The sequence below is a fragment of the Lissotriton vulgaris genome, chromosome 7 (genome assembly GCF_964263255.1).
Source record: "Lissotriton vulgaris chromosome 7, aLisVul1.2, whole genome shotgun sequence".
Classification (NCBI taxonomy): Eukaryota; Metazoa; Chordata; class Amphibia; order Caudata; family Salamandridae; genus Lissotriton; species Lissotriton vulgaris.
The window spans coordinates 47340988-47485166 of record NC_141695.1 but is presented as its reverse complement, the minus strand read 5'-3'; the positions used below and the strand labels follow the sequence as shown (position 1 = coordinate 47485166).

Sequence of the window (144179 nt, the reverse complement as noted above, 5' to 3'; positions counted from 1 at the left end):
TGTGGACCCCATCCCCCAGTGTCTTTATTTTGAAGGGGAAGGGGGTCTGTTGCCTCCCTCACCAAGCCTCTTGAGGCCCTGAGGACCCCATCCTTCAGGACCCTTTTTTTTTAAGGGGGAGCAAGCGTGCATGAAAAGATTTGGATATATTTCCCTCCATGCTTCGGTGCGAGCAGGGACACATCTCAGAAGTCCGCTCCCAGTGGGCGGGAGCATTTTTTGGCCTCTGCACACTGGGAACAGACTAGGTGTTTTCTCCCGCATGGCAAGACTTTTAAAAAATGATCCCTCCAAGCGAGAGCAAACACAGGTTTGCTACTGTGGGCACGTGAACTGTTATGTCTTGGGGGTGGGTTCCATGGGACATCATTTGTGAGCCGATCATGGGGTCCCCAGGCCATTATTGGCTCAGGAGGGGAGCCGCATAGCTCCCCTACCCATTTTACAAAATTTCAGCCCAGGGGCTGGGCTACACCGAGCATCTTGAAGCTCAAGGAGTGGAGATTCATGGATCCCCCTTGTTTAATAATTTCAGCCCTGTGGTGTGGCTCATGGAGGAGGCCATGCATGCCTCCTCCCGAAAGGCTTAGATAGCTCAGAGAGGGGGTCTGAATGTCCCCCCTCCCTCATACATAACAATTTCAGGCCCCAGGGCTGCACTCTCTGGACTTAATGTGAAAAAATGTAGTCCTGCCACCATTTTGTTTATCGATCCCGCAAGATCATCATGGGATTTCATTATTTCTTGCCTTTCTTTTCTTTTTTGGCCTCAGGGGGTTGCTCTGGGTCCCCCATGGAGCCTTGAGGGTCAGGCTTTGACCTACCGGCCACCATATATTATTATTTTTTTTTTACTTCAGGACCCAAGTCCTGTAATGTCTGCAAGCAACATTTTTCTTATAGCGCTCACTGTCGCAGGAGTATGACTTCCGCGGGATCGAGAAGGCACAAGGGAAATAAAGCTCAATGGGCATATCAGAATGCTCAATTTTTAAACTAATGCTCCCCCAACCCAACTGCCTAAATATACAATTATTTTTTTACTTTTAAGTTCTCATAGAATGAGCAGATTTACCCCATCATAAAACGCACAATCCGCTGATCGATATCTGTCTCTCTGCCAAAGTTGGTGTCATTCCATTCAGCAGTTTTGGCTGTAGCCTTGTCTGAAGAAGTCTATGTAAAATGCATGAGAATTTTGTATTTTGGGACAACCCTGTCTTTTCAGCAACTGCTTGATGAATCACCCCAAACTGTTCAAGAAGGCACTGAGGTGGATGAATCATATTTTTGGGGGAAATGTTTTGATGATTCACCAAACAGGGCCACAATTATTAGCAAACCAAAAAGCGCTATTGCAATGAAAAAGCAGATCTAAGTATAACTTCCTAGTGGTGATGCTACTAGGTAAAAAAAGACAAAAACAGAGAAATTCAGCAGTTATAGTTGAGCTGAGCTAACTATAACTCGGGCCCATGCAATGCACTACTTATGAACTAACAAATTACATCACTCGTCGACATGGTCAGTGACATCTTTCATCCAAAGGTAGAAACGAATGTGTTATCCTGTAGATATCTTTCTCCATTAAAGAAATGCTCTATAGTAGAAGTATGTAAGGCTCTATAGTAGAAATATGTATCCATTCTCCAATAAAACCTGTACAAAAGTTACTTCCATTGACTAGACTAATCGTTTATGGTTTTGTCTCCTTATGTACAACACCATTTTGTCAATAGTCTTCATTCTATTTATAATCAAAATGAAAAGCTACTTCTTCAAAGCAACGGCCTTATCAACTACTCCCTCAACGTGTTATTTCTGTTTCAGTACCTCTCGCCTTCTTCCATATTTTTTTATATTTCTCAGTAGTTTTACAACCACTGTATTCCGAAACATCCTGTGTGCCTGTCTACCACCATGCCACTGGTGTATTTAGTATCTCAGTACTTTTCTTCTTAAATGTATCATATTAAAATTTTGGGAAACAGTGCACATAAAAAGTGGCACATTAATCTCCATCAGAGCATATAGCTCACTAATAAAATACTAGCAAATAGTGTGTCACAGTTTGCATATATTATTCACCAGAGGGTTCTAAAAGATAAAATATTCCTCTCTAAAACTTGTTAATACATGTGTTTGTGGTTGAATACATGAATACTCCCTGGATGATTGAATGAGTACAAAGGTAGAGCCTAGGTGATGCTTCCCTGAGTATGTGAGAACTCCATGGGTTGTTCCATATCTGCATAGTTACTGCCTGTGTGTTTGCATGAGTAAATCACTACTATATGGTTGTTTGGATGAGTGCATGAGTAGTGCCTTAATGATTAGATAAGTGCATGACTAACGTCTCAATAATTCAATACATCCATAGATAGTGGTTGGATGATTGCAGAAGTGCATGCATATTTATTTTTTTTAGAGCGCATGGTTAGTGCATACAAGATTGTTTAAGTGCATACATAGCATCTGGCAGATTGGATGAGTGCCAAAGTAGTGCTTCAGTGATTGGATGAGTACGGATCTATGACAAAATATTAATTTAAAAAATATCTACCAAAAAAATATTGCAAAAAAATAAAGATTACAAAAATATCGACATCCTATCTATAACAAGGTAAGTACAAAAATATCGAACAAAAAATATAGATGACCAAAATATTGTTATTAAAAAATATCGCTTTTTTTAAATTAAAAAAAAATGTAATGTAAACAAAATAATACTTATACATGTAATAAACAGTTAAACATATATACCAATATTTCAAATTAATAAATATTACATAATTTAATAAAAAACAAATAATAATACAGATATAATACAAATTATTTTAATAACATAAAAAAATAAAAATTTAATAAATGACAAATGTATACACATAAAATAGTAATACATTTTTTTATTAAAAATGTAAATCAAATTAAAAAAGGTAAGTAAATGTTGGATAGCGTAGGGGTAACAATTACTATTCCCACTCCAGAGAGTGCAACTGTAGGGAAAGTGTTGGATAGCGTAGGGGTAAAAATTACTATTCCAACTCCAGAGAGTGCAACAGTAGGGAAAGTGTTGGACAACGTAGGGGTAACAATTACTATTCCCTCTCCAGAGAGTGCAACAGTAGGGAAAGTGTTGGATAGGGTAGGGGTAACAATTACTATTCCCACTCCGGAGAGTGCAGCAGTAGGGAAAGTGTTGGATAGCGTAGGAGTAAAAATTACTATTCCAACTCCAGAGAGTGCAACAGTAGGGAAAGTGTTGGATATCGTATGGGTAAAAATACTATTACAACTCCAGAGAGTGCAACAGTAGGGAAAGTGTTCGATAGGGTAGGGTAACAATTACTATTCCCACTCCGGAGAGTGCAACAGTAGGGAAAGTGTTGGATAGCGTAGGGGTAAAAATTACTATTCCAACTCCAAAGAAGTGCAACAGTAGGGAAAGTGTTGGATAGTGTAAGGGTAAAAATTACTATTCCAACTCCAGAGAGTGCAACAGTAGGGAAATTGTTGGATAGCGTAGGGGTAAAATTACTATTCCAACTCCAGAGAGTGCAAAAGTAGGGAAAGTGTTGGATAGTGTAGGGGTAAAAAAGACTATTCCCACTCTAGAGAGTGCAACAGTAGGGAAAGTGTTGGATAGCGTAGGGGTAAACATTACAATTCCAACTCCATAGAGTGCAACAGTAGGGAAAGTGTTGGATAGCGTATGGTTAAAATTACTATTTCCACTCCAGAGAGTGCAACAGTAGGGAAAGTGTTGGATAGCATACGGGTAAAATTACTATTCTAACTCCAGAGAGTACAACAGTAGGGAAGGTGTTGGATAGCGTAGGGTTAAAATTACTATTCCAACTCCATAGAGTGCAACAGTAGGGAAAGTGTTGGATAGCGTAGGGGTAAAAATAACTTAACCACTTCAGCGCTAATGACAAGGGTAACTCGTCATGGACTTTCCATTGATTTCAATGGAAATTAAATAAGAAACTCAATAAAGCCTTAGCAGCCAAGAGGTTAATACATTAATATTTTAAAATAATAAAACACGTAATTATGAAATAAATATAAAAAATGTACAAATACCAATACATAATTTTTAAAAACATGATTAGCAATAAATATTTAACAACAAAAAATACCAATTAATAATAATTAATTGCCAATTAATAATTAATTAACAGTAATATAATTAAAAAAACAATTAATTAAAATATATTATTACTTAAGTACATTTAAATTACTTCCCACCCTATTGTCCTATAAACCTATAACCCACTACAGAACATAATTATCAATTAATCAATTAATAAAAATAATAACCAATTAATAAAAATTAATTACCAATTAGTAAAATAAATTAATTTTTAATTCCTAAAAAATTAATAATTAATGTAGTATAATTAAATTACTTCCCACCCTATTACCCTATAAATCCATAACCCGCTACAGAACATAATTATCAATTAATTAATTAATAAAATGAATTGGCAATTAATTGAAATGAATTCCGAATTAATTAAAATAAATTTATAATTCCTAATAATTAATAATTAATTTAGTATAATTAAATTACTTCCCACCCTATTCCCCTATAAACCCACAACCCGCTACAGTACTAAAATACAAAATGTACTTAAATTGCATAAATAAAAATTAAAACCATAATAAATAAATAATAATATACATAAAAATAATATAAAAATCGATTTTAGTAACATCGAAATTACTAACATCAATATTAAAAACATCGATATTACTAATATCGATATTAAATCTATCGATATAACTTAACTTCTATATTATGTCCATTCGATATTTAAACAAGGACATTATTGTATGTCGATATTTAAAAATAAGTATTTTGTCTGCATACCGATGAGTACATGGCTGCTGCACATGTGTTTTGGTTGAGTTAGCAGGTAGTGCCTAGTTGTTTAGATAGGTAAATGGGTAGTGCCTGGATAATTGAATGAGTGCATCAGTAGTCTATGGCTGATTAGATGAGTGTATGACTAGTGTCTGAGTGATTGCATGAGTCCATTGATAAAGCTTGAGTGATTAAATGAAAGCAAGTGTACTGCTGGGTGATTGTATTAGTGCAAATGCATTGCCTCAGTAATTGAATGAGTGCTTAGGTACTGGATGGGTAATAGGTTCACTGCAGTGGTACTGCCTTTTTTAATTAGATAAGTGCATGGGTTGTGCCTCAGTATTTCGATGAGTGCATGGTTTGTAAGTGGGAGTTTGGCAGAGTGCATGGGGTGTGCCCTGGTGTTTGAATGACTGCATAGGTACAGCCTTTGTGACTGTATAAGTAAATGGTTAGGGCCTGGTTAATTGGATGAGTGCATGGGTAGTGTCTGCATAGTTCAATGACCACATACTTAGTGCCTGCATGATTGCAAGTGTCCATATGTGGTGCTTGGGTGAGTAAATAAATGTGTGCAAACTGCATGAGTGATTCGATGAATGCTTGAGTACTGGATGTGTGTTTGGATGAGTGCCTGAGTAGTTCCTGGCTTACAGTGAAAGTACCTCTATTGCCGTTAGATACATAGCTGTTGTGACTATTTCTATGACTCATTCTTATGTCCAGTCTGTATGAAACTACAGGGCATATTATCTTGGGCCATATTGCCACGTTTTTGGCTTTAAAAGCCAAAAAAAGCGGCAAGATATTCATTGCACTATTAACAAGCTCACGCTAACCCTTGTTAATGCTTGTTTTTTGCACTATATAGTGGAAGGTGGTCCCAATAATCTAACATCAGAAGGCTGAAGCAAAACATGATTTACATTACTCAAAAATCTAACAGAAAATAAATAATTTAAAGAATTTCTTGCTGTAGCAGTGTTATTTAATCACACTGAACATGTATCTCAGTCACAGAATACATTGGATTAGCATTTTGAGTGCCCGATCGTGGGGTGACGCAAGGGATAAGGAAAAGTGAGTGGTTTGAGTGAAGGTAGTGAAATACGTGGGAATTAAACGACGCGTTACACAATTTTACTATTCATTCGGCATAACATTTCACAGCCAAATAGTACCACAAACGGAACTATTCATGCAGTCCATTACATAGCCATGTAATACAGTAAATCACAGTAGATAAGGTACTGTTGACAGTATTGGCGTCAACCGGCGGACGCGGTGAGTCATGCTCTCCAAATAGAAAGTCGGCTCATTGTTTCCCTATTTTCCTCCCACCCCAGAGGGCAATAATGTCTGTCCGATCTTTTTGGGATAACTTTACGGACTACACCGATCTTTCAGACTACCTCATTAGTTTAAGATAAACTGTGATCCACTTGAGGCTAACTTTCAAAAGTAATGGACAGCGATATATAGATACAAAAGAATTATACTGTTATTGAATTCTGGAACTTTAAGGACCACACTTTTATTCTAAGTAAGAGGACCATGGAATATATTTATATATTCAATGTTTTTAATAATAGAATGCTTTGCTGAGCGACACCTTTATATCGCAGGTGGCTTTCACTCTCTCCCGACCATAAGTTCTTGAAGCCTTGGGTCCACCAATCCTCACTTGAACCCCTTTGGAGGACCTCCTGGTCTTAACCACGGTAAATACTTTTTCATATGTGATTTCTTTTTTATGTTAGCGATAGTTTATATTTCAGGTAATTTTTTTTTTGTCCTCATTCGCCACCTATCTCACTTCAATGTCCACCCTAGGCGTCTGTACTCAATCTCATTTACTGAGGAAGGTAGACTGTTGAAGTGGGGCTCAGCCTCCTGGTACCAGACCTGCCTGGGTATCAAATAAAGGAACCACTGAGATACCTCTTCTGCCGAGCCAGAGGCTGGTTGACTTTTGCCGATAAACCGCCCAAGTACCAGGCAGCACACGGCTTAGGCCGAAGAGTATTCACAGCAACTAATAATCATAGGACTTAAGGGAAAAAAAAGACACTACGATTTCAGCTTGTCATCTGAGCATCTCCTCTAGGTTGCAAAAAATTCAAGAATGCCTTCTTCTTGCTACTTCCCTTTCTAACCAGATCCAGTTTGGAGACAGCTAAAACTGATGCCTGCCAATCCGTGAATATGGGGGGACTAGATCATGTCCATTTTATACAGATTTGCCTCCTAGCTAGCAGGACAGAGTAAAAAAGCAGAGTTCCAGCAAGCCCGGTGATGTTTCCTGCGTGACCAAATATTATTAAAGACAAGTCTACCTTAATAGCACAGCCTAAAACACTTGTCAAAAAATCTCCAACCTCTGAGCGAGAGAAGGGCATTACATGAACATGTGAATGTCTGAGGTGAAAACCAGCCCACATTTTTTACAACTAACTGGTGGCCCATCTGAGATTTTTGTCAATTTATGGGGAGTAAAGTAGGCCCTGTGAATGGTTAACAAGTGATTTCTTTTCGCCAAGCTCGTTTCACGGCTTTGTATAAGATCTTACATGATTTCTGCCATAGTTTAGTACAAGCCTGTGTGGGCAAAGGACTCCCCACAATTCTTCAGCAAGCTTATATTCACCATCTACTTCCTCCAACAGGGTTTGATCCCAAAGAGCGACTACTTCCCTCCCTGGGGGTTTGGTCACGAGCTAATGTTCTAAAATACTACTGCATCCCAAGGCATGCTTCTGCGGGTGAGAATGGACCCAGCTTGCAAGTTAATGCTTAAATCGAGAGAGACCTCCCCCAACCCTATCCTGAGGGGACCTCAACTTCCATCTGGAGAAGAACAACGACCGCAACACCAGCACCCTGCTCGACAACCTCGCCAATCTTGGACTCAAGCAACTGGTGTCCACCCCCACCCACCTCGCCGGACACACACTCGACGCAGTCTTCTCTTCCAGCACAGACATCGACTTCAGCCACGCCACAGAGCTTCAATGGACGGACCACAGCTGCGTCCACTTCACCTTCAAGAGAACGACGACCCACCACCACCAGCAACAGGCCGCCCGCAGAAGCTGGAACAAGATCACAGCAGACCAGCTCGCCACCTCCCTGAGCCAGCACCCTCCTGCCAGCTCAGCGAACCCCAGACAGGCCGCCGACAACCTCACGAAGTGGATCAGCATCTGCGCGGATGAGCTCGCCCCGCTGAGGACCCCGCCCAGCAGTCCCGGCAGCAAGAAAGCCCCGTGGTTCACCGACGAACTCAAGAGCTCCAAGAAGAACTGCCGAGCCCTCGAGAAAGTCTGGAGAAGGGAACCTACACCGGAGAACAGGGCCTCCTTCAAGCTTGCCACCCGGAAGCACCACCAGCTGATCCGCGCCGCCAAGAAAACAGCATTCAAGGACCGGTTGGACAACAACGCACACAACTGCAAGGAACTCTTCAACATCGTGAAAGAGCTTTCCAACCCCAGCGCAGGAAACAACGACATCACCCCATCGCAAGACCTCTGCAACTCCCTCGCTTCATACTTCCACAACAAGATCGCGGACATACACAACAGCTTCAACAACCAACCAACGCACACCATGACCGAACAACCACCCCCCACCACCACCCTCCACGCCTGGACCCCGATCAGCACCGAAGACACCATCCGCACAATGAACTCCATCCACTCCGGATCACCGACCGACCCCTGCCCTCACCACGTCTTCAACAAGGCCGACGCTGTCATCGCACCCCACCTGCGAGACATCATCAACACATCCTTCGACACCGCCACCTTCCCGGAGAGCTGGAAACACGCCGAACTCAGCGCTCTACTCAAGAAACCAACAGCGGACCCCACCGAACTCAAGAACTACCGCCCCATCTCGCTCCTCCCGTTTCCAGCCAAGGTCATCGAGAAGACCGTCAACAAGCAGATGGCCGCCTTCCTCGAGACGAACGGATCCCTCGACCCCTCACAATCCGGCTTCCGAGCCAATCACAGCACCGAGACCGCCCTCATCGCCGCCACCGATGACATTCGAGCCCTGATGGACAATGGAGAAACAGCGGCCCTCATCCTCCTAGACCTCTCCGCGGCATTCGACACGGTCTGCCACCGCACCCTAGTGCAGCGCCTCAGCAACATCGGAATCCAGGACAAGGCGCTGGAATGGATCATCTCCTTCCTCGACGGAAGAACACAGAGAGTCCGCCTACCTCCGAAGTCATCTGCGGCGTCCCTCAAGGATCATCTCTGAGCCCCACCCTCTTCAACGTCTACATGAGCCCCCTCGCGGCCATCGTACGCAAACACAACCTCAGCATAATCTCCTACGCCGACGACATCCAGCTGATCCTCTCCCTGACCAACGACCCCGCCTCCGCCAGAGCCAACCTGCACGAAGGGATGAAAGAGGTAGCCGAGTGGATGACGACCAGCCGCCTGAAACTGAACTCTGACAAGACGGAGGTCCTCATCCTGGGCTCTTCACCCTCCGCCTGGGACGACTCCTGGTGGCCTCCCGCCCTGGGCACCGCACCCAAACCGACAGACCATGCACGCAACCTGGGCTTCATCCTGGACTCCTCCCTCTCCATGACCAGGCAAGTCAACAACGTCTCCTCGGCGTGCTTCAACATCCTACGCATGCTACGGAAGATCTTCTGGTGGATCCCCACCGAGACCAGGAAGACCGTCACCCAGGCCCTCGTCACCAGCCGACTGGACTACGGCAACGCCCTCTACGCCGGTACCACCGCCAAGATCCAGAAGAGACTCCAGCGGATCCAGAACGCCTCAGCCAGACTCATCCTCGACATCCCACGAACCAGCCACATCACCGGACATCTGAGAGACCTTCACTGGCTCCCCGTCAACAAAAGAATCACCTTCCGCCTCCTCACCCACGCACACAAAGCCCTACACGACCAAGGCCCGAGCTACCTCAACAGCCGGATCAACTTCTACGCTCCCAAACGCCACCTCCGATCAGCCAACCACGCCCTCGCCGCCGTCCCCCGCATCCGAAGAGCGACTACAGGAGGAAGGTCCTTCTCCTACCTGGCCGCCAAGACCTGGAACTCCCTCCCTCCCGACCTGCGCCTGACCCAAGACCACCTCTCCTTCAGGAAGAAGCTGAAGACCTGGCTGTTCGAGCAGTAGCGGCACCCCCCCTCCCCCCCCACCCCCCCAGGGCCTTGAGACCCTACGGGTATGTAGCGCGCTCTATAAGTGTCACTGATTGATTGATTGATTGATTGAAGATGTTCCCAAGGGATGAGGGTGACTACAACGAGAAGATCTCTCCAAATCAAAAGCCCTGCATCATACAAGGGTTTTGCCAAACTGTCTCTCAATCATTCTGGGCTTCCAGGAGAATCCCAAAGGGGAGCTAAGCTGGAAAAATAGTCGAGCCCCACTGCCCCAATGACTTGGGCCCAAGTTTTAGCTACCCCCTGAAGAATGTTCATCCTGATTTTTTTTAGTTTCAAAAGTGTTTTTATTGAAATTCTTAACAGGCATATAGCAAGACATCTCTGTGAGAAAAGGAAACTCAGAGCATACAGTGCGGGCGGGACAGACAAGCATGTCTTCCCTTGTGCAGCAGAATAAGCAATGAAGGTATGCCCAATGAGCGATGCGACGTTATGCTTGGAAGGGCAAAAGATTGACATAAGTAGAACAACACGAACCAAAAAACCCCACCCCACCCCCACAAAATCCCCCCTCCCTCCACCCCGACCAGTGTGCCCAGGAAGGTTAGTGACACCTGTATTGTGTCGCGGGAGTGTGACGAGGCCAAGAGTAGTAGAGTCACCGGGAGTCACAGGTGGTGCTAGTGAGACGCAAAACCCTAAGATATTTGGGGCAGGTGACTTCATTGAACTCCTTGGATAAGAGGGTTAGCAAAGGAAGCCATGTCTTGCGAAAGGCGTCTGTGGAGCTGGTGAGAGTGGCATGGATACACTCCATCCCAAGGGTGAACCACAGTTTGTGGAGCCATCCCGTGTGTGTGGGTTTAGTCGTAGTGCCCCATAGTGACAAGATGTGTTGTGTGGCTGCCTGCATAGCTATGCCCATCTGTCGGCCTCGTAGTGATTTGAGGGGAAACATTAAGGCATTGGGCAGCGAATCTCGGGACTTCAGTGTCGAAAGTGGAGTCTATGTCATCCAGGACCTGTTTCCAAAAGTCCCCCAGCTCGGGGCACTCCCAGAGGATGTGAGTCAAAGTACCACGTTCCCCACACCCTCTCCAGCAAAGGTCGCTGCGCTTCGGGTTTCCTTGGTGTAATCGGGTTGGAGTAAGGTGCCAATATATGGCGAGTTTGACTGCAGCTTCTTTCGCTCTGGTGTTTCGTGTAGTGTGTGAGGCTCTATGATAGATGTATCCCCATTCTTTGGATGACAAGGTCCTCCCAAGTTCAGCCTCCCAGCGCCGTTGACCGGGTGATTTAGCCCGGGAGGGTGGAGGGGCAAGCATTTTATAGAGTTCGGAGATGAGGCTCTTGTCTGTGGTCTTAGTAAGCAGCCACTTCTCGAAGTCCGTCATGGGGCAGCCCACTAGGGTAATGACGTTCGGGTCAGTGAGCCAGTGTCGGAGCTGGAGATATTGGAAGAAGTGGGGGTGTTCTATCCCGTACCCTTGTTTAATGTCGTCGAAGGAAAGAAATCCGTTCAGGTCAAAAAGATGACCCGCAGCTCGGCACGCCGAGCCCCGCCATTGAGAAAATGCACCTGGGCCTTCACCTGGGGGGAAGTCAGGGTTGTCCAGAAGGGGAGTGAAGGGGGAAGGGAAAGTAGTCAGTCCGCGTTTAAGCGCCACTCGATTCCACACCTGTAGGGCCGTGCGAGTGATTGGGGACCGTGACATATATTTGGGCCTGTGGTGTTTGGCCAGGAATGGAACCCGCCACAGCGACGTCTGAGCCATAGCTCTATCTTGGAAGAGCCATCTCTTTTCCGATTCGGGTCTGTACCACTCCACCAGGTACCGGAGTTGGGATGCCTGGAAGTACCGCACCAAGTCCGGGATTCCGAGACCGCCCTCGTCCATGCTCCTGTATGCAAGCAGTTTGTGAAGGCGGGCTCTCTTCCCCTTCCAAATAAAGCCAGACAGTAAGTCTTGTAAGGTTTTCAATGTGCCCGCTGGGGGCATAATGGGAATTGTTTGGAACAAATACAGAATCCGCGGCAGGACTGACATTTTTATAGCCGCCACCCTCCCCAACAGAGAAAGAGGTTGTTTGGACCATCTCGCCAGGTCTGAGCGTATCCGGGTGATGAGAGCTGTGTAATTAGTGGAGACCGTGAGGTCGGTTGAGGGACTCAGGGTGATACCTAGGTATGGTATCCGGTCGGCCTCCTGTAGGCCGCTGTGATGACCCATTGCCGGGGCCTGCGGGTGCGCATTTTTGCCTAGGGGTAAGATGAGGGATTTTGCGATATTAATGCGGAAGCCCGAAACGGCCCCAAACGAGTCAAGTTCCTCCATGAAGGCAGGTATAGAAGTATCAGGGCTGTGTAGAGTGGCTATGACATCGTCCGCGTATAAACTGATAGGATGGGGTTCGCGTCCGAAGTCGATGCCCTCTATCCTCGGATTGTCGCGGACTCTCTGTGCTAGCGGCTCGATATACATCGCAAATAGGAGGGGGGAGAGGGGGCACCCCTGCCTGGTACCTCGTTGGATCTCAAACGGGGGCGAGCGCAGGCTCCCCAGGCGAACCGTGGCCTGCGGGTGATGATAGCAGCCCGCTATGCGCGAGCAAAAACGGTCACTGAGACCGAACCGGCGGAGTACGTGTTGTAAATAATCCCAGTTCACGCGATCGAACGCTTTCTCCGCGTCGATGGCAAGAAGCGCAGAGTCCGAAGCACGAGAATGTGTCTTGTCAATAAGGTGGAGCACCCGTTTAGTATTGTCTGCACATTGGCGGCCTGGAACAAAGCCAGATTGGTCTGGTTCCAAAAGACCGGGAAGGCACGGGCCAAGGCGGGCAGCAACGATACCTGTAAAAAGCTTCAGGTCTAGGTTCAGTAACGAGATTGGGCGGAACGCAGAGCAGTGCGTGGGTTTTTTCCCGGGTTTAGGAAGCACCACCACTTCAGCGGCTAGCATGTCCGGAGGTATGGCTGCCGCCCCCTCGAAGGAGTTGAAGAGGCGAGCAAGCACCGGGGCCAAACGCCGATTGAAGAGCTTATAGAAGCCCGCTGAGAAGCCGTCTGGTCCCGGGGATTTGAGTGGGCGCAGTCGAGAGATGGCAGCTAATACTTCTTCCTGGCTTATGGGGGCATCAAGAGCTTCTGCAGTAGATTCAGGGATCGCGGTGATAGCCACAGTGTTGAGGTATGCCTCAATATCCCTAGATGGGACCTCCTCCCCCCCGTATAGGGAAGCGTAGTATGAGCGAAACGCCTCGGCCACTTGTGCATCGTCTGTGAGCACTTCACCGTCGGTGCCAACTAAGGTGGTGATTTGGGCCCGTTGGGTCTTGGCCCTTAGAGCACTGGCCAGTAGACGCCCTGTTTTGTTCCCTCCGACATAGTAGGTATGCCGTAGGCGGAGGGCTGCAAATTCCGCCCTGTCTGTATCCAGACTGGCGAGTTGGGCCCGAGCAGCCTTTAGCTGTTTCCACACTCGGGGGGCACACGTGCGACTGTGCACCCGTTCCAGCTCCGCCACCTGCGCTGTAAGATCCTCTCTCTTGCTTTTGCGGTCTTTAGCTTCCGCAGCCGAAATAGCTATGAGTTCGCCCCGCACGACCGATTTCAGAGCCCCCCAAAGAGCCGTCGCTGAGATGCCCGGTGTATCGTTGGTAGACAGGTAAGTGTCTATGCAGTCCCCAATACGTTTGGTGACATCAGGGCGCTGTAGCAGGGGTTCACGGAGGCGCCACGGGCCTCGGGGACGGCGGGGTGCGCGGAGAGCGAGGGAGAGTTCCACCGCGTCATGGTCGGAGAGGGCTGCGGGTGTGATGGTAATGTCCTCAAGGGTTGTAAGGAGGTCTGAAGAACCCAGGAAGTGGTCAAGCCTGGCGTAGGTGCGGTGCACATGAGAATAGAACGTGTATTGTGAGGCTGTCGGATAACGGGCCCTCCAGAGGTCTACCAAGCCCCTTTCGGATAGCCAATCATGTCCGGCAGATGACAAGGCCCCAGCATCTCCGTAGCGGTGGCCAGACCGATCGGCATGTGTATCCATAACAATGTTAATGTCCCCGCCCAGGAGTAGGGGTGTGTGTGGGGTCTGGAGGGCTTCGGAGATGGCGCCTTTTAAGAAGGCTTCCTGACCCGTGTTTGGAGCGTACAGGGAGCCGATTGTGAGTGTAGTGTCACCCACGGTGAGAGTGTATGCCAGGAGGCGGCCTTTGATTTCCCCCACCTTGCCACCCACCTTCCCCCTAAAGGAGCTAGAGATTAGGATCGCAACCCCGGCATTCTTTGTTGGAAGGGAGGAAAAAAATTGTTGTGGGAAGGCTCGCGAGCGCATTCTGTGCCAGTCCTTCTGGAGGAGATGCGTCTCCTGTAGCAGGCAAATAGCGGCCTCAGAGTTTTCCAGGTAAGAGAGAACAGCTCTCCTCTTGATCGGGTTGTTGAGCCCCTTCACATTAAGTGTTATAATCTTAAGGGCGTCGCCTGTCATCGCGCAAGGGGTGTGTGATGCAGCGCAGATCGGGCCCTAGGCACGCCAAGGGAGCACGCGGCGATGCATGGCGATTAGTGTATGGCATGGTCTCTATTCGTGTCTGGGTATGAGCCATTTGTGTGGGTGAACCCTCCAAGTTGGCACATGCATCTTGGTGAAAGGTCTCTCCGCGCGAGAGCTGAAGTAGCGTGGCACACTGGTCTCCACCCTGGATCCCTCCCTAACCCAACATCCCCCCCGAAAACAGCCCGCAGCCACCAAAGTATGCAACGTAATACATGCAAATAAGGACAGCAGTAGGCCGCAGCGTAACAATAAAACCCCAAACCCAGTTCCCCCCAACCCAAACCCAACAAAACGGAAACCTGTAGTCCCAATCCTGTCAAGGCACACAGGATCGTGGTAAAGAACAGTGAAGGGGTCATTTCTGATGGCGGCTCCTCCGGGCCCCCCGCCCGACCCGCCAGCCATCAGTGCTGAGCAGTTGCGATACACAATCTCCTTAGCAAGAGTTAGTATCACTCTGGGGAAGAGGTCTCCTTGATCACCTCTGCCACTGCAGTCTCACGCTCCCGGGAAATGACAGAGGCATCAGGCTTGAAGCGCTGAGGAGGGGATCGTTTGCATTGTACAGTCTGCCAACCCCCTCTGGAGGAGCCCTGGGAGCTCCTGAAAACCGGTTCAGTATCCACTTGGTCTAGACCCAGGAGTTCACAAGTGTCTTTAAGAGACCGTAGCTGCTGTAGCCATCCGTTCCATTTGAATATGATTCGAAAAGGATGCCCCCAGGAATATGAGATGTCTTTTCCCCGCAGGAAGTCCGTGACTGGCTTGAATTCCTTCCTTTTCTGGAGAGTCGTGGCGGATAGATCTTGGTATAGGGCAATGGGATGGCCTTGAAACTGGATGGGTTGAGCTCTCCGGGCTTCCCGGAGGATCCGTTCTTTGAGCGGGAAGTCCGGAAGGAAGGCTAGTATGTCCGGCGGTGGGGCTGGGGCCCTGCGAGGCAGTCCTACGCGATGTGCCCTGTCAATGCGGATGTGGAAGTCGTCTGCCTCTCCCAGAATGCTCCTGAAGAGGGTCTGCAGGTACGCGGTGACATCAGTCCCCTCGTCTTTCTGGGGGACCCCCCGGACCCGTATGTTGTTCCGTCTGGAACGGTTTTCCAGGTCCTCCGCATGGGCCTGGAGGTCAAGGTGCTGGTCCGTGAGTCGCAGGACTTCCTGCTGGAGCAGTTCGATCTCGGAGCTCCTGGCTTGATCAGCCTCCTCGACTGCGACCACCCGTTCGCCGAGGTCCTCCACATCCCACCGGAGTTCCTTCACTTCCCCCGCCACCTCTTGTTGCAGGGATTTGAAATCTTCCCGTAGTGAGTTGAAGAGCATCTCCAGAAAGGCTTTGGTGATGGGCACTTGGTCATCCGCGGTCGCCGGTGATGCCTTCTCAGTCCCAGGGGACGGCGGTTCTTTGCCAAGCTTGGGCTGCGATTTAGCCAACAGCTCAGGGAGAGTTTGCGATCCCTTCTTGCCTCTTTGTCCCGTCATGGCGTGTGAGGGGATAGGGCCCAGACAGGCAGTAGGATGGCGGAGCGCGTGTCCTAAGAGGGACCAGTGAGGAGGCGGACGGGGAGTGGGGGGTATGGCAGTGTCCAGGCGGCTGTATATGTCTGTGCCCGGGCAGGGACCGATGTCTCCAGACGACCGCAAGCCCCAGGGAGGGGGGGGGGGGCAAGGAGGTGGCCCCGGCCCGACCGGCGAGAGACCGCAATGAGCGGAGTGCGGCTTACCCCCCGGAGAGGTGATCCAAAGGCATCAGTTAGGGTTCTGCGGTGGGGGCCCACAGGGATGTCCGTACGCCGGGGACTCGATTGCGTCCCCCGAGTTCTCCCACTCCCTCCTCCACTCTCCTCACCTGTGGTAGGTCGGTGTGCTCAGGGACTCCGTTCGCCAGGCCAGGTCAGCTGTGTCGCCACGGGTTGCTGGGGGCCAACCGGAGGGCCAGAGGGCAGCGTCCAGGGCCCCTCCGGGTGCAGGGCCTGTCGGGGCTCAGGTCAGCTCTCGGCAGGAGTCCGAGGTGGGTGGGGGAGTGAGCTAGGCCCGAAGCCGGGGCCTCGATTTGCGCAGCCGCCGGGCCGCTCGCCGGGTTGCTTGGGCGGCAGCCTCCGCCTCCGGTGACATGCGTGGTGGCCCGGAATGCAGTCCAGGAGGTCCGCTGCAGAAGGGGCGGGCCGGCGCCCTGCCGGACACGCCGCCGGCCTGATGCACAATGCTCTCGCGGTGCGCGAGTAGGCCAGAAGCCGGGGCCTCGCGTGATTCGCCGCCGGATCAGGGCGGTCCGAGCAGAAGTGCTGGTGCAGCGATAAGCTTCCAGGGCCCGAGCGGGCGGCTGCGGGGCTCGGCGAAGCCTCGCCGGGTGTCCAGGAGTGCCCCCACTACACAGGGGGACAGCGGGCCGCTGGTGGCTGCCAAGGGGACCCCCCCGGTCCGGCGGCGCAGCCGTTGCAAGATGGCGCCAAGTCCGGGACCTCAGCGGCTCCCAGGCGCAATGGGCGTCTGTCTCTCGGTCGGTCCTGCACCGACGGTTGATTCCGCTGACCCCCGGGTGCCGATGAGCGGAGAATTGCAGCTATTTAGGCGGAGTGGCGGGATCGGGCAGGGAGCTCCGGAGACCTGCGTCCGATCACGCCGCCATCTTAGACACGCCCCCATCCTGATTTTTTTTTAAACTTCGGATCCCCATATTTAAACAGAAACCCATTCTCTGGCAGTTTAACACGCCTAAGCATGGCCAGAAACATCCCTCCAGCACTGGTATCCACAAGCATCCTCAGTAACATGCGTGAGTGTTGGAAAGCCCAGGCATATAACTGGAGATCTGGTAAGGCTAAGCCACCCTTTTCTCTTCTCCGCCTAAAAATTTTCCAGGCAATTCTAGATGCCTTAGATGCCCAAATAAAAGAATTGATGTCACTCTGAAGTTTCGCGATCGTGGATTTTTCAAAATAAAGAGGAATACAATTAAAAAGAAAATAGATCTTTGGGAGTATCGTCATCTTAACCAGATTAGTTCTCCTTAGTCTCAGCTGTCTTTGTGATATCCTGAACTACCTGGACTCCCAGATATCTCATTTTGGAACTAGGCTGGTAAGCCTGCTGCAACTTCGACAAATTCCAAGTCATAATTTCAGTTTTTGTGGCATTGATCTCATAACGGGAGACAGCGCCAAACTCCCAGGCCAAGCTAATAACTGCTGGGAAAGCTGATTGCAAATCCATGGAGAAAACCAGGATATCATTGGCATACAGGCCTACCTTCCTCTCCCACTCCTCATACTTAAAAGGCACTATGTTAGGGTCCCCACTGAGCCATTGGGTAAATGGCTCGGTGTAAAGATCAAATAGGAGAGGGGAGAGTGGGCCGCCCTGTCTGGTTCCTCTTGTGATCTTAAAAGAGTCAGTGATATTCCCATTAACCAACAACCTAGCTGTGGGATTCTGGTAGATCACCTGAACCATGTGGCAACATGTTTCCCCTATGTTAAACTTCTTCAAGACCTCCGGCAGGTAGATCCAGTTTACTCTGTCAAAGGCCTTGGTAGCATCCAATGTCATTACAGTCAATGGGAGGGAATACGTAGAGGCAAGATTGATGGCACCAATTAGATTGTACGTGAAATCAGAGAGCTGTTCAATCAATCAATCAAAACATTTATAAAGCGCGCTACTCACCTGGAGGCTCTCAAGGCGCTGGGGAGGGGGGGGTCCGCTACTGCTCGAACAGCCAGGTCTTGAGCTGCTTCCTGAAGGCGAGGTGGTCTTGGGTCAGGCGGAGGTGGATCGGGAGGGAGTTCCAAGTCTTGGCGGCCAGGTAGGAAAAGGACCTTCCTCCTGCTGTTGGTTCCTTACAAAACCTTTCTGATCTAAATGAAGGACATCTCCCACAATAAGACTCAATCTCGCTGCCTGAATAGAAATAAACATTTTATAATCTACATGTAGCAGCAAAATCAGTCGATATGACCAACAACTTGAAGGAGGCTTCCCTGGTTTTAGTATCAAGATTATTAAAGCATTCTTCCAAGAGGCTGGGAGCTCTTGATCAACCTAAAGCACATGAATAAACAACTGCGTTAAGACGGGAATGATCTTTTCTCCCAACATCTTATACATTTTTGCTGGAAGGCCATCAGGGCCCTCAGCTTTCCCGGACTTGGAACGTTGGATGGCTTCTCTAACCTCAGTTTGGGTGAAAGCTTGATCCAAGTATTGCTGCTGGTCCTGTCCTAAAGAGGGAAGGGAGATATCCCTTAACCAGTTTTGAACACTGGCAACATCCAAGTTTTTGTCCTCACAATATATATCTTGAAAATACCTCTGAAAGGCCTGACTGATATCCCGATCTGTGCAGAAGGTCTCATCTCCACTGATGATCTCATTAATCTGATTCCTAGCCCGATCAGACTTAGCCTTCCAGGCAAGGAGTTTGCCCGCGCCTTCTCAATATTCAAAATGGGTGATTTTACTGGCCTCCCATCTACGTATAAGCCTGGACAAAAGTACACTTTCTAGTTGCCCTTTTAAACTATCCCGTTTAACTTTCTATTCTTGCTGAGCTTTGAGCGAGGCTAACAGCGATATATCTGTTTCAAGAACTTTCAACTTCTCCTCGATGGAAGATATCTCTTCTTTATATTTCTTATTTCTAAAGGTTGCCCTGCTAGTAATCTGACCCCGCAAGAATGCCTTAAAAGAGTCCCACACATTTAATATTGACTCCAAGTTTGATAAAAAAAAAACATTCAGTTTTTCCTTCATCTACTCCATCAAAAGTAGAGAGCGATCAAATGACCATGTACGGATAGGCCCTTCAGAAGGATCGTCAAGGTGTTAGAGAACCCCAGAGTGGTCAGAAAGATGATTAGCCAAATAAGTGATATTGGTAACTCTTTACCTGAACAAATTACTTATCAGCATGCAATCAATTCTTGATTGATGCCGATATTTATAATTTCTGAATGATACCCCCTGCTGCAAGCCTGATCTGTCTCTCCAAATGTCTAAAAGAGCAAATTACTGCATTGCCTCTAGGAGGAAAACACAAGATTTTGAAGGGATTACGGCACTACTGTTTGGAGATTTATCCAAGCCAGGATTTGGAACTATATTGAATGAATGAATGAATGAATGAATGATTACGCACTTATATAGCACATGGCTACCCGGAGGCATCCCAGCGCATTAGACAACCTGGTCATTCCTCCATGGTTCAAGGGAAAAGGAAGGTCTTTAAAAGTGTCCTGAACCTCAGATGGTTAGATTCCAATCGGATGGCGTCGGGAAGCTGGTTCCAAAATTTCGCAGCCTGTAGGGAAAAGTGTCTCCCACCCATACGGTCCTTTTAATCCTAGGAACACTCTGGAAGTTCTTATTGCTTGATCTTAGAGTACGCGGAATGTGGTGGAATTGAAACATAGGTTGGATCAAGGCTGGTCACGAGTCTCCCACGGTCTTATGCACAATGGTCATAGCCTTTAACCAGATCCTGTGTTGTACTGGGAGCCAGTGCAGCTGACGTAGCGCTGGCTTAGCCAAGCTCCTCTTAGGGATATCCAACAGCAGTCGTGCCGCACAGTTTTGGACTGTCTGTAGGATTTTGATCGTTCCCTGGGGAGCACCCAGGTAAAGTGCATTTGCGTAGTCCAGCCGCGATAGGATCAGTGCATGTACGAGCAGGCGTCTGGCTTCAAAAGGGGGGAGTTTAAGAATCTTCCTTATTAGTCTTATAAGGGCATAGCAGGTAGCTGCCACCTTGCGAGATTGAACCAAGAAGCTAAGAGTAGGGTCAAGCCAAACACCTAAACTCTTAATTTGTTTCTTGGGGTAAGAGGGCTGGCCAAGATTACTAGGCCACCAGGCATCCACGTTAATGGGTGCATCATGCCCTAACATCATGACTTCAGTTTTTGTACCGTTAAGCTTCAGGAAGGACTCGTCCATCCATTTGAGTACTTCACTTAGGCATTCAGAAAGATTTTTACAAGCAGTGTCCTGTCGAGAGAGTGAAATTAATAACTGGGTGTCATCGGCGTAGGTGACCAATTGCACCCCCCAGGAAAGAACCACCTCAGCCAACGGCCTCATGTAGATGTTAAACATGGTAGGACTAAGGGAGGATCCCTGGGGGACACCACACTGCAGGGGCATCTGAGTTGAAATTGCCTCCTCCTAAAAGACAGCAAAAGTTCTGTCCGTGAGGAAGGATTGAAGCCACTTCAGGGTAACACCTGAGACCCCCACATCACTTAGCCTTTGAATCATGATGGTGTGATTGACAGTGTTGAAGTCTGCGCTTAGGTCTAATAAAATGTTAACTGCGCATATTAAAACCTCCAGCCACAATTATTGGCTCTGGAAAGTCTAGTAAGTGGGAGAAGATGGTCTTAAGGATTGAGGGATCATATTGGTTGGGCCAATAGTAGCCGACCAACGTATACAGGGTCTCCATCATCTTAACTTTAGCGATGACCCATCTGCCACCTGGGACAACCATTTTCTGTAAAACATGAGCTTAAGATGATTTCTTAAATATCATAAGGACTCCTATAACGTTAGCTGTCTGGTTCGCGCATATATATGAATCTACCCATCTCTTATTTTCAAAAAGGGAAGGAGATGTGTTTCCTGAAGGATCAAAACCTGGGCCGATGAGTCCTGGAGATACTGTACTATCCTATCTCTTCTAGGTCTGGTTCAAAGGCCATTACAATTCCAAGACAAAATCTGTGTGGAACTCATATTATATCCATCGAAAAGCCCAGCCTAAAACTGAGGTTTGAATAAAAGATAACCAGTACCAGCGATCATTCCAGCCTAGCTCCAAAACTCTTGACCATACACTACTGAGAGTACATCTTAACCAAAAAAATTAAAAAATGGCGAATGAGAATTTTTTTGTTTTTTTTTCCCTGCTGCACCCAACCCCACCCCTCCTTGGGAACCCATACCCCAATTATCTGGACAGATGGTGTCCAGGCAATTGTGTCCCGGCGGTATCTGCACCGCACCACCTTTATAAATGTATGTCAACCTGAACAAAAACACCTAGAAGGGAGCTAATAAAAGAAAACTTACTGAGGATAGGAGAAAGCAGGAAGGCCTTGACACTATTAAAACAACCAGGGAGGAAGCACTCCCCACTACGCCACCCAGCCTCCCAACTTTGGAAAATTTTCCTTACTGTTAACTTCTCTATGTAGACCAGATATCACCTCTCTGACTACACCATGTTTTGGATCAACTATTGATCTCCTTTACTGAGGCTGTTCAGCAGCTTATCCGCTTCCTGTACCTTATATTGTACATTTTATTGTTGTACATCACCTCTAAAAAGGCAGAGAATCTTAACTGGGCAACCGCCCCTAGCTTTTTAAACCCTTCCAGCCTCTTGCCCACCCCCCATTGCCTCTCCAGAGTACAACTTGAGAGGTCAAACCGAATCTCAAACGAGAATTCCTTTGCCCGCACCGATTTAGATTTCAGTGCTAGATTTAAGATCTTATCTTTCAAGGCAAATGTGAGGAAATTAATGAGGATTTTTCTGGGTTTGGGTCTATTAGGGTTCCTCCGAAAAGGATCCCTGTGTACCCTCTGAATGTCTCGGCTAAGTTCCTCCTCAGAGACTTCGAGCTATAAAGAGGTCTTAAGTAGAGAAACAACGTAGGCCCAAATATCAGATCCTTCACTTCCTTCAGGTACATTCAATAAGCGTAGATTGTTTCTGCGTGCGTTGTTTTCTTATTTTTCCACTCTGTCTCTGAGTTCCCGATGCTTTGATTCCCCCCACTGCATTCTCTAGGGTAACAGTTCTGGAATTTATAAGGTCCACTTTTTTTTCAATGATTCGCAGTAATTCCTAATCTCCCCTTGGTTCGCTGTGGATGCTGCAAATCCTTTCTTTATATCTTCTGTAAGTGCAACAAAAAGACTCTCCAAACCTGCAGGCAGAGGCAATGCTGGTTGTGCTGGGAAGGGACTGCTCTCTAATGTGGAGAAGTGTGGCTCAGGGGTTAGAGGCGGCAGACCCGGAAGCAGAGATCGGCCCTGGACCAGGGTTCAATTCCCCGCCATAGAGGAGGTTCCATGATCTTGGTGCTGTTGGATTTATCCGCTGCCTTCGATACGGTTTCACATGATATTCTTCTCGGTCGTCTGCAGAAGGTGGGAATAGGCGGCTTGGCTCTGGGCTGGCTGAAAAGCTTTCTCTCGGGTCGATCACAAACCGTCAAGTTGGGCTCCCGTTATTCGATCTTTAGGGAGCTCACTAAGGGGGTCCCTCAGGGCTCATGCCTAAGCCCCACACTTTTTAATGTGTATGTGGCCCCCTTGGCGGATATTGTGAGAGAATATGGGTTCACCCCAGTATCGTATGCTGACGATACCCAGCTTCTGTTCCCCTTCCATACCATGACACCTGCAATTAAACATGCATTTTCCACCGGTATGAGAGCAGTATCTGACTGGATGACCTCCAATTGCTTACAATGCAATGTGAGCAAGACGGAGGTCGTGCTTTTTGTAGAAGCCCACCTCCTATGGTCGCCTGAGTGGTGGCCCACGGATCTAGGAGCTGCTCCTTGCCCTAAGCAGATACTGAAAAATCTGGGAGTGCGGCTTGACAAGGCGTTATTACTAAAGGAACATGTGAATCTGGTGGCGGGAACCTGCTTCAGGACCATTGGGCTCCTGAGGCGTGTGTTCCCATTCCTGGATGAATGCTATAGGAAAACACTGGTTCAGACATTGGTCGTCAGTAGATTGGACTACTGCAATGGACTGCTCCTCTCAGCCAGCGAGGAGCAACTGAGCCGTTTGCAGGTGGTCCAGAATACTGCGGCCAGATTAGTCCTTGATGCTCCTTCTAGGTCCCCGTCACGCCCTCTTCTGGATAAGCTCCACTGGCTGCCCATCCTCCAGAGAATTGAGTTTAAAGTCTGTTGTGTAACTCACAGATGCCTTTATGCATCTGGCCCTAAATATCTGGCTGAATTATTTCAGCCTTATATTCCGACCCGCTCTTTGCGATCTAGCAACTTATTATTGCTGCAGATTCTGCGGATTAAGAAGGCAAAACAAGGAGGTCGTGCATTGTCTTATAAGGGCCCCACTCTCTGGAACACTTTGCCCCTAACCTTAAGACAAATTACTAATCTACATGCCTTTAAGAAATCCTTGAAGACTTATCTGTTTCCGGCTGTGTAAGATCTAGGGCTTTTTATGACTAGGGTATGGATCTGGCATCTTGGAAGACCTTAAAAGCGCGGAGATACCTCTTGGGGTCGATTCTGGCGCTATATAAAAAAACAAAATAAATAAATAAATAAAAATAGCCCGGTGCTGGAATCCCTTAAAAGAGCTATAGAACAATTTTTAGGGTGAACACTGAGGATCCAAAAAAAACTTACTGCAAAGTTGATCGTGCTTGGTGTGGCTCGGCAGGGAACAGTCTTAGATCATCATGAAGTTATATTTCTTGCAATGGAGGTGGTCAGAATATGTATTTCTTCTGCTTGGGTGGACCCTAAACCCCCCCTTATTCCAACAATGACATTCAAGACTGCTAGCTATTTACAACTTGGAAAAAGGACTGTATGAGAAGAAAGGGTAGAAGGCTAGAAAACTAGGGAAACTTATTTGGGCCCCTGTTATACATTGGAAAATAGGAGAGGAGCTCACTTCCAGTACAACTCAATGAGCTAAATCTCTTTGAGTGAACTCCTTTTTTGTTTTGTTTTACATGTCCTAATAAAGTGTATATGCCGGTAAACTTTGCTATAATCTTCTTTATAATTCCTTTTTTTCTTTTGTTTAAGATATATCCATTTGGAACTTAATGTATTTTGGTTTGCTTTTGCTTGTTCTCCTCTATGGATACATTTATGTTAATTTTTTTATAACTGTAGGTGTTTAATAAAAAAATAATAATAATTATGTTTAGTAACAGTGTGACTCGATTTGCCAGTGGCTGTTATGCAGATCTGACTGACAGGAACATTCCTCAAATGAGCACCCAAGATAACACACCTCATCTCTATATTTACCCAGCAGCGGTTGCTTAGCTTTCTAAAAAGAAGTCATGTAGGACACTTAATGAGCAATGAATTGTCATGATTAAGCCAAACCGTGTATAAATTGCCCAATAGTGAAACAACACACACAACATTTCCCAGAGCACATAAAGATATTGAGTATCATAATAGAATAGCACAAGCCGTCCTTCCTTGCAACTTTTGCAAAAGCATTAGGGATATCTCCAAGCCATGTTGGCCTTTTCTCTTTAACCCGTTGATGGCGGTGCGAATTCCGCCGTGGTGCGGGTGAATTAATGAGTGGACTTGTTTCAGATGCCCCGCCCATCCTCCGCACACGCCCACTGTGGTGTCGGACGGCACAGTGGGTGTCCGACGGAACCCTAGACCTGCTGAAAAAAGATGTCTGAATATGCATCTTTCAGTACAAAGGCCTTTCACTAAGAAATATAGTTTTCTCTAAAACATAAAGAACCTCATTTATGGGGTATTGGCACCAGGCAGCACAGCAAGTCATCTCAAAGTGCTGTCCTACTTCAAAGTGAAAGGTCAGGAATGCACCGCTTGTATCCAAATTGGTGCATACCTGTCCTTTCCCCCTGTGCTGGTGCCCTTTCAGCAGACTAGTGCCAAATCAGGCACAAAGTGTGCCTGTGTTGTTGGCAGGATTGTTTTTGTGCTGAAATGGGGATCTTCCTCTACTAAAAACAATCCAGGGAAGCGTTATTCTCTTTCTATGTGTGTTGCATGTGCTGCAGAATGCAGCATACATGGAAAGAGGAATAAACTAGGAAAAATAAAGTTATTTCTCCTCGTTATGCCTCACCTCAGGAGGTGTAAGGTTTTGGCACATCTCCAGATTTAAATGGTCTTATAAATCTGGGGAAGCATCAAAATCCATGGGTGTTGTGTGGAAACACCCACCACAACGCCCATGGAAGGCCTCCCAAGAGCAGCAATGCGGCTTTTTGCGCTGCCATGCCTTACTTTATATCTATCAGACCATTGAAAGCCACACAAAGTGATTTTGTCTTGCCTCATAGATATGAATTTATAGTTTTCACTGCCATAGCATCTTAAAAAGTGATGCTCCGGAGGTGCAAGGGGCCTATAAATATTTGATTTGATTTGATTTGATTTGATGTATCCATTTCTAAAGCGCACGAATGCCCGGAGGCGTCTTGGCGCTATGATTTGTCCATTATCCTGAGCAGGTCTGTGGTTAGCGCAATTTATACACCGAATAGCCTTGTTTTAATTTTCTTTCTAAATATTTCCAATGTTGGGCTGTTTTTTATATCCAGTGGTAGAAGATTCCAGGTCCATGCTGCGTTAACTAGGAAACTTCTTCCTCCCCAGTTTGATCGCTTAAACTTGGGTATCGCTATCAGATTTTGTTGTCCAGATCTGAGTAGCCTAGAAGGTTTGTAATGTTTTAGGTGCATTTTCAGGAAGTGTGGTCCTTTACCCTGCAATGCCTTGTATGTCAGGCATAATGACTTAAACTTGACTCTTTTAGCCACTGGAAGCCAATGTAGTGACTCTAGTTTATGGCTAATGGGCTGGAACTTCGGAATTTCCAGTATTAGTCGGGCTGCCGCATTCTGTAGCCGCTGCATTTTTTCCGTGATATTTACTCTGGCTCCCGCATATAGCGCGTTTCCGTAGTCCAGTCGCGACAGTGCAAGAGCAGTCACCACCGTTTTACGAGTGTCTTGGGGCAGATACGGAAGTATCTTTCTTATCATTTTTAAAATCAGCCAGAAAGACGAAGCTAGCTTATTTACTTGTGCTTCGTATGCTAATTTTGTGTCGACCATGAATCCTAAATTTGTAACCCTCTCTGAGGGTTCTGGTCTGATTCCCAGTTCAGGAGACCACCAGTCTGGGGACCAGATGTCTGCATTACCTCCCAGAATCATTACCTCACTCTTCTCTCCGTTGAGTTTGAGGCAATTTTGTTGCATCCTTTGACTAACTTTTAGCATGCATATTTGGAATTTTTTGGCTGTTACCTTATTGTCTTTGCCTATGGAGATGACGATCTGTGTATCGTCTGCGTAGGAAATTGGCGTAAAGCTATTTTCTCGTATTACTTCGGCAAGGGGGTCCACATATAAGTTAAAAAGTGTTGGGCTTAATGAAGAGCCCTGTGGGACACCGCATGGTACCGTGAAGGAGTCTGATTTTGCTTCTCCTAGTTCCACTGAGAATTTTCTGTCCTTTAGGTAAGATACGATGAGATTGCATGCATGATCGCTTGCTCTGGCTTCTTTAATGCGTTTTATTAGTATCTCGTGGCTGACCGTGTCGAAGGCCGCCGAGAGATCTAATAGCACCAAGGCGGCCTTTCCTCCATTATCTAATATTCTTTTAAGTTCTTCAGTTGCCGTAAGAAGGGATGTCTCTGTTCCGTGCCCCTCGCGGAAACCGAATTGGGAATGGTCCAGCCACTTGTTTTTCAGTAGGTACTGTGAGAACTGTTTGTTTAACAGTTTCTCCAGTATTTTCACAGCGAAAGGGATCCTAGCTATAGGTCTGTAATTGCTAGGGACTTCACTGTCCAGATTAAGTTTTTTCAAAAGTGGCCTGATCGATATAATTTTCCAGTCGTTTGGAAATGTGCTGGTGTTCAGGATTACCTCAAACAATTTTTGCAGTGCTGGTCCTATTTGTTCTGAAAATTTTTGCATTACCTTCGGTGGACAAGGGTCTAAGGGACTGCCCGAGTTGGTTGTCATTATTTCTTTACTAATTTGTTCCACTGTAGGTAGAGACCAGTGAAAGGAGGGTGTACCGCTGGATTGGTTATTTAATTTTGTATTATTGGTGAGGCTTTCAGTTATATGGTCTATCTGATTGTTTTTGAATAGTTCATAAACTGAAGACACTTTACTTACGAAGAAATGACCTAGGGTGTTGCAAAAATCGGATGATATGTTTTCGGGATTATTATTTTCGATTTTAGCAAGTTTCTTGACTACTCCAAAAAGCTCTTTACTCGAGTTCTTGGATTCGTTTATTTTATGTACAAAGAATTTACTTTTTTCTGCGATTGTCATATTTTTGTAAGTGGCCAATTCTTTTTTGTAATCTGTCTTTAATTTGGGGTCATATTGTATTCTCCACTTTTTTTCCGCTCTTCTGCATATCTGTTTCTGTGTTTTTAAGGCGTCCGAGTACCAGGGTTGCGAAGGTGACTTCCTTTTGAAGATCTCTCTTTTCTGTGGTACGGAGCTCTGAATTGCTGTTTTTAGCCAGTCATTGAATTGCGTACAGGCTATATTGCTGTCGCTATCTAGAGTTGGATATGAGGAGTTCAATGCCTCTATTAATATTTGGGGATCAACTTTTGACCAATCAGGGTAAGTGACTCTTTTGGGCTTTTCAATAGGTTTTCCTAGGTCCTCTACAATCTCTAGTTGGAAAGATACAAGTTTGTGATCTGTCCACGCCATCGGGTGGACTTCTACTTTTGTTAATTTTTGGCAAGATGTAAAAATACCATCAAGTGTATGTCCTGCTATATGTGTGCCTAGCTGGACTTTTTGTTCTAAGTCGAAATTAGCCATTGCATCTTTAAAGGTGCTAATCTTGGGGTCTGTGGTTTTCTCCAAATGTAGGTTGAAGTCCCCCAGTATTGTGTAGTCTGGGTTCGTTACACAGGATTCTAGGAATGGGCCTAGTGATTCAATGAGCGGTCTTTTTGCATTTGGTGGTCTATAGATTAGTACTCCATTAAAACTGTAATTGATAGTAATCATGATCTGAAATGTCATGATTTCACAGTCAGGATATGCCCCAAAGAGTGAAATACAAAACATTTGCACCTGAATAAGCTGTCAGATCAATTCTGGACTGACCTGGTACCTGCAGCTCGTCCTACTATCCTGGTACCTGTAGCTGGTCCTCCAGTCCTGGTACCTGCAGCTGGTCCTACTATCCTAGTGCCTGCAGCTGGTCTTACTGCCCTGGTAGCTGCGACTGGCCCTACTGCTCTGGTACCTGCAGCTGAACCTACTGTCCTGGTACCTGCAGCAAGTTTTACTGTCCTGGTATCTGTAGCTCGTCCTACTATCCTGGAACCAGCATCTAGTCCTCCTAACCTGGTACCTGCTGCTCATCCAACTAACCTGGTACCTGCAGCTAGTCCTCCTGTCCTGGTGCCTTCGGCTGGACCTCCAGCAGTCCTGGTACCTGCAGCTGGTCCTACTGTTCTGGTACCTATAACTAGTCATTCTGTCCTGGTACCTGCAGATGGTCCTCTTGTCCTCGTACCTGCAGCTTATCCTACTATCCTGCTACCTGCACCTGGTCCAACTGCCCTGTACCTGCGGCTGGTCCTAATATCCTGGTACCTGCAGCTGGTCCTACTATCCTAGTGCCTGCTGCTGGTCTTACTGCCCTGGTAGCTGCGACTGGCCCTACTGCTCTGGTACCTGCAGCTGAACCTACTGTCCTGGTACCTGCAGCAAGTTTTACTGTCCTGGTATCTGTAGCTCGTCCTACTATCCTGGAACCAGCAGCTAGTCCTCCTAGCCTCTTACCAGCAGCTAGTCCTACTGTCCTGGTACCTGCAGCTTGTCCTCCTGTCCTGGTGCCTTCGGCTGGTCCTCCAGTCCTGGTACCTGCAGCTGGTCCTACTATCCTAGTGCCTGCAGCTGGTCTTACTGCCCTGGTAGCTGCGACTGGCCCTACTGCTCTGGTACCTGCAGCTGAACCTACTGTCTTGGTACCTGCAGCAAGTCTTACTGTCCTGGTATCTGTAGCTCGTCCTACTATCCTGGAACCAGCATCTAGTCCTCCTAACCCGGTACCTGCTGCTCATCCAACTAACCTGGTACCTGCAGCTAGTCCTCCTGTCCTGGTGCCTTCGGCTGGACCTCCAGCAGTCCTGGTACCTGCAGCTGGTCCTACTGTTCTGGTACCTATAACTAGTCATTCTGTCCTGGTACCTGCAGATGGTCCTCTTGTCCTCGTACCTTCAGCTTATCCTACTATCCTGCTACCTGCACCTGGTCCAACTGCCCTGTACCTGCGGCTGGTCCTAATATCCTGGTACCTGCAGCTGGTCCTACTATCCTAGTGCCTGCAGCTGGTCTTACTGCCCTGGTAGCTGCGACTGGCGCTACTGCTCTGGTACCTGCAGCTGAACCTACTGTCCTGGTACCTGCAGCAAGTCTTACTGTCCTGGTATCTGTAGCTCGTCCTACCATCCTGGAACCAGCAGCTAGTCCTCCTGTCCTGGTGCCTTCGGCTGGTCCTCCAGTCCTGGTACCTGCAGCTGGTCCTCCTGCCCTGGTATGAGTGGCTCGTCCTCCTGCCCCTGTACCTGCAGCTGGTCCTCCTGCCCTGGTTTTCTCAATACCGAAACCTGTCCTCACTATCATAGGCTCACTTAAAACCATCACCTGTCTCCTAATTAGTGAGGGTATTTCTAGTACGCACCATGTTTACGTTACTTAACAGGGTGTGCCTATCTCATTGTTAAAATAACTTCTTTGTGTCTATGTCTGCACTTACTCCACCCTCTCAATTCTAAGGTGTGTCATAAAAAAGCATAGAGACTTCAGGGGCCCAGCAGCATGGAGATGTGAAGAGGACCAACAGCATAAAGACCTGCAGAGCACCAGCAGCATAGAGACGTGCAGGAGCCCAGCAGCATAAAGACATGCAAGGCCCCATCAGCATAGAGACATGCATAAGCCCAGAAGCATGGAGATGTGCAGGGGCCCAGCAAAATAGAGATGTGCAGGAGCCGTTCAGCATAGAGACATGCACAGGCCCAGAAGCATGGAGATGTGCAGGGGCCCAGCAACATAGAGAGGTGCAGGAACCCAGCAGAGTAGAGATATGCATGGGTCCAGCAGCATAGAGATGTGCAGGGACCCAGCAGCATAGAGAGGTGCAGGGGCCTGGCAGCATATAGATGTGCAGGAGCCCAGCAGCATAGAGATATGCAAGGGTCCAGCAGCATAGAGATGTGCAGGGACCCGGCAGCATAGAGAGGTGCAGGGGCCTAGCAGCATAGATATGTGCAGTGGTCCAGCAGAACGGAGGCATGCAGTGGCCTTAGCAACATAGGGATGTTCAGTGGTTCGGCAGCATAAAGACATGGAGGGGCCCATCAACATAAAGACGAGTAGGGGCCCAGCAGTATAGAGACTTGCAAGGGCCTAGCTGCGTAGAGATGTGCGTAGGCCCAGAAGCATGGATACAGAGAATATGTGCTTGTAGGAGCACATGCCCTCAACCACCCAAAGGTGGCATGCTTCATCTTTGGGCTTGCTTCTCATTGGGCTGGCACTGCAATACCCAAGGAAAATGGCAAGAGGTCACTTTACAGGAGATCTTTTTATAATCACCAATTGAGGACTAGAGAAAGGAGTGTGTTTAATTGGTGAGTGAGAAGATGGGAAAATATGTGAGTTAAAATCAACTATAGAGCTGATAGAACTATCCATTTAATAGGAATTCAGGTATATGATTAAATGAAACCAGTTTGAGAAACCTACTTACCATAATGATCCAAATATCTCAGGTAGAAAGTTATACTAGATGGGGCAAGATTAAGTGGATGCACAGTGATCTTAACTACTGGTCAAGGTGTGTCATGCCTAAATCTGTCATGATGCGATCAAGTGCCTTTTCGTCAGGACCTACGTGGTTGTATACCTGTTCTTCTTAAAAGAGGTGGATCCTAAAATGCCTTAAAGTATTCCCATCACTGTGTATGGTGTGATAATCCAGACAGAACAAAAAGAGAGTAAACTCTCAGGCAATTATATATATGTTCACATAAACAGAGTGACCCTCCAGATAATAGGCAAGGTCCCCTTGGTTAACGAGGATGTAACTCACTCAATACGGGCTTTGTGCTGAGTGCGTCATTAGTACACTGACCTACCCCTGTCCTCGAATCTGAGTTCCCTAATTACTCCTTTAGTTGGGCTGATGACAGCCAGGAGCAGAAGCCTCACACCTCTTTGTGCCTCTGTTTTGGGTTTTCAGGTTGTACACAGTTGCAGCGCCTCAGGAGCTGTCAGGAGGAGACTTTGAATGAGGACCACACAAACCTGTTCTACAGTTTGAGACTGTGAATCCAGATAAGCTGTCTAAAAGTTATGTATAAAGGTGGGACTCAAACTTTGTTCCAGTTCCCAGCCCTCCTTATCCAGGGATGGGAGTGCTCCGCAGCATACACGGCAGGTACTTCTCCAAAAAAGAGAAGACAGAAATCACTAGAACCAGTGGCAAACATGGCCTCAGGGACCTCTTTGCTTTGCCAATGGTTGTAGCCATGCTGTACAGCATTCTAATGCTGTGCAGCATGGCTGTTGAAAACAGTATAACAAATTATACCACCGGTTGGTTGTTTCATTTTGGGCCGTAAGCACCGCACATGCAAAGCAACACAAGCATTATTTTCTTAACTGAGTCTGTTATGTCAATAAAAAAAGGCATGAACATGTTTTTATGTTATTCTGTTTTCTTTTAAGCGTGGGTAGGAGTGGAGCAACACAAAGGGCTGAAAGGAGAAGCAGCCAAACGCTCAGACGGTGCAGATGGGCGGAAGCAACACTGATGCAGGGGTGGGAAGGAGAAGCCATGGGTGAGAGAGAAACATGGAGTAGACAGGCACAAGCAAACAGTTTGGAAAGCAGCAGGATAAACCTGCAAGCACATGGACAGTAGAAGCATAGAACAGTAGAAGCATAGAAGACCGCCAAGAAAAACAGACAGTAAAGAGGCTGTGTTCCATTGAAGAGACAAATACAAGATTGGCAAGATTGCACACGAATAAGAAGAAAGGAAGAGAGAGTGACAGGGAAAGACAACCAATGGTAAGCAGTTGATGGCCTCTAAGTCTATGTATTTGTAAGCCAACAATATGTATTTCACACCCTGACAACTGTACTGTCTGGTAAACTCAACATAAAAAGGAGAATCAACAATATGACATTTAAAGTCAAGTTTTTTAATAGATTCCCTTCCATTGTTCATTTACATTCTCACAGCCTCCTCCACATCTGCCTCCCCTCATAATGATGGTGTATATGGTTGGTATTGCAAAAGGATTCATTGCCCCCCTGCAGTAGACCCTATGGCCTGAATCTATATTGTCAAAAATATGACTCCATTTTGTCTTAGGCCGACTTGGATAATGGTGACCTTTTACTTCCTAGATTCTCGAATATGATGGTATTTTTATTCCTGAGGAAAGTTCATAAGACACATCCTTTTGGCCTGTAAAGATGTCTTATCCCCGGTAGTGGTATATATAATTTGTCATGTCCTCCCAGTAGTAAAATGAATACAAGTTCCTTGTGCAACATAAGTCTGAGAAAAGTGTCTTTTCCCAGAATGAATAACAGTGTTGCCTGTATTGACTTAATTTTACCTTATTAGTACAACTGCCTGATGTATATGACTACAACAGTATATTTCGTAAGAATGATAAGGGGGGTCAATACAAACCTGCTAAATCACCATGAAACTGGAGAGTTCTTTGGCCCAGATTATCGCACCAGATGCTGCCCAAGATGCTCCTGAGAGAACCTGCCAGATCGATATGGTGCCGCAGCCTCCAGCCCCATGATAGTGCTGATAATGTGCCGAGAGGAGCAGAGCTTAGCCCAGCTATTGTGTGTTTTCTTTCAGGAGAACTGTCACTTCCAGCCATCCTGAAAGCCACAGCACTTTACTGTAAACAGATGTGTAGTTTGTCATCCCCAAAGAAACTCTAGATATAAGTTAATTTACCCCATGCTCTTATAATGTAGCACATAGAAGTAGTCTTTAGGGTGTTAGGTTGCTAGGTTGATATATGAATTTCTTGCTGTGTTAGAAATGTTCATATTGTTCTCAGTGCTATATTAATCATATTCTGTGTGATTACTTGCAAATGTAGCCCCTCCAACAAATTCTTACCCAAGATTGTTGGTGGCTCGTTATTAAATTACAGGGAATAAAACCATCTTCTTCAACAACCCACTAAACAGAGACCCTTCTGGGCTTCATGGCAGATGTCCCAAGGCATTTGATTGCTGGCAATAACATGGAGAATCAAAGAAATCACCATGAAATGCATGTTTGTCTTCAATGCCAAACTAAAGATCACCACAGGAGGCAAATCGTACATGTTCTCAATCCCAAAGAGGCTTGGGGAGAGGGTAAGGCAGCCGCTAACAAAATTCATTGTCAGAGTGAATTTTTTTTCAAAGTGTATTAAAAGAGTAGCAAGTAGCTTATGCAAATAGGGTGCTAACATCGAGTTTGTATCTCTGTCCTATGATTTAAAGTGTCCCCGCATCAGGAGAAAGATATTTGAATATCACAAATGATCTGTTTAACATGATTTTCATGACTTATACAGAATATAAGGTGTTGGACTTGGCCCCCTTAGCAGGGCCAACTCCAAACTTTTGGCCTTCCCCCCTCCTTTTAGGACTCTTTACGACTGCTAACCAGTGTGAAAGTGCTCCTGTTTTCTCCATTAAACATGGTATAATTGGCTTACAACCAATGAGCACATTTAATGTACTTATAAGTCCCTGATAAATTGCTACTACATATACATATACTTAGAGGCTGTAAATGAAATGCTACTAGTGGGTCTACCGCACTTACTGTGACTCCCACTTTGAAAATATGTCTAGGGTCTTCCATTTCACCCTGTGTGCAGTCTAAGCTGCAAACTCTTCCTGGCAAAATACACCTTTTGCCAGGCTGAAACCTAACCTCCCTTTCTAATACATAAAAAGCACCATTATGGTAGGGCTGCATTGATGCTTGAAGGAGAGAGGTCTATCTCCTTTAACCCAGGACTACCAGAGTACCTCCAAGAGTCAGTTGGCTCACCCTCTGTTCTAAGTTACAGGGACACAACAATCTTCAGATTCCTCCGTACACCTGCCCAGCTGACATGCTGCAACTGTTCCGGGCTGTACCTGTAACTGGCCATTTCTGTGCCTGAAACTGGACCTGCCCGCACCTGCAATTGGTACTGCCTGAGCGCTTCTGGCCTCTTCTGGAGTGAGTTCCTGAGCCCCAAGTGGTACCTCCCAGGTTCTGAAAACTTTGTTGTTGTAAGTTGAGCTCCTCCTGTGAAATACTGTAGTTTTGTTGGACTTTAAGAAGGTAGATTTTGCAGTGAGACTAACCCTGTCCGACCTGCACTCCATTGTGGTCTGCCTGAACTTTTTATTTTGTCTCCATCTAGCTAGACCAGTTACCCACTGTTAGCGAGTTCTGCTTCTTGGTGCTATTCTTACTTAATCCTTAAAAAATTAAAAATGTCCTGTTCCACTGATTTTTGTCAGTTTGTTCTCATTTTATTTATTAAAGGTTCTTTTATTTTTCTACATTTTTCTTGTGTTGTGTTTTCACCTCATTGCTGTTTGTGTGCTGCATAAATACTTAACACTTTACCTCCAAGTTAAGCATGACTGCTTTTGTGACAGGCTACCAGAGGGCTGAGATCAAGTTAATGTAATGATTTTTGTGATTCACCCTGACAAGGATTGTGGTTCTTGCTTGATGAAAGTTTTCATCTCCCTCAATCAAAAATCCAATTTCCTACATTAGGGGACTGTGCAATATATCTAAATTGTGCAAGGAAGACCATTATTTGTGATAGCACACAATTCAGTTTGATTTCTTACAAGAAAAGCATTTGCCGGGGGTTGAGGGGGGTAAATTCTCGAAGTGTTGGGCTATTTTTTATACTACCTTCATGCTGACTGTGAGGTGGGGAGCATTCATTTTGACTACACCAGAGACATCATGCATGTTGCATTGAGAATGACAAATATGGGTTTGATTTGGGGCTCTAATATATCACAAGATGATTTTTATAAGGGTTTTAATCACCACCTCTCATACCATATACATTTCCCAGTAAGTTCAGAGTAGAATTAAACAACATCCCTAATGTCAACAAAGAACAATTGCATCCAGCATTACCCAACACCAGCAATAGACTGCAGTCATCTAAACTTACATGCATTTACAAAACTGGAATCTGACAGAGAGATGAAGAGCCGCGGACCCTCAGAACAAGGGGTATTCATTGTATTTCCCGGGATACAACCTGCCCTCTTGCTTTGAATTATTCTTACATTTCACCCACACAGGGAGAAAATCCAGAGAGCAGAATATTTAGGCAAGGCATGGTCCAACCATAATCCTCTGATGTTACATATTTCATGGGGAAATGACATCACGTGCACTCCAACCTGTAGGCTGCCGGAAATCTTTATAATGATGGTATATTGAGAATCGACCAGAGCGAAGCCATCATTAATTATTTTATTGACAATGCAGGAATGACTGAATGTGTGAAGCAGCTCAAATAAAGCCTTCTTAATTGCATTTTGAAAAAGTGGATCTCCTACTATTGCTTGACTACAGAGAAACACACAATAGGTTATAGAAAGAAACACCACCCAACCAATAAGGGTGATAAGATATTGGTCCTTTTATTGAATAGACTCTCCTTTCAGAAATGGGGAAATTAGCATTGAAGAAAATAATTGACCTCCAATAAAAATTATATATTTTCAAAAACATCCATATGCAATTACTGATGTAGATATTTAAGACCCTGAATTCCATACTGATCAATCTAATATGAGAAGGAACATGAGGCTAACAAAGCAACAGCTAATAGTCCTAGAGGTGGGATAGCATTTCTCTGGCCATGTGCTATAGCACCTTGAGGCACCATTCCAATAAGTAAAGGTTACCTAGGAAAACATGCTACTGAGAAGACACAATCGGCCTGATTCACAAAGGTAAACTTTCACTTTTGTGTAGGTTTAGTAGTTTTTTTATATTCATGAACAAGTTTATTTTACTAATAGTAAATTTACTACTGCGGAGACGCATGAAATGACAGGTCTACAGTGTAAAAATGCCTGAAAGGGTTGGTTTTGGCTTTATTTTTCAGTTTGTTGCTGATAAATATAATTAACAAATGCCTCACATAACCAACAAATGCAGTGCTATGGTGGTTTTACCGTGCTGAAATCAATCTCACAAAATAAATGAAAATATATTTTAAAGAAACTATACTCATACCACATTATAAGATACTTGGCTTAGTAAAAACTAGAATGTTTACAGAAATCTGAGGCAGAGAAAATTTTTTGGGTCCAAATGTTTTGAATACCTTTATTTGTGAAAACAAATATATCAGTATGTTAAACATGCTTTGAAAAACATTATAAGAAAGCATCTATAGTTTAACTGATAGTTGACAGGAACGTTGCATACCATAACATCTTTTTTGGGTCACCAATGATCCTCAAGTGATTTGATCATTTTCAAAAATAGTGGTCAAAATTTCTTTACAGGATTAATTTGTTTGGCTGTAAAGTTGAACAGTGTTCTCCAAAAAACAGGGAGGGACCCCACAATCCAAAGGGACAGGGTACCACACATAGACTCTCCACTCCAGTCGAATAAAAAAACACCTTTAGGTTTCTCCCACTCAACCTCACAACTAAATCATACTTTGCTTATTACATTCATCAATGCAGTACAACGGCAATGCACAATACCATCTTTGTACTTTTGTGTTGTTGCAGTTCACTATTGTATCTTTGAATTGGCTTTTTGCCGGGATGTTTTAAATTACTGCACCAACCACCATATTTGTTGAGAAGTAAAGAGAAGCCAGCAGGATGGTGATGCTTACTGTGGCACAACTATTCCCTCTTCAAAGTAAGTGGGGAGCCCATCCTCACAGCCAATGGCAATGTATCTGCTGGTGGCGCTTCCCTTGTATTCACAGGGATACACTGATGCATCGCCTTGTTTTTTGCAGGTTGTGACGCTAAAGAGCTGATTGCTTACTCTCAGGTTTGGATTCTTTTTATAACGGCTCCCTGCTTTGTCGCAGATGGCTTGGATTTGGTTCTTGGAGGCATGGATGAAGGAGTTGGTGTCTTTGCATTTCAGCTCTGGAGGATCCTGGTTTGTCATACAGTTTTCGGCCATCTTTGTGTCACAATATTTCTCATCGCCAGTGCTCTCCGATTGGTCAAGATGTTGTCTGAGGAATCGGTCATACCCATTCTCTCCGGCAATTGGTTTGCAGTACTGGTAGGCGCAAGTGACAGAAGCCACCATCAGTAGCAGGACTGGCAAGTGTAGTGGTAGCACAGGCATGTCAATGATTGATTACTTGGATCTAACACTAAAAATAGGGAGAAGCATCATGAGACATGTGATGCACACCACTCAATAAAAGAGGCATTTCATAATTTCAAAACTTTTCAAAAGTACAAACAGTTACTCTGCTAAAATGGTCGAATGACAGGACAAGTGCATCAGTCAGTCTAAAATACTTTTTGCATTTTCATTGACACAAATCGAAACAATTGATCTTTCATAAAAAGAGTGGGCACACTGTAGTCATCTATTGTATTTTTATCATATTGCTTGTCATTGTTTTAGTTATTTTGAAACTTATATAAATGTAGACCTCTGGCTGATGCCCCCATGCTTAACTTGCCAACTATTCCCTTATTCTGAAGGGGTAGGATAAGAAATGATGATCCTTTCGGAATGCAAGTCGATTGTAAAGATCTGGGGTCACTTTAAAGTCTTTATTTACACAAGTTTTTCATCGTGTAGGTGGGTGGATAAGTGGATGATGTTCCATGGTGTAAACATATATATTATCTAATGTTAAGATAAAACATCTCATATTTCAATGTTACCATGCTACAAATGATTCCAGCATCTACCACCAAAGATAGCCTTGATGTGATTTACCAAGAATCACAATGCCACCTTGTGTGGTCCTGCGTGGCTTGTTAAATCTGGAGTAACACACCCAGTTCAGGTTGCTGCCTTGCATTACTATACATGGTGGGGGCATTATATGGGTGAGTGAAAGACCTGACATCATTGGCTTGAGTCTCTCCTCCATTTTTTTCTGTTTGCCTCCACTGTTTACGATGTTTTTGCTGGTATACTGCTTTGTGCACTGTGCCACTGCTGATCAGTGCCACAGTGCAAGTGCTCCCTATGTTAAATTACTGTATTGATTGAATTCCATGTTTGGCTTATTTTGTTTACTGTCAGCCCCTAGTCTAGTGCACCAGGAGTGCCAGGGCTTGTAAATACAAATACTGCTTGTGGGCCTGCAGCACATGTTGTGCCACCCACAAGAGCGGCCTAGTAAAAGTATGTCTGAAGGTCTGCCATTGCTAGACCTACGTGCAGTCTGGTACTGTCACGCTGACTGCGCAAGTACACCTACTTGCCAGTCCCCAAACCTTCCCTTAACTTCATGTTAGTCACCCCTATGGTAGGCCTGAGGGCAGGGTGCATTGTAAGCATAAGGTAGGACAAGCCTGACAAGGTTGGCATGTCCTAATAGTGAATTACAGCCATATTCGTTTTTCACTATTGTAAGGTAACCTGCTCTCCATTAGTTAGAATGGGCTGCCTGGGTTAATAATGCTATAATCCTAGCTGGCTCGGGGAGCATGGTGCAATGTCGAGTTTGGTATCCCTGAACTCGGGGTTTAATCACGCATCCATTTGTGTGGATGGTTTTTGGACTCTGGGTTTGAAAATAGCACTTTTAGAAAGTGACTATTTTCTTGTCTAACTATTTCTGGTTTCTGCTGGTTTGCTGTGTGTGTGACAGGAGCTGGGTGGCTCCAGAGATCTGCTGAGTCAGAGTGGGATGAGTGGGACATTTGCATTGAGAGTAGGGGGAGAGTAGCTTCTGATAGCCTGCCCTGCCTGATACAATGCTGGCTCCACCTCCTGCCAGGCGACTGATGGCTCTGTGCCTGCCAGGGATGATCGTGGCCCCACCTCCTGCCGGGAGGCTGATAGCTCTGCTCCTGCCAGTGACAATACTAGCTCCACCTCCTACTGGGCGGATGAGGACTCTGCCCTGCTCAGTGAATAGGCCAGGTGCCTCTGCCTGGCTACACCCACAACAAACCCAGGATGTTGGGAAATTCCCCTGCATGGACAAAGGGATCAAAGCCAAAAAGGACCCCTGAACCAAGAATTTAGATCACTTCTGACAAGGAACCCTGAAACTAAGGACAAGAAGCCTGCTGATCCAAGGACTTGCCTACCCCTTCTGCCAGTGTGCTGTTTGCTGGGGGAATCCTGCATGTGCTTCTTTATTTTTGCCAAGGAACCAGGAGAGAGGAACTGTGTGTGTACTCTCACACTTGCTAAGAAAATCTCCAAGGACTGGCAGAGTGCCAGTCTCCTGTTGAAGTCACAGGGCTAAAGGACTTCATCATTTGCTAAAAGTGCTTGTTGCTGGAACTTGTGAATCCAGCACCTCTGAAAGAATCCAGCAATCTCGACACCGACGGACGTCGCCGAATCCAGCTCGGCATCGTGAGTAACGGCTCCAGTGTCCCGCTTCCTCGACGCCGGCCGCCGGGCCCCATCGACGCCAGCAGCAACGCCAGTGAGTAGCGAGTTCGGCTCCAGCTCCAAGTGACCCCGTTTCTGCACCGCTGCTGATCGCATCGACTTCGAGCCCTCTCGACGCCGTGAGCGCTGCTCACTCTTGCAACATCATCATCGACGACGACGCCGTATCCTGCTTCGCCTCGTGAGCGCTGCTCCTGCCCGACATCGATCGACGCCGCTGCAGGTCGCCCAGACTCCGAGGCCGGGTCGACGCCGAAGACGCGACGCCGGACATCTCGACGCCGCTGTTCATCGTGTGCTTCGCTTTTCCAAGGAACTGTGTTGTGGGGGTCCGTGTGACTCCGAGCTCGACGTAGCGCTCCTCGCGGTCGACGCCGAACCCTTTGGATTAACTTTGCCTCGACGTCGTGTGACTCCCGTGTGGGTTACATTGTTGCCAAGAACTGTGTTTTAAAGAAGAAGAGTTGCTTTTGATACTAAAGACTTTTTGTGCTAGAAGAAACTACATTTGAACTATTATTTTTCCCTTCCAAGAGTATTTATTAAGACTGTGGTATATTTTGTCGTTATTTGGTCTTGTGCTAAGCCTTATATAAAAATCCTTATTTTTATAATACTACTGTGTCATGTCCATTTGTAGTGTATTCACTTTATTACTGTATGTGGTCATAAATGCTTAACACACAGCCTCTGAGATAAGCCTGTCTGTTTTGCCAAGCTACCAAGGGGATGAGCAGGGGTTATCTAACTGTGTGATCCCCTTGCCCTGACTAGAAAAGGTGTGTCCCTATTTGTCAGAAGTGTATACCACTGCCAACTAGAGACAGCCGGTTCTAACAGTGAGCATGAGTGTTGCCATGCATCCACTCATGTATTCTGAGGCATTTCCAGATTTAGTAACACTGGTAGACCTGAGAATGCATCACCATTGTCTACTATCCCAGAAGAGGCATAACTAGGAGAAATATATATTTTTCTTCTCATTGTTTCCTACGTGTGCTGCTCTGCCTTTAGAAATATGCCTCTAAGGATCCTGTTGTGCAGGAAGGTATAAAACAATCCTACTTGTAACACAGGCACCCTTTCTCAATGCTGTTAGGCTGCTGACTGTGCGCCAGCGCATGAAGAGTACAGGAGGAGTCATATGTTGATAGAAATGGCACATGGCAGCCGTATCATGCAGCATAGTGCAGCAAGTTGTCTTGCTTCATTGAGCTGTGTGAAAGAATGTTACATCTGCCCCTGGTATCTTTAGACAGTTTCAACTGGGAGTGCTAAGGGTAAGTGCCAGGAGAATCTAATGTAGTGTGTCCTTGTACACACCACAATGGTATACACTGACTGTATAAACAATATCACTCTGGGCTGTGAAAAGGAGGCTCACAAGGAAAACTAAATAGGAGACATGCATTTGTGTCATATTTAAACCAAAAATGTCTCATCACCTGAAAAAAAGAAAGGGAAGTGATTGTTACGTGTGTCAATCAAACTACTTCATGAACAATGTGTGGTTCCTCAGTATAAAATGTCAGGTAAATCCGATAACTTGAGTTTATTTAGATAAAATCTTTAGGTATTAAAGCACAGGATTGTAATCCTGTTGTGGTTCCTAAGGTGACGCAGTGTGTACTTGTGAAATAAACATCAAAATGCATGGACAATGGGTTATGTACTAAGGTCTAGTTAAATGGAGGAAGAGGAGTATAGTAACTACTAGTTCGGTCCTCCCCGTAAATTGCTATATTGTAATCAGTAAAAGTAATACATTCCTCAGTAGTAACATTCTCAAATCAACTCTAATGCCTATATTGACCCTCTTAACTACCCACTGCTTAATTTCTAGATTAAACAGTGCTGGTGCCCACAGCTATGCTCAGAAAGCCTCAGCCGGTACTTATAAGAGCTGGTGCATTTAATGCTAAGACTGCATAGCATTGAATTGACCTCCTGGCTCTTCCATCCATTATTTCACTCTTGTCAGTACCTGCTCTCTATCTGTGCAGCAGCTTTTCTGGTTTTCCCTTGCTCCTTCGTTCCTATTTGTCTCTTTTTCCTTCACTTGCTCGCTGTTATTCTCTGATGATGAAACATAAGTGCCTATCCCAAAAATAAGAGCTGGTGGCCCCCACTGCTAACCACCAGCACAAATTAAGCACTGCTTAGATCTTATATTCAAGACCTAAAGATGCCTCTGCTCGTTGTTCATCATAGCCTTGTCTGCCTCTGTCTGAGGGCACAGGTGGAGGTGTCCCCATAATTATGAGAAGCTATGCAGAGAATGAGAGACATGAACAAAGTAAGAAACTCCTTTTCCTTATAGCTCCATGAATGAGCACTTTTTGAAAATAAGAAATATGTAAACACAAATAAAGTAAGCTTTGAACACATACATATGACTACTATTGAAAACCCCTCGCTCATTATTACCAAATCATGAGCACACCATTGTCTTTTTTTTTTAAGTTTGAGGGCATCTGTTTAATGATTTGTTTATACACCTTTGCAAGTCTAATGAAGCCAAAAATGTTTTGAGAGCACTTCTCTTTTTTTTTCTTAATTGAGATGGCAAACAGTACATTTACAGCATATAAAATATATATTTTGGAAGTATAGAAAAATTACATATGGTATTAAAAATTGCATAAGCCCGAAGGACATAAAATCATTATGACCATGAAAAACTAGTAAAAGCATTCAGATTTATCATTAAGCTAATTAATAGTATTTAACCAGCCTCACCTACCCAATGTTCTTATTCACATGCTGTAATAACCTTTTACTACCACTCATCTCATTTTGGCATGAGAGCAGATTTCCAATTTCTCACAATAGTAAGCCGAGCCAGGGAGAGAACACAGAGGACCCAATCGGTACCATCTGTACCCAACAGCATCATCTTCAGAGAGTTTATCACTCAAGAAGTTTGAATCAACAATATTTGCTGCTCTACCGAGGACCAAAATTATGAAAGTTTAGAACAGGTAAGAAACACATGGACATTATCCGCCACTACCGCTGAGCAGTGGGAGAAACCATACAATCTACTACACCATTTACTCAGATTTGTGGGACTGAAATAAAAAAATTGTACACTGTGCGATAAATCTGGCCTCTTAGTCTAGTGGGAGTGATGACTTATAGAAACATCCTGAAATACAGGTAAGCTCTTATTTTTTAACCTCATCTCCAAGATTGTAAGTGTACCTATCGGCCCACGTTCCAAGGTCATTTGAGAAAGACTGAATAAGACAACAATATTTATCAAAAATGCTATATACATGTTTCCCAAACATCATCCTTGCAATATCAAGTTGGGATAGAAGAAATTTGATGACAGTGTCCCTGCTCAATTGAAATTTTTGGATCTGTAAGCATGTGAAAAATTCACCCTGAGTTATAGGAAATTCAGCCTGAAAATCCCAAAAACATTTGACCCCAAACCCATTTGTCAGATCCCCAACCACTTAATACTCAGGTTTCTGTGTACCAAGATAGGCAGAACTTCTAAGAAACACAACCAAATGCTTTCTCAGCATCGAGTAATATAATATTCAAGGGTTCTTGAAGAACTCACCACTTCGAATGGAGATACAATATGCCTAAAGAATTGAGGAGATATCTGAAGGATGAGTGCACACCTTGCCTGTATTTTCCAGAATTTGTTTAATCCCATTTCTAGGTGTGTCAATACAACACATGCAGGCCAACAATATTCTTGAATCTCCCCATTTCACAAATCCTATCTTGAGGTTGAAAATACTTTTTTTTACTTATACAGGCCATAATGAGGGCAGAGGTACATCCTCGCTGGCCCATACATTGCAGGTCTGTCGCTTGGGCAGATGCTGTTCATATGAATATGAATTAGACTATTCAGCTGACCTCTAAGGACTGTCACATCTTCACTATCAGCTTTAGAAATGTGCACAATAAATGATTGAAGGATCCCCCTAATACGGTCCATCAATGTGTCCCTACAAGCAATGTGGGTTGAAATTAGAACTCATGTTGCCTGCCCATTTTAATTCAATTACACAGTGGTCCAAATTAAACAGATATACTAGCTCAGCCTTAAAATTCCGATATATTGAGGGGCTGAAAAAACAAAAATCAATAAATGAGTATTGCCTGTGTGGTCTGGAGAAAAATGTGTAATTATGAATATCAGGATTTTGTTGACTCCATATATCAAACAAGTTGAGACTGGCCATCAGTTCTGATCCTGTCAAGTGCTGGGCTCTGAATACAGTTAAAAACACACAATTATAATGATGGGTAGATGGACATCACTCAGTTCAATCATCATATTAGTAAAAAAGTGGGAATCTTGGTTGTCCGGTGCATGCACGTTTACCAAAACAAAGTCACTTTTGCAGTTTTGCTTAGTTGATCAACTATCTCAACTCTAGCCCCTCTGCCGCCCCCCCTCCCCCCCGGTCATAGGTCCTGAAGGTTCTAATTGAAGATGATAATGTAAACTCCCCATTGACCAGAACAATATGCAACATTTATTAGGTCATATTTCGGCTTTCATCGGGTTCAAAGGTCCAGCTGCAGAGTTGCCATTTAAAGCATTAAAACTCATTATGTTGTACTGCTTAAATGAAAACATCTTTCTATTTGAAAAAGTATTGTATCATCAAAAAACTGGTACAACTATGGGAACCCACTTCACCCCCAGCCTGGCTAATTTATTTCTGGGCTGGTGGGAGGAGCAGGTGGTATGGACAGATAGTACCGAATTTTTCACCAACCGTGTGCCATTATGGCTGCGTTATATAGACAATCTTTTCATCAGCTGGGACGGAAGTAAAGAGAAAGCTTTATACAGAGTTTGTCAAATAACAATGTAAATCTTAGATTCACACATGCCATCAGTGAGGTAGAATGTTTCTTTCTCGATGTACATATAACAATCCAAGAAGGGAAACTGGCCACTAATCTGTTTAGAAAACAAACAGCTGGCAATAGTACAGTCCACGCACGCAGTCATCATCCAAAAACTTTGCTCAATAGCATACCCTATGGGAAGCTATTACAAGCTCGGCGGAACTGTAGCACCAAATCTGCCTTTGACAGAGAATGTGATGTTATGCTGGATAGATTTGAGGCTACGGGCTGTTCAGAAAAAGTGTTTAGTGGAGCAGTGGCCAAATTGAAAGACACAAATCAAAAAGATGTTCTATTCAAGCCAGAAAATGTCGCTATAAGAAACAAGTAATCTTCTACTCCCAGAATGATCACTATGTATAATGCTAGATCGAACAGAATGAGATACATTATGAGAAAGCATTGGGTTCTTATACAATCGGATCCCATAATTGGCAGTGTAGTTGGAAACTCAACCACCGTCACATATAAGAGAGCACCTTCTCTTAGAGACAAATTGGTGAAGAGTTACTATCAAACAGGAGGTTCCGGTAATTGGCTTCATAGTAGTAAAGGTTTTTTCAAATGTAATGGTTGTAAATCGTGTTCCAATAGCCATAATGCTAAATCTTTACTATTTCCAATGGCAAAGGAAGACCAATATCCAACTTCATCACCTGCACAACTGACTTTGTCATTTACTGTTTACAGTGTCCATGTGGCTCTCGCTATATAGGCAGTACGAAACTGCTGGTTAAGAAGCGCATCTTAGAACATCTAAGAGCCATAAAAATCATGTTTTTAACTATCCTGTTGCAAGACATTTTTATAATGTCCACAATAGCAATCACCAGCTCCTGAGCTACATAGGTCTGGATCGTATCATGAAAAACATCAGAGGGGGTGACCGAGAGAAGCAACTACGTATTCTTGAGTCAAGGTACATCATTGACCTGAATACTAGGGCCCGATTTGGAATGAATAATGAAGAGGAATTAGACACACACATAAGGGTGTAGCTTGATATCCCCTTGATCTATCTTGTATATTTTTCTAGCTGTCTTAAGTGTTGCCTATATGTAAAAAATTAGTTATTATTTAATATTTGGGATGAGGTTCATTAGGGGTAAGCATTTTAACTCTTCTAGTTACCCATGGTAACTTTGTGGCACAAGTTGGAGTATTAGCTCCTTTATATTCGAAGGAAGGTTCCATTGGGCGCTAATGGCCAACATATTTTCTTTACGTTGGCTTAGAGTTCCCATTGGGGGCAGAACATAGATTATATATGTGCCCAGAATAGTTCAGGCAGATTGGGACCATCTGGTATTGCATTCATCAGTTATAATTTCACTCACATTACACTATCCTTGTACCTTTGCTCATTCACATACATTACACTTTGCATACCTGGTATATTTGGTCTTTGGGCAGCCGCTTTTATGTGAATCTGAGGCACATGATTTTTTGGGAGTGTAGTCAGAATTGGGTTATACATATTGATGTATCTTGCTGACACAGACGTTGGACACTTGGTCAAGGACATCCATCATATCATTTTGGTTTAGTCAAAATATGCTGTTAGTTCGTCTTTGATTGGGTATTGGTCCCCGTTGTGAAACCTCATACGAACCTATCAGCCGATTTGGCAAAAGGTTATGTTTTGGTTTTTTACTGTTGGTGGCATATTGCCATTTCGATATTGCACACCTTTGTTTGTGTTCCCGATGTGAAACCTCATACGTACCTACTAGGCAACTTGGCAGAAGGTTATGTTTTGGTTTTTTACTGTTGGTTGCACAATGCTATTTTGATATTGCACACCTTTGTTTGTGTTCACAGCACTTTCATAGAGTAATCATCATTACTGTTTCGATTGTGTATCAGCGTAAACAAGAGCACGCATATCCAACAGCGTATTTGGATGTCCTCTATCTGTACATATGTATATAGCTACAAACATGTATATTAATGTATATAGATGCACATAGTGGAGAAACTATGAATTGTATTGCCCGTTCAACATGCATATGCTATGAAATGACTTTACAAAAAACAAAATATATATATATATATATATATATATATATATATATATATATATATATATATATATATATATATATATATATATATATATATATATATATATATATATATGCAAAAAACGTCCCCAAACGAAGAAGCAGGAGCCCAGAGGAGACCGGTTAGAAAGGACTTTATTCACCAATGAACAGCTCAGGCAGCGGCGAATGCATTTCAGATTCATTCCTTCCTCAGCGCCCAATACCTGAAGTAGAAAACAACGTGCAGGACACGATGAGACCGCCCGCTGTCCCCTGTTTCCAAAGCCTCTCCTCGGGTCCCCTCAAACCTGCCACTTCCCCCACAGTCAAAAGTCCAATGTTCCAGTTTTACGGGCTAATCGCGGAATGCAGATTGCCACTGTAGAGGTAAGAAACCTCAACTGATCACGTCCTTCTTGTGTGGGGGCGGGTGCCGGAAAAAATTCCATGAAGAAAAAACAAGATTGCCGTGCGGCATGTCAGCCTTCTCCGGACCCCTGAGCGTGACCGTGGCTTCCTTGATGCGCTACTGGCCAGCGCAGAAATGTGATGCAAAAAACTTCCCCAAACGAAGAAGCAGGAGCCCAGAGGAGACCAGTTAGAAAGGACTTTATTCACCAATGAACAGCTCAGGCAGCGGCGAATGCATTTCGGATTCATTCCTTCCTCAGCGCCCAATACCTGAAGTAGAAAACAACGTGTGCTAATGTCTGCTGCCTTTTAAATAAATAGCTCGAGTCCGCTCCTCCCCTTTCAAAATGACGACCACCTGTTGCAGTTCGTTGTAGTCTTGTCGAACTGCAACTCCCAGAATGCCACAATGTCCAACATCCCAGGTAGGTGAAACTATGGGGAGTGTAGATGTTGACTGCGGAAACCCAGAGTAATGCAGGACACGATGAGACCACCCGCTGTCCCCTGGTTCCAAAGCCTCTCCTCGGGTCCCCTCGAACCTGCCACTTCCCCCACAGTCAAAAGTCCAATGTTCCAGTTTTACGGGCTAATCGCGGAATGCAGATTGCCACTGTAGAGGTAAGAAACCTCAACTGATCACGTCCTTCTTGTATATATATATATATATATATATATATATATATATATTTATATATATATATATATATATATATATATATATATATATATATATATATATATATAGCAGTGATTTCCAACGTTGAAGAAAATACCAAGGGCCTCATTTATGAGGCTGTGTGTCACTTTTATGCCACCGGTGCGTCACTTTTTGTGATGCACCAGTGGCGTAAAAAATTTGCCTTGTTGCGCCATATTTACAAAGTGAGGCATCTAGGTAGATGCATCACTTTGTAAACCCCTGCGCGGGGATGCCTACTGGTAACCAGGCGCTATACAAAACTCGGAATAATAATTATACCTGCGCCAGGTATAATGTATGCAAGAGGGGCGCATTGACGTAAGGAAGGGTCGTAGAAGTGACGCAGTGAAATCTATGAGATTTCACTGCGTCACTTTTAGGACGCCGTTGCATCAAAATCCTGCGCCTGCCTCACAGCAGGTGTAACACTGACGCAGGCCCTTTCACATTTACAGTTTTGCGTAACTTTTGTGACAGACTCCAGCAATGCGTCACTTTTGCGCTTACAGATACGTCAGAAATACTGACGAATCTGTAACTCCTTGTGACATGATGCGTCATACATTAAATATGACGCATCAGGAATGTCACAATAGAGGGGTTGCTGAACTGTTCCTGTAGACAGACTAGGGAGATTTAACTGGCGTGACCAAAGGTGTTTGAGTGACACCCTAGGGCATCCATTGTGTTGGATGTAGTTGCCTCACACACCCAGAAGGGTGTCATGCTTCATCATAGGCGTTTGCTCCTCGTCGGGGAGGCGGTGCTACCCCCGACGGGCTCACCTCAAAGAGGGGCTCTTTGGCGGAGATCTTTTTATCCAACAGCCTTATGGTGAAGTGAGGGTGTGTGGGCAGGATGGTATGTGGTTTGGTGAGGTTATTAAAATGTAGCAAGGGGTACCGGAATTCACTTTATTCTGGGGGTCCCCTGCCTGCAATTAAAACGTGGAACTAGCTCGCTAGGTATCAACAGGTTAGGTCGAGTGACCCTAGAGAAGGCTAGAAGTGAGACTGGTCGACATGTTTCTCGCTCAGGGTAAAATCACCCGCGATTCATCAGGACCTTACAAAAAGTACAAAGAAGAAGAACAACAACATGCTTGTGTCATGTGTGTGGTGTAAGTTACCTCTGTGGAAACTCCTATGCCTAATGGTCAGGGACTACTTGCCACATGAGGGGTCGGCGGGTCAGTACATCGGGGGTGAGTCTAATGGATGTAGCTCAATCTGCCCGTGTCCACGTGGGAAGACCTACCCATCTCCGCCGAGCTCATCAGGAATGTCGAAAGGAGTGCACACTGAGAAGTGACGCATCGCTGCTTTCACGCAGCGATGCGTCATTTCTCATAAGTGAGGCCCCAAGACTCTGTGGGATGCTTCCTTTATTTATTTAACAATGACTCTCACTGACACATTTCGCCTCTCGGCTTGATCACAGTATGACTTGAGGATGGCCTCTTCCCATTTCTTACACGTACAAACCCGAAATAGTGAAAGAGAATTAGCTCAGTACATAGTCCGTAAACATATCACCACTGTTTTCAATATCTTTGAATGTTCAGCAGCAATTTCTAAATATAATTAAAACAATAAAAAGAGCCATTGCATAATTTCATGGTATCCTATTGCACATTTGATTACGTGTGATTTATTTGAATAATACCTAAATACACTTTTTTTTATCAAAATGTATTTTTTAAACAAAGTTTGTATTTTTAACACTACATTCCTGCCAAAGCGGCCATTATAGTGCAAAAAAGCCAGCCCTACTCCATGCTCATTGTGAAACAAAATTTGTCATGCATATATTGGTCTATGTGCATCAAATCATTGAATTATCTATTACCCTGTAAATGATATATTGATAAAAAAACATAATCATGTTTTACTTGTGTTATTCCCCTTCAAGTGTATGCATTATCTCACTCATTAATATCTCTATGACACCTCAAGGGAAGGAATGTAGTGTAAAAAATACAGACATTTGAAAAATATAAATTTTTATAAAAAATGTATTTTGGTGCAGGGCGTCTGTGATTCCAGTGGGAGATTCATTGATGTGCATGCAGTGTTTCCAGGCAGTATTCATGACAGCTTTCTATCCCACATGTCACCTCTTGCCTGGCGGATGACTGTGGGATCATTTGGCAACATGTGGCTACTGAATAAATACCACGCACTAAACATGAGGGATATGTGTAAATGAGATGTATGAATGCTACCTTACATTAACAGCCATTGTACTATAAGAATCATCAAGCCACAACCATAGTTTCAACAGACACTGCATGAACCAACATATAGATCGTGTTATGTTTAAATTTAAGAGAGAAATGTAACCTAGTGCCCTCTCTTCCCTGCGCAGGTGATGCTGTGTATGCACTACTCCCCTCAAACCTCATACCTTACAGACATTCATCTGCTATACCTCAGCGTAGGTACAATAGGGCACACATACAAACTTGAGCCATCATTGAGCGCAATTTTGGTATGTTGAAGTCATTATTCAGATGTCTTGACCGTACAGGGGGTGTGCTGATGTACTCCCATGAAGTCGTGTGCAAGATCATATTATCCAGTTGTGTTTTGCACAACATAGCTTTAAGTCATGGCTTTCACATTCCTCTTGTACCTCGGCTAGCTCTGAATCCGGGCAGCTGGGCCATTGCACATAGCAGAGGTCATTGTATTCAAGTCCAAGATCAGTTAGTTGCCACTTTTTTCACATGAGCAACCTGTTGTGTTATGGACACAATGGGGTTTGCAGTCTGTTGTCAATGATGAAAGCGGGATAATTATGACTTTGTCCAAAAGTTCCATCCTGTAACTATTTTGCAAGCCACACTAACTGTATGTAAACAAAAGCTGTTGACAGGTGTTAAAAGATTGAATGTGCATCAGGTCATGTGCCGTTGTCAGCAATTAATGTAGTGGATGTCATTAACAAATCTATTGACTCAGGGGATAAGATTTATATGTTCTGAGATACCTTCCCAGACCTTTTGAGAATGGGTGCTTGAATCACGAAAGAGCCTAACTATTGCGTTGTTAGAGTTTTTGCCCCCAACAGATTTGACTCCCCCATGATGGGCCTCCAATGTGAGTGCTGAAGTTTTGGTAGAACCTGGCATCATGTGTCTGGGATACACAGTACTGCTTCCACCAAAGTTAATGTAACACAATAGAAAACTCTGGTGTTGGACCCTAAATATGGACTACATGTCCCAGAATGCAAAGGAAGAGAAAACTATCCTGGGGTGTGAAGTCGTGCCAACACCCCCTGACCCTGTTCCAGCCCAAATCTCATAAAACGGTCTTTTCTACCTTTTGTATCATATCTATGATTTCCACTTACACTGTCATTTCAGGTTTCTCCGCAAAAGAACAAAAGGTTGGAAGAGGATTTGATCTGTGATAGTGGATGACTCAGAATTTATTTGTTTATTTATTTATTTATTTATTTATTTATTTATTTATGTGTTTGTTTTGTACAGCGCCTGAATCACCCCATGCGCTGTGGATGTGCAACAGTAGGCCAATAAAGAAACAGGTTAAAATACTACAGTTTTGAGAATGAACACGAAATGGCTGTCAACTACCCCTTATGATGTATTTCTTGTCTACTGCTTCCTGCATTTCATTTCTTGTATGAAAATATGGGTTCCGGTTCATTTTCGCAACTCCCGGCACAAATATGTGCTCTCCATCTGCAGTGCGTACCTCTCGTATGCGAACTCCATGCTACCCAACCGGAGAGTATGTATTTGGGCCGGAAACTCAAAAAACAAACCGGGACCCATTCTTGCATACAGGAAATGACATACAGGAAGTGGTAGACAGTCCTAAGGGAAATGGCTTCTGGGGGACATTCTGAACTTTTACAGCCCTTTCCGGTGCAGTTATCTATTTGTGGATGTCATCCCCAAACTGGTAGGGAGGGACAATCTTGTTTAAATTCCAATGGTCATGAGATCTCTCTATACCACTAGGGAAGCTACCACCATGGGACTCTAGCCCCATCTTTTTATTAGGTCTTTCAAGCTCTAGGTATTCCCTTTCTAAGGCTACCTGTTGTCTTTTAATTCTCAGCTGGGCTTCCTCAAACTTCATTTGACTTTCTGTCTTCTCCTGGGAGGTTTCCCTCCTATGAGAAGGGACAAAGGTCCCTATAGATGTGTCAGAATGGGTAGATTCCTGTGAAGGAGATCTTGGCCTTCTAGGCACACCTCCGACTCTTGCGGGGGGGAGGGGGACAAAGATAGAGACACCTTTGCCCTCCTCCTCATCTCCAGTAGGCGCTGCATTTCCCAGGTCAAGGTCATTGTCACCATCCTGGTCCTCATCAGAGTCCTGGTGGTTTTCACCACTGGGCCCTTCCTCATCTGCTCCTCCACCCCCACTGCCTTCCCCCATCAGGCCCTGAAGCCTTCTTAAGATCATCTAGCAGGAGTACCTCTAGGAGGCATTGGGTGTTGCCACTTTTGCCTGTCTTCAATTTCCTTATAGTACACAATGCCCTCAATTCTAAGAATGGGAATGTGTCATACTTGGATGCCAGTACAGTACTGACACACCAATGTGAAAAGTTGGACTGGCATATGCTGTCCACTATTCTAGTGGGCACCTTGCACCAGTCCAAATGACCCTTATTAATGAGCCACTCCCCTTGCACTCATCCATTCACTCAGGCAGTACCCATGCACTCATCAATTTGTCTAGGCAATATCCATGCTTTCACCCAATCAGCCATGCACTCATCCAATCACCCAGGTGCTACCCTTGACTCATCTAGTCACCCAGGTGCTACCCACACACTCATAGAATCAACTAGAACACTATTCAATTACCCAATCAGTACTAATATACTACCCATGCAGTCACGCAATCAACCAGGCACTACCTACACACTCATCCATTCATTGGGGTGTTATCCATGCTTACATACAATCACCCAGGTGCTACTCTTGCACTCATAATGTCACACAGGTAGTATCCATGCTCTCACCCAATCACCCAGGCACTTTCTATGCACTCAACCATCCACCCAGGCACTACCCATGCACATATCTAATCAAAAAAGCACTACCCAAGCACTAATCCATTCACCCAAGCAGTACCCATACCCTCATACATTCACTCAGACACTACCCATGTAGTCATGTAATCAAACAGGTACTACCCTTGCACTCATCCAATCACTGAGGCACTACCCTTGCACTCCTCCATTCACTAAGGTACTACACATGCAGTAATGCAATCAAGCAGGCACTACCATCACACTCATCCAATCATGCAGGCACTACCCCTGCACTCCTCCATTCAATGAGGAGCTATGTAGGCTCTCATACAATCACCCAGGTGCTACTCTTGCACTCATCCAGTCATTCAGGTGCTGTCCACGCACTCATGCAATCAACCATGCGCTACCCAGGCACTAATCATATTACCTAAGCAATACCCATGCACTCATTCACTCAGGCATTACCCAGGCACTCGTCCAATCATCCAAGTACTACCCTTCCACTAATCTATTTAACCAGGCACTACCCACCATCTCATACAATCAAAACAAGCACTTCCCATGCATTAATCTAATCATCCAAGCGGTACCCCAGCACTCATCCATTCTTTCAGGCACAACACATACAGTCATGCATTCAACCAGGCACTACCCATGTACTCATACAATCTCCCAGGCAGTGCCCATGTACTCATCCAATTACCCAGGCACTTCACTGACACTCATCCATTCACTTTGACACTACTCATGCCCTAATGCAAACACTCAGGCACTACCTATGCACTCCTCTAAACACCAAGGCACTACCAATGCACTCCCCCATTCACTGAGGCACTACCCATGCAGTCATCCACTCACCCAGGCACTACTCTTGTTCCCTTCTATTCAATGAGACAGTACCTATGCATTCCCCCAATCATTCAGGCTCTACTCTTACACAAATCCATTCACCCAGGCAGTAGCCATGTAGTCATCCAATCACTCATGTACTACACATACACTCATCCAATCATTGAGACACTATCCATTCACTCACACAATCACCCAAACACTAACCTTTCATGAATCCATTGACTCAGGCACTACTTATGCACTCATCCTTTCACTCAAACAGTTGCCAAACACTCATCCATTCACTTAGGCATGAATATATCATGTTACAAAGTAGGCTATTACCATGCAATAGGTTACAATGTGGTCGTAACAACAGCCACATTACTACCACGCATGGTTTTACATCGCAATTCATTTCTACGACTTGCGCTAGGTGGTGTCCTGGACTTAGGAATAGTATAAGTTACTCTTCCTACTCCAGTTAGCGCAACAGTAGGGAAGGTGGTTGATTTAAAATCCAACACATTCCTTGGTGTTGCACGCCATCTAGCACAAGTTGTAGAAACAACTTGTGATGTAAAGCCACACATGGTAAAAGCGTGAACATTGTAACGTCCACGTTGTTACCTATCTGCGTGGTAATAGCTGTGTTGTAAACGCTGTTTCCCCTTAGGCACTACCCATGCAGTCATGCAATCAACCAGGCACAAACTGTGCACTTATCCACTCACCAATTCAGTACCTATGCACTCATCTAAACAACTAGGCACAAACCTTGTACTAATGTATCCATTGAGGCACTACCCATGCATTCATGCAATCACCCAGGCAGTATCCATGTAGTCACCCAGTCACTCATACACTACCCATACACTGATCCAATCAAGCAGGTACTTTCCATGCACTCACAAAATCATCCAGACACAACCCCTGTACTCATTCATTCACCCAGGCAGTACCCATTCACTCATCAATTTACCCAGGCAATATCCATGCACTCACCCAATCAGCCATGCACTATCCATGTACTCATCCAATCACCCAGGTGCTACTCTTGACTTATTCAGTCACCCAGGTCTAACCCACGTAGTCCTAGAATCAACTAGACACTACCCATGTACTAATTCAATCACCCAATCAGTACCAGAACCCCCTTCCATTGACTCAGGCACTGCCCATGCAGTCCTGCAATCAACCAGGCACTACCCACACACTAATCCATTCAATGAGGTACTATCCAAGCACTCTTTCAATCACCTAGGTGCTACTCTTGCACTTATTCTGTTACCCAGGCAGTACCCATGCACTCATCAATTTACCAAGGCAATATCCATGTACTCATCCAATCACCCAGGTGCTACTCTTGTCGCACAGGTCTAACCCACGCAGTCATAGAATCAACTAGACACTACCCTTGCACTAATTCAATCACCCAGTCAGTACTGGTATCCTCATGCATTCACTCAGGCACTACCCATGCAGTCCTGCAATCAACCAGGCACTACCCATGCACTCATCAATTCAATAAGGTGCTATCCATGTACTCTTCCAATCACCTAGGTGCTACTCTTGCACACATTTTGTCACACAGTCAAGACCCTTTCACTCATTCAATCACCCAGGCACTGTCCATGCACTCATCCATCTACCCACATACTACACATGCACACATTCAATCAAGCAAGCACCACCCATGCACAGGGGACGTCCATTACCACCCAGGTATTACATCGCTATGCATTTACAATGCATATTTTACAATGCAGGTGACATAACATCGCATGCCATTACAACGCATGTGCCTTTACAACGCATGCCATCACAACGCATACCATGTCAAGGGATCACTGAAATAATATAGACTGCCAAAATATCGACCTGCAAAAATATTGTTGCCAAAATATCGACAGACAAAATATCGACTTTCTATCTACAAACAGGTAAGTACAAAAATATCGAGTACAAAATATTGTTAACAATAATATAGATGTAAAAAATATCGACTTTATTAAAAACAGTGTTAAATTAAATTAATATTAAATTTAAATGACTAAAATATACTTAAAAATACTTACATTAAATTATAATAATAAAATAATAAATGAAAATAATAAAAAAAAAAATTTACAATCTTATTTGTTGACCCTGAACCCTAAAATATACCCCTTTACCCAAAAACCCAAAACTGACCCTGAACCCTAAAAATACCCCTTTACCCAAAAACTAAAAACTGACCCTGAACCCTAAAAATGCCCCTTTACCCAAAAACTGAAAACTGACCCTGAACCCTAAAAATGCCCCTTTACCCAAAAACTGAAAACTGACCCTGAACCCTAAAAATGCCCCTTTACCCAAAAACTGAAAACTGACCCTGAACCCTAAAAATGCCCCTTTACCCAAAAACTGAAAACTGACCCTGAACCCTAAAAATACCCCTTTACCCAAAAACTGAAAACTGACCCTGAACCCTAAAAATGCCCCTTTACCCAAAAACTGAAAACTGACCCTGAACCCTAAAAATGCCCCTTTACCCAAAAACTGAAAACTGACCCTGAACCCTAAAAATACCCCTTTACCCAAAAACTGAAAACTGACCCTGAACCCTAAAAATGCCCCTTTACCCAAAAACTGAAAACTGACCCTGGATCCTAAAAATGCCCCTTTACCCAAAAACTGAAAACTGACCCTGAACCCTAAAAATACCCCTTTACCCAAAAACTAAAAACTGACCCTGAACCCTAAAAATACTCCTTTACCCAAAATCTATCAATATTATTTAATTACCAATTAATTATTAATTAACAATAACAATAAAGTAAATATATTAGCACATTAGCTGTAATTATTTTAATAATTAATATTATTTTGTTCCCAATTAATTACTTAAGAATAACACAAAATTATATATATTAAAATGTACTCTAATTAATGTAATTAACTAATTACAATTAATCAATTACCAATTAATTACTAATTCAAAATATGTACAAAATTATATTAATTAATTAACTAATTATTATTAATTATCAATTAATTATTAATTATAAATATTTACAAACATATATTAATTAATTAATTATTATTAAATTACTTCCCACCCTATTCCCCTATAAACCCACAACCCGCTACAGAATTACATAACGCAATTATTAAAAAAACAAATTCCATTTAATAAAATATTTTATAACATTAATACACACTTTTCACACATATTATTACATAATAATACACTATAAAATATTATATATTATTAAAAATTCGATATTTTTGCTATCTATATTTTAAACAGTCGATATTACTTCACTTACCTGAAAAACGATATTTTTGTAGTCGATATTATGTCCAGTCGATATTTTGTCCAGTCTATATTTAAAACTCGATATTATGTCCAGTCGATATTTTGGAGTCGATATTTTGTCTGTTCACCCATTACAACGCACTGAAAGGTAAGTTGTTAATTTTGATTATTTTTAATAGTAATAGTATTATAGTTTAAAAAATGTTTTTAATTAGTTAAAAAAATATATACATCATATAATATGGATAGGTTTGGGTTGGGTACTGTATTAATACTCTGTTTAAAAAAACCCAATGAGTATTAGATTAGAAAATTGAGTATAAGATTAGGAGTTATTTAAACAAATCTATATTAATATTCAATAAATTAAAATATATTAAATATGATTAGCATTTGTTCCCTGGCACAAGATATATGGGAAATAGGGGTTTGTGTGGGGGAGTCTACTAATATTCGGATATTAATTTTAATGCTTGAGTATTTAATGAACTTTAGTTTTAGTTGTATATTTTTTTTAATAGTTTTGTTAATGATTACAAAATTCTTTGGCACATTTCTTCTTGGATGTGTTGTATGGGAAGTAGGGGTTCTGGTTAGCGGAGTGTATTAATACCCAGGTAATATTTTTTTAATTTGTATAAAAATAATTTAAATTTGTAAGGAAAAAAAATAAAATGTTAAATAATATATATATTTGTAAACTGTTTAGGCTTCTATCATTTGGGGATAGATGTATGTGAACCATGGGTATTTGGTGGGAGAACGTATTAATAACCAGGTATTAATATTAGTACTTGAGAATTACAGAAATGTACGAATCGGTTAACAGAACTAATCTGAGACAAATTCCTAAACTTACTACTTTTGGTATACAGAGAAGGATTTTATGATTTTTGGTATTCACAGAAATCACTTACGACTCCCAACTTTACGTCCACATTCGGTTTAGAATTCCCACGCTCGTGCCGGAATTTCCACACCTGGAGCAGAATTTCCGCACCAGAACCAGAATATCTGCACAATCAGCGAAAATCCTGCACCTGTGCTAGAATTTCGCTCCCTGGCTGGAATCTCTGTATCCGGGCTGGAATATCCGCATTTGGGTCTGATGATCATTTCAAGTGCCCACCATCCCCCATCAAGCTCCAGCTGAAGTCAACTAACACTAACTGCAAGACCAGCACCACAAACCACATGAAAGCAGCACACGTTCAAGGACCAGGTTTGCCACAGAGAGTTCCTGTTTTCATTTGCTGTTCATCGTTACTGGAGAACATCCAAAATGAGGAGGAAGAACTTCACAACTGAGGAGACACTTTTCCAGACGTAGCTGGCTTAGTCAAGAACATAAGGTAGTGGGCGGTGCGGTGCAGAGAAAACCAACAGACAACGGAATAGGGAAAATAAATCCAAATCATCCTAAAAGTAACTCACCTTGTGCCTGCCAAAATCACAAAGCAGAAGGGGAGAGAATCCTTATTTAAAAAAATGCCATCCCCATATTCCATTGTCTATTTCCTACCCTGCCACGCCATTACATCCCCAATATCCCACTGCTCTTACCTTCACCAGCTGTGGTAGTACTTCACAATACTGTTAGCATACAGAAGATATGAGGAAATGTCTGACAAGTTCCACATGTACATTTTCCATTTGGTGACTTTTCTCTCTTCTCACCTATTGACACATTCAGCTACAGAACAGACAACCACAGTAGCAGCATCTTCTGGGAGGAAACAACATCATCCTGAACAATGTATACCACCCTCACTAACTAATAAGTCAAACTGGTCAGGAGGTGGTCACAATGCATACATGAATCTCAAAGGTAACCAGAGAGAAAAAAATAGCATTACAACTATTGTAATTCTCAATGGACATTTACCTTTAGCAAATGGCATTTGTGAATAGCGAAGGACCAAATATAATATAACTTGGCTCATCATAACTTTGTGATTTTTGAACATTACATGTATTCTACCTAAAGTTCTAGGACTGTGAACTCAAGCCTGGAATTGAGTGCCACAACAAGTCAAAAAAGAGCCTCCACTATATTGTAATTTATTTTATAGACTAAATTAAGAAATCCAATGTTTACAAATATAACAATGATGAACAAGAAGGGAGATACAATTGTCAGGAGAATTGAGGATGCTTCTACTGTCCAACTTAACATGCTTGTGCTTATCTTTTGTGCCAGAAATTGAGTGCATAACATGTGGCAGCAGAAATGCAAAGTTGCAAACACACTTATCATTGTAGGTCCAATGATGTCCTTCCAGATTCCAAGACCCACATTGACTTTTGATACAAGGTTGGCTGTGACATCTGGTAAGGTACCGCACACTGGGCAGGTGCGGGGCCATGGTAAGTAAAACCAAGAATAATGTTCCTAAATGCTCAAGAAATGTGCCTTTAATCTCCGCTGTATGTTGCATGTGTTTTACATCATTGTTTTCCTGCAGCAAAATATGCCTACATATGGCATTTAACCACATGCCAGATCACACCCTAGTGGTTAGTGAAAAGATGACACAAAATGTATAACAAGTAAGTGCACAATGAACATAATATAATGTATAGTGTCATATGAGTGTACTAGACACAACTAGATTGTAATGCAATGATATAAAAACTCCCTTGCAAAATTCCAATGAAAAAATCATATTGAAATGGGTGTGGATGAGGCTTGCACTAATGCCAGTTGTGTGCTTTTGTGATGGATGTAGGGGCTGCTAAGGTGAATATTCACGGAGTGACATTTTCAAATCTCTTGGCTTAAAAGCACAACAAAAATCAAGTGTAGGCGACAAACATCAAAGATTCTCAACTTACCCACAATGTGGGATCCTAGTCAAATGATGCATTCTGCTTGCTTCCTCTTCTGTATTCACCTTTATGAGTGAGTGTATACTATATGAGGTTAGGATGTTTGCTGTACAAGACATTATCCGTTGTCAGCTAAGTTCTACCATGATGTTGGAAATAAAGTATGGGAACAGAGGACACTCAAAGGATGGACATAACAAATGTTTGATCTCTCATTCCAAAATTAGCTTTGTGACTTAATGGGTAAGAAAGCACAAATGACACACAAAATGTACCTGACTATTGCACATCTCACATTTGATCTCTGCAATGCAATGTTTAAATTGATGTGCAAATGTGAAACTGGTCAGCCTGTGGATGTACACTCTTTTCAACTCGTCAACAGACAACAATACACTCATGAGACATGTTAGTGTTAACGGTGAAACAGTGAAGGTGTAATCAATGTAAAGGGGTGCCGTCCTGATTATTTCTCCCCTTCTCATACACATTTGTCTGTTGATGTGTCATCTCATTGATGTCAGTGCTGTGTGCATTTAACAGCTGGCAATAGCTCTATGTGAGCAGGGACCCACAAGTAAGGTAAATGAGGGAAACATGCTGCACATTGGCCAGGAATAACCTATCAATGGTCATTGAGACTGACATATACATGTTAGCTAATAAAACCATCTGGTGTATTTTAATATGGACATGTATGTCTCATCACAGCTGCTGACAGGATGACACCAGTGCAGCGTACAACACCATCCCAGGGAATGCAAGACATCCTGGCTGCAGCAGTTAAACCCTCTCGCACCTGTCCATCATGTAATTTTAGCGTGAAGTGTTTCCCTATCATAGATTACAAAACCATGACAAAGATCAAAATCCCCTTCTGCATAGAACCTGCAGTCATTGTTTACAAAGTTACATACATATCATAAGTGTCACTTGTGCCTGTTTGTAAATTAGTAATGCAGATTATTGAGAATGGTGTCACTTCCCTCTACAGCTGCTGGATCGGGACGCTTTGGCAACAAAACCTATGAGGAGCATTTATTTATTTATTTATAAAGTTTTATATAGCGCAAGCTTGATCCCGAAGGATATCAGAGCGCTTCACAAATTGAGGGAATGAAGTAACATCAGTGCGAGAGTCAAATGGGGAAAATACATAGAAAATTCAAAAATTGTGCACAGGAAAGGTTCAGCAGTTAAGATCAGGGGGCATTGCAAAGGGACACAAAGTTTTGGCTGGAACTGGTGGGTTTGCTTGTGCAATGTACATCTCCGTTTAACACCTCATTGCTATGGTTTGAGCTGTCACTTGTAGGGGTACCCAAACCATCAATCATATGTTGATGCAAAGTACAGTAGAACCAACCCTTGTGTTGCACCACATCTTATGGTAGGTCAATTACTTATCCTGTTGCAATCTCTGTGCTCCAGGTGATGATGACGATGAGGAGAATGGACTTTCCACCAGTTATGGCAACGGGGAATCAAAGGGGCAAATCCACTGCTCCTCCAGGCAGTAATGTCAGCTGCAAGTACTGCGCAAGAGGAGGAGGAGGAAGTACCTGAGGCGGGTGAAGGATTGGACCATGATGGTGACTATCTGATCATCCTCTCACAGGAGGAAGATTCTGATGCCATAGACAAAAATGTTCCCACATCGCCCACATTTTGCAGGGCCTCACACCCTCTGCCAAGCAAAGTGTCTCAGCATCCTCCAAAAGAAAAGATTGCCTGTCCCCAGCATAGGGCTAACATACCACAGTTCACAGACACCCCAACACAGACATCACTCCCTCAAAGCCCTCAAATCCAGGAAAGATGTGGCAGTTCCCCTACACACTACTCCCTATACAGTGTATCCCAGGCATCCTCCCTACCATCTGAGGGAAGTGCCAACCCCGTTGTGGTGCAGGTATGCCATGGGCACCATTCTCCTATCCAATGGCTTTAACCTGCCACCTTCACCCCTGCTGTTGGACCTCCCTATCGCATCCATGTCTGACCCCTCCAGAGAGGGCCTTCACCTGGCCATGGTGGCCAGTGGGAGCAGGACTTCTTGAAACATCAGGCAAATGTGAGGCAGGACATTCGTCCCATGGGGGCTACACTGTCATACATGTCTGAGGCCCTGCAGGACATGCACCAAATCCCTCTGGTAGTGGACAGACTGACCCACGTTTTGGATAGGATGGATACATCTTCGCAAAGACATGCCCAAGAATATCAGAGACATAATATCCATTCAAAGGGAAGAGAGTTTAAGACACCATGCCTTGGCCATTAAGATGACGGAGGGCATGAAGAAGTGATTGAATGTCTCCCTGCACGGTCAACACATGGAGGGGAGACATCACGTCGGCCTGCAGCACATCACACCCACACACTTGTACCACAAACTGCACAGGACCACAGCAAGGGTACACACCCGCCACCATGCCCTGAACAGGCACTCACACCACCTGTACATCTACCACCATCCCCTGAACAGGCTCTACCAGCACCTGCAAAACCAGCTGTCCATGCACAAACACCAACTGTACATACACCATCTGCTCCTGCAGATGAACTTCACCCTGTACAAACACATACACAACACCCACCTGCACATAGGCAACAACCGAGGCATGATCCCTCACAGCGATCCTCACCTCCGAAATTGCAATGTCGCAAGCACGATCCCCATTGATCACATCTCAAAAGCATTTCCACCAGTGAGAATATGTGTAAATAAAAAGCAATTCTCTTCACATGTCAAGACCGTTGCGTATCATGTCCTGATAGGCAAATGTATACAAATTTTGGTGGCCTGGAGATGTAAGGACATATGTACAGTGTAACCCTATCATTGAAACAAACCATAATGTGCAGAGCAGATGTCTCCTGAAACTTTGTACAAGACTGTAGTGTAGTTCCTATATTCGCAGTAGGCTCTGCGCATTGGAATAACATAAACAGCAGTGTAGACGTAGGACTGAGGTCGTCTAGTTCTCTACTGACTATGTTAGACTTAATTAGTTTTGCCAGCTAGCTCAGAGGTCACTAGAAACTTTCTCGAATGTTCAGGAAAGGGTTAACCGTCCTGATTTAGACAAGAAGGGATTAGTTTCTGACAACCGCATAAACATGACAACTTTGCTCCCCCAGAATAAAGAGTGTATCTCTAGAGTCGTGTGAAAACAATAGACAGCTATTTTACTCAGTCAATCGTGCATGCTTAGTTCCACCAGAGTGCAGAGAAATAGAGAGACGGGCGTTTTCAATAAAAAGGTGTCATTTTATTGAGCAGTCTTCTTTCTCATGCAAGAGAAATGAATTGTCACAATTGCAATACTTATTATAAAGTAAAGTGCGTACAGTAAAAGTAGTATTATGAAACAATACTGTAAAAGCATTGATATGGTTTCTTAGCCATATGATACTTTAAAATGGATAAAATATATACATACATAAAAACATTAACTAACGCACTCAACTGGTACTTCTAAATATGCCTACCCCTGTGAATCTGACCTAAGCCTAATACGTGGGAAGGAGTAAGTAAGTTGCAGTTTTAAGTTAAGTTAAGTTTTTGCCAAGTATCGGAATCAAGATTTCTCTCTAAGTTTTTAATCAGCTGTGTACCTTGGTTATAGAATGAAGGAGGTCTTGTATCTCGCTTCTCAGGACTCGATCTCCCAGCAACCCACAAGGGTGACTTGGGGACACCGGAGCTGGATTTTCTCGGCAGGAGAAAAAGACAGCGTCTCTCTCAGTGCGTCATGGGGAGGGGCGGTTTCCTTCGGCTCTCATAACAGCTGGGCTCCCGGGCAAGTAGAACGTCGCTCTGCTCCCAACAACCGTGTGTTTGCTTAAGGCAACGTTGGTATATTTATACCTGAAAGGTGCCGGGTTTGACGTAAGGTTGGACATAAGACGTCACTAAGAACTAACAGTTCTTTCTGGACTCCAGGAGTTCTTGTGTAAATCAAAACAAAAGCAGGGGGTTTTCCCGGGCTGCTTGAGCCTTGGTTTGTTTAAAGAACGCGTTGTGCTTTCTAGGAGTCTATGGGAGTAGCCTTGCCGTGTTTTGGACTGCATGGGCTATTACTAAATATGGATATGATTCTTATGCCTTTATAAGGATATTATTTGTTTTCACCACATAAGGGCATGTATCGGGAATATCGAATTAGGGTCCTAGATAGAAATACAACAAGACATTCACAATGAAGTTAAACGTGATAGAGAAACTATGATTCAAAATAAGATTTTATGTAAACAAAAGTGTGGGATGAGACAACAACAGCCCGTTTGGAAGGGATAAAGGAAAACAAATGATGTTCTCACTACAGAAGGAGAAGGGAACGTGGATTTGGGTGGAGCAACATAAATATAACACATCAGGGAGCATCAAGGGAACCAGTCCATTTACAAGGGGAAAAGTACATAATTGTCCACAAAGAAAATTCTATCCAACAGTTTAAGTCTCCTTCTGGTCATCCTCTAGTACCACAATGTCCAGATTCTCTGAGTCCAATGCAGGCTCCTTGCTGGCCGTGCAGGACCAAGCACCATATGGGGTTGAGACACACGTGGAGTACAGGGGAAACAGTGTGGTACAATGGGCAGGGGGAGACATTGACAGTGGTGTGGGAGGGATGTTGTGATATGACAGACAACATGGCTGCAGTCATGGGAATTGAAACTGGACGTGAGGGTGACAGCGCTTGGGCAGTTTCCTCTCACATCATGTGCAGCTCTAGACACATCTGCAGCATGATGCAAGAGGACATGTCTAGCTGACCCTCATATGCCCACATCAAGCCCTCTGGTACAGCAACAGAAAGAAAAACACAGGGAGGGGTTTGGGTTGAACATGAGGGGTGTGGTGCCTCAGGTTTGGAGCCAATGTTGGTATTGACCTGACAGCCATGATGAGGGGGACTGGTTGCAGGGGATGTAGCTGGAGGCCTAGATAGAATGGGGGCCTCTAGAGTTAGGGAAGGGCTGATGGCAGGCCCAGGTTGTGTAGTGGCCTGCCCAAGGGACACTGCACCAAAAGTAACTGGTGAATGATCTGGGGGAGAGTAAATACCCCCGGGCCAGAGGTGTCCAGCTCTTACCCCCTTTCAATGTCCTCAGCCTCCACTCAGTCCGTAGCACCTGAGGTATCTTCCTGCTCAATCTGGGTGGGCGCAATGACCCTGTTTCCTGATATGGAAAGAGTTTGTAGCTGCGATCCTTTTGGCCTGCTGAGCCCACTGAAATGTAAGACAAATCAAGATGTAGTGGTTGAACACATCAGGACAAGACACATACCTAGGTGAACCAAGGTCAGACTTTGTTCTCCTCTGAGCACACTATACAGTGGCCAGTGTTTATTAGCTTGAATAACATGTATGTTCACTGTCATCTCCTGATTTGAGTCTGACATGGACATCTCTCAAGATTTTTGGTGGCTTACACATCTGTACTGGACAACGGTCAACTTTGGAATTCTTGTGATCTGTGTGTCCTGTCACTGCTACATGGGCAGGTTCCAATCCCAATCTACAAAAGGAGATCAGAGGGAGTCCATATGGTATTGAAATGGGCCTGTGATATGGAGACTCTTCACATTTACGTCTGGACAAATGTTATCTGTGCAGTTTTGGATGAGACAACACAAATGCCGATTGCGGGTCACACATCCATGTAGGTACTAGGATATTAGGTTTGCTAAGTTGTGAGTCTAACCTTTTGATATTCCCTCACAAAAGCAGCTGACAATCCAGTGCCACATATTGTCTTCAGAGACGGATCTGGTAGTGCTGTGCACTGATGAACAGTAATGGATTGTTGTTACATCTACCTGTATATGAAACATTGGCACACAAGCCACTGAGGGTAGGACGTGTGTCCACACTTGGTAAAATTAGAAACACATAAGAGTGAGGCAAATAATGTTTTATTTTTCAACATATTAAGTTTTTTTTTTTGAAGCAACAATTAATTGAAATTGGCAGTGTAAAAACTTGAAGAGACTCTCAAAACATGAGAATACTGCAGGGACACAAAGATAAAATCAACATTTGTGAGTCTTGCAACTATTGCTGAAAGTTGTTATGCTCTACTCATCATCACTAACCACAACTCCACAGTCCATACAATAAGCGGCCTTCCAACTGCAATCAGGTGCGATGTCTTGAGACTGTTGTTGAACTTCAGAAGGCACTGTTTGTCCAGTTGTTGATACACTTGCTTAAGATGGAGATGGATGTTCAGCCTCTCATTGTCTCTTCGTAGATTTTAATGGATTGTTTTGGAAAGTTTTCTGATGGTGGAGCATTATTTATTCGTACCTCTTGATAACTTCTTCTCCCAAATTGTGCAGTGCACAATTTCTGCTGCAGTTTTGTATTCTAAAGAAGGAACTGTAAAGAACTAGCATGTGGTGCTACTTTTTTCCTGTGGAAAACCCATATCTTCAAAGTCTTCAGAATGCAGTTTTTTTCATTTATTTTATTTATAAAGTTTTGTATAGCACGAACAAGACCCTAGTGGGTATCAGAGCGCTTGACATGACAAGAAGTAGAGTAACACTTAATAGGATAGCAAGGATTGGTCTTGAAAACGTCAGTAATAGGAAGATCAATCCCCATAAGAGTTTGGTAGCTATACATTTTCAATGTCGCCGATATATTGTCTTAGGGTAAAAAACGTATTCAGTAGACAAGATTTGGCTTCTTTTTCAAAGAAGGAGGTAGAGGAGATTAGGCGCACGTCTCTTGGTAGAGAGTTCCATATCTTGGGTGCAATAACCAAAAATGCTCCAGCGCCAGTTTTCTTTTTGTGGGTTTGTTGGGGTTTCAGAAGCAGGGTGAGCGCACTTCGTGAATATCTGCTGTCCCATGATTTTTCTTGCTTTTGAGCCAGATAACGGGGGGTATTGAAATGTAACACTTTATGCTTCATGCAAGCAATTTTCAGTTGTATTCTTCCTTCGTACAGTAGCCAGTTTAAGGATTTCAGAGCCGGTGAGATGAGTGCATTTCTTTTTGTTCTGAGGACAAGTATAGCTGCTGCGTTGGGGGATGCTCTTAGAGGGGCCAATTTGTATCGGGCTAAGCCACATAGTATGGCACTACCATAATCCAGTCTGGGTAATACTAGAGCTTGGACCAGTTGTTTATCTTTCTGCAGAATGCTCAGTTGGTAGTTTGTTCCTTTGGTGGCTGCACTGTTGTAATCCTGCATATTTAGGTGTTTGTCTAATGTAATACCTAAAGATCTGGCGGAGTCTATGATGTGGGGGGAACATTTAAGGGCTGTAAGATGTTTCAACCATAGATGAATCTTGATACTTTAGTTCGGTGGTGAGATGAGAAGAAATTCGGTTTTGGCAGCATTGACTTTGAGATGGTTAACTGTGACCCTGAGGTGTATATTTTGTAAGATGGAATTGAGGGATATAATGTCCTCTGGGGAGGAGATTTTGAGATACAGCTGAGTGTCACCAGCGTAAATATGGTAGAAGGAAAGACAGTGGTTCCAGGAATAGTTTAAAGAGAATGGGTGAGATAGCTGATCCTTGTGGAACGCCAAGAGTGATCGTGTGGGACTTAGTCAGAGGTTGATTCATTTTGAGTCTTAGGGATCTGTTTTGGAGGAATGAAGAGAACCATTGTAATACAACCCCAGCTAATCCCATCCTTTGTTCCAGTAAATTCAATAGATTATCGTGTTTGATGGTGTCAAAGGCAGCCAATAAATCAAGCAATAGGCATCAGTCATTTTGATCGAGCATTTTTAGAATGTCTTCAACTATATGAGTAAGGGCAGATTCAGGGCTGTGATATTGACGGAAGTCTGATTGGTGTTGATCGAGGAGTTGATATTTGTCTATGTGATTGCAGAGTTGACTCTGGACACATTTTTCTAAGAGCTTTGTCAGAGTAGAGATGTTGGAGGTGGGTTAGAAGATGTTGGGATTAGAGCAGTCTGCCATAGTTTTTTTTAAAATGGGATTTACTTGTCCTACATTTAGGCAGTCAGGGATAGTGCCTTGAGGTGTTTACAATCTTAGTTCATGGGGATGGAACACAGGTTTTGATCTCTTTGAATATGTGAGGCTGTAGAGATTCCATAAAGGGGTTAGATGGGTTTGAGGAAGAAAGAATTTTGTACATGTCATGTTCGGTGATTGGGAAGCCGCATTGTTTTTGGAGGGTGGCAATAATAGTTCATCCCCTTCCATTAATTGGGAGGTGTATGAAAAACCGAATGGGGTACCGGTAGTAGTTCCTTTTATAGTTGAAGTTTGTTCTCTATCTTTGTGTTTTTTTCCTTGTACAAGGTGGGCATTTTTTCACAGTTTGATAGGGTGTTGGATCCAGAGTCTAACGAGTTGGATATGTTACGTGATTGCTGCTTGGCTAGTTCGAATAATTTTTAGGCCTATTTCTGGCTTGGTCAAGCTGTGCGCTTAAAAATGTAGCTTTCATTTGTCTTATTCTTGTATGTGTTCCTCATTGTTCTTAAGCGTTTTAGCAGTTCCAGTGGTAGGGAGGATCTCCAAGTTATTTCTGCTGTTCTTAGAATACGTCTTTTTGTGTTCAAGTAGTCGTTGAATCGGTGCTTTGAGTTTTTATTGGAAATATTTTTTTGTTGAAGGGGCACAACGGAGTCCATGACTTCCAATATGGAAGTATTGTAGAAATTGTTGAGGTCATTGACATCATCCATGTTGGTCTGTGGGATCAAGGTGTTATTGCATAGAGTAGTTAGTTCATTGTGGTTTATAATACGATTTCTTTTCCAATGTTTTATTTACTTCGGCTGGCCATTCTTTTAAATTGATGAGGAAGGTGATGTCACGGTGCCAATAGACTGGAAGATGAGGTCCAGAGTCTCACCCTTGTCATGACAAGATGGGGCAAGGAGAGAGGAAGCACTCACCTGATCTACGTACTCCTTGTGTGCAGATTCAGGGGGCTTGAAGGCAATCCCTCAGTTGTCCAACAGAACCCTCTGTACATCCAGATCCCATTGCGCAGTGATCACTGCAGGAAGAACTCACACAATTCCGTCACTTTGCTGGGGAGCGGCTTCGAGGATCGCAGAGTAACACCCTCAGTTCCTAGACTCCCTCTTTGTCCTGCTGTTGCTGGTTTTCTCCTGTTCTTGTTGTTCTATTGTTCTGTTGTTTGGATTGCAACAAAAATTTCACCAGAAAAATCCAGATACCTTTTCTCACTGAAGTGCTCTCTGAGAATGAACCAGAAAGGTGTATGAGTGTGTTCTTGCCAATGTTATGGTTACATAGTGCTCCCTCTAAGCCATAGTAAACTGCAATGTCCAGGGAGTGGGCACCCTGGGACATTTCTGGGGGTGGTGGTGGTCACCAGGGCCATCTATGGCACCTTGAGAGGGGCTATGCATCCCCCACTCCTTTGACCAAATTTGCCCCAGGTAGGTGGAGGTCCCCTTGCTGGAGGTGGGCAAAGGACCATCTTAGTAATTCCAGTTCAGGAGATGTCCCTGAGGCTGCTCGGGATGGCATAGGACCTCCTCCCTTTTCTATGATAAAGTGTGTGCCCTGGGAGGTGTCGGGGCAGCAGGGGTGCTGAATGGCCCCATGCATTTGAGTGAAATACCCCATGGAGATGGCCGCCCCTACACATTATAATTTAATATAGCCTTGAGGAGGTGGTGGTCCCAGTTGCTGTGAGGGGGCCTGCGCAGCCCTATCATCATAATTTTTACTTAGCCATGCAACCTAGCCTACACAGGAGCCTTATTTATTTTCAGAGGGATTCGCAGACAAACCACAACCCTGCTTACATTTCCCTTTAAAAAAAACTTTATTTCCCACAGGGTGTCCCTGTGGGACTCTCCAGAAGAGGCCTAGGGGTCAGCTTATTTCTAACCTGCCCCTTTTTCTTTTTTTAAATGTTCTTTCTTGTGACTTGGTACAACCGAGTCACTTCCTGGTTGAAAGTGTTGCCAGCCAATCACATCTTAGGAACAAGATTATCAGGTATCGGATCCACCGCGGCCATAGTTGTATAGCTGAACAATCTTTACATTTCTCAGAAACTACTGAACGGATTTACTAAATTTAACAAAAAGGTTGCTTTGTGAACCAAGTGCTACCTTACTGCCAATTGTGGTATACTTCAGTTCAGCAGTTGGTTATAGCCATGTTTAAAGTTTCACATGGAATTCAAGTTAGAGAAAAAGTGTTTTGGGACCCCCTATTTTCCAGCCCCTACTTGACAGATCACCCCAGCATATTCAAGACAGCAGCTGAAGCGGCTGCTCCGCTAGTTCTGAAACTTTCATGAAAATTCAACAAACGGCACCAAAGTTATTGGCATATCAAAAAAATCTCTTCCTATGGAAACTACATCCTAACTCTAACCGCCTACTGGTCAATGCCATATAAATATATATCATATACTATAGTTACGACTTAGGACTTGATTTAGATTTTGGCAGTCAGGTTACTATATCACAACAGTGATGGATATCCCATCCGCCGAAAACAATTCACATTATATCTGATTGGATTATATTTTGCCAGACTGGATATGTGTCACAGTTGTGACAGAGTAACCCATTAGCCAAAATCTAAATCAGGCTCAAGGTTTTCATTGGAATAATGCCTTTTTTTGCTCATAACTTTAGTACAGTTTGACGAATTTTCACAAACCTTTCAAAACTAGTTTCCACTCACTCCAGCTGTTGTCCAGAAAGTGTCAGGGTGATTTGTAAAGCATGGGGCCGAGATAAAGTGGGAGCTCAAACTGCTTTTACCCATGCAATTTACCATAGAAATTTCAAACACAACTACATCCTGAACCCCTAAACAGAATTACACCAAATTTGGCAGCAAGATAGAGATATTGGTCCAGAAAGAGTGCCTTTTGCAATTTAGTGAAAATCTGTTTAGCAGTTTTGGAGTTATTAAAGAAAAAATATATATATATCTAGAGACGCAAGTCCTCTACGGAGCCACCATGGAACCAGCAAGTTGAATGCCTGCTGCCAGTCTCTGCATCCAACTTCAGCAGATAGCCAACCCCATGGTGAAGGCCGTATGTGACTTGGGGTTGGCAGCATGGCCTGGCTTTCAAACCCTCAATGTCGAGCATTGTGTATAACCATCGGCTTAGCATAGCAGCATGGGGTTAGCATGGCTCTCAGCCATGCTCAAGCTGTGCTGAGGAGATGACCCCATAACAAGGGCAAAACTGTTTGTGGGTTGCTTGTGCTTCTATTCAGGGAGGACCTGGCTTGGCAATTGTGGTGGGACAGTTCCGATTGGAGAGGGATCAAGACTGATTTGATTAATACTGTATTTTGTGGGTACAGTCATTTCTTGCTTTGTGGAATTATGTGGTATACTTCAACGTGACTTAAATTGATGCTACATCGATAACTTTTATAGCTTACATGTCATGACTTTGGATTTGTGATTCTATGAGTAAGTTAGTCAAAGTAATATGTCAACACATATGTCCTCCTCACCACTTTCCCTCTCTTCTCTTCATCTATATATATACATAAGAGGAAGAGGTGTGGCGCCGCGACTAGGGCGACTGACTCTGGAATCTGGGGATCACGGTTCGATCACCGGCGGCAGATTAGCCCAGCAGCATGTGACTCTCGGCAATATCTTGCTTAATCTTCCCGATGGCCCCCAGTGCCTAGAGACACTTGCGGGTGATTGTGCGCTTTAAAAATGTGGATTTATTTATACATATTCCCTAATCACACTGGGCAACCCTTTTAGTATCTCTAGCAATGGACTAAAAATTATAAATATCAAAAATAAACTCAATTTCTTTAAACTTACCGAAAGTCCACTAAATACCACTTCAAGTGTCTGTTGGGCAGGCGAAGACGAGTCTATGGTTCTATGATGTCACACCACTAGCTTGTGACTTTTATCCTTCTTGTCCTGTCACGCCTCCAGAAACAGGTTGAAAAATTAATAAGAAAACAATCACTGTCCTGCTGCCAAAGTCCTTCTCGGGAACTTCTACTTCCTGAATTTAATGCTGCTCAGATTAGAAGAAACAAAAATGAAGAGCAAATTAATGCATAGTAATGAGTAATACACCTAATTTAAAGGACATAAAGTTTCAAACCAGAATCTATAGACCGTGGAGAATATTTTTTAAAGAGTTCCATCACCCTTGCACCATGCAATGGGATTAAACTTCAACACAATCCTTTAGTTATATTTATTAGGCCACACAAGGCCACCTCACATGGCTCTTTGTGGTTTGATAAATCTAGAGTAACGCAACACAGCGCAAATCACTGCATTGCGATAATCTGCCCCCAGGAGGCATTCCATGGTTGCAGCATGGGTGTTAGCATGCATCCACCCACGGATTTTGTCACAACCCTGGTAAACCTTTGAATGTGTGAACATGCTATGACTTTCAAGGGGAGGTTTAGCGAGAAGAAATATCTTTATTTCTTCTTGTTACTCTTTCTATGTGTGCTGCATTCTGCACCGGCACCTGAGGTTTGGCTGTCCTCCTCTAACTCTGTGAAGTTGACCATCCCAAGCAAGGTGCACTGTCGAGATGCATATGCGGAATCCAATCCACCCTTTAGGATGAACCAGGAAACGGCCTAAACAATGTCAAATAGCTCCATTGCATGGGAGGCCTTTGATCCTACAGCTTGCCAGCAGAGTATAAAGTGGCCCTGCAGGGAAAGCAAAAGCCTGAAATCTAATTATAATCTGATTATAAACTGAGATTAGAAAACTATGACAAATACTCACATGCGAAGAGGCGTAGTCATGGCCACTGGGCTTGTTCGGCCTTGGTAAGGCTTGAACTCTGCTATGTTAATAAAATAGTGCACTTCTTCGTTGTGCATTTGAGTCACTCACATTGACCTAGCATTGCGAGTCACCTGTTTCCTTCTGAAATTTCCGTCATTGGTCTCTCAACACAGCTACCTATGCTACCTACCTATACTGACAAGGTAAGTCAGAGAGTTATATCCTCCTTATACTCTTCTTCTTATCTAAGAAATTACAGGCTTGATGAGGTCGTGAGGAGGCAGGGTGTGGGTGAAAAAGGGTGCAGTGTCATGGCACCCAGTTTTGTTTGGCACACTCCAGGAGTGGAACAGTGGCACTTCCCCTCTCACTTTCGTGGGGTTTTCTGTGTGTTTCATTTACTCTCTGTGTTATAGGGAACACTGCTGGGTCACAGGGTGGGGTATAAGGGTGGGGATTATGCACATGAATCGAAAATTAGCAGATTTCTTATATGTTCCCATAGGATACGTCTGAGGAGTGTGAATTGTTTCTGAAAATTGACCACAAAGTTAGACTATTTTCATGCAATGCAAATGGGATGGTTAATAGACACAAACATGGGGTATTGACGAGATGACTGGGATCTTTTCCCATGAAGTTTTGTTTTTACAAGAGGCTCATCTTAAGGTCAACTTCTGGTAGATCATTATACCAAGGCACTATTCCCATGTTTTGTACGCCTCAGCTGGTCATGCAGTTAGAGGTGTTTCAATTTGTTTTGGCAGAGGGTTGGGTTGGATCTTCAGCAACATAATCAGAAACCCACAGGGTTAAGGGCTTTTGGTAAAGGCCATGGCTAATGGGCTCCCCTTGAATGTAGTAAATTATTATGCCCCAGTGATGGATGAGACTGAACCTCTGTTGCAGATATATAAGAATGCTATGGAAATGGCCGGGCTGATTATCTTGGGTGGAGATTTTAATTACATCTAGGAGCTCACATATGAAACCTCTACATTATCAAAATAACAACTAAAACCTCAAACTAAAAAGGTTATCAATACCTTCAAGGGCGATTTTCACCTAGTAGACCCTTAGAGGTCTGATCATCCAGATAATGAATGATTCTCCTGTTTTTCATGCCGGCATCACACCATTTCCCTAATCAACTTTTTTTACTCAATTCATTCAATAAAATGGACAGGTTCTGGTATTTGGGTCAGTTCCATTTGTGATCATTTGCATGTTTCAGTTATCTTTGATGTTACAGCAAACAAATGATGGACAGAATGCTGACAATGCAAACATTCTCCCCCAGTCAAAAGATCTGGGATAAATCCCTTGTTCTTTTGCCCACTACGCCACCGCAGTTTGGATCCAGCCATATGCAAATCAGTCTTGACCCTGTGCCCCATGGGAACAGTCCAGACCGAACTGCTAGGCCAGGTCTTTCCTGGACCAGAAACAAGCATCCTGGGACTGGTTTCAGGATATGTCACCCTTGGTCAAGGCTAGCTTGGTCAAGACTAATTTGCATATGTCTGGGTCCAAACTGGAATGGCACAGTGAGCAAAAAAGCAATGGATTAGGCCCAGATCTCTGGGGTGAATGTACGACATTGTTCTGCAATCTGTCCATCAATTGTTCTTTTTGCATTAGTTATCATTGAATCTTAGACAACTCAGAGGGATAGGCCCAGGTGGCAGCGGGACTGCTTGTTATTATCAGATCAAGACTAGCTCATTGATATGAGGCACTTTATTCAGAGATGTTTTCAAGTAGATTGGATATCTCTTCCTGGTTTTCCAGATGGGAAGCTTTTAGGGCAACAGGGTATGAATCATCGCCTACCAGGCAAATCAACACAGGCGTTTCGACAATCAGCAGTGGACCACGGATCACGATTATTAGATCTATGAGAAGGCCAAGCTAAACCTGGGGGATTTCTTTGTTTTATACGAAATTACTAGTTCCAAGGCTTTTCACTAGCAACTATATTAAGAAAGCCAAAAGATAGGAAGTCCTCTGGTTTGTTCAGCGTGTGCGAGACAGGAAAATGCTATTGTTAGGGAATTGAAGAATCCCGTTTCGTAAGATCTAGTCTCAGATAAGGATCAAGTTTCACAGATCTTTGTCCAATGCTATAAGGATACAGGTGAAACAAGCTTTTTCACTACTCAGTCAAGTACAGCTCAATATTTTCAGGCAATTAGAATACTGTCCTTCGCAGATTCTCAGGCTGAGCAATTTATGGCCACTGTCTTGGTTAGGGAGGTCAAAGATGCTCTAGCCACAATGCCTAATGGGAAGGCTTATGACAATGACAGCTTCCCAGATGAATTGTATCAAACCTTTGCCACTGAACAGCTGCCTTTCTTGCCTGAATTATCTAATTTCACTAAAGAAGGGGGTGAAGTATTGTCTTACCTCAAATAATAAACTATTGTGAGCTTTTTAACAAAGGGCAGGAATTCTGAAGATGTTAATTTTTACATGCACATTAGTTTGCTTAACACTGATTATAAACTCTTTTGAAATTATGGGCAACTCTTATTAATCTGCTCGCCCAGGTTTTAATTCATGGTGACCAGACAGGTTTTGTGGCACCACTGCTGAAGATGCTTGTAAATTTTGATTTTTCACAGCCTGGTGGGCAGAAAATCTGGATTTTATTAAAGACACGGAGGCTAATATTATGCAAATCTCCTTTATTACTACAGCCCAGTAGCAACAATGAGAATGAGAATATAGAACATTCATGAACACAACTACATAGTCCCTTCGCGACCAGCCATCTTCCTTCTTTGTTATAAACTGCGAGGAAAGATCAAACTTCATGAAGAAAACAGGAATATAATTGAAGACAACTTTCCAAAGGTCGTCCAAAGGGAAAACCTTTATTTTCATTCTGAAAGAAAAAAGTAACATATCAAGTATCTTATGCACAATGGGAGCGATAAAGAGTGGAGGGATAATATTAGCCTCTGTGTCTTTAATAAAATCCAGATTTTCTGCCCACCAGGCTGTGAAAAATCTAAATTTTATGGCACGACACGGAGGCCATATTATGCAAGTTCAAAGTGCATTAATAACATTATCAATCTGATTCGAAATTGGTCTAAAATAACAAGTCCTGAACATGCTATCATTCGACCAGTCAGCTGCCCTAAGGATATCTTGTAGACTTCCTCCCATAAAAAAAGGCCATAGAAGCCGAAGCACGTCTGAGAGAGTGAGCTCCAAAGGAAAAAGTCTTGGAGGCAAGATGGCGGCCGCGTAGGACGGCCGGGAAGCAGCTCGATTGAGGAGATGCTGGAACGAGAGTAGTATGACTCCGCAAACCTGTACTACCTGTACTACGGAGCCACAGAGCATGTAGAGGCTGAATACCCAATCTAGCGGGAGACGCGAGACACGAGTCGCGGGAGACGCGAGGTGTAAAAGGCTTGAGCACTCGGAACGCCCTAGAGGGAAAATCTGCCGTATGAGACTGACTTGCCGTCGGCCGCTTAAGCGGCTGCTATTGGATGTGCTGCAGGTGGCGAGGAGGCTGAGAGGCGGGTCGGCTGCTGGGCTGCTGGCGGAGACCGCGGAGCTAGCAGAGGTAGCTCTCACCAAACAAACGGTGCGGAGCTTACTGACGAAACGGAGCCGGCAGCGGAGCAGACAGCTCCGGTCAGCGGAATCTCGGCAGATAGAGACCCGACTGAATCGGCAAGCGAACTCACATCAAAGTGCTGAGGGGAAGAAACTGAACGCCCTGGAGACCCCTACAGACCTGAATCTGGAGGATAATAACTGGGACAGCATTACATGCGGTAAGGAGCAGTTTGGGCCTGAGGAAAGGAGGAGGGAAATCATGGCTCCCAAGATTAGTGCAAGTGCCAAAGCCGCCGCAAGGAGGAAGGCTGCAGCAGAGCTCGCGGATTCTGTAGCAGAACTAGAGGGCAATAAGAGGAAGAAGCAAGTCTCCCCAGCAAAAAAAATGGTACAGCAGCAAGGGGGCAGTAAAATAAACCTAGACTCTCAGGGCATACCTCGATATCTGATATATTTCAAAAGTTGAGCAAAAATAAAGACTCGAAAGACCCTAATATTGAGGCTATTCAGGCTACGGCAAAGACGGATGATGTCGACGATGAAGGGAGCCCCGATATTACAGGGGAGGCATCCCAAAATGCTACAGTGTCCACTGCACAGTCCAATACTGCCGGAAGCACAGAGGGGCATGAGCAAGGGGGGATGGATCCTGCAGGGGGTCCAGCAGGGGATTCCGAGGTCAATGTATTGGCGATACCCCGGGTATTAGAAGAGATTTTGGAGGATGATACCGGGGGAGGCAGCAGTGACAAAAAAGAAGCCCCAAGTGAGGCATTCTTCTCAGTATCAGAGGGCGGTGTATGGTCGGAGGAAGAGGAAGACAGTCTGGATCAAGAAGCCAGTGCTCTAGACAGTGACAGTGATTTAGAACAGGACGAATTTAGCCCCCCGATTACCGCAGTGAAAGCCGCGGTGGGAGCAAAAATACACTGTCAGAAAAGAGAACAACCGTCGAATAAACCAACCCCAGATAGCCCTGGAGGGGAATCGGCACAAATGTCCCTCCTGGAGGTCATACACCAGGAGATAATAGCGCACAGGGAGGAAGCCCGACAGGAGAGCCGTAAATCTCAGGCGGCAGTCCGAAAAGTGCAAGGGGTGGTAAGGAAGCTGACTAAGGTATGTGTGAACCTGGGAGAGCGGGTTACTAATCTGGAAGAGCGAGTTGTTTCAACAGAAGCCGAGTCAGCTGCGGCGTCTAGCAAGGTAGAACTGCAGACAGAGCAGCTAACTGATATACAGTGGAAACTGGAGGCGTTGGAGAACAGATCGCGTCAGAATAATCTACGCATTCTGGGAATCCCTGAAGGGTCAGAGGATACAGACATGAAAGCATTTGTTGTCAAACTTTTTGAACATGCCTTTACCGATTTGAAAGATTGGGATTTCGCTAGGGAGGTTCAGAGGGCACACCGTATCCCTGCCAATATCCACAAGAATGCAAACGAGGGAGACAAACCCAGAGCAATTTTAATTTTTCTGGGCAACTTTAATCTGAGGCAAGCAATTTTAGAGAGGGCGAGACCAGATAAAAAAAGATGGTTGATGGTTACTCTTTCTTTGTTCGCCCTGACTTTTGCCATATAACGGTGGAGAGACGCTGGAGATTACGGCAGATGATTAAACCGTTTCAGGATAAGGGTATGCAGGCATACCTGATAAACCCCGCTCAGCTGAAGATAATCAAAGACGGAAAAACATTATATTTTTCCTCCGAGGTTAAGGCCAAAGAATTCTTGATGTCGCAGGGGGTCTAGAAAATGCCTAGAATTGTTAAGCAATGATTGATAATAGTGTCTGGTAATAATAATTGGGTTCACCATGTCGGTAGTATCTAGACAAAAGTGAAGCCCTGTTAAGTTTATGTGAAGTACAAAGCAGGAACACAGAGTGTGGGGTGGAGTGTATTGTATATGGTGGGGGGTCATAGGAACTAAAGATGGGATACAGGATCAAATCTCCTCAATCAGGGCTGCGAACCATCACGTGCACATACTACAGGTCTGAGCGCCTCTGAAAAAGGGGGGTGGGTGAGGGGGAGCTCCGGCTGGGAGCTGGGCAAGGGGAGGGAGAGGGAGCAGGGGGAGGGGGTGGGGGTGGAGGGGGGAAAAGGGTGGATTAAAAAAAAAAAAAACTACGAGATGGAAATGAATATGACTTGGGCTGGTATCAGATTCATGGTTAACAGACAACGCAGGAAATGTAAACGTGTCAATAATGTCAGACATTAGGATTTGCACCATTAATGTAGGTGGTCTAAACGACTGGAAGAAACGGCAAAGACTGAGTCACTTGGTCAAATCAAATAATATAGACATAGTCTGCATTCAGGAAACCCATATACCCTGGGCTAAAAGGAAGCTGCTGGAGATGCATGGGTATACCATGATTGGATGTTCATCGCAATCATCTATGATCAGAGGTGTGGCTATTTTAGCAAAAAGTAATCTGGGTGGAGTGAAACGAAGTAAAACTGATGGGTCTGGTAGGTGGGTCCTAGTGGAATTGAACCTGGGATTCACATTGTGTATGATATATGGCCCAAACGAAGATGACCGAATGGTTTATGATAAACTGGAAGAAGAGTTGGCTAATTGGACCACCCCGATGATAGTATGTGGGGATATGAATATTTCAGCAGATTGGCAACAGGGAAGTAGTTATACAGGTCGTAAACGTAAAGTAAATAGAGCTCTCGGCTCCTTAATTCAGTCTCATGGTTTGGTGGAGGTATGGGGAGAAAAAGTGCCTGGGGATCGAGGGTATACATATTTTTCCCACCCGGCACAGAAATATTCCAAATTGGATTATTTTTTTATGACAATGGGGGAAATTGGCAAGGTTAAAATAGTCAAATTACCGAGAATAGTCTCTGATCACAACCCCTTGATATTGACGTATAAGGTTCCCAATATACAGAGGAAAACATCAAGATGGACCTTTGAAAGGAAACTATTAAATGATGAAAGGTTTGTAAATCATATTAAAAAGTGGGCGAAGGAATTTTTTGAGTTTAATAGATATAGTGCTTCCAGAAATGGAGTTTGGGAATCCTTTAAGGCTGCATTAAGGGGTGAGACGATTAGTTGTGCAGCAAAACTAAGGAAAGAGGATAAAAGTAAAGCGGAAAAACTCATATCAGATTTAGCAGAGGTAGAGAGATGTCATATAGAGGAAATAGTTTCAGGTAAGGATAGTGGGGAAACTGTTAGAAACATGGCTCGGATCAAGGGCGAGATCTTAAAAACAATCACGCAGAAGGAGATATGTGAATATCAAACACATAGAGCGAGGAGGTATGAGACAGGTGAACAAGCTGGAAGAGCATTAGCGCTGCGCATTAGGCAAGAAACAAATCGCAATAAAATTGGTAAGATTAAGTATAACGGGGTAGAATATACAGATCCAAAAGCAATAATGGATGTATTTCACAAATTCTATCAGAAACTGTACGATCAGGAGCCAGGGGTGGTACCACCCTTGCAAGATCAGGGACCCCCATGCCCAAGGGTGGAGGAGGAGGATAAGGTGCAATTGGATCTGGTTATAACAGCAGAGGAGATAAAGATTGCACTGAATGAACTGGCAACGGGTAAAGCGGCAGGCCCAGACGGCTTACCAATAGAGGTTTATAGGGTTTTAGGAGAGGAAATTCTTCCTTTGCTTGAAGATCTATTTAATGGAATAATCTGCTCTGGTAAGGTCCCGGATACATGGAAACAGACCAATATCGTAATATTCCATAAGAAGGGAAAACCGGAGGAGAATCCCGGTTCATATCGGCCGATTTCGCTGATAAATGCGGATGCCAAACTTTATTCTAAAGTATGGGCGAAAAGGCTAGGAAGGATTATTGGTCAACTTGTCTCACCCTGGCAGCATGGGTTTGTCCCAGGGAGAGGTACCACGGAACACACAGCGCGGGCAATCTTGTTATTTGATGCAATGGCTGCTGCGGGTGGAGATATGGCCATGATCCTTTTTGACGCCGAGAAGGCCTTCGACCGTGTGGTCTGGGATTTTATGTGGGAGGTATTGGCCAGAAGGGGCTTTGGAGAGAAATGCAGGAAAGCAATTAAAGCTATGTATATGGATCCTGTAGCCATAATCACCTCAATGGGACTCCAATTGGAAGAGGTGGTGATTAGAAGAGGCACCCGTCAAGGATGCCCCTGTTCTCCTATACTCTTTTCACTCTATATAGACTCGTTAATTAGGAAGATTCTTGCTTCTGATAAAATAACCCCTGTTATAACTTACGGACATACTACCAAGTTATTGGCGTATGCGGATGATCTGGCAATCGTTACCATTAATCCGCAAACGGCAATACAGGAATTAAGCCATTTGGCTCAGGAGTTCGGGATGTACTCTGGTTATAAGCTCAACACGGAAAAAACAATAATAATTTGTACAAAGAACATTCATAAAAGGGATCAAAGGTATGTGGACTCCGCGGTCTATCTGGGAGTAAAAATCAATGCAAATGTAGGTAAAATCATTCAGGAAAATTACGTGTCCTTACTTACATTAATAGACAAAGAATTGAGAAGAATCGATGTATTACATCTGTCATTGATCGGAAGGGTGAATGTTTTGAAAATGTAAATGTTTCCAAAATTATTGTATTTATTCCGTGCCATACCGTTACTCGTTGATGAGGGCTTGATGAAAAAAATGGAAGCAGTGTTTTCACAATTTCTATGGCAATATGGAAAAATTCGGAGATCATTAGCTCAACCCTCTACACCACTAGAGGGAGGAGGGTTATCTGCACCTAACTTAAGGTTATATCACCGGGTCTGTTTAATGCTGCATATGAATCATTTATTGAATTATGATGTTCCAGAGATGCCGCCTGGATCCCACAGAATCTCCACAATATATGAATTATTAATTGGAGAAAGGGCTATGGGGATTTTAACACGAGAAACCAATGTCTTGTATTTTAAAAGGAGCAAAAGCAAAGTGATGTTAAGTGCGTGGAGTACATGGAAGGCGATTCTGAAATTTCTCAAGATCCCTAAGATCAATGGTACAGTAGATCTTTGGAGCTCAAGCCCATTCTTACATCTAGGACAGAACAGAAATAGCGGCATATGGAAGAGTTTGGGCATTAGATGTCTGGGGGATGTCATGTGTAAGGATGAACTATTAGGGTTTGAGGTTTTGCAACAAAAATATGGTATCCCTACGAACCACTGGCTTTTATATAAACAATTAGAACAAACAGTGAAGTCACTAAGACCTAGGGTTTCTATTCAGGAGCTAAACCCGATTGTGAAATACATAATGAACGGGGGCAAGAAGATCAAAATAGGGTATAGATATCTTCTACAGGGCTTGGGAGAGGACATTGGACAAATAGAAACTGCCTGGGCGCAAAGAATTGGGGACCCAGACATAGATGTAGATTATGCTCTGGCATTGAATAGAAAAGTACTAAGAGCAACTAATTTAAAAGCGCAGCATTATAAGATGGTGTTTAACCTTTACTATACTCCCGCTAAGTTGTTTCATTGGGGTAAAAGAGATACTGATAGGTGTCCAAGGTGTAATCAAGGCCCGGCGGATTTATTGCATATGTTTTATTCTTGTCAGAATCTTAAGCCAGTTTTAACAGAAATGGAAAAGTTTTTATCGGGGCTGCTAGAGTGTCAAATTCCTCTATCCCCTACTACTGTTTTGATTGGCAGGGATGAAAACCTTATAATCGAACAAGAAGCCGAAGCTTTTATCTTTCTGTGTGTTGCTGTTTTTAGAATCTTAATTGCGGCGGCCTGGAACGATCCGATAGCTCCCACTTTTCAGATGTGGCTTACGAGATTGCTGGGGACTCATAACATCGAGGAATGCCTATATAGCTTTAAAGGTAAAAAGAGGAAAGATTATGGTAAAAAGATATGGGCTCCTCTTAGTAATTGGAGGAAAATGAGATGAATAATCTGAACAGTCCTTGAGTCTCCTCTACCGTTTTGGAATGTAACTTTTTCCTACGAGGATAATCTTGTGACAAGTTTTTTGGATGTTCGCTAAGAGCTGGAAGATGTAGAAGATGTATATGTATATTTTTAATAGTAATGTCTGATTTTACCATTTTCTTATCCAGCTGATATATGTAAATGTGTTTTTTTTATATTCTGATCCATCTCAATAAAAACATGTAAAAAAAAAAAAAAAGAGAGTGAGCTCCAAAGACAGAGGTATCTACACCACTTTCATGCATAACCTCTTTAACCCATCTTGCCAAGGTCTGAGAAGAGACACCTTTGTGAGGCAATCTGTGTGAAATCAAAAGTTGACATTCATTCATTCTTAAATTTTTCGTTTTTCTTTCATATTCTTTCAAACATTTAACTACACATAGTCTTTCATTCTGGGGAAAGAAAGGGTAAAAGATAGAGGAAGACATTGTTTTAGTTCTTTTCTTGAGGTAGAAACAAACACCCTTGGGTTCGAAGGCCCTACTAGAGATATCCAAAGCTTCGGCGGATCCAAAATGGCGGAGTGAGGATCCGTGCCGGCTGACCTACCTGTGTGCTCCACTCCTCGCTCTCCCTCCTAGAACTCTCTCGGAAAGAATGCAGTAACGACGCTGTAACTCCATCGAGGTTACGGAGCAGGTTTACTTCGGCGGCTTTTCCCGTTTCACTCAACCGATGCTTCTGCTCCTCGAGGCTGCCTGGCTGCTACGACAGCTGTTTGGTGCACGGATCGGTCACTCCGGGCTCAGCTGTTCTGGTCTTTTCGGGAACCGGCGAGTGACCGCCGGAGCGACTGCCGGAGTGCGGGGGAGCCATAGGATGACCCCAAAGAACCCCTCGCAGATGCCGTCACGCCAGACTCGGAATAGCAAACAGGCGATGACGGCTACGAATACGGCTGCAGCTGCAGCTGCAGCAGTAACTACCTCGTTCTCAGCCGCCACTCCTTCCACAGCTGCTACGCTCACCATCTCACCCGCGGCAGTCCCGACGGCAGCCTCCACTTCTCTACAACCCCTTGAGACCTACCCCGACGGCGCTTCAACGGAAAATAGCGACCCCCCTGCTACAGTCTCTGTTTCTGCAGCCCTGATCTCAGCAGAAGCGAAATCTTCAACGGTTACAGCCAAACAGGTAACAAAGTCCTCAATTCCATCCAATGTGCCACTGATTAAGGGTTTAGTAACCAAAACGGATAAAATTGGGACAAAAGCACAGGAAAAAGCAGGGGGGGTGGCAGAAGGGTCTGCTCCACAACATTTGTCTCTAAATAATCAAGGTGCTGATCCTGACCCCTTGCATGCGAGTACTATGACACCAGAAGCGCTAGACCTCAATAGGGGTAAAGCTCCACAGATGCCTCCAGAGCCACCACCTCATCTACCCAAACCGACCTCAATTGACCTCATTACAAGCAACTTAGAGGTGATACCTGAAGATGTAGGTAACAAGCCTGGGGGGTCTAAGGAGAATATAGCAAATAAGTTGTTCCCAGCTGATGTCGAGCTGGACTCCTACGAGGACTGTGAAATCGAATCAGAGATAGAGGATGACAGGTCAACAGACCTATTAACAGGGGGGTGCGCTTCACAGAACAAAATCAAGGGGAAATCAAAATCAAAGAAAAGCAGCAAAGCAGGTGCTATCTCCAAACGACTCAAACAAAAGACAAGCAGTAATCCTGCCCTGAAGAAGCATGTCTTAGAAAAAAGCCCACTCAGAAACTGGATTGTAGCAAAGGGTCTGGTTAAAAACATGACACTGAGGCTATCAGGTGGGAGCCCTACCGACCCTCTACCAGTCACGACCTCCCCGGAGAAAAGCATATTGATCAGCCCAGATATCATGCCTTTGGGGGACAAGTGGGACGGGCTACAGCCTCAAGAGCAGCCTCAAGAGCAAGCTAGCGGGTCATCCTACAGCCTGGAGCTAACATTATCAGACGAAGCCAATAACTCACCATCAGCTATCCAACCGTCCTCCCAGGCAACAACAAGCCCCTCTTCCTTAAAGGCGATACCCCGGGGCCCTGCCATCGCTTCTCCTACAACGGCTACAAGAAATGCAGAGACTGATACTCCTGCCTCCTTAGATGAAATATTGACGGTCTTGAGCAAACAACTGAGTAATCAGAGGGCGGAAGCACAAGAACACTTCCTCCAACTCAGAGAAGATAATAACAAGATGCAATCTGTCTTACAAGATCTCACGGCTAAAATTGGGGGGGTCTCTCAAGATACTATTGAGCTACAGGAACGGGTGGTACAGGTGGAGGAGACAAACACCAAAATGATAAAATCAGTGGAAAAACACGACGACCAACTGAAGGTATTACAGCTAAAAGTTGAGGATTTGGAGAATCGTCAAAGGCGCTCCAACCTAAGACTTTTTGGAATTCCGGAGAGATCAGAGGGCGGAGACCCCAGAGCCTACATCGTAGGGTTCCTCCAGAAGGCTTTCCCGGACTTGTCAGACTGGGACTGGGACTCACAAATCCAAAGGGCCCACCGCTTACCTCTGTTCCAGAAGAATAGAGAGAACCAATTTCCACGCCCATTCCTAATCTACTTCGGCAATTTCCTTCTACGACAAGCGGTCTGGCAGAGAGCCCGCCCCAACTCCCCAGTAGCTGTAGGAGAATTCTCGTTTTTCACACGCTCCGATCTCAGTAGGGACACTATGGACAAGAGGTGGCAGTTTCGCAAACTGATGGACCCAATCAAGGCCCATGGTGGGCAAGTCTTCCTCCAAGAACCTGCTCGTCTAAAGGTCATGAGAAATGGGCGTACCCATTTCTTTAATGATGTTAAGGAAGCAGAGAATTATCTCTCCAGCATCATATCTAGCCAGAGCTAGACCCAGAAACAATCTAACTTCAGAAGCGATAAGTAAAGACTGATGTTAGAACAAATTATCTAATGGGAGTATAGGGGGCACAACTTCACAAACTTATGAAACTAGAGGGGGAGAAAATGAGAAAATGAGAAAATGAGAAAAATCAAAAGGAAATGTAAAAGACTTGTGCATGTTTAATGATTTCTGCTTTTTGGAGGGGGGGTGGGGGGGAAGAGTGACACACAGGCTGCGTCACCACACACGCTGCCTTACTAACGGCAGCATTCACTGGGGGGTGGTTCTTCTCCGGCCGGGGTGAGAACCAAGGGGGGAGGGGGGAGGGACAATATCTCCGCAAGATGGGGTCAGGGGTGCTAGGGGGGGGGGAATATAATAAAATTTGTGTGCAGGATGACAAGTGGGAACTAATTGATAAAATTCGCAACTTATGTTTTTCTTGTGGCATTATTATATGTTGTAGAGGCTTAAGAGAACTAACTTTAGCTCTATTATTTGGTCATTTCAAGAGGGCGCAGTATTCCAATAGACAGTTAAATGCATCTAATTAGATGTTTAGCCTGGAACGTGGCAGGACTCAATAGCAAAAGCAAAAGATCCTTAGTATCAGAGGAATTGAAATTACATAACCCTCATTTTTGCTTATTATCAGAAACCCATATCATATGGAAAGACAGGAAAATCTTAAATCAACTGGGATATGAAGTTTTGGTTTGTTCCACTTTTGGGAATCTTACAAGAGGAGTTGTTATCCTTAAGGACAAACGACTCAGGGTAGAGGTACTCCAAACTGCTCATGACAAGGATGGCAGATGGGCCATAGCGCAAATCAATTACGCTAACACTAAGTATGTTTTATGCGTAGTCTACGGCCCAAATGTAGATGACCCAAAACACTTTGACCAACTAAATGTGAAACTTCTGGGCTGGGAGGGGGAATTCATAATAATGGGGGATTTTAACTGTATTTTGGACTATAAAATAGATACCACCAAACCAAATGCTCATCAAAGGATGCACAAGACCAGGCTGTCCATAAAAGATATATGTCGGACACACAATATTAAAGACGCCTGGAGATATCTGTATCCATCTGTACCGGGCTTCACATACTACTCTGCGCCCCACAAGATGTGCACTAGAATAGATCTGGCTCTAACTAGCGATACATTATTACAGGCTGGTTCCATGATCCTCTGTCCCCGGATAACATCTGATCACAACGCACTCATATTAACATTTGATACACAAAGCACCCGGACACCACCTAGGCCTTTCTCTTTCCCAAGACACCTGCTTTCTGACCCAAATTATGTGAGACAGCTCAAAACTCATCTCAATGAATATATAACAATTAATAGAAACTCAACCGGGTGCTGCATGGTATGGGACTCTTGCAAGGCAAGTATCAGAGGGCTCACTCAAGCCTATGTCATCAGGCAAAACGCAGAACAGAAGCAGCACAAGCATACACTATTGGATAGTATAACCAAATTGGAAGATTTACTTGTTAACGCATTACAGCATAATCCCGCAGCAGTAATGGAAATCAACCTAAAACTTAGCACATTGAAAAATGATATAAAATCTAACCTTATTAGGAAAAACAGCACTAGGATCCAAAAATTCAAAATAGCCCAATATGAGGGTGGGGACAAAATTGGCAAAGTCTTAGCATATAAAGTAGCAGAAGATAGAGCAGATACTTTAATCTCTAAAATCCGAGGACAAGGGAACAAAATATATAATCAGCCGCAAGATATACTTAATCAATTCGCTGAGTATTATAGAAACCTATATACCCCAGAAAACCCCCCCGATATAGAATCAATTGAGGAATATGTAGAAGAACATCCAGTGAGTACAGGGAACCCATTAGGCCTGGATGCACTCTCTAATGCTATACCACTTAATGAATTACAACAGGCTATTAACTCGTTACCAACAGGGAAAGCGGCAGGAGAGGATACAATACCTCTGGAACTCTATAAAACTTGCGGCCAAGAACTAGAACAACTACTATTGGAAGTAATGCAATCGATTGGACCAAACGGAATGGCTCCTAAATCCTGGAACAGGACAAAAATAGTTTTTTTCTTAAAAAAAGGGAAAAACAAGGAAGAGAGAGGGTCATACCGACCCATCTCTCTGATCAACACTGATGCGAAAATATTCGCTAAGATCATGGCTAATAGATTAGCCCATTTTATGCCCAAAATTGTCAATCAACAACAACATGGCTTTATTTTAGGGCGAGATACAACCGCGCATGTAAACATGGCAATCACAGCGTTTGATATCGCGGAGGTTAAGTCCATTCCACTCGGCATGATACTATTAGACGCCGAAAAGGCTTTCGACCGAGTGGGGTGGACCTATCTCTGGCGAGCACTATCTAAAATAGGTCTTGGGGGAAACTTTTTGAGGGGTATAAAAGCACTCTATGACAATCCCACCGCTTGCATCAGCTACGGGGGCTTGACTTCATCAGAGTTCCCTATAATGCGCGGGACTCGGCAAGGATGTCCCCTTTCACCTCTTTTATTTGCTCTTTCACTCGAACCTTTTTTACTTGCACTTCACCTCCAAAACCTGATTATCCCATTTAATTTCGACTCACAGGAGCTGAAAATGACAGCTTACGCTGATGACATTGCCATATATACCACGGACATTGCTAAAGCACTAAAAGGAATATACCTCGAGGCCGAGAAATTTGGGAAGGTGTCAGGCTACAAGCTCAACGTTCAGAAGACGCAAGTCATATCGAACTACTCCCCATCTGTCCCTATACCTGGGATCTGCAAAGAGGCCACATACCTTGGGGTTAAACTAACAGCCAGACTACAAAATATTAACAATATAAATTATAATGACTTGATTAAAAAAACTACTTTTGTTTTGAAAAAATGGAACAAACTGCCCTTAAATATGATTAGTAGAATTAATCTTATCAAAATGAAAGTTTTGCCAAAATTTGTATACCTATTCCGTTCCATTCCGCTGTCACTTAACAATACATTTTTTCAGCATCTAGACGGGCTTCTGAGCAGTTTTATATGGGGCTACAAAAGGGCCAGAAGGTCATTAAAAACAATGAAAAATAATCTAAACAAAGGAGGGCTAAATGTCCCAGACTTCAAATTATATTTTTGGTCCTCATTTTTTACTCGTATACGCTCAGTACTACACGGAGATAGAACTCCCCTTTTTTTTCATTCTTTTATGCTGAAACAAGACTCCTTATTCTTTTTGTTCAGAATCAATGACCCGAATTACTACAAAAGGGTAAAGTTCAAGACCGCCAGAGACATTGTTAGGATTTGGAATAATATATTAAAACATTGCAAAACAAATTTTTATCATTCAAAACTTCCGTTGTGGGGCAACCCAGGTCTCCCGGCTATCTTCACAGATCCTATCACTAATAGCTGGGCTTCTCTTGGGATTAAGACGCTGGAGGATCTGTACGGCTCGCAGGGGTTGCTAGAATTTAATACACTCAAGCTGCTATACAATCTACCGGAATCTTCAAGGTTCAAATATATGCAAATCCATGACTATCTGATCAACTATAAAAAGATACGAAATATTTCGGATTGTGATATCTGGACTTGTCTCTACTCAAATAAGAATAAATCAGTCATCAGCGAATCTTATAAAATACTCAGCCTCTCTAGAACCAACGATAGCGACAAACTGGCGGCGAAATGGAGTACCCAGCTAAACCTAAATATTACCTCTAACCAGATAGAGCACTCTCTTACTAATATAAATAATCTCGTACGATCATCCAGCCTTCGACTACAACAATACAGAACAACCTGCATGTTATATTACACACCAGAAAGAATCACCAAATGGTCATTAAACCCCTCCTTCAGTAGCCGTACCAAATGCCCTAAATGTTCGCTGGAAGCAGCTAATTTAGTTCATATCTTATACTCTTGCCCCAAACTAAAGAACTTTTGGGGCGACATATTGAGGGTACTGAGAATAAAAAATATTTCGTGTCCCACCACCACGGCTGCTTTGGTCCTACTAGACCTCAACACCTCTTTATCCCCACAATCATCTCTAATTACTATACTGTTTTCATGTGCAAAACTAACTCTGGCTAGGGCCTGGATCGACCCAGAACCACCGACGATCTGGAAATGGTGGACCTTAGTAATAGAAATACACGCTATGGAGCTAGCCTTAGCTAACCTTAGGGGAATCCGCTCATTGACTAAGTTTAACAGAATTTGGGGCACCCTGCTAGATTGAGAATTTTATTTTGCTATAACATTATTAATTTGTATGACTCTTAAGCCTTCTGTTTAATTCTACAAATGGATGAACTCGTATATGAATTCTTGTTGCCTTCTGTTTTATTTTGTCATCTTGCATATCAATAAAAATATTCAAAAAAAAAAAAAAAGAGATATCCAAAGCTTTAACATCAGAAGTTCTTCTAAAAGACACCAAACATAACAAAACAGTAAGTTTGTACGAGATGCGTTTAAGTGAAAGAGAAAAATTATCACCCCATGAAGAGAGAGTTCTAAGAACAAGGGTGACATCCCATAAGGCGGAGTATTTAGCAGAAGGAGGGTTGATGACTCTCATGCTTCTCATAATCTTTTTAGTTAGTAAGGTTTGACCAACAGAGATTCCATTAATAAGAGAGTGGCCAGCAGAAATTGCGGATCTATAAACGTTAACTGTTCTATAAGATAGACCAGATGTGAAGAGATCAGATAGGTAATTAACTACGTGAACTAAATCAGTTAAAACGGGATCATAGGGTCATTGAAGGCACCAGCGAACCCATGTGCTCCATGCCAATCGATAAGCTTTCCTTGTACCGGAAGCCCACGATTCTGAAATGAGAGTGAGAGCACTTGACGAAAGTCCTGGGATTCACCATTGTCTCCTGAAATCTTCCATGCCGTCAGAACAAGAAGACCTTGCTCTACCAGGGGATGGATCTCTCCTATTGGACCCCGAAGTATCTCCCTGAAGGGAGGGATCAGGATGGAGAAGTCTACAGCCATTTCGAGAATTATGGGAACCCAAGCTTGGGATCTCCAAAGTGGCTTTATGACGACCATGCTTTGTTTGTAGCGACGAGCATGAAGGAGTAGGCGTGGAATTAGTGCAGAAGGTGGGAAGGCATAAGGGCTAGACCGGTCCAATCTGGGAGGAAGGCGTCCACTCTGAGAGCTTGAGGGTCTGGTCTTCAGCTGAAAAATGTGGTTAGTTGTGTATTTAAACGATCTGCAAAGAGATCTATCTGAAAGGGACCCTAATGAGACTGGATGATTAAGAAAATTTGTCTGTCTAGTTTTCAATTGCTGGAGTCCTTGAAGTTCCTCGAGAACCAATCTGCTATGCCATTGTTCAACCCTGGAATGTGTTCTGCCACTACAGATATTCCTTTGTTCAAACAGAAATCCCAGAAACCTATTGCAAGGTCCGATAAACCCTTGGAATGTGGACTTCCTAGTTTGCTGACGTAACATACTGCAGAGACATTGTCCATCCGAAGTGTTACACAGCATTTGGCTGAATTCTGAGTGAAAAAGCGTATTGCAAATGAACCCGCTAATAACTCCAAACAATTGATGTGCAATTTCTTCTCTTGAGGAGTCCACTGACCTCCTGCAGATAAGTTCCCACATCTCACTCCCCATCCTTGTAAACTCGCGTCGGATTCTATTATTAGATCTGGTGTTTCCCCGAAAATGGCTCTGCCATTCCATGCTTCCACATTCTACACCATCACAGGAGTTCTGTCTTCGAGTCTAGATCTAGGGAGATCAGATGAGAGTAAGAATGATTCAATCTCAGGGATCTGGCTTTTAATCTCTGAACTGCCCGGTAATGTAAGGGTTCGGAAATATTGCTTGAATTGTTGAAGAGAGTAAACCTAGGATTGTTGCCAGAAGCCTCAAGGGAAAGGGGTGTAGACTAAGTAATTTTCGGATTTCCTTCCTGACTTTCCTGACTTTGTCTGATGGAAGTCTTAATTCTGTTTTTACAGTATATACTAGGAAACCCAGATATTGAGTCTTTTGACTTGGAATCACACAAGATTTCTTTGTGTTTATGAGGCACCCAAGATGCTTTAAGAGTTGTATTGTGAGGTTGTTGTGAAAAGACACCGTATTTTTTGATTGGGCCATTATAAGGATGTCGTCGAGGTATATAATTAACCTCACACCCCTTTCTCTGAGCCAGGTAGTTATGGGTCAGAGTACTTTTGTGAAACACCAAGGGGAGGATGACAGGCCAAAGGGGAGGCTGCAGAACTGATAAAGATTTCCCTGCCAAGTAAATTTGAGGTATTTTTGGTGAGGTCCCTAAATTGGAATTGTTAGGTAGGCATCTTTTAGATCTAGCCTGGTTAGCCAGTCTCCTTTCCTTAGAATGTCTCTCAGAAGGTGAATCCCTTCCATTTTGAAGTGTTGGTATACAACCCACTGATTTAGACCCTTTAAGTTTATCACTGGTCTTTGTTCCTTGTTTTTCTTTTCTACTAAGAAAATATTGAAATGAAATGAAATGAAATGAAATTTGGGACTTATATAGCGCATGGCTGCCCGTAAGCGTCCCAGCGCTAGTATTGCAGAACTACTGAGGAGAAAAAACAGGGAGAGAGAAGAAGATTATTGCGGGAAGAGGTGGGTTTTTAGAAGCTTGCGGAATTTCAGCAGATTGGCCTCAGAGCGGAGGTGATATGGCAGAGCATTCTAGGATGTGGCCACAGTGACCGAAAAACGGCGTCCTCCAGTCCGGGCTTTTTTGATTTTATGGACCGTGGCCAGATGGCCTTGAGCTGAGCAAGGGGCCGATTAGGTCTGTATGGAAAGATCATGTCTTTTAGCATTGGGGGCCCTTGATTATGCAAGGCTCTATGGGCCGTGCAGAGGGCCTTAAACTTGACCCTTTCGCGGATCGGCAGCCAATGTAGTGCCTTGAGGGCGGGTTTGGCTGAGACCCTGCGAGAGGTCCCAGTGAGAATCCTGGCTGCGGCATTCTGTGTTCTTTGCAGAATGTTAATCGTGGATTCCGGGGCAGCAAAGAAGAGAGCATTGCAATAATCTAGTCTTGATAAGACTAGACCTTGAACAAGCAATTTCTGAGAGGGTCCTGGAAGTAAAGGGAGGATCTTTCTGATGGACCGCAGTAACCCCACACAAGTACCAGCTGTCTTTTTCGCTTGCGTTTTGAGGGAAAGGTCCTGTTCAAGCCAGAAACCTAGACTTTTTAATTCAGTCTTGGGTTGGGGGAGAGGACCGAAGCATGCTGGCCACATGGCAGATGGAAGAGAGGATATTTTATTTCCCAACAGCATGAGCTCAGTTTTCGAACCATTGAGCTTAAGCCTTGAGGCGGACATCCATGCCTGGATGCCCTCTAAACAGTCATGGAGGTTTTTTACCTTGTCCTCTTCCAGGGAGAATGATACGATCATTTGGGTGTCGTCGGCGTATGTGACGGCTTTTATCCCAAAAGGGGAGACCACGTCATCCAGGGGGGCCATGTATATATTGAAAAGTGTAGGGCTCAGTGAAGAGCCCTGAGGGACCCCACACTGGAGAGGGAAGATGTCGGATCGCACATTTCCTTCACTGACCTGAAATGTTCTATCTTTTAAGAACGACGAGAGCCAGCAAAGGGCTGTGCCCCTTACACCCAAACCGGAGAGGCGTTTGATGAGGGTTTTGTGGTCCACCGTATCGAATGCAGCGCTTAGATCCAGGAGAATCAGTAACACTGATCCTCCCGAATCCAAGATGCATCTTGCCTCCTCAACTACCTTCAAAAGGGCTGTTTCCGTCCCTTGACCTGGGCGGAAGCCTGTCTGAGTGGGTCGAAGGAGATTGTTAGTTTCAAGGAAGGCAGACAATTGCTTGTTAACTACCTTCTCTGCTATCTTACTTAAACCAGGAAGGAGTGAAATTGGACGGAGGTTAGTCAAATCTGTAGGGTCCATACCCGGATTTTTTTGCAGGGCTTTAACAATAGCATGTTTCCAATTAGGAGGAACCACTCCCTGATCAAACGAAGCATTAATAAGATTGGTGGCCAGGTACGAGATGGTGGGTCCAACTTGTTTGAGAATGTGGATAGGTGCAGGATCATTAGGGGAACCGCTTTTCAAGTCTGAAAGGGTTTTTACGAAAACGTCCTCAGAAAGTAAGCTGAAATTATCTAAAGTAGGGCCACTGACGGTGACTGATGGGGTCGTCAGGAGATTGTCATCGTGTAAAGGAGGAAGTGACTGTAGGATCTTGATGATTTTATTTTGGAAAAAACAGGCTACTTGGTTACATCTGTCAGTTGTGGGTTGTTGGATTGGGAGGGTGTTGGGTATAGTAAGGAGCTCTTTAACTATTTTGTAGGTCTCACGAGAAGAGTTAGAGGCAGCTTTAATTTTTTTATCGAAAAAGGAGGCTTGGGCTGCTTTCCGCGCCGCTTTATAGGTCCTCATCGCTGCTTTATATTCATCCTTGGTAGTAGGATCCCATGTTTTCCTCCATTTACGCTCATGGATTTTACAGATTTTCTTAAGGTTCCTGAGTTCCTGTGAGAACCAAGGTGTTTTAAAAGTGGTATTTCTTTTCTTTAGATCTAACTTTGGGGCGACTATATCCAAGGTGGAAATAATCCAGTTGGTGAAATTATCGTTAGCTAATACAGGATCAGGATCTGCAAAGGGGGTAGATCGTGTCAACTCCTGTGTCCATTCTTCAAGAGGTATTTTTGACCATGGTCTGTCGCGTTCTCTAAGCGTTTGCAAGTGGCAAATGGGTTTACTGGTTTGCCACATAAAAGGAATGAGAAAGTGATCAGACCAGGGGAGAGGGAGAGCAGGGCGAGTTTCAATTTTTGTAAAATTGGCAAATATGGGATCAAGGAGGTGACCCTTGGTGTGGGTTGCCTCTGAGTTGAGCAGATGGAGGTCAAGTGCTTTCAGTTCTGAGATGAGGTCCCTCGCAGTAATATTAGTACTGTCCTCGCAATGAAGATTTAAATCGCCGAGCAGGATGAAGTTAGGGGTCACGGTGCAAGAGGAAGTGGTGGTGTCCAGTAGTGATCGGACAAAGTTACCTGTGGCCCCCGGCGGGCGGTAAATCAGAAGACCAGACATGGATTTGTTGGGATTCAGTTGGAGTGAGAAGTAAACACTTTCACAGTCCTCAATCCCTCCTTCTTGTAACCTACAAGTAATGGAATTCCTGTAAATAATCGCTAATCCGCCTCCTATGCCTTTATATTGCTGAGGTAACCTAAGCAGTGAGTTTCGATGATGGCACCTTTCTTTAATAGGTCTTGAACCTCTTGGGAGACTAGGGCTCTGTCCTTTTCTGAAAAGGAAATTTCTTGTGGAATTCTTTTTTGGGATGGTAAATCGATGAAATCTATTTTGTAGCCTCTCACTGTTTGTAGGATCCAAGGATCTTTGGTCACTAAATCCCAATTCTCTGCTAATAAACGTAATCTCCCTCCCACCTTTGGTGTGGTAACAGAAGGGTCTTTCGAGGTTCCAACCTGAAGAGAAGGATCGTTGTCTTCTTTCACCTCTGAATGTGCCACGACCACGGGATCTCTGTCTTTGGGGATAGAATTGGTGAGATCCGAAGTTGCTGTTGTCCTTTCTGCCACGTGCCATGAAGGGTCTTGATGAGGATTTTCCTCAGCCGGGAAAACGACCCTGCATTCTCCTGGCCCTGGTGAAAACACGATCTTGGAACACCTTTTTAATGTCCTTTTGAGATTTTTGAATCGATTTAAATGCGCCAACATATTTGGCCATGTCTTTGATAAACTCTTCGCCAAAGAGAAGACCATTTGATTCTGGTCCCCTATCATTTTTAGCAAGTTCAATAAGCGTTGGGTCTATCTTAAAGACTACCCCTTTTCTTCTCTCAGTGGAGAGAGCGGTATTGGCATTGCCGACCAGGCATACGGCCCTTTGGATCCACTCTCTTAACTCTTTAGGGTCTACATAAGAGTTATCCAAGTATGCCGATTCTTTCAATTCAAAGATTTTGGTAAGGGGCCCAATGACGTCAAGGAGACGGTCTTGGCATGACTTTAAACCTTTATCTATGCCCTTTCTGGGATCTCTTGAAGACTTGGTTAGAAATGCCACAACTTTAGGGTCCAGTTCAGGTGTCACCGTTATCTTATTGGGGAGGTTAGGTCTGGGGCATTCTGAGCGTAGTCTTGCTCTAACCTCTTGTGGGAAATCCTTCCTTAACCAGTAGGTTATGTAGTCGGCCACATGTTGTGAAGGAGACCATTCGGGGACAAAGGGTGTTTAATTAATAGCGGATCAAACATTAGATCTCCAAACGGGTCCAAAAGTCCCATATTTGATTGTGAGGTCCTTGAAGCCTCTTCCGAGCTTCCATTCCCCTTAGGTGCCTCTTCCACATCCGTGTTGAAACCCGAAGAGCATGACAGATCAATCCCTAGCGAGGAATTGTCATCACTGCCTTCGCTATCAATATTTACCGGAAGCTCTGGGCCTGAATCTTGCCCACATAGGGTGCCCGAGGCATCAGTCTTTTCACTGCTTAGAAAGCGTGATGGAGGAGCTGATGTTTTTTCTTTTTTTGGTGCGGGGGACTTGACCTTCTTTGAGTCCTTTATTTTACCTCCTAGCATCCTCTTTTTTGGAGCCTCAACTGCTCCTTCTTTTTGAGTACTGGTGGAAGGGGTTGGGGATTTGAGAGAGAAGGCTTCTATTTTTTTATTGATGGTTTCATCAAGAGAGCTTAATGCCTTCTCAAGGGCTTTGTTTATAAAATTTTCCAGTTTATCCTCGATATTAACTTGAGGTTCGGACATATTGCTATGTCTTAATTAGTTTATTAATTAATTAATTAATGTTCTTGATAAAAAAGAATTTCCTGCAATATATTAAATGAGGAGTTGTCACCTGATCGTGAAACTGATGTCGCTTGCTCGATAATCGGCGGTTTGTGAATAAAAAACTGTTAATTATTATTGTCCCAAAGTTTGAAAATGTCCGCTCTTTGTTAAATGCTTGACTTTTTTTCCCAATTGTCTAAAATGGCCGCCACGCACGTAATAACGTGCGTGGCCGCCTGCCTATGTCTTTCCTCTAACGCGGCTCCTCGCGTTAAGCTTTCCGGTGCATCTGAGCAGTGGGGGCGCAGCAGTGAGGACGCAGCGCAAGGAGAAGAAGCGAGAAATTGACGTAAAGAGGGTGCGCGTGAAGCGCGAGAGGATCGGTCTCAGGTGAGTATTTAGATTTAAATAAGCGTACTTGTCAAGGGTCAGTAATGCTTGTAACTTAAATAACATGAACTACTATGGAATAAAGTACAAGCATGAATCGGACATATTTAAAGGCTAATAGGAATAAAGTACGAGTACGAATCGGACATATTTAAAGGCTAATCCGGTCCAAATGGGACCGGAGAGAAAGCGGTTAGCGAAGACCTTGGGTTATTAATGTACAAAAATTCGCCCAGTTACGCCAAACAGTGGGAATAAGGCGGTGCATAGACATAAGGTAAAATATACACAAGTTGAGAAAACAGGTAAGGCATCAAGGATACTCTCGTAACCTGGTCAAGGGGTAAGCATTTCAAAAAACATGAAAATTAATTTAAAGTAGGCATACATAGCCTAAAGAGTATAATCAGCTAAAACAGATAAGGTCTAAACAGATAAAACCTTCAAATAAGGCTATAATAGTTAAAAGGTTATATAAATTAAGTAAGGTTATGAATGTTCATAAGGTATTACTTATCTTTCTGAGCAGCAGCAGCAAAGAAGGAAGATGGCTGGTCGCGAAGGGACTATGTAGTTGTCTAGAATGTTCATGAATGTTCTATATTCTCATTCTCATTGTTGCTACTGGGCTGTAGTAATAAAGGAGATTTGCATAATATGGCCTCCGTGTCGTGCCATAAAATCCGGGCTTTCTACTTCAGCCAATTGACTTACCAGACAAATGCAGTAGTTATTGTGGTTGATGTTAAAAAAGCATTTGATATGGTTAACTGGGAAGTTTTGTTTTTTGGGATGAAAAGATTTGGTTTTTCCCTTCACTTTGTCAGAATGCTCTCAAATGCATACCATGGGGCCAATCCGCAACTTTGTGTTAACTTCCATTTATCAGGCACTGTTGTGATGAATAGGGGGATTTGTCAGGGGTACCCCCTTTCGCCTATTTTATTCACATTTTTTAAGGAGAGCCCCTTACGATAGGGATTCGGGCTTCACAGGCAATTGAGGCCCCTCTCCTGGGTATGAGCAAGCCTAAGATGTTTGCAGATGATTTTATTCTGTATCTAAAGCGGGAAAAGGGCAATATTTAGCAGGTGTTAGATGAATCCAATTGCTTTATAGGTATCTGAGCTTACAAGACTTATCTAAAGAAAACTGAGGTTCTGCTTTTCAATTCTCTTGTGGATGCTCTCCGGATCCTTTGGCATTCACAGGTCAGAGCCCAGACTCCAATTGAATATTTGGGGGTATTCGTCACAGACGAGTGTTTTGCGCATTTTCAACTAAATTACTGTTGTAAATAAATAGTCCAAGGTGTAGGCCAAGTGGTAGGTTCCAAGTAGTTCCTTTATTAGTTTCAGTTATAGTTTTAGAAGATGAAGGTAGGATGATAAATAGGATAGAAGTAAAGATGTGTAGGATGTACAGCCCCACCAGGAGCAGTCTCCCTCTGCTCAGCCTCTCATCCTCCAACTGACGCTCTCCACTAGTCCACACACCAACATTCGATGACATCATACATTAATCTCCTGCCATGCAGGCTGAACAGAGAGAGCATTGATGTGAAGAAAGAAGAGGGGAATTAACCATTACAACATATCCTCTCTCTTCACAACAAAAGGCAATAGAAGAATAAGAGGTAAAGAAACAGAAGGAATACAAAGTCATTGCAATAATGGAATGCAATAATGCGATGATATAAAATGGAACATAGTGCAATAATGCAAAACAATGAAATGCAAAGTAATAATAATGAAAATGCAAGCAATGAATGCACAATGAAATATAAGCAACTTAATGGCACGCACACCATCCCCATTTCTCTCAAAGGAAGGCAAAACAAGACCTGTGCCACGAAAATACCCACACTGAAAGAGACAATACGTCACAAGCAAAAGAAAGAAGAAGAGAAACACACGCCCAACATAAGTGCACCTGACGTCTCAGGCTCGCCTATGTGTAAAAGATCCAATCATCGGCAACAAAAAGAAAGATGGATAAACAAGAGCCGTTAAGTAAACAGCGAACCAGCACTGAAACTTGACTGGACCGTAACCAGAATGTATAAAAATGCATGCGTGACAACTAGTACTCAACAAAGAAGACACCAATGGAAAGAAAGGGATACACCTCACATAAATAACAAGTAACGGGATACACTCACCCGTAATCAAAATACCGGGATACACTCACCCGTAATCAAAATACCGGGATACACTCACCCGTAATCAAAATACCGGGATACACGCGTGGGTTCGCATCCCATCCTCGTCGCCAAAATGATGTAAATAAATAGTCCAAGGTGTAGGCCAAGTAGTAGGTTCCAAGTAGTTCCTTTATTAGTTTCAGTTATAGTTGTAGAAGATGAAGGTAGGATGATAAATAGGATAGAAGTAAAGATGTATAGGATGTACAGCCCCACCTGGAGCAGTCTCCCTCTGCTCAGCCTCTCATCCTCCAACTGACGCTCTCCACTAGTCCACACACCAACATTCCATGACATCATACATTAATCTCCTGCCATGCAGGCTGAACAGAGAGAGCATTGATGTGAAGAAAGAAGAGGGGAATTAACCATTATAACAATTACCTCTCAATATTTTACAGAATAAAGGGGGCTGCTGGATACATGAACCTTGCTCCCCCTGACTCCATGCCACCATCCCTGTGTGAACCTGCCATTCTTAAAGGGTCCCAAATAGCAACCAGCCTCATGAATATTGATGAGGCAGGTAATTTGCATCCCCATTGGGAATCGCAAGCAGTGTCTGAGACATTCCATTCTGTGCTCACAAATTGTGTGCTACAAAACGTTACAATTTGTGACTTGTAAAATGGAATGGTTGTACATCTGGCCCATTATCTTTGGGTTCAGTTCTCGTTATGTATAAACAGCAAACAAAATAAAGAACATAGGGATGCTATTGCTTTAATTTAACCTGGTACTTGCTTGCATGTTTTTTTATGTGGCAACCACAATAGATCCCTTCTCAGCAATTAAACGAATATTCTCTCTTTTAAATTTTTTGCATTTTTCTTTGATGGCTTACATTTACTACTCGGGAGTTTGAAATGTTTGGACAGAAAGTTCACTAAATTCCACCCACATAAACAGTGTGTTCTCCCCAAGGGAAGAATTACCTCATTTGTTAAGTAAACACGTGAGTGCATAGTACAAAATCGAGTTCAAACATGGAAAAAAAGGTTCTGAAATAGGTAAAACATTCTGTGATTCTATGCAACTTACCTCCTACGTTCACAGACACTCAGCTGCGGTGTTTTTGATCTATTCATAACATCATTTCCGGTTCCGGAGAGTCCCACGGCAAGTTCTGTGCCTTACATGCTGCGCGCATTCAATAAACACCCTTTGTGACGTCGCACTAATGACATTCCTGTCTTCGGGGAGCTCTGTGGTGAGTTTTGGTTTAATGCCTTCTTTTTGTGGCGCGTCATCAGGAAAACTGCGCCATGTACATTGCCTCGGTGCTTTTGTTTTATGTTTAGGCTTCCATACTGTTCCTGGGGAAAACCTATTTATTGCTCAGAATAGAGTCAGGTGACTTTGGTCGCCAAATTCAAGGTCAGCCCAACGCAAACAAACCTTGCGGAGTGGAAATGGAAAACATTCCCGTCAGCCAGGCAACTAGCTCCTGCTGGAATCTTTTGTTTTGCATCTCAGGCAAACACTAGCATCCACTGCATCAATTAATTCTGGTTCCAGGCGGCACAGGCGTGCCAGTCGTGCTGAAGTAACCCTCAGTAAACAAGCATTGACAAAGTCATCAGGTACGGCTCGGAGAAGTTTTTGGCTTTGCCAACGTTTTTTTACGGTTTGCGAGATGGGAGTGGGTATTGACACATGTATGACACATGCAACCCCTTCAATATTCCTACAGCTCGCTATGTAGCTAATTAATATGGGGTATCTCACTCTCTGTATGGTAAAACCTAGGTGAAGGAACCCCTATCATCATTAAGGGACAGGGAACGCTTCTGTGGCTCCTGTCCTTGCAAACTTGTCCTGGTGTCGTCATCAGCCTCCCCTCCTGCTTACCACGTTAGAAAACAAGAAGGCCCTCACATATAAAAACAAACATTGACAATGCTATTAGATCTGGCTTTATTGTGCTGCAGGCTTTCACAAGGGTACCGCTCTCATTCTGCACTTATAAAGACACCACGTTCATTCTACAATCACACCCCTCACTTCTCACCCTACACTCACAAGCTGAGCACCTTGCCCCTATTCCCTTCCACTTACCCTGTATTCACTCACCATGGGGCATATGTACAACGTTGTGGCGGAGCATGGTGTTAGCCTCCTTCGCCTAACACCATGCACTGCCAATTCTGAAACACAGGGCTGCACCATATTTACAAGAATATGGTGGAGCCTTGTGTTTCCGCAGCGCTTGCGCAACATTCAGCAGCCTAGCTCGAACGCAGGCACCCTCGCACCATAGTGCACGAGTATCTGCCCTGAGGGGAAGATTGTTTATGTGCAGGAAGGTGTACCTTACTGCACATAAACATAAACAACCTTTTAATTGTGTTTTGGAACTTTTATGTGTGCTGCTTAATGTAGCACACATAGAAGTTCCAAAAGTTAATTTTTTAAAAAAAAGATTGTTTATTGTTTAAACAATCAAAGGCCTGTTGCTTTTTATACGTGTGCTGAACATTGGAGCACACATGCAAACAGCAACAACAATGAGAAAAAGCATTTCTCCTTGTTTCACCGGATTAGACCAGGTTTTCCCTGGTCTTAATTTAGGTGCTGCCTCCTATTTAGGCCGCTCTTGTAAATAGCGGGCAGAGTCAAAATCAATGGGTTTTGCGGTGGAATGCTCACTGCAACAGCCATTGCCCTCCCCTTTCATGCTGAGTACAGCCATGTTAAGTAAGTAAGGCAAAGCACACATTGCCACAGGAACATCATGAAGGGCGACGTTCCTGTGGAGATAGGGTCTTGTAAATATGCCCCAGGTCCCTTGCATTCATACACCTTGCACTCTGCCCTTAACCACTGTGTTGTGTTCTTATTTCTTTAATGCTCGTGCATAGAATATGGAGTGTTACAATGATAAGTTCCATGTGGAACATTGGTGTTACCGAGCTGGTTGGAGAAGGACGTCGCTTCCCTGGCTCTCACCTGTTATTATATTTATCTTAATAAATATACCTTATTCTACACATCTTATGGTCTGCTACCTTCACTTCAATTGGCGACGAGGGAAACTGGCGTTTATATTTAAGGACTATCGCTGAGGAGTTCATGAGAAGAACTTCCCGTTTTACAAGCAAGAAGAAAAGAAGGAAAGCGTACCAAAACGGAAACCTGTGAGTTATTTTTTTTAAATTCCTCTCCCTTCGTATGGGGATCGCCGCCTACGACAGCACTTTATTAAAATAACTATCGGCGACAGGCCTTACACTCAGCGACATTAACGGAGCAACCGTTATCGCCTACCTGCGTTTTTCAAGAGCGCTCGCTGTTCCACTGCATGCGCTGACTGTCAAGGGGACTGCGCGCGTCACTGTCAGCGCGTCTTCCACAATCCCCTCATCGACTGACGTCAGACGCAGGTCACGCAGCGTGACCCCAACGTGGGGGCCATTTTGCTTCTTTGTTTACATCGATCGGAAGCAGTTAACATCTCGATCGAGTTAAGTATTAAAGATCGAGTTTAAGCATCAAGGTCGTGTGGCGCATAGCGATATCTACATCTCCGAGGTACGCATTCCAAACAGCACAGTAGGTGAAATGGATATTTAAATAAAAATAAAGGAAAAAGAATTTATTATTTTATTGTGGTGTAGAATATTCGGTAACAGGTGAGAAAGTCGGGAGAAGGTCGTTTCTAAATTAAACTGTACTTCTTTGTGCATGGAAGAAGGAGATTCCAGTGTAAGTACTGTAGTTAGAGACAGAGACATGGCACAACAGAATTTTACGATTAGTCCTCCTGAACCATTTTGGGTTAAAGGTACCCAACCTGTGATAAAGTGGATAGAATGGAAGGAATACTTCATTAATTATTTGGAAGCTGTTGATGAAACCAAGAAAATGAAAGCTGAACAAAAGAAGAGACTTTTATTACATTCTCTTGGTCCCATAGGATTAAAGACATTCTCAAGGATGAGTAAGTCCGATGACTCCAATTTAGATGAATTCGAGAATGCGATAAAAAACATGGACAAATACTTTGCTCCTAAGGTGTGCATTGGGGTCATAAGACACAAGTTTTTCCAGAGAAAACAAACCAAAGAGGAAACCGTAGATGAGTGGATGGATGATCTCAAGAAATTAGCCATAGATTGTAAATTTGACAATCTACATGACGATCTCATTCGTGATCAGTTAGTAATGCATAATAACAACTCTGCCTTACAAGATCGTCTTTGGGTTAACGGTGACGCACCTCTTGACGACGTTGTTGCCATTATGAGAAAATCAGAGATGTCAGGGAGGTGTGCAACGGTGGTGAAAGAGACAGAGAAAGATGTTTCCAAAACCTCAGGAACTGTGTGTAAGATTCAAGCTTCAAATAGAAATTTTCGTCAACAACAACAGCAAGGGAGATGGGCTGGTCAACCTGCAAGAGTCCAGAATAAAAACATGGAGGATAGGAGATGCTATAGATGTGACAGTAAAGAACATCTGGCATTTAGTAGACTATGTCCTGCGTTAAAAAAGAAATGTGGCATTTGTGGACTGTTAGGTCACTTTAGCAAGATGTGTCGTAGGCGCACAAACGTAAAATATGTGTATGAGGATGAATGTGAGAGTGTGGATGAATTAGAAACTGAGGAAGAATGTTGCATAAAAAGTATTAGAGGGAACTACGTAATCAACATTTCAGAAGACTCATTGAAGGGAAAACCTATTTGTGATATATCCCTGGGTGGGGTAACCATTAGTGTGTATGCGGACTCTCGTTCCCCATACACGATCATAAATGAGGAGGTTTGGCAAAAGAAGTTTGTAAATAAGATTGGTGAGCAACTATACCCATCTGACGTCTGACCAATCAGTTTTACAGGTAACAGGATAGGTATGATCGGTTTTAGGTGGCTTACCTTTGTATTTAAAGGCAGGTCCACAAGAGCAAAGTTGTATGTGGCAAAGGTTGGGCCATCTGTATTAGGATGGTTCGATCAGAAGAAATTACACATTATCCTAGATCCTAATTCTAAGGACAAAGTTTTGATTTTGGATGACTGTAGTAGAATGGAGGAAAAGTTATCTGAAAGTTTTCCCAAAGTTTTCAATAAGGAGTTGGGTGTTCTGAAGGGGTTTGAACATAAGATAATTTTAAAGAGTGATGCACAACCCAAGGTTCATAAAGTGAGACCAATACCTATTCTTATAAGGGAGGAAGTGAAAAAGGAAATCCAAGGTCTGCTTGCCAAAGGTATTATAGAGGAAGTGGAAACATCAGAATGGATTTCTCCGATTGTGGTTGCCCGGAAACCCAACGGAAAAATCCGTCTATGCATCGATTTGCGCCACTTGAACAATAACATCGTGGTGGAAAAGTTTCCCCTTCCTAGAATAAATGAAATGGTTTCTTCCCTTAAAGGGGCTACGTGGTTCTCCACGGTGGATCTTTCTGCCGCCTACCACCAGGTGATGTTGGATCCTAACTCTAAGAACCTCACGGCGTTTATAACACTGTTTGGTTGTTATCAGTTCAGGCGTATGCCCTTTGGGTTGGCCTCAGCCGCTGCTGTGTTTCAGCGGCTGATGCTTAGACTGTTTGGAGACATGGAGAATGTCTCATTTTTTCAAGATGATATTCTTGTTGCAGCTAAAGACAAGGAAAGTCATGATTCCAAATTGAAACAAGTTTTGGAAACCTTGCAGTCAGCTGGCCTGACTGTAGAGTTATCAAAGTGCAAATTCAGCCAAAGAAGTGTTTCATATTTGGGGCATGTCATAAGTGAGGAAGGTGTCCAACCCAAGCCTACCTTGGTGGAAAATATTGTTAAGTTCTCGGCGCCTGTTTCGAAAGATGAAGTGAGAGCATTCCTCGGCATGGCGGAATACTGTGCCAAGTTCATAAAAAATTTCGCAGCAAAAGTTCACAACATGCGTGCACTGTTGAAGAAGAACTCTAAGTTCTTTTGGAGTGATTTGTGTGAGGAAGAGTTTAATTTGATCAAGAAGGAGTTACAAAAAGTAAATGCTCTTGCCAGTTTTGACCCTAATGCTAACTGTTTGCTCACAACTGACGCAAGTGATAAGGGTTTGGGCGCTGTGTTATCACAGTATGATGACTGTGGTAAAGAAAAGGTAATTCTTTTTGCCTCTAGGGCCCTTTCCCCTGCTGAAAGTAGGTACCCTATCATCGAGAGGGAGGCCTTAGCGTGTGCGTGGGCGCTGGAGCATTTCCGAGCATTTGTTTGGGGCAAACCAGTGACCATTCGTACAGACCATAAACCATTGATCCGCATTTTATCATGTGATGGCATCTCAGGTGCATCCGCAAGGTTAGCTAGACTATCTATGCGGATGAAGGAATATATCTATAATATGGTTTATCTACCGGGTAGGGACAACCGTATTGCTGATTGTTTGTCAAGACTTCCACCCCCTTTGGAAGAATGTGAGGATGACCCCTGGAGCGAATACTGTGTGGCTTTGATACACGATTGTGGTGAGCCTGCGATAAGTAAAACAGAGTGGTTAACTGAACAGGGGAAAGATGCTGTATTGAAAAGTGTTTTAGAGTATATTTGTAAGGGCTGGCCCAAGGTGAGGAATATTCCTGGTTTGGACGCTTTTTGGCAAATCCGTACGGAGTTGTCATCTGAAAACGATATGTTGTTTAGAGGTGATAGGATCGTCCCACCTGTGTCTTTAAGAAAGAAAATTCTGCAATTGTGCCATGAGGGACATTTTGGGATTATGAGAACCAAGTCTATTGTCAAAAGTATGTTCTGGTGGCCCGGAGTTGACGGGGAGGTTGAGGAGTTTGTTAGAAAGTGTACAGTTTGCATGTCTGCTGACAAAACTCTTAGGACCTTTAAGCCCAAGATGAGTGATGGTTTAATTCCCAACTTTCCGTGGGACACCATCGCAGTGGATATTTTTGGACCTGTAGGAGATTCTAGAGAATATGGTTTGGTGGCTATTGACCTTTTTTCCAAGTGGCCCATTGTCAAAATTGTGGAAAGGGTTGACACTCAGACAGTACTAAAATTTTTGGACAAAATTTTCATGGTGGAAGGTTTACCTGCTTGTGTGCTATCGGACAATGGTGTCCAATTTACGTCTAGACTTGCTAAAGAGTATTTCGACAGATGTGGTGTTAGACACAAAACCACCGCTTTATATAATCCTAGTGGCAACGGCACTGTCGAAAGGTTTAACAGAGTAATCAAGGGTATCATTCAAGCCTCTGTGCACAGTGGACTTGATTGGAAGGTACAGGTACAGAAAGCAGTCTGGTCATATAGAGTTACTGTACAGAACAGCACTGGCATGTCCCCGTTTACCATGATGAGAGGTAGAACGGCTAGATGTAAGTTTAATCCTGGATGGCTGGTGGATGGAAAAGTGGCATGTTGGTCTCCTGTAGATGTCAAGGACAAATTAATGTCCAGTCACGAGAAGAGCAGAGAATTTTATGACTCTCACCATAATACTAAAGATGTTTCTATCAAGGTTGGAGACTGGGTGAGAGTGAAAAAGCCTTTTAAGGTTCCCAAGGGTATGAGCCGTTTCGAACCACCTTGTAAAATTGCTGAGGTTTTAAGAAATTCTGTAAGACTGGATGATGGTAGAGTATGGAATCTTAAGAATATTGCCTTCAACCCTGATCAAAATTGTGTAGAAGTACTTCCTGATTCATGTATTAACAATTTTGATTGGGTAGAAGATCATTTTGATAATAGCCAAGTTCAGTCTCAACTGGGTAAGGATTTGACGGCCATTTCTGGTGAACCCAGGCAATCCCACCTTCCCTTGTGTTTTGAGGGGGGAGTGGGTGAAGGTTGTAGTCATGAGCATGAAGTTCAAACTGAGCATGAAGTTCAAACTGATGTCAATGATTCTACAAGTTTGGACGCAAGGGTTACACAGAATAGAACCAATGTGTTACTTGATAAAAGGACAAGAGTTATGCCCAGATGGCTGAAGGACTATGCTTTATAATATTGTCCCTCCTGTTGTTCCTTTTTTCCCTTGTTCCTTATCTTCTCTCTTTCTTTTGTTTTACCTTCCCTGGTTTGCCTTTGTGTATGGGGGGGGGGGATGTGTTGTGTTCTTATTTCTTTAATGCTCGTGCATAGAATATGGAGTGTTACAATGATAAGTTCCATGTGGAACATTGGTGTTACCGAGCTGGTTGGAGAAGGACGTCGCTTCCCTGGCTCTCACCTGTTATTATATTTATCTTAATAAATATACCTTATTCTACACATCTTATGGTCTGCTACCTTCACTTCACACTGTTTACTGTAATACTGTCATCTATAACTAGCAATGTATTTATTAAAGATCCAGTATCCGAGCCACCTATGGCATTCAGCGATTCTCTGTCTGCTGAGGTGTGGGGCAGAGGTTGTAGATAAAAGACTGGTGAAGGGAAGTGCCATGGCCTAGTATGGCATTCTCGATTATCAGGACCAACACTGCTGTTCATGGGTAGGAACATGTCATCTGAACCCAAAGTGTGTTGATGATCCGCTAACCGGTTGCCATCTTGCTCATTTCAGTTAACGTTCTCCAGTTGCTTTGTCAGGAGGTGCCGCTGCCTCAGTATGGCTGCCACCATTGATGACGTGAAGGGGTGTCCAGCATAAAAGAAGTGCTGTAATCTGTTAGATGCTTTCAATTGTGGAACTGGATAACAGAATATGTAGCTGGTCACTTTTGGGCTGAGCACCTCTCTGACGTAGAAAGTAACTAGTTCATTAGGCTGTGTGTAACTGCAGTGGCGCCCAGTGGTGTCCATTTGGAAGTATTTTATAGTGACTGAGTTAAAAGTGAGCTTCACTGATGCATGCGTTATGTGGTTCCATGATTTTGGGACCAGTTTTTTCTGTTTAATTTATTATCAAGAAGTCCTCGTCATGTGCAATGTTGATACTTCCTTATTGAATTAGGGAAGTATTTATTTACTCCGTGTTGTTCCTATATAGCTTCAGGAAATCCTATGTCAGGGAATCAGGACGTTCTGTGTCTTCTCCTAAGGCAGTGTGTGAGTTGCATATGTTGCCACCAATGTTCCCTCATTATTTTTTTCCCCTGTCTGCGGCAGTGTAAGGTATCTGTGCACTGCAGCCAAGGTTTGTGCGCCAGGAACCAGACCGCATGGGGGTGCAGCGTCTCAAGAAAGGGACCCGACCAACATTAAAGTGAAAGTGACTATAGGGCGCTTTTACACAAAGTGTTATTAAAAAAGAAAGAAAGAAAGAAAGAAAGAAAGCTTTTGTAGCACAGCCGCTAAAGTGAAAGCGGTCCCGCTGTAAATGAAATAAACAAATAAATGCAGCTGCTCAAGGGAAAGCAGACCGTGGCGTAAATGAAATAAATGAGCGCGGCCACGGTTGTTAAAGCGGACTGCGCTGGAAATGAAAAAATACATGAGTAAATGATATGAAAGGTGGCGGCGTACTGCGATGTCGTCCGTGGAATAAGGAAGATCTTTCAAGAAAACAGTACTCACCCACTAGATAAAGCAGACTGTGTAACAACACAAGTAAAAAGTCCAGTTGTTACGGATACAAATGCAGACAAGGCGGTACCAAGGAGGGACTACTAAGCCTATTCAAAAATAAAACGCGACGATTTTGAAAGGACAGTAACAGGAGCCAATTAAAAAGATGGGTGGAAAATAGGCAGAGCTTCAATGCCATACCTTAATATGTGCAGGCTCGAACTAAAAACAAACAGGCGCTTGGCCTGAAATCATACAGCGCTGTGTGAAGAAAATGTGCACAAGCGCCAGGTTGGGCTCCTAGGGCACTGTATCTGAAATGACCCCTGGGGCGGTTCCTTTTAAAGGGAGTAGGAGCGTAGCCCCACCTGCGGTGACTCTCCCCCACCCTCTAAACCATACCATTGTTACCATTGTCTGACTTTCAGGGTGGTCAGACTGGCAGCAGCAGGATCGCAGTGATTTTTTAAAGCTTCGAGGCCAGCTAGACATGAGCACTTTACACTGCACAATACACAGCTGGTGTTAATCTGCCAGGTATTTCAGGCACAGGGACCTAGGCTCAAAAGGAGCACTAAGTTAGCCTGCTCAAACCAATCCTGGGGCTTCTCTCATGCTGAAAGCAGCATCAGGATTGGTTAGGTTCACATTGGCACAAAGTCAACATTAACCCCTTTCCATTTCTTTCCTACACTGAGCGCGCGTACTTTACACAACCTGGGCCTTCGAGCAGAGCAGAGGAGCTGGGGTGAGGATGAGAAGAAGGAATGGAGCCAGGATCTGAAATGGCGACTGCGGGCAGTGAGCGAGGCTGGGGGCAGTTGAGGAGCCAGAAATTGCTGCACTCACAAGGCTGCTAGTCTGACTCCGGCCTCCGTATTGTTTGCGTCCTCGGTCTCCCAGAATAACTTGGAACTGCAAGACAAGTAAATGCTAATAAAGAAATAGCTGTGGGCTTGCTTTTATTCTGCTTCGAACTGACCCGAAGTAGGGGGGTGTTGCACTGGGGGGCTGTTGATGTCATCGATTCAAGGTGCATGATCACTGTGTCTTGACGCATTAAGCAGTCAACTTGCCCCCTCAGGGCACTTCCTCACTGAACAGCTGTTTACAAATAAATATGTTGTCCTATTAATGAACTTCAATGTTTGCCCAGCCACTCCCGGCGACGCGAACGCTCTCCATAGCTGCCAAGGTCTCAGATTGCATATGTGTGACATTGTCACAATTTCAATGTAATTAAGAGTGACATTCAACTACTATGAGTGACACTTCCTTGCGAGCAAAAATCAAGCAATGAAGTCACTAGAAACATATAAATATCAGAACTTACACTCATTGATATTGGTATACAGACCTACTAACACAGGCAAAGAAGGGTTGCAAGCAACTGGAACATGCCTGGTGCCGTTCCTATGAGCCTTCTACCAAAGCAGCATATCGAGAGGCAGTGAAAGATTACCACAAGCTCATCCGCAAAACGCTGGCTTAGTTTGTGGCCAATAAAATTCTGAACAGCGCCAATCCGACTAAGACCATCTTCGCGCTGCTTAAAAATATGAAGAGCGCAGGCATGCCTAACACCTCCCCGTTGCTTCAAATCATCACTGTGAGGTCTTAGCACTCCACTTTGTGGAGAAAGTGGAGCGAATCTATCGGGGCCTTTCTATGGGGAATCCCCCTAGTGAGGGTGTTTTGTTGGAAGGGTTGGATGCTGGGCTGAGTGGGGGCCTGACATGTTTTCCACTGCTGTCGCTTCAGGAGTTCGAGACCCTAAGTGTAAAAATCAAATCGGGTTCGCCAGCGGATCCTATGGCGGCAACTTACTTTCATCAGTCCCTATCATCTATTGCCCCCGTAGCCCTCGAACTAGCCAACTTGTCATTGAAATCAGCCTCTGTCCCAAGGGCGTGGAAACATGCTAAAATCATTCCACTATTAAAGAACCCCTCACTTGACCCGGACGACTCTGGTAACTATTGCCCAATCTCCCAACTTCTGTTTATGTCGAAGGTTGTGGAAGCACATGTTAATACCATCTTGTCTAGATATATAGATGAACACAATATCTTTGATCCTTCCCAACATGGGTTTCGCCCTCGCCACAGCACCGAATCAGCTCTTCTCGCTGTTACGGAGACTATCCGAAGTTGGTTGGATGAAGGCGACTCCGCGGCCTTGGTCCTGCTGGATCTAAGTGCCGCGTTTGATACGGTATCCCATACGATCCTTTTCCAGCGGCTTTGGACAATCGGAGTCAGGGGTGAGGCTTTGGCCTGAATTCGATCTTTTCTGTGCCACCTTTCCACTCGCAGGACCATGTCCTGTGTAGAGGGGTACCCCAAGGCTCTATTTTTAGCCCACTTCTTTTCAACCTGTACGTGGGACCCTTAGCGGAGGTGGCCAGAGGCAGGGGTCTGTCCCTAGTGTCGTATGCGGACGACACCAAGCTGGTCATTGCTTTTTCTAAAAAGAGTCACACCAACCTGGAGTCCTTCAAAGAGGATCTGGCGATTATCTCGGACTAGATGAAGGCTAATTGCCTTCAACTAAATGCCAGCAAGTCCGAGATTCTTCTCTTTGGGAAGGACCAGGAGCTCTGGTCCGAGCAGTGGTGGCCTGAACATCTGAAACCTGCCCCGCTTCCGAAGGAGACGGTAAAGAACCTGGGTGTCTGGTTCGACTCCGGTTTAACATTCGAGAAGCAGACCAGAGCTGTTGCTGCTGTTTGCTTTGGCCCCCTGAGAGGACTGAGGCCTTTGCTTGGTCTCTTTCCACCTAGCGTTCGCCAAACCATCATGCAAGCCTCCATTCTTGCGAGGCTTGACTATGGCAACGCCCAATACTTAGGGGCCAATAAGGCAAGTATCAAACGCCTGCAGAAGGTCCAAAATGCGGCAGCCTCCCAAGATCCCAATCTGTTGCAAAAGTGCTTCTGAAACTGCATTAGTTACCAATCGAAGCCCGTATTCCGTTCAAGGTGCTGTGCATTGCGCACAAAATCCTGAGACAGCAAGCCCCAATTGGGCTATCTGGCCTGCTGAAGTCCTATTTGCCCAGGCGCACCTTGCGCTCAGCACACCACGGTTTGGTCTGTGTCCCTCGAGTGAGGAGGGCAAGGACCGGGGGTCGCTTTTTCTGTTTCATGGCAGCCAAGCTTTGGAATTCTCTGCCAGTTAGCATTCGATCGACCCCCAATCTTTTGCCATTTCGGAAATCATTAAAAACATGGTTGTTCCCCACTCTGTAATCTTCCGTGTTTGTAGGCCACCCTGTTATCGCTGCCGGTTCTGGTTGCGCTGGGACGCCTCGTCGCTGGGGCAGCCATGCGCATTACTAATCTTGTATAAATAAATAAATAAATAAATTAAGCAACAAGAACTCTAAGAACTTGCACAACCTATTCACATCCTACATGATTTTACACCTCTTTGACCACTGCAGCTAAGCTGACTCAGAAGGTCTAAGCACACAATGAAGGATAAGTCTGGAGCTCAGTGGCTAATCAGGTGGGCACTACCATCACCAGCTACCCTTGGATCGCTGGCAAGATAACACATTACTTGTGCCTATGTTTAAATGCAATTATGCCAATGTTTCTCTAACAACAAAGTGTTCTCTCTGTTTGTGCTCTTGTGTTCTTTTATATGGGCTGTTATAACAATTCTATGATGGCAGAGCAGGAGTCTCCACTAGAGACGTCTGCATTTAGAGTGTTGGCATGTCAGCGGAGAGATCAACTGTTACATTATTTATAGATTCTTTCTGTTCCCTCCTAAGTCATGTATAAACATAATACAATCTCAAATAACATAAGTCACTGGGACAGCTCAGCTACTTTTACATTTGCAAAGTGAAGATCCAGCTATAGGGTTCTCTAGCACTCTGGCTCGTACCAGAGTAAACATCTATATATTGTTTCCTTGCCCCTTACCTGCTATTATATTTCATGAAATCCCATAAAAATCTCTCCACATCTGGCCGTCCTCATCATTCTTATCTTATCTTATCTTATCTTATCTTATCTTAATAGGAATTTATAAAGCGCTCGTTCATCCAGAGGTTTCATGGCGCTAATCAGGCAGAAGTCAAACCGAGGGAAGTTAGTCAAGAGCTTGCTCATAAAGCCAAGTTTTGAGCGTTCTTCTGAACGCCAGGAGATTATTGCTCATCCGAATTTGTAGTGGCAGGGAATTCCAGAATATTGGGGAAAGATAAGAGAACCTAAACCAACCCTGGCGTTTAAACTGAAAGGTAGGGATGAACAGAAGCTGAAGATGAGCAGATCGAAGGTTGGGGGGGTACATGCCTGACTATTCGACAGCTAATGAATTTTGGACTGTCGCCATGCAGAGCTTTAAAGATAATACACCCGGTCTTAAAGGCAATGAGTTGAGCCATAGGAAGCCAATGAAGCTTATCCAACATAGGTCTGGCGGATAACCATCTGGGTTGCTTATGATTATGGCATGGTTTTGTACCAGTTGAGGACGCTTAAGTAGGCCCACGTGAAGGCCGAGGTAAATGTAAATGTAAATGTAAATGTACATGTATTTATATAGCGCAAATCGCCCACATCGCAGGCATCTATGCGCTTGCTTAGGGAACCCGTCCTGGTATTCCCCTGTGAGATACCCTGGCAGGGTATCCACAAGGTGAAAGCCAGGCATCCCGCCGCGAGGCCGTTGTGGAGATTAAGCAAGCTATTGCCCAGAGTCACAGAGTGTGAACCCGTGAGTCGAGTAGGCACCGGAGTGAGAATTATCGAGTCCGTGGAATTATTGAACCCAACCCCCGTCGGGGCGGGGAATTGAACCCTGGTCCAGGGCCGATCTCAGCTTCCGGGTCTGCCGCCTTTAACCCCTGAGCCACACTTCTCCACTGGAGTTTGAAAAATCTAGGCGTGCAAAGACCAGAGCAATCACAACCTATATCAGAGCAGAGTGGGTAAGCAAGTCAGCAATTTTACTAATCCTGCGTAGCTGAAATAGGCAGGATGAAACCACTGTGCCACCTTGGCCTCTGAGGGAGAGGTCTGCATTAAGGATGACCCCCAGGCTTTTTACCGATGAGGAAGGGGGGTAGGCGGGGGACCCAATTCCGCCAGCCAATAATGGTGGCCCCAGGCGAGTTCGCTCTTCCCGGGCAAGATTATTTCGGTCTTGCCCGGGTTGAGTTTCAGATGGTTTTGATCCATCCAGCTCTGAATATGGAGCATAATGGTTTGAAATTGTAGAATGGAGTCAGTGGAACTGTCCAAGGAAAAAACCAACTGAAGGTCATCCGCATAAATAAAAGTGGTGACCGCCATGTCTTTTAAAGAGTGAATCAAAGGCCGCAAATATAGGCTAAACAGGAGAGGCGAGATGGAAGAGCCCTGTGGAACTCCGCATGAAGTTACCTGTTTAGGCGCTGTAAAAGAGGTGAGACGGACAGCTTGAGTTCTGCCCTCAAGAAAAGATCCAATCCAGTTATAGGCAGTGCCCAGGATGCCGGCCTGTTTGACACAGTCCAATAAGATTTTATGGTCGACCGTGTCCCACCCAAGCTGTCTCTACCTAATTCTTCATAGCATTTCTCTATGATTCTGGCAAGCTCAATTGGTTGATCTGTTATATCTGTTTTCCTCAACTTCTGGCGGATCGCCACAGATGCTGCTTCTCCCTTTATATTGGCTAATAATATAGCCGATGTGAGAAGTTGGCCTGGTATATAATGCTCACTAATTCTTAGTGATCACTTTGTACCATGCCAAGCAACCCTTATGATGATGGTTGTAATTCAACCTTGTAGACCAGTTATCCTAGTGGTAACGTGGACAAAGCAGGCTTAGGCTAAACTCTGAAAGGCATGTGAAGCCAGCTGTTATACCATACACAACCCCCTTGAATACCAAATGAAAGGGACACCACACAGATATATATTGAAAATATATATTGATTTATTAACTATAAAATCCCCTGGACTCTTTATGAGCACAGAAGCACAAGCGTTAAATCACAAGACAGTTTAAAATACACAAAAGTTGCACAATATGGATGAGCCCTACGGGCCACCTAAACCATATACTAAGAAAGTGGTATAAGAGATACCAATAGGAAAGTGAAGAGGCCTAGGGCCTTGGGAATCGCTGGAGCTATTCGAGACTAGCAGTAACTAAGCCGGGAGAGGCCCACGGGACTCGGGTGCAGTGTTCAAAGTGCACGCACTTTCCAATGCAAAGTCTATGGTGCGTAAAAAGTACAAAGTTAGAAAGTTAGGAACCTTCCGAGTGACCTACGGAGTTAAAACTTAAGACACAGGCCTTTGAGATGTGTACCAATGCAGGAGCACTGGCGGAGCTGAGTTACCTCACCCACAGGAAGCGGGTGCACAGGGTCGAAGTAGTGTCGGGTTTCGTCACGCCGGTCGATGGTGCTTGGAGCTGAAGATGCTGCAGGCGGCTCGATGAGAAGAGTTCCGGTGGATCCAAGGGTGGATCTGAAGAGGTGAAGACCTGAAAGCAGAGGGGACAGTGTTCAAAGTCACTAGCCAGTGACTACCGTGGAACCAGATTGGAACCAGGCGATGTCGGGTGCAAACAGGCGTTGTCGGGTAGCTTCTTTCTGCAGCCACGTGGATACCCGGGGTCGAGGACGTCCAGGAGTCCGTCACGAGCTGTCCCACGTAGGTTTCTCGCTGTCTGCGGTGTCGGCGACCTGATCGGAGTAAACAGGCCTTGGCAAATGCAAGCCACGCAGAAGTTGAAAGATGCTTATCACTCGAACCAGCAAGGTCAGAGCGGGTGCTCCTTTTTACAGGAGCTTGGGTAGGTCTGGAGCAACCAGACCTGCTGTGTAAATCTTCGGTTTCGTCGCCAAGATGGCCGCTGACTACGTGGCTAGTGGCCGGGATGGCGCGTCGAGTGGCACAATGCAAAAGGGCCCCACGCAGATCGTGGAGATGCTGGAGGGCTGATCTTTGGTGCAAGGGCTGCTCGGTGGTGGGGGTTCTCAGTCCCCAAAGCACAACGTCGAGGATGCCTCAGAAGCTGCGCAGTCAGCTTTTCGAGTGTCTTCCAAGAGGTCCGGTCCCACGTCACTCGGTGCCTCCACGGGTCCCTTCTTTGCAGGGACTGTGGATCGGGCTCTGAGAGGTCTGGGAGTCTGGTTCTTGTCGGGCTCTGGGCTCGGTCTCCGGCGGGAGGCGGCGGCAAAGCAGACGTCGAGTTGCTGGTTGGTACCTGTGTTCACAGGGTGGCCACTCCTAGGCCACAAGGGAGATTCTCTTCAGTCTTCTGTGCAGCAGAATGTCGAAGTCCAGTCTTCTTCTTCGTGTAAAGTTGATTCAGGATGATCTGCTGTGCAATGGCACTGCTCCCTCTCTTATTCCCAATCTGAGGGGTGGATCACCTACTAGGTCCCTCCTCTGGGAGGAACCAGGAAGGGGGGCGGTTACACCCCCTTTCCTTTGTCCAGCTCCTCGCCAGGACTGGGGCTGGAAGGCCCCAGAACCGGTTTGGACTGGCCTATGCACGGGGACACCTTGTGTGCCCCGGGCATGTCTGATTCTATTCAGCCCTGTCCTACCAAATACACAAAACCCTGTCTGGGGTGGTGCTCGCACCTCCCCAGGCAGGAAACCCTTTGTCCAGGCCACCATCTGCCGAGTTTCGGTCAGCAGCAGGAGGCCAGACTCGTGTCTGTGGTGGCAGCATCCATTTTGTGATGCTGAGGCTCTGTTTAACTTTAACCGGGGTTAAGGCTACACACATGTCGTGTCCCTCTAGAAGGGTGGAATGCTATCCCCGTCGCCAGAATTGGCGAGGGGATAGTATTCCAATTCGTATGACACCTTACTCGACATGTTTTGATAAAGCCAAACCAAAGATAGCAAATAACCGCGAGGATTATAATGCACTTAAGAGTATATGGTATGGCAATATCCCGGAACAGCTTAGGGAGTGGTTCCCGACAGCTGCAGACAGGCTCAGCTCATGCTAGAGCACCATCTCACATATTTCCAAGCACTCTGCCTCCAGGATTGATGAGGCCTTCCATAGGAGTGGCTGATAGGAACATATGTGTCCAGTTTAGGGTTAGGCACAGACATACTGTACCTAAGTAAGAGGTGATTACACCAACTTACCCCAGCTGAGTGATCAGCCAGTTGTGTCAAATATGGAGGCCAGGCCAGGGGTGGCATAATACATGCTGCAGCCCCTGGTAGGCCTTGGATACACCTATGCCCTGGGCACCTAGGGTGCACTAATACAGGGGCTCATAAGGTGAACCAGTTCCAATTCGTAATGCACCTAGAGTGCATTGCAGTAATTTAGAGAGAGAACAGCAGGCTGTGGGTCTGATTGGCAGGCCCACAGCCACATTAAGTCAGAAACCAGTGAAGCAAAAAGCAAAAATTTGGGGTGACCATAGGATAGCAGACCCTACTCTCCTACATAACCCCCCCCCCCAAACGCAGGGACATTAGACTAACCTTGACCAGTTGTGTCTTCATGTTCTAAGTGGAAGTACCTGGAGAGACCATCTGCGTTGCCATGGTCAGTCCCTGGGCGGTGCTCCACTGTAAAGTCCATCCCCTGTAGGGAAATGGACCACCTGAGTAGTTTGGGGTTTTCACCCTTCATCTGATTAAGCGATAGGAGGGGCTTATGGTCGGTCTGAATCTTGAAGTGAGTGCCAAATAAGTATGGTCTCAACTTCTTCAGGGCCCAAACCACAGCAAAGGCCTCCCTCTCTATAGCTGACCAACGTTTCTCTCTGGGGGTCAGCCTTCTGCTAATGAAAGCAATGGGCTGGTCCTGGCCATCTACATTAAGCTGTGAAAGCACTGCTCCCACTCCCAACTCAGAAGCATCTGTTTGGACAATGAACTCTCTTGAGTAGTCAGGACTCTTCAGGATAGGTGCAGAGCACATGGCCTTCTTCAGGTCATCAAATGCCTTTTGACAGATTTCTGTCCACTGAACCTTTTTGGGCATCTTCTTGGATGTCAGATCATTAAGAGGAGTCACAATGGACCCATAGTTCTTAACAAACTTCCTGTAGTACCCAGTCAGGCCCAAGAAAGCTCTGACCTGAGTCTGGGTAGTTGGAGGGGACCAGTCCTTGATGGTCTGGATCTTACTCTCCAGTGGTTGAACTTGGCCTCCACCTACAAGGTGGCCCAGGTATACAACCTTGCTCTGCCCTATCTGGCACTTTGTTGCCTTGATAGTGAGGCCTGCCTTTTGCAGAGCCTCAAGCAGTTCCTTCAGGTGGACCAGGTGATCCTCCCAGGTGGAGCTAAAGACAGCAATATCGTCCAGATAAGCTGCACAAAAGTCATCCAACCCAGTGAGGACTTGATTCACCAACCTTTGGAAGGTGGCAGGTGCATTTTTCAAACCAAAGGGCATCACCACAAACTGATAATGCCCACTAGGGGTAGAAAATGCTGTCTTGGCTTTAGACTCCTCAGCTAACCTGATTTGCCAGTAGCCAGCTGTCAAGTCAAATGTGCTCAAATATTTGGCTGAAGCCAACTTGTCAATGAGCTCATCTGCCCTTGGAATAGGGTGTGCATCTGTCCTGGTGACAGCATTGAGTCCTCTGTAATCCACACAGAACCTCATCTCTCTCTTGCCATCTTTGGTGTGAGGTTTGGGGACCAGAACCACTGGGCTAGCCCAGGGGCTCTCTGAAGGCTCAATGACACCTAATTCCAGCATCTTTTGCACCTCAGTCTTTATACAGTCCCTGACGTGGTCAGGTTGCCTGTAAATTTTGCTCTTTACAGGAAGACTGTCACCAGTGTCCACCACATGTGTACACCAGTTAGTCTGACTGGGTGTCAATGAGAACATATGCCTGTATGCCTGTAGAACTTGTCTACAGTCATGTTGCTGATGTTCAGTGAGGCTGCCACCTAAGGCCACACCATCAACTGAGCCATCCTCAGGGTTCTGAGTGAGCAGGTCTGGGAGAGGGTCACTCTCTTCCTCCTGTCCCTCATCTGTAGCCATGAGCAAGCCCATGTCTGCCCTGCTGACATATGCCTTCAATCTGTTCACATGGAGCACCCTGTGGGGGCTCCTGGGAGTTCCTAGGTCCACCAAGTAGGTAACCTCTCCCTTCTTCTCCAGTATTGTATGGGGTACAGACCATTTGTCTTGGAGTGCTGCTGGGGCCACTGGCTCCAACACCCATACCTTCTGTCCAGGCTGAAATTCAACAAGGACAGCCTTTTGGTCATGCCAAGCTTTTTGTAATTCTTGGCTGGCCTCAAGATTTTTGGATGCCTTTTCCATGTACTCTGCCATCCTGGAGCGGAGACCAAGTACATAGTCCACTATGTCTTGCTTAGGCTTTTTGAGAGGTAACTCCCATCCTTCCTTCACCAGACACAGGGGTCCTCTTACAGGGTGCCCAAACAACAATTCAAAGGGGCTGAAGCCAACCCCCTTTTGAGGGACCTCTCTGTAAGCAAACAAAAGGCAGGGCAGTAGGGTGTCCCATCTTCGCCTGAGCTTTTCAGGTAATCCTTTAATCATGCCCTTTAGGGTCTTGTTAAATCTCTCAACAAGCCCATTGCATTGTGGGTGATAAGGAGTGGTGAACTTGTAGTTGACACCACATTCCTTCCACATAGCTGTCAAATATCCAGACATGAAGTTGGCACCTCTATCTGATATTACCTCCTTAGGAAACCCCACTCTGGAGAAAACTCCAAGTAAGGCCCTGGCCACAACAGGAGCTGTTGTGGTCCTAAGTGGAATTGCCTCTGGGTACCTGGTGGCATGATCCACTACCACCAGTATGAATCTGTGCCCAGATGCTGTAGGGGGATCCATTGGACCAACAATATCAATCCCCACTCTTTCAAAGGGAACCCCCACCACAGGTAGTGGTATTAGGGGGGCCTTTGTTGTTCCACCTGCTTTACCACTGGCTTGGCAGGTTTCACAGGAGCGACAAAACTCCTTGGTGTCTTCAGACATGTGAGGCCAGTGAAAGTGAGGGACAAGCCTGTCCCAGGTCTTGTTCTGGCCTAGGTGTCCTGCTAAAGGAATATCATGGGCCAAGGTGAGTAGGAAGACCCTAAATTGCAGAGGTATAACCAACCTCCTGGTAGCACCAGGCTTGGGGTCTCTAGCCTCTGAATAAAGGAGTCCATCGTCCCAATATACTTTATGGGCACCTTGAGCATTCCCAGCAGCCTCAGCAGCAGCCTGCTGTCTGAGGGGTTCAAGAGAAGGACAGGTTAACTGAGCCTGCCCCAAGTCTGCCCTAGAAGGTCCCCCTGTCCCCAGAAACTCAACCTGATCAGGTTCAAGTTCTTCAGGGACAGTTCCTTCAGGGGTCTCAAGATCAGTTTCCTGTGAAGCCTGATCCTCACTTGTAGGCAGTTGGAAAGGCGCAGCCTTAACCCTCCTGTTCTTCTTCTTGGAAGGTACTTGGTCCATTGTTCCAGGATCCAAGACCTGAGGTTCAGAGAGGCACTTTTTGGCCTGTGACCTGGTCACAGCAAGGACATGTGATGATATCCCTAACATCTCTGCATGAGTCCTGTACTCAACTTCTGACCATAGAGAGTTCTCCAGGTCATTGCCCAACAAACATTCTACTGGGAGATCAGCACTAACCACAACTTTCTTTAGGCCAGTTACCCCTCCCCAGGAAAAGTTAACAAGTGCCACACTATGTGTAGTAGTGACATTGCTGGCATTTGCCACCAGGTAATCATCGCCTGGCATGTATTGTCCAGGGTCCACAAAGTTAGGTGTCACCATAGTGACACTGGCACATGTGTCCCTGTAAGCTTGAGCCACTTTATTGTTGATCAAAGGTGTCTGTCTGTATTTGCCTAGGTTACTGGGACTTATGTCAGGGGTCAAATCTATGTCCCCTTCACAAACCAGAACAGCCTGTGTAAGGGTTCTGACGAGGTCAGAATCTCCTTCAGTTCCCAAAGTGATACCCACTAATCCACTGGCTTGAGGACCAGCACTGCTAACTGTACTAGTGGGTGCAGGTGCCTTAGGGGCTGCAGTGCTGGGGGCTCCACCCTTTTTACACTCACTTGTCCAGTGAGAGGTGTTCTTACAAGTTTTACACCAGGGTTTCTTCTGACCTTCTTTCTTCTTCTTCTTGGAAGTTTGGGACCCACCCTCTGTCTCAGTTTGGGGCCCTGTTGAAGACTTCTGGTCTTTAGCTTTCTGCTCCCCACCCTTCTGGTCTGTTTTCTTCTGGTCACCACCCTGGTTCTGGTTCTGGTTCTTTTGCTTAACTCTGGTTCTTACCCATTTATCTGCCCTCTTTCCCAATTCTTGGGGAGAGGTCAAATCTGAGTCAACCAAATGTTGATGCAACTGCTGGTTCTGACAATTATTTAAAATGTGTTCTCTCATCAGCAAATTATACAATCCTTCATAGTCTGTAACCTTGCTTCCCAGCAACCATCCCTCCAGAGCCTTAGTGGCACACTCAACAAATTCAGACCAGTCCTGAGTCTGTGTCTTCTGGGTATCTCTGAACATTAACCTGTACTGTTCAGTGGTTAAGCCTAACCCATCAATCAGAGCACTCTTCAGGACCAGGTAGTTTCTAGAATCCCCATCACTAACTGTGAGGAGTCTGTCTCGGCCTCTACCTTCAAAGGAGAGCCACAAGATTGCTGCCCACTGCTCCTGAGGGATCTGCTGTACTCTGCAGGCTCTCTCCATTGCAGTAATCCATTTATGGATATCATCCCCAGCTTTGTAGGGGGGCACAATCTTACTCAGGTTTCTGTTATCAAAAGACCTGTCTTTATCCTTGTGGATATTGCTGCCACCAGTGGGTTCTATTACCCCACTCTCTCTAGGCTGTCTTGCTCTAGCAAGTTTCTCCTTGGCCAGGGCAACCTCTAACTCTTGCCTCTGGATCCTAAGCTCAGCCTCTCTCATCTTGGCCTCATGTTCCCTTCTCTGAGGGCTAGTCATCTCCTTCCTGGAGTGACCATGAGAGCCTCTAGAGACATGGGAGGTATTGGATTCACCTGAGTGACTCCTCCTCCTCCTAAGCCCCTGGTTAAGTCCACCTGGGGGTCTGAATGGGTTGTTACCAGATTCATTCCCAAGTTGGCTTAAGTTAGCCTGGTTCAGTCTACTGACCAGCACCTGACTATCTCTGTCATCATCTGACTCACTGCTTTCCACCTCCTCCTCTTCCTCTTCCTCTTCATCTACCTGAGGAGCTCCAGTGGTGGAGGCTTCCTCATCTACCAGGATGATAGGGGCAGGGGTGTCTACAGTGTCATCCTCTGAAGGATGGCCTCCTTCAGCATCCCCTGTGGGGTTTGCCTTAGAGGGCTTTAGAGTCTCAGACTGGTCTAAGAGCTCTCTTAGGTGGTCTGTAGTAGGGGAAGGCCCTGTCTTCACACCCCTTAAGACACAAAGCTGTCTTAATTCCTTAAAGGAAAAAATAGCAAATTTGGATGGTGCCCTTGGAGGGTCACTCTCAACAGGAGTAAGTCCATTGGACCCCTCTGCTCCAGACATTGCTCTAGTGTGGGTGGATGTGTTGCAATCTACCTACACTGGTGTTTACCTACTAAACCTATCTAGTAGTTGTAGCTAGGGTGTGCTACTCCCTTTTCTCTACAACAACTAAGTTCAGTAGAACTTAAGTATACTAGTCTTGTTTTATATGTACCTAGCAGGTACCTGTATGATCTTTCAAATGATAATCTCAAAGATTGTAATGGTAAAACAACAGCAAGCTCAGATCCCAATCCGCTGCTCACCAATGTGAGAAGTTGGCCTGGTATATAATGCTCACTAATTCTTAGTGATCACTTTGTACCATGCCAAGCAACCCTTATGATGATGGTTGTAATTCAACCTTGTAGACCAGTTATCCTAGTGGTAACGTGGACAAAGCAGTCTTAGGCTAAACTCTGAAAGGCATGTGAAGCCAGCTGTTATACCATACACAACCCCCTTGAATACCAAATGAAAGGGACACCACACAGATATATATTGAAAATATATATTGATTTAATAACTATAAAATCCCCTGGACTCTTTATGAGCACAGAAGCACAAACGTTAAATCACAAGACAGTTTAAAATACACAAAAGTTGCACAATATGGATGAGCCCTAGGGGCCACCTAAACCATATACTAAGAAAGTGGTATAAGAGATACCAATAGGAAAGTGAAGAGGCCTAGGGCCTTGGGAATCGCTGGAGCTATTCGAGACTAGCAGTAACTAAGTCAGGAGAGGCCCACGGGACTCGGGTGCAGTGTTCAAAGTGCACGCACTTTCCAATGCAAAGTCTATGGTGCGTAAAAAGTACAAAGTTAGAATGTTAGGAACCTTCCGAGTGACCTACGGAGTTAAAACTTAAGACACAGGCCCTTGAGATGTGTACCAATGCAGGAGCACTGGCGGAGCTGAGTTACCTCACCCACAGGAAGCGGGTGCACAGGGTCGAAATAGTGTCGGGTTTCGTCACGCCGGTCGATGGTGCTTGGAGCTGAAGATGCTGCAGGCGGCTCGATGAGAAGAGTTCCGGTGGATCCAAGGGTGGATCTGAAGAGGTGAAGACCTGAAAGCAGAGGGGACAGTGTTCAAAGTCACTAGCCAGTGACTACCGTGGAACCAGATTGGAACCAGGCGATGTCGGGTGCAAACAGGCGTTGTCGGGTAGCTTCTTTCTGCAGCCACGTGGATACCCGGGGTCGAGGACGTCCAGGAGTCGGTCACGAGCTGTCGCACGTAGGCTTCTCGCTGTCGGCGGTGTCGGCGACCTGATCGGAGCAAACAGGCCTTGGCAAATGCAAGCCACGCAGAAGTTGAAAGATGCTTATCACTCAGACCAGCAAGGTCAGAGCGGGTGCTCCTTTTTACAGGAGCTTGGGTAGGTCTGGAGCAACCAGACCTGCTGTGTAAATCTTCGGTTTCGTCGCCAAGATGGCCGCTGACCACGTGGCTAGTGGCCGGGATGGCGCGTCGAGTGGCACAATGCAAAAGGGCCCCACGCAGATCGTGGAGATGCTGGAGGGCTGATCTTCGGTGCAAGGGCTGCTCGGTGGTGGGGGTTCTCAGTCCCCAAAGCACAACGTCGAGGATGCCTCAGAAGCTGCGCAGTCAGCTTTTCGAGTGTCTTCCAAGAGATCCGGTCCCACGTCACTCGGTGCCTCCACGGGTCCCTTCTTTGCAGGGACTGTGGATCGGGCTCTGAGAAGTCTGGGAGTCTGGTTCTTGTTGGGCTCTGGGCTCGGTCTCCGGCGGGAGGCGGCGGCAAAGCAGACGTCGAGTTGCTGGTTGGTACCTGTGTTCACAGGGTGGCCACTCCTAGGCCACAAGGGAGATTCTCTTCAGTCTTCTGTGCAGCAGAATGTCGAAGTCCAGTCTTCTTCTTCGTGTAAAGTTGATTCAGGATGATCTGCTGTGCAATGGCACTGCTCCCTCTCTTATTCCCAATCTGAGGGGTGGATCACCTACTAGGTCCCTCCTCTGGGAGGAACCAGGAAGGGGGGCGGTTACACCCCCTTTCCTTTGTCCAGCTCCTCGCCAGGACTGGGGCTGGAAGGCCCCAGAACCGGTTTGGACTGGCCTATGCACGGGGACACCTTGTGTGCCCCGGGCATGTCTGATTCTATTCAGCCCTGTCCTACCCAATACACAAAACCCTGTCTGGGGTGGTTCTCGCACCTCCCCAGGCAGGAAACCCTTTGTCCAGGCCACCATCTGCCGAGTTTCGGTCAGCAGCAGGAGGCCAGACTCGTGTCTGTGGTGGCAGCATCCATTTTGTGATGCTGAGGCTCTGTTTAACTTTAACCGGGGTTAAGGCTACACACATGTCGTGTCCCTCTAGAAGGGTGGAATGCTATCCCCGTTGCCAGAATTGGCGAGGGGATAGTATTCCAATTCGTATGACACCTTACTCGACATGTTTTGATAAAGCCAAACCAAAGATAGCAAATAACCGCGAGGATTATAATGCACTTAAGAGTATATGGTATGGCAATATCCCGGAACAGCTTAGGGAGTGGTTCCCGACAGCTGCAGACAGGCTCAGCTCATGCTAGAGCACCATCTCACATATTTCCAAGCACTCTGCCTCCAGGATTGATGAGGCCTTCCATAGGAGTGGCTGATAGGAACATATGTGTCCAGTTTAGGGTTAGGCACAGACATACTGTACCTAAGTAAGAGGTGATTACACCAACTTACCCCAGCTGAGTGATCAGCCAGTTGTGTCAAATATGGAGGCCAGGCCAGGGGTGGCATAATACATGCTGCAGCCCCTGGTAGGCCTTGGATACACCTATGCCCTGGGCACCTAGGGTGCACTAATACAGGGGCTCATAAGGTGAACCAGTTCCAATTCGTAATGCACCTAGAGTGCATTGCAGTAATTTAGAGAGAGAACAGCAGGCTGTGGGTCTGATTAGCAGGCCCACAGCCACATTAAGTCAGAAACCAGTGAAGCAAAAAGCAAAAATTTGGGGTGACCATAGGATAGCAGACCCTACTCTCCTACAGCCGAGACCTGCTTGAAGTCTTTCAGTAATTTAATACCAAGAGTTAAAGCAGGTTCTGGACTGTATTCATTTAGAATCTGTCTTAGTACATCTGGTATTACCGCCATAGACGGAACACCATGTGTTTTTGTGTAGATGGAAGCAAAGACTGTGCCCCAAGTGTCACAGTCCTCCACGTGTGGTGCGATTCCCATAGGAAGGCAGATGGCCAAGATTCTGTGTTTCTCAACAGGGGTAGTATCCGGAAATACTGCCTCTATTTGAGTGATTTTTTGCGCTAACCAGAAAGGAATTTGTTCCCGTTTTATGGGTGTTTTACCAAGACATGACTGTATGTTCTGTGGTGTAATTTTATTAGTGTTCCCCTGATGAGGGGTCAGCTGTGGTACATTAACAGCTGGTTGGACTGTTGCAGTCCGCATTACATATTGGACTAATTGCCTATGTATTTTTATTAATGTTTTTAGCTGTACTAACAGCTCTTCTTTTGACATTTTTTCAATGTCCGGATGTGGTGTGTAGCTGGCTAGAACCGGCCACGTTGCTCCTGGTCTACCTAGTGGACCGAGCCTGGTAATATGATCATTATGTTTTAGGGCGCCTTTAAACCAAAGTAAATGTTCTTGGTATTTTAGTGGGATTTCAGTCTCCTCGAAAGGAGCGTACTCTTCCGGTGGATCCTCTCCTGTATAGTAGTGGAACTCGTGTGTTGCGGCGTTTGCCGCTGGAAAGTTTATCCATGAATAGAATACCTCTGTCTGCCGATATTCGTGTGCCTCTATCACGAAAATCACTGTACCACCTTGTGGTGTCAGTCCATTTTCTATAAGTTTTAAAGTTATAGACTTTCTTAAATTGACCGGGATGATTATTGCATCCGGTTCAGTCTGTAGGAGACTCGTGTCTTCCTCTATTAGTAGGGTTGCCAATCTAGCTGCTTCCCTTTCTTCTTCACTGTCTGACATTTTATCATCAGAAATGTTTTTGCAGAGTAGGTCTCCAAGTAGACAAAGATTAGGAGCACAATATTTTGGAACACTGTATCCTTCAACGTTGAATAAACCAGAGCTTTACATAGGAATCTCTTCCTACTGAGTTCGGGCGGATTTTAACCTTTTACCCACTCCAGACGTCTATTGGAGTATTTACGGGAGAAAGGGGTCTGTGTGAAAAATGCACGAGTGAGTTACTCTAACGCCTTGCGTTAGTTTATCGCCTTACCAAACGTTGGGCGCCATGTAGTGTAGTTCCTATTTTCCCAATAGGCCCTGCGCATTGGAATAACATAAACAGTAGTATCGGCGTAGAAGTGCGGATCTTCCAGGCCTGTACTGACTATGCTAAACTTAATTGGGTTTGTTACCAACTAGCTCAGAGGTCACTGGAAACTTTCTTGACTGAATAGGAAGTGATCAGCTTCCTTGGCACAGACAAGAAGGGATTCAGTTTTCCAACAACCGTGCAACATGACAACTTTGCTCCTCAGATAAGAGTCAATCTCTAGGGTCGTGTGAACAATAGACAGTTATTTTACTCAGTCAGTTGTTGTGCAGATTACTTTCACAATATGTAGAGAATAGAGAGACGGGCGTTTTCAATAAAGGGTAACATTTATTGAACAGTCTTTCTCCTCGTACAAGAGAAATGAATTGCCACAATTGCAAGACTTGTTATTATAAAAAGTACGTACAGTAAGATGAGTATTACGAAATAATACTGTAAAAGCATTGATATGGTTTCTTAGCCATACAATGGTTTAAAATGAATAAAACATATATACATTCATATATACATTTGGCTAAAATACTCAACTGGTGCTTCTAACTACGCCTACCCCAGTGTACCTGACCTAAGCCTAATACTTGGGAGGGGAGTAAGTAAGTAGCTTTAAGTTAAGTTGGTTTTGCCAAGGTTTGCTTCAAGAATTCTCTCTAAGGGTTTAGTCAGCACCATACCTCTGGAATAGAATGATGGAGGTCTGGTATCTCCTTCAGGGACTCGATATCCCAGTCACCCACAAGGGTAGGCTGGAACCGCCGGAGCTGGATTTCTCTGCAGGAGAAAAGACAGAGTCTCTCTCAGCGCGTCGAGGAAGAGGAGGGGCAGCGTCCGCGGGCAGCTTGCATCTGCTGGGCTCTTGCAGGGGGACGGCTGTTCAGCTCCTAAGTTCAACGCGCCATCGTTCGCTCGTTAGCAGCGATAGCAGTAGCGATAGCAGCAATGGTATCATCAGCAACGAGACAGCGTTTGCTTAAGGCAACATTGGTAATATTTATACCTGAAAGGTGCCTTGTTTGATGTAAGTTTTTGGACATAAGACGTCAATAAAGATGTCACTAGGAAGTGATCGTCTATCAGTGCTCATTAGAGTTCTATTACTAACCAAAACTTAGCAAGCGGGGCTTTCCCAGGTTGCTGAGTTTTTATCTTGTTGAAGAACTCAGAGTGTTAATCTAGGAATCTTAGATAGTAACTTCTGCTATGTCATTGCACTAATTAGCTGCAAAGGAAGTGGCAGAGGAAGCGATTCTGAAATGTGACTCTGTTCGTGTGAGGCCAGAGACGAGTTTCTGAATATTGTATTTGATCGGTTATGCCAATATAGGGGCACAAGGGGATTATAGCCGTATAGGGGCATAAGGTCACAGTATCGATCAGGGTCCTAGATTAGCACACAACAGTAGATGAACATGTGGTAATGTTCGCAGGCCCACACTACTGCCAAACTCTCTTTTTCAGGTTGAGAGTATTCTTTTTCCACATCCGACAAGCTCTTGCTTCCATATGTGTCTTGGGGAGTCTCTCCCTGGTTGATGCTGTGCCAGTATTGCTCCTAGTCCCACTGGGCTTGCGTCTACCGTTAATTCTGTGCATTGTCTTGTATCAAAATATGCCAGGTGATCCACTGCTGTTACAACATGTCTTATTTCTTCAAATGCTTTGCTGCGTTCGTCGGTCCATGAGAAACTTTGTCCTTGCTTTGTTAGCTCTCTTAACGGTGCGCTTACAGTGGCAAAGTCTTTGATATACCTTGCGCAGTAGCTTGCTAGACCAAGGAATGACCTCACTTCCGCTACATCAGTTGGTTTCTTTGCCTTTTCTAGCGTTTCCACCTTGCTGTGATCAGGCCGCATTCCTCTTTTGGAAAAGATGTGGCCAAAGAACACCAGCTCGTCTCGCCCTAGCTCACATTTATCTTTGTCCAGTGTCAGACCTGCCTGCTCTAGGTGAGAGCACACTTCTCTTAGAGCTTTGTTGTGCTCCTCATCTGACTTGCTAAACACTGGAATGTCATCGCTATAATTTAAGCTGTTCTTTATTGGCCTTATTATTTGTCTTATCGTCTTCTGAAATAACTCCGCCGCAGATGAGATCCAGAAGCTCAGACTTTTGTACCTAAAGAGACCTAGGTGGGTGGAGAATGTTGTGATATACTGAGATTGAGGATCTAGTTCTAGTTGATGGTATCCCTTACACAAATCCAATTTGGAGAAACGCCTTCTGCCTGTGAGACAGCTGATCATGTCATCAAGATGTTTTCCGGGATGTCATTCAAGGTCAATGGCCTTGTTTGGTATCCTCATGTCTACACATATTCTTATTTTGGACGTGTCTTTCTTTGGGACGGCAACGATGGGTGACACCCAGGGCGTCGGTCCTTCCGCTGGCTCTATTATGTCCTGCTTTAGTAGTGCTTCAAGCTCTTCTTCCACCTGTGGCTGCAGGTGTATTGGCACTCTTCTGTGATGTTGCGCTATTGGTCTTACCGTTTCGTCAATATGTAACGTTATTTGTCTCCCTTTCAGCTTTCCTAGTCCTTGTAGTAGCTTGGGGTATTCTTTCAGGATGCTTTTGTTTTCGACATGTTGTATGTCATTTCCAAGAGACCCATCATTTGAGCCGTGACATTGCTCAATAAGCATGGTGCTGGGATGTCCCCTTTCAGCACGTGTATCTCTTTGGTTAACTTTTGGTTCTCGTACGTCAGTTCTTCCTTGAACATTCCCATATTTGTTACCGGTCTTTTGGACCCCCACGTGAACACTTCGACTCGAGATGGCCTTAGGGCCTGCTTTATTTTAATCTTTTCATACTCGGAGATGCACATAATGTTGCACGCCGCGCCACTGTCCAGGACAAATTTTACTTTGTGTGGCCCTACCTTTATGGTCACAGACTCAATCAATCAATCAATCAAAGACATTTATAGAGCGCACTACCTACCCGTAGGGTCTCGAGGCGCTTGGGGGGGGGGGGGTGCCGCTACTCCTCAAACAGCCAGGTCTTGAGCTTCTTCCTGAAGGAGAGGTGGTCTTGGGTCAGGCGCAGGTCGGCCGGGAGGGAGTTCCAGGTCTTGGCGGCCAGGTAGGAGAAGGACCTTCCTCCTGTGGTGGCTCTGCGGATGCGTGGGATGGCGGCGAGGGCGTGGCTGGCAGATCGGAGGTGGCGTTTGGGAGCGTAGAAGTTGATGCGGCTGTTGAGGTAGCTCGGGCCTTGATCGTGGAGAGCTTTGTGTGCGTGGGTAAGGAGGCGGAAGGTGATTCTCTTGTTGACCGGGAGCCAGTGTAGGTCTCTTAGGTGTCCGGAGATGTGGCTGTGTCGTGGGATGTCGAGGATGAGTCTGGCTGAGGCGTTCTTGATGCGCTGGAGTCTCTTCTGGATTTTGGCGGTGGTTCCGGCGTAGAGTGCGTTGCCGTAGTCCAGTCGGCTGGTGACGAGGGCCTGGGTGACGGTCTTCCTGGTCTCTGTGGGGATCCACCAGAAGATCTTTTGCAGCATGCGCAGGATGTTGAAGCACGACGAGGAGACGGCGTTGACTTGCCTGGTCATGGAGAGGGAGGAGTCCAGGATGAACCCCAGGTTGCGTGCGTGGTCCGTCGGTTTGGGTGCGGTGCCCAGGGCGGGGGGCCACCAGGAGTCGTCCCAGGCGGAGGGCGAGGATCCCAGGATGAGGACCTCCGTCTTATCTGAGTTCAGCTTCAGGCGGCTCGTCGTCATCCACTCTGCTACCTCTTTCATCCCTTCGTGCAGGTTGGCTCTGGCGGCGGCGGGGTCGTTGGTCAGGGAGAGGATCAGCTGGGTGTCGTCGGCGTAGGAGATTATGTTGAGGTTGTGTTGGCGTGCGATGTCCACGAGGGGGCTCATGTAGACGTTGAAGAGAGTAGGGCTCAGCGAGGATCCTTGAGGGACGCCGCAGATGACTTCGGTGGCCTCTGACTTGTACGGTGGTAGGCGGACTCTTTGTGTTCTTCCGTCGAGGAAGGAGACGATCCATTCTAGTGCCTTCTCCTGGATTCTGACGTTGCTGAGGCGCTGCACTAGGGTGCGGTGGCAGACGGTGTCGAAGGCCGCGGAGAGGTCTAGGAGGATGAGGGCCGCTGTTTCTCCTTTGTCCATCAGGGCTCAGATGTCGTCAGTGGCGGCGATGAGGGCTGTCTCGGTGCTGTGGTTGGCACAGAATCCGGACTGTGATGGGTCGAGGGATCCATTCGTCTCGAGGAAGGCGGCCAGCTGTTCGTTGACGGTCTTTTCGATGACTTTGGCTGGAAACGGGAGTAGAGAGATGGGGCGGTAATTCTTGAGTTCAGTGGGGTCAGCTGTAGGTTTCTTGAGTAGAGCGCTGAGTTCGGCGTGCTTCCAGCTCTCGGGGAAGGTGGCGGTGTCGAATGAGGTGTTGATGATGTCCCGCAGGTGGGGTGCGATGACAGTGTCGGCTTTGTTGAAGACGTGGTGAGGGCAGGGGTCGGTCGGAGACCCGGAGTGGACGGAGTTCATCATGTGGACGGTGTCTTCGGTGTTGACCGGGGTCCAGGCGCGGAGGGTGTTGGTGGGTGGCGTTGCTGCGGTCGTACCGTGCGTCGGTTGGGTGCTGAAGCTGTTGTGTATGTCCGCGATCTTGTTGTGGAAGTAGGAGGCGAGGGAGTTGCAGAGGTCTTGCGATGGGGTGATGTCGTTGTTTCCGGCGTTGGGGTTGGAGAGCTCTTTCATGATGTTGATGAGTTCCTTGCAGTTGTGTGCGTTGTCGTCCAGTCGGGTCTTGAAAGCCGTTTTCTTGGCGGTGCGGATCAGTTGGTGGTGTTTCCGGGTGGCGAGCTTCAGGGTGGTCCTGTTGTCCGGCGTGGGTTCCTTTCTCCAGGCTTTCTCGAGGGCTCAGCAGTTCTTCTTGGAGCTCTTGAGCTCGTCGGTGAACCATGGGGCTCTCTTGTTGCCGGGTCTGCTGGGCGGGATCCTCAGAGGGGCGAGTTCGTCCGCGCAGTTGCTGATCCACTTCGTGAGGTTGTCGGCGGCCTGGCTGGGGTTCGTTGAGCTGGCCGGAGGGTGCTGGCTCAGGGAAGCGGCGAGCTGGTCTGCTGTGATCTTGGTCCAGCTTCTTCGAGCAACCTGTTGCTGGTGGTGGTGGATCGTCGTTCTTCTGAAGGTGAAGTGGATGCATCTGTGGTCCGTCCAGTGGAGTTCTGTGGCGTGGCTGAAGGCGATGTCTTTGCTGGATGAGAAGATGGCGTCGAGTGTGTGTCCGGCGAGGTGGGTGGGGGTGGACACCAGCTGCTTGAGTCCAAGGTTGGCGAGGTTGTCGAGCAGGGTGCTGGTGTTGTGGTCGTTGTTGTTCTCCAGGTGGAAGTTGAAGTCCCCCAGGAGGATGTAGTCAGCGGAGGGGAGGGCGTGCGGGCTGATGAAGTCGGCAATGTCCTCGCTGAATGGAGTGCGTGGTCCCGGAGGTCGGTAGATCAGGGTGCCTCTGAGGGTGGTCTTCGGGTCGGTGTGGATCTGGAAGTGCAGGTGTTCGGCGGAGGGTGGGGTGTTGTCGGTGCTGGTCGTGATGCGGATGGTGTTCTTGTGGATGATGGCGATGCCTCCTCCCACCTGGTTGGCGTTGCGGTCTCTCCGGGTGATCTTGTAGCCTTCTGGGATGGTGATGGCGATGTCGGGCGCTGAGGAGGCGTTCATCCAGGTCTCCGTGATGAAAGCAACGTCAGGGGCTGTGGCGTCTAGGAGGTTCCAGAGTTCGATGGCGTGTCTGTGGACGGAGCGGGTGTTGAGCAGGATGCACTTGAGGTGGTTGCTGCTGGTGTTCGGCTTGGCAGGTGCAGGTCCTGGTGTCGGGCAGGTCCGGATGCAGGTGAACTTGCAGGTGTTGCAGCTGAAGGGTCCGTGGGTGCGTCGTGGTGTGGCTCGGTAGCATCCTGGGAATCGGCCGGTGTTGAGTGCGATGAGGGTGGCGGCGGTGTACGTCAGGCGGGTCGGTCGGGGTCCTTGAGGGCCAGGGGTCCTGGCACTGGGCGCGGTCCAGGCGCAGACGGGCGTAGATGGGCTTACCTTTGGCGCGCCTTTGGCGCACAATCGGCGCGCCCGCTGCGCGTTCGCACGGTCGCCATATATGGCGAAGTGCGCGGGTGGGCGGAGCAGCTGGGAGGCGGGAGCGGGGAGGGAACAGAAGGACTCTGTTTTTTTTATCTTGTTTTTTTCTACAAGGCATATTCTTTCTTTGTTTTCCTCTTCCTTCTCAAACTCTGCAGCGACATCCGACATGAGATACAGTTGTTCCGTTTTTACTTCTTCATCCACTCCTCCGGACTCTATTGAGGAGCTTCTTGCTCCTGTCTCGACATGCCGGACATGTCTGCTAGTTGGCATTCGAGCTCTTCCTGGCCTTCCTCGGTCATTTCTGAATTGCAACCCCCTAACACACACTGGCATAGTGGTTTCTTCCATTGCACTTTCTGCAGGTCTGGCCAAATGCCGGGCATGTGCCTTCATGTGGGAACTAGAGTCTGCACCTGTAGCATGTTCCTTCCGGCTCCTTCTTCGCCGTCTGTTCACTTCTATCTTTTCTCCAGCCCCCTGAGCGAATATTGTTCGTCATTCGTTGAATTTGTTCTCCACCTCTTGTTTTACCTCGTTCCATTTGTTTTGCATGTGCTGTCGCCCTGGCTTCAGCCCTTCCAACGCTAGGATGTTTTCCAGTAAGATCGGTTCTTTGAGGACCCTTGTGCGGAACTCTCCGTCACGACAGCCCTCAATGATGCGCAGCCTTATTGCCTGTTCATTGTTGAACTTGTCAAACTTGCAGTGAGTTACAAGTTTCCGCAGTCTTGTTGCGAAGTCATACAGAGATTCTTCTATTTGCTGGAATGCAATCATGAAGCTGTATCGCTCGAAGTCCACATTTCTTTGGGGATCAAATTTGTCTGTTAGGCATTTCTTTAGTTTGTCATAGGTGGCAGTCTCTTCTTTTGGCAGTGTCACTAGTAGGTCTTCAACTTCATCTCCTACTACGTTCAGAAATAAACCTAACGTCTTGGCTTTTGTTACATCTGTTGCTTCCACATAGATTTCAAATCGTCTAGTCCACTTTTCCCCTCTAATTCCTGCTTGTGGTTCAGATAAACTGAATGGTCGTGGTCTCCTGTATTGTGCGCTTGGTTTCGGGTCTGCCATTCTTGCCTTCTATCCTTTGTTTGTCCTTCTTTCTTTTAATTTCTGTCTTTGTCCTTCGTTCACTTTTTTTCTTTCTTTAGTTTCTTTGTGTCTTTTCTTTCTAGTGTCTTCTTTTTTTATTTGCCCTCTTTTACCTTTAAGATCCTACTTTTGCCCACTTTTGCCACTTGTTTGCCTTTACTTGTGCTCCTTTGTGTCTCTTTCTTTAATTTCTTTGGGTCCCTATTTCTAGTGTCTTTTTCTTGTATTTGCCCGTTTTTCCTTTTAACATTCTTCTTCTATTCTCTGTTGCCACTTGTTTGTCTTTATTTGTCCTTATTCGTGCCTCTTTTCTCTTAAATCAGCACTTTCTAATTCCTTTTTCCTTTTTCCTGACTCCAAAATGGCCGCTGCGCTGTTCCTCGTTCCTTATTGGTCAATTTGCCTGATCCCAAGATGGCCGCTGGGATTCTCGCAGGATTTTGTAGCCAATCGGGACACTGCCTGATTTCAAAATGGCCGCCTGTGTATTCTTCGCTCTTATTGGCTCTCGCACCTGATCCCAAAATGGCCGCCGAGACTCTCGCGAGAGCTCGCGCCAATTTCTTCAAACTTCGCGCTTCCACACGGAGTCTTACCGGCACTCGTAGTCTTCTTTCACAGCGATCGGGGTGGGCTCCCATGTCCCTTTGTCAGTTATTTGTTCCTCAACCTCTGTGGGCAGAACGTGATCCAGGGTGGGCTCCTGGTCTAAAATCGCGAATATTCGTCGTCGATGGGCACACGTTGGAAACGTCCCTGCCTTTGTCGCCCGATGTCGTGTTCCCGACCCTAGGAAACATGCAGGACACAGCTAGGCAGTTCAAGTAGGTCTTTATTATTCTTATACCGCGTAATGCTTCCCCGACCTCTCACCTCGAGGTCCAATCCCAGAATGTCCCCAGGTCCCCTCCCCTGACCGGATGTGGTGTCCGGTGTCTCCTGTCCCCCACCCTGTGCCCCAGGGTCCTAGTGCCATTGTCCAAGGCACGACAGCTACTATGCTGTGCTATTAACATCATTCTTATGCTCTTTTGTGGTGCTATTTATAGTCCTCTTAAGACACTATTTACTGTGACTCATAAACTCCCTGGCCTTCCAGTTCATTGTCTCTCTGTGTAGGGTCTCTCTGGGATTGGATAGTCTCAGAACCTTCTCTAAGAGTATTGATGCTTGTTATATTGTGAGTAACTAACTATACGAGCATCCTGTTGTTTTGTATGAATGTATCCCTGAGTTATTTCTCATATCCTTCTCTGTTCTTTCTTCTGCAGCTTGTGTTTGTGGGGTGACTTCTGAAGTTATACTGAGCCATAGACCAGATTTAAGGTGTAAGAAGACTCCAGCACAGCAGCAGAGTTTATTATTTTATCCCTTTTCACTATCCTTACATAGTAGTGTATATCTCCTCTGTGTGTGGTTGTGCTTAGGGGAGATGGGGGGCTTCTCTACACTCTGTTGTCCCCATTGAAGGTATCAAAGGTTAGTGGCATTACTTGTTTTGGCGCTGCTGACACATCCTGAGACAAGGCCTCCTTCTCTATCACCGAGTAGTTAATTTCTGCCTGACGCAATGAGCGAGAGCTGAAAACAATGGTATCTGTACCCCTTTCTCCCTCTTCTGCGAGAACTGCACCTAAGCCTTTTGAGTTGGCATCCACGGTTATCACAAAGTTTTCTTACCTGGTATGAAGGCCTTTAAATTGGGTGCCTTTGCTAATGCTGATTTTGCATCATTAAATTCCCTATGACAGTCTTCCGACCACATAAATGGTACTCCATTTTTTAGTAAGAAGCAAATGTGGAATGTTCACCTGGCAAAATTGTCAACAACTTTTCTATTGAATTCAAGCATACCCATAAAGGACTGTATCTCATCCTTGTTTGTAGGTGGTGTCATGTTCACTATGGTGTTCTGAAGTTAGGTCTTGGACAAGATACTATACGCTGTGATCCAATGTCCTATAAACTCTATTTCTGGACAGCCTTACTTGCACTTTTCGCCCTTCACTGTGAGGCCCTGCTCTATGGAATCTCTGCAAAACCTGTCTAAGCCTTAGATTGTGTTAAAGATGATCTTTACCAAATATTAAAACATCATCTTGGTAACCTGCTATTCCTTCCAGCATGTTTGTCATGACCCTCTGGAATACCGCAGCCGCTGAGACAAGTTCGTTTACCAAAATGATAGCGTTCAATAATGGGACTGATCACTAGGTAAGAAGTGATTATCCAGTTTGTTCAAACTAACTTCATAATCATTTAGCCATATAGCTTATTTGGCTTCTAATTCTGGTAAGTGTTCCAGTATCTCCTGCCCTTCGACACCCAAATAATGCTGCAATAAAGCTACATTCCTTTCCAACCCCAGGATAGGTCCACATACAAATGCATAGTTTTGAAATAGCTTTTTTCACTTCAAAAGTGAATCACCTGGAGTTGACATGAAGAATGGTGGTAGTGTTATTTTTTGCTTGTAAGAAATCACTACTGCACCTCTTAATTTCTAGTAAATTTCCCACTTGAAAATCCTCCTAAAAATCAAGTTACATTTTAAAATGCTTGTTTTCCTTTTTGTGCACAACTCCCGTTATCATCTAATGCAAGTTCCTATGCATGTAGTGTAAACCTAATACGAATTAGGAGTTCATAACAGAAGGGGGAAAAAACAAAAAAAATAAAGTCAATTGTTCCAAATGCAGATGAGAATTCAGCGGAGAGAACAGATAATGCAAATAAATGAAGGCTGAATATAAAAAGCAATTGAAGGCAGTCACTATAGAGAGTTAATGTAGTTCACCAGATTTCGTTGTCTAGAAACTAATTCACACAACACTTCCTAGGAACCCTCTCTGTCATGTATTTCTCTTCTTATTCGCTTTCCAGTTCTATGGAGCCTGACTTGACAAAGTGTAAATTGACAAAAGCACTGGCAAGGTGGGCTGAGACTGATTGAATGAGCTCACTTGTCCTGCTCTGGCAACACAGTGAGTTAATTGGTCCTAAAATGATTTCTGAACGCACCACCCCTCCTACAGATCCCGTCAGGGTGAGCGAGTTTGCGTTTTTCCTAGCTGATCTCCATTTGTTATACTAGCACGACTCATGATGCATATTTAAGGGAGCCTAAAACTCCTTCCGTTTGTATGGCTTCAATAGATCTCCTGCTGTGCCGGTCAGCATGACAGGCTTCCCAAACAATGTGCCTCCCATGTAGAAGCAGCTTTACTTCCTTGCGGTGTCTAGTGGTTTCCTACTGCACCCATCAGTGCGACGGGCTACATTGATTTGAAATGCTGATCTTGCCTGTCAGCATATTTTCCAAGTGTAGCTGAGACAGGAAAGAAACTTCCCAACTTGGGCACTGAACGTAGAATGTGGCACAGTACGGAAGAGGTAATGAAAATGTAAAGTTAGTGCATGGTGAAACAAAGTGGCCCGATCCCCCGGGATGCCGGTGCTGTCCTAAGGCTGTCAGGAACAACTGAAAACAAACCAAGTGACACCGCTGAGGCCGACCCACTCAGCAGGGATTCACATATTCTCATCGTAATATTTTGGTAATTTTCGCTCCGATGAATCTAAGTAGTATAAATACAGCATTTAGTTTACAAAGCCTTGAGACAAGCTGGGAATTTCAAAGCCACATGGGAGTGAGGGTTAAATGTAACTCATGCAGCTCTACAAGTCATGATAAATGCTGAACTAGCAAAAGTCACACTCCGATAATATCATCTTTAATTCCCCATGGAAAGTACTCACTGTACATTCTTCATTTCAATGAAGGAATGTGACATTTTGTTTACCAGCATGTTGAGGTAATTTTGTTTATCCTGGGTTAGGTTGAAACACTGCTGGATTGTATCCCGACTTCTGTCACCAGTGTAACATCTGAAGAAAAAAACACAAAAATGGAAAGGGACGTCTCATAGTAATGTGCATAACAACAATTTATTATTATATTTCTTCAGCAAACAGTCAGCAGGACAAGTTCCAGTAAAATATTCAAATTTGTATTCCAAAATTGATGCAGATGAAATATGTTACATATTGATGAAGTCTTTTCAGCCTACGTGTTTTGACCTATAACAGACGTCATCAGGGCTGAAAGAAAATATATATACACCAATAAATTAATTGAAATCAAATATAACAAAAAGGACCACAAAGGAAACATGAAGCCTTTACTAGTAAATGGACAATGTCGGACAATAAAATCTGTCTTGGGTGCAGTGGGAACGAGGAGGAAGAACTACATGTGTTATTTTTTTGCCTGCCTACAACAGACCGAGGAAATACTGGCTAGCGCCGCTGTGCAGGAATCTGGGCATCAGAAACTATTTACAATCATATAGAATTCTGAAGACAAGTACCATGCACTATATAGTTTTTGCAGTCGCCAAGTACTTAATGTCCCTGTGGCAGATAAGGGGAAAAATACTGAAAGGCTAATTTCCTACTAAATACGTACTGGACTGTAACGAAATGTAGCTAACTCTGTTCATAGTACCTCTGACCTTCCTGGAAATTGAATTAAATCGTATGTTGCTCCTTGCTATGGTTTTACTGTATGTTTTATGTGTTTTTAAATGTTTTCTAATGAATCTTTTATGGTCTCAAATGGTCGAAATAAAGAATTTTTGGATTGGATTGGATTGGTTGAAGTCTTTTCAGCCTACGTGTTTTGTCCTATACCGGACGTCATCAGGGCTGAAAGAAAATATATATACACCAATAAATACATTGAAAACAAATATAACAAAAAGGACCACAAAGGAAACATATCAGTATTATTTGGATTTGGAGGTTTTGTGAAAGATGATTTGATTGGAGCAAGGGATAAAGACAGCTGACAGCGGATTGGTGGAGACATGATTTAAAAGGTGAAGTTAGCAGGAAAACCTTTGATAGCGGGAATTATCGGACTGGTTGTTCATGGAGGAGGCTTATCAAGGTCTTAGCTGGTGAGTTAGATGCATTTGAGATTACTAGTTGGTGTAAAGTCAGTAATGTTGAAGAGGTTTGATAGATAATGGGATAGGGTAGTTGTGATTATGGAAGAGTTTTATTCTACTTGTCTAGATTTTTATATAGATAATGCAAAACTAGGAATGAATAGATAACGTGGAGCTGTGGATACTGTGGGAAACTACTTACTAAAATCGAATATTTATGTGTATGTATTAAGGTATGTTTGACCCACTAATGATTTGATGTGCTAATATCAATAGTTTTGTGACTTTAAGAGCAATATTTATAGGTGTGGAACCTGTAGAGGGTCTTTGGACTTGCATACCAAGGAAGCCGGACTAGAGTGTAAGCTAATACAGCTATTCATATGGTACATTTACTCTTAGTATTTTACATGATATAAATAGGATTTAATAAAATGTGGAGCAATGCTATTGCCAAAATTAGACTTTGCAATAATGAAATAATTGAATCGGTCTATTTAGAACATAGGGTTCACCACTAATGATGTAAGTGGGATATAATTGAACTACAATTTAATCATCCCCTTTTAAGGGGATGATTAAATTCAGGAATAGGTCGAAATGATTAGGACTTTTCAGCCATTAATGTGACCTTTCCATATTTTTTCAGAATTTAATATTATTCTGTCTAGAATTGTCTAGAGAGCCAGAAGAGGTTGACCGAATAATTAAAGAAAAATATATATATAATTAGGTATGTTCTTTGTTTCCCCCTTTTTTGAACTTAAAGATGTTGGGTTACATATGGGAAGTAGAGTTATTAATGTGACTCTTTTTTGTTCAATATATTTTTTTAGAATTGTTCATCATTTAGACTTAATTGACTGGAGTACAAGAAGAAACCGACTGAATGATTATTAAGACTGAAATCTATCAATACTGGTTGTAATATTTGAATAAAGAGGTATGTGTCAGATGATTCAATTGGATATTAAATCATGTTATAAATTACTGGTCACTAGGAGGTGAAATGGTTTGTAGGATAGGCAATACAGGGTCAACAAACAAATGTAGTGGTTGCAATGGGTATAATGAACTATGGGACATATTAACAAGGGCTTTATCTTCACTTTTTTGGCTTTAAAAGCCAAAGAAGCATTGATAACAATATCGCCTTATCAACAACAGGGTGCTAACATGCAAAATCGCATGTTAGCACCCTTGTTCACTACGCTTCCCTTTGCATCTCTAATGAGATGCAAAGTGGGCGTTCCAGAGCAAAATAATAGGAGAAATGTTGCTAAGTGACATTTCTCCTATTATCAAGCCTCACGCTAACCCTGCTAGAGACAAAAAAGCAGCGCTAATCATGGTTAAAGCTGCTTTTTTATGTCTGATAATTTTTCAGTCTTAGCCATGTAATCCAATGGGAGGTGGATTACATGGCTAAGTCCATCATGGCCAATCAACAAGGATATCCATATCCTTGTAGTTTTATCGCAGCATTACCAGCGATAACCTCCCAAAATGCCGCTATCGCTGGATTTTTTATCGTTCAGGCGGTTAGTGTCGTTAATAACGTGATAACCAGGGATTATTATCCAGCTATAGCGGGCGTTAAAAAAATATACGCTAAGCGCCCCTAGCTTTAATTTTCCCTGTTCCTTGTTAATATGCCCCTATATCTTTTAAGATAATTAGCAATTATTGTATAGAATATTACGACTTGCTGTTCATCTTGGGTTGTGGTTAATATTAGAATGCATACAAGCAGGCTTTACAAGGTTGGAGTGAGTGCAGGTTCAGAAGATACCTTGAATTGTCATGTACAGGTTACATGGTGAATGTTTTTGTTAAATTTGTTTTCAATTTATTGATTGGTGTATATATATTTTCTTTCAGCCCTGATGACGTCTGGTATAGGATGAAACGCGTAGGCTGAAAAGACTTCATGAATATGTAACATATTGATTTATCTGCAAAAGTTTTTGAATAAAAATTTGAACATTTTATTGGAACGTGGCATGCTGACTTTTTGCTGAAGAAATACAATAATAAATTGTTGATATGGACATTACTATAAGATGTTCTTTTCCATTTTTGTGATTTCATTTTGAGGATTATGGCCAGGAGTGGTGGGCTACGGAGAATTGAGCGTCTTCTTTGGAAACTTTGAAGTAAAGTACTGAACAGTGACTATAGTGCACACATTTTTTTGACCTCACTGCCTTTCTTTTGGTACTATAACATCTGACGAAATCCCCGCAGGAATGAGAATTAAACATGATGATGTTCATTAGAAGCAGGAGATATAAAACGCCTCACTCACAGCTTGTTGGAATCACAGACAGAGTCAGTCGCTTCATATTGAAAAGCACAAGCCCCCAGGCGAGCAGGAGAAATTAACCAAACCAAGGAGGGAAACGTGGAGGAAGGAGAGGCTAGCTCCCCGATGGCAGGAGATACCACTGAGCACAATTCAAACTCCCCATTTATATGCTGAAAACTATGCAACCTTTAGGATTTGGGTGCAACCTAAAAACCGAAGAGACACTATTAATAGTTTATGTAAATGTTTCTCTGAGCACAAACAATGGAATTCCTCAAATTAGGCTTAGCTACAGCAACACCTGGTATTGTGCGGGACAGCCTGAATGCTTATGCATCATACATTACTCATTCATACAGAACCTGGAGAAAGTCTCAAACAACTTACTGTGATAAATTGGCAACAGACATTTGTTCAAAAGCACATGCCACCAATTTCAAGCTATTGCAACTCAAGGGAGATTTAAGGCTACTCTTGTCACCAAAGGAACCAAAAAAAAAATCTTTCCAGTGCGGAAGTCTTTGCTTCCATGTGTGGGCAAACCATAGTTTCTAATATAATTAACACCATCAAAGATGATAAAAAGCAAAATATTTCACAGCCTTCATTAAATTCTTTCTACACTCATGCAATACTATTTAGTCTCAAAAATGATAATGCTGAATATAATTATTGAAACACATGTATGTATATTCATAACTCCAACATCCTTTTAGTGAGTATGTCGATGTAACAATAGATGGGATTTGGAAGATAATTTCTCTTGTACCCTCTGATAAAGCTCCGAATCCTGACTGCAAATCTGCTGAAATATGTAAATGAAAGAAGTGGCTCCTGACCGGTTGCTCCCTCCTTGCTCCTCTCCCTATACTGCTGCTATCTTCCTGGGGATCGCACTGCTGAATCAACTTGACGGTATTGCCTGCTTTAGACTAATTTGCGCCGTGTTTTAAATCTGCTCGCCTGCATTTTACCAATTTGCGCAGTGTTTGTTTTTGGTAATCTCATAGCCCTCAGCGCTTGTGACTATAGCGCCGCCCGCCCTGCACTGCATTTAAACTGTATTGGCCCACCTGGCAGCAACGTGCATTATTGGTTTAATTCTCGCTGGCGACCTACTGCCCCTGCCTCGCCTCCCCTCTGACCTCCATCTTGTTTGCTGTTGTTGTTTTCCCTGCCCCTCCTCCCCGCTACCGCCTCCCAGCTGCTGACCCTCCCACGCTCCGCCCACTCCACCATCCATTTATGGCCAATGCCTCCACGCGCAGCGTCCACGCGCTTCGGACACGCCGAAGGTGCGCCAAAGGTAAGCCCGTCTACGCCCGTCCGCGCCTGGACCGCGCCTAGCGCCAGACCCCCTGCCCCGCGCGCTGCCCAGCCCCCCCGCGTTACCTACGATGCCGCCACCCTCCTAGCCCTTAACCCCGGTCGCGCCCCCAACTGCGTCCACGCCGCTCCTGGACGCACCCATGGACCGTTCTCCTGCTTCTCTTGCAAATTTAGCGGCACCAACAACATCTCCGCCACGACCACAACACAGATTCCCGACCCCAACCACCTAGATTGCATCCTTCTCAACACCCGCTCGGTCCACAGGCACGCCATTGACCTTTGGAACCTACTAGACACCATCTCTCCTGACGTCGCCTTCCTAACGGAAACATGGATGAACGCTTCCTCCGCCCCTGACATCGCCATCGCTATCCCTGATGACTATAAGATCACACGCAAGGACCGCACCGACCATACAGGAGGTGGAATCGCTATCGTCCATAAGAAAACAATCCGCATCTCAACCAGCTCCGATGCCAACCTCGCCAACTCCGAACACCTTCACTTCCAGATCCACATCGACCCCAAGACCACACTCAGAGGCACCCTCCTCTACAGACCACCAGGACCAAGCGCAAAATTCAGTGAAGACATCACAGACTTCATCACCCCACACGCGCTCCCCTCCAAAGATTACATCCTTCTGGGAGACCTCAACTTCCACCTTGAAAAGATCAACGACCGCAACACCGCCACCCTCTTGGACAACCTCGCCAACCTCGGACTTAAACAACTGGTCACCTCCCCCACCCACATCGCAGGTCACACTCTCGACCCCATCTTCACCTCCAGCAACCATGTCTCCTTCAGCCACACTACGGATCTCCTCTGGACTGACCACAGCTGCGTTCACTTCACCTACAACAAGCCGAAACCCATCAACCACCCCCAACCAACTCTGCAAAGAAACTGGAACAAAACCACCACAGAGCAGATCTCCACATCACTCCTTCAAACCTCCCCAGCCCTCTCTTCTAACGCCAACGAAGCCGCCTCCAACCTCACCCTTTGGCTATCCAACACCGCCGACACCTTAGCACCACTGAAAAAACGTCAACACAAACTTGGCTTCAAGAAGGCCTCATGGTTCAACGACAACCTCAAGAAATCCAAGAAACTGTGCCGCTCCCTTGAAAAGGCCTGGAAAAAAGACCCATCCACCAGCAACAAGGATGCCTTCAAAAGCGCCATCCGTACTCACCACCAACTGATCCGAAAAGCCAAGAAAACAGCATTCAAAGATCGACTTGACAACAACGCCCACAACAGCAAGGAACTTTTCAACATCGTCAAGGAATTTTCCAACCCCTCGGCCAACTCCAACGACATCACCCCCTCTCAAACCCTCTGCGATTCCCTAGCCTCTTTTTTCCACAACAAGATTGCTGACATCCACAACAGCTTTGACAACCAACCCGGAAGGCAACCCACCCTACCATCAGCTGACCATCTTCCCCCCGTTAACACCCTTAACGCCTGGAACCCAATCTCCACTGAGGACACCATCCGCCTGATGAATTCCATCCACTCTGGATCCCCCACAGACCCATGCCCCCACCACATCTTCAACAAAGCAGACTCCGTCATAGCTCCGCACCTCCGAGACGTCATCAACTGTTCCTTCAACTCCGCCACCTTCCCAGAAGAATGGAAACACGCTGAACTCACCGCCCTTCTGAAAAAACCAACAGCTGACCCCACCGAACTCAAAAACTACCGCCCCATCTCGCTTCTTCCATTCCCGGCCAAAGTCATCGAGAAAGCTGTCAACAACCAGCTCGCCACCTTCCTCGAAGCCAACAAATCCCTCGACTCCTCACAGTCCGGCTTCCGAGCCAAACACAGCACTGAGACCGCACTCATCGCAGCAACAGACGACATTCGAACTCTACTGGACAATGGAGACACAGTCGCCCTCATCCTCCTCGACCTCTCTGCAGCCTTCGACACAGTCTGCCACAGCACCCTTTTACAACGCCTCAGAAACATCGGAATCCAAGGAAAGGCACTGGAATGGATCACCTCGTTCCTCACCGGAAGAACCCAGAGAGTCCGCCTCCCACCATTCAAGTCCGAGGCCTCTGAAATCATCTGTGGCGTACCTCAAGGATCCTCACTCAGTCCCACCCTCTTCAACGTATACATGAGCCCCCTCGCGGCCATCGCCCGCCAACACAACCTCAACATCATCTCTTACGCGGATGACACTCAACTGATCCTATCTCTCACCAAGGACCCCAGCACCGCCAAAACTAACCTACACGAAGGAATGAAAGAAGTCGCCGAATGGATGAAACAAAGCCGTCTGAAACTGAACTCAGACAAAACAGAAGTCCTCATCTTAGGTAAATCCCCCTCTGCATGGGACGACTCCTGGTGGCCAGAAGCACTCGGAAATGCACCCATCCCGACAGACCACGCACGGAACCTT

At 44.8% G+C, this 144179-nt stretch overlaps 1 long non-coding RNA gene across 1 annotated transcript; it reads right to left on the bottom strand.

Annotated features, from left to right (window-relative positions):
• Positions 1 to 36768: 36768 nt before the first annotated feature.
• On the bottom strand, positions 36769 to 99874 carry LOC147700687 (uncharacterized). The gene is made up of 3 exons (XR_015297142.1): positions 99764 to 99874; positions 71891 to 72095; positions 36769 to 37818 (listed from the first exon to the last, which is right to left on the bottom strand). It is a non-coding gene; the product is annotated as an uncharacterized LOC147700687 (long non-coding RNA).
• Between the last annotated feature and the right edge of the window lie 44305 nt (positions 99875 to 144179).